The sequence below is a fragment of the Neovison vison genome, chromosome 11 (genome assembly GCF_020171115.1).
Source record: "Neovison vison isolate M4711 chromosome 11, ASM_NN_V1, whole genome shotgun sequence".
In the NCBI taxonomy this organism is placed as follows: domain Eukaryota; kingdom Metazoa; phylum Chordata; class Mammalia; order Carnivora; family Mustelidae; genus Neogale; species Neogale vison.
The window spans coordinates 197,470,968-197,615,146 of record NC_058101.1 but is presented as its reverse complement, the minus strand read 5'-3'; the positions used below and the strand labels follow the sequence as shown (position 1 = coordinate 197,615,146).

The 144,179-nt window shown below is 45.5% G+C and overlaps 1 protein-coding gene and 1 long non-coding RNA gene across 3 annotated transcripts in view; one reads left to right on the top strand and one right to left on the bottom strand.

Moving 5' to 3' along the window:
* Nucleotides 1–46,731: 46,731 nt before the first annotated feature.
* Nucleotides 46,732–128,460, bottom strand: IRF2 (interferon regulatory factor 2). Of its 2 annotated transcripts, none has more exons than XM_044225636.1 (9): nucleotides 128,285–128,460; nucleotides 87,080–87,172; nucleotides 79,249–79,348; nucleotides 77,861–78,037; nucleotides 77,511–77,557; nucleotides 67,702–67,819; nucleotides 56,454–56,618; nucleotides 49,405–49,451; nucleotides 46,732–48,111 (listed from the first exon to the last, which is right to left on the bottom strand). In XM_044225636.1, exons 2-9 carry the CDS (start codon nucleotides 87,164–87,166, stop codon nucleotides 47,803–47,805), a joined length of 1,050 nt encoding a protein of 349 aa, XP_044081571.1. In that variant the 5' UTR covers nucleotides 87,167–87,172; nucleotides 128,285–128,460; the 3' UTR covers nucleotides 46,732–47,802. The 2 variants fall into 2 exon arrangements, with proteins under 2 accessions (XP_044081571.1, XP_044081572.1); XM_044225637.1 differs by lacking the exon at nucleotides 128,285–128,460 and adding an exon at nucleotides 127,854–127,891.
* Nucleotides 128,461–138,690: 10,230 nt separating this feature from the next.
* Nucleotides 138,691–144,179, top strand: part of LOC122889141 — a 15,012-nt gene continuing 9,523 nt past the window's right edge. Inside the window, exons 1-2 of the long non-coding RNA XR_006380820.1 lie at nucleotides 138,691–138,749; nucleotides 138,887–139,054. This is a non-coding gene — a long non-coding RNA (uncharacterized LOC122889141). The remainder of the gene's footprint in view (nucleotides 138,750–138,886; nucleotides 139,055–144,179) is intronic.

Here is a 144,179-nt window from a genome sequence, read left to right as displayed (position 1 = left end):
GCTATACACAGAGAACTTAACATTGTTGATTTTTTAAAAGATTTTATTTATTTGATAGCGAAAGAGATCACAAGCAGGCAGAGCAGCAGGCAGAGAGGGAGGGGGAAGCAGGCTCCCCGCTGAGTAGAGAGCCCAATGTGGGACTCGATCCCAGGACCCTGAGACCATGACCTGAGCCAAAGGCAGAGGCTTAACCCACTGAGCCACCAGGCACCCCAACATTGTTGATTTTAAGACAAGACTGAGAGCACTAAACTTTATTGAGGATCAGTATGTTCCAGGTACTGGCCTAGGAACTTTCATTTACCCCTCTGGTTAAGCTGCCCAGACAGGGGAGAGATACTAATCTGCATTCTACTAAAGAAAGTTCCAGGCTCAGAATGGTTAAGGAACTAGAAAAGGATCCTCTCATCCAGAGCTTTGATTAAAAACTCCAGAAAATCATTCTACTACCTCGAACCTAATGATAAATACTACGCGTTTTAATGAAAGAATGATCACTATATTCTGATGTGTCCAAAAAAACACAATCTCCTTGGCTTTCCTGAACAGCACCGCTCCCAGCTGAACAAGCAGAAGGCCTTATAAGTACAACTCGTCTGCATTCCATTGGCATAAATTCCCATCAGACAGCCCTCTCCCTTCCCTCTTCCCATTGGCTGGCTTTTAAAGAGGTACCTGCCTTTCTAAGGCAAAAAAAAATTTTTTTGCCCCTAACAAAGAGCAAAGCCCCTTTCTGAAAACTTTGTTGTCCAGTAACATCTCTGTGGAATCATTCAACACAGGAGAATTTTGTGTGACCGTATGTTCACGCTGGTTTTGTTCTCAGAGTGGCCACAAAGCTAAGTTCAAGGCCAAGAGGGAAAGAGAATTAAACTGATGGCATGACTTTTCCTTGCAGTGACATGGAACTGTCAGCTTTCTCTGCCCTTTCGTGGGGTGCGTACGCTCACACATTATATATACATATTTAGGTGGTATTTATAAATGCATCTCAGAAAGATGGGAGTTTCCCATGGACGAGGTAATGGAGACGTGACTTGGCAATTCTAATCGCCATGCACATAATGTCCAAAAGAGCTCATCCCGCAATCGGGATTTGGCTCTCAATTGATCATTTCATTAAGATTCGACAGGAAATACCATTTTTTAGAGAGTCTGGAATTTTAATAACTCGAAAGACTCCTGATGGTCTTATTTATTTTATTTGCGGGGCTCCCCAAAAGGAATTTCACAGCGTACTGAACGGCCAGAAGTAAGCATTTTCTTACTTGGCAAAACAAAAGCTGAACAACACAAACCCCTCGGCACACGCTGGTCTATGAGTGCGACCACAATGTGATATTGAGAGCAAAGAAAGGAGCACCGCAGCCTGGGCGGCCGTATCTGCAAATACGAAAAGGACAAACAAACTAACTCCGTGTAAAAATAAGTTGGAGTGGGGGAGGTTTTCCGTGCCTTTTGAAATTATGTAAAGAGAACACTGGACTCAGGCCAGAGGGGAAAAATTGCAGCCTTGAGGGGACTTTTGCTGGCGGCAGGACATCGGCCTGGTCTTTAGTATCATTCAAAAAGCTGAAACTGATTCATCCATACAAAATAACATATAAACAGGAACACAGGCATTTAAAGGAAAAAAAAAAAAAGGTTCCTGGAGGCAGCCGTGTGTGCTTTTCACTCACCCCCTAGCTCAGTACCATTTAGTTAGTTTTATGAGTCCTTCTAATAAATGAGCTGAGGTGGTTTCCTATAAAAGGGTTTAATGGCGAAGAGCCATTATGCAGGGTCATAGAAATAGAAAAACACCTGCTCCAGCCAAGGTCCCTAACAATACATGCGGGCTGGATTCGAGCCCCAGAGCTTCGGGGACCTTGTTAAAACGGAGGGACACAGACATTCATACATGGGCCTGTGTGCCTGTCCTGGAAGCAGGGGAGGGCTCTAGTTCTCTCAACTTCATTACCAGGTGCTTCGTTACAATGAAAGCAAGTCTCGGGCTGAATTCGGCCGTAAAATAAACATTTGGAAGCCAGCAGGCACAAAAAAGTTGTACAACCAGTTCTGTAAACTCAATGAAGTACAGTTCTCTGTCCTACTGGCTCGCTGACAAATTCCTTGCATAACACACTCAGTGAAGGCAGATGTGACAGCATTCTAACAGCAAGATTTAGCCCAGCGTCTAGTCATTCAGGTGCGAGAAACTTCCTGTGAGCTCTGGATATAGGTCTGTTTCAAACCCTAAGGTGGGGACAGCTTGAGCTCTGAGCTAGGCTTTCTAGAGCATCACACCCTGTTTAAGTAAGGTTGGGAGTGTCCAATAGAGTATTTTCAACCACCTTATGTATTTTGAACACCTTCAATGCCACCGATGAACACTGCCTCTACCATCCATTATGCTAAATAACAAAGCCGTTGGTTCTGATAGGAATTGAGAGGGGGCACGCTTAGAACAGCCTCTAGAACAAGAGTGTCCTGATGACCTTTCAGATTCCAACAACCCTTCCCTGAAGTGCGTATTCATCCCTGAATAGAGTCCTTCAACATTACCGCACATGCACTGTTGATTAAAAGCCCAGAGACTGATGCCTCGCTGGTACACCAAAGTTCTTGGAAGTTCGTTGCAGACATCGTAGCATTTGCGTTGGGGCAGTTTATTGTTTTTACTCAGAACCCAGACAGGGATGGGGCCTGCAAGTTTGAGCTCTACACTTCAGAGAACCCAATCTTTCCTCTTGCCGTGGTCTGGAGTCTTGGGCAGAATCTGCCCAGAGACAAACAGCCCTCTCTCCTCACTCCTGCTCCTCTGACCATCCCTATTTAGAAGGTGATGGTAACCAGGCTGAGCGTTGGTTCCTTCACAGGTTCTCCGTGCAGGTAGGCCACAGAGATGATGTTTTGCCTGGATTCCAACCTTTTCTTTCCATAATTCTTAATGTGAACTGACGTTTTTGATTTACCAGGAAAGTACTAGAATATCAGCCAGTTAACACCAGCCAAAACACCATCATAAATAACACACTCAGTGGCGGGGGGCACCTTAGGCAAAGACGCTCTTCTTGACCACTCTTTAGCCAGGCCCCTCTGAGCCTGCGTTCTGGCTGGGCCTCATCACCGGGCCCTGTCTCTGGCCTCCCTAGACCATTTATAGCAAGAATTCTGATAGTCACCTTACTGAGATTTACCCCACCCTTGATATCTGACCACCCTGGCCTGCCTTCAGCAAAACTCTAAGTCAAGTTAGCAAGAATTCCCCCTACCCTTGGTGTCTTCTTTTAGTAATTTTCTATCTACCAACCCCTCAAACCCCCATATAATTCCTTGGCTATAAATCTCCAGCTGTGTGTTCAGAGTTGGGCCCATCTATGTCTCCTATTGTAATAGTCTTGACACCTCTGACAATAGTCCTGAATAAATCATCCTTACCATTAACAACAACGGCAGAATAATTTCTTTAACAGTGATGGTACCATGACTCGGGATCAGATTCCCCATTGGACCACTGAGCCTCTCTCCCAGGACCCTAAGTGCACATTTTTGAAGCCTTTGTCTTCACTCATGACTCGCTGATTGAGGACCCATCAGTGAGTACAGCCCCTCAGCCAGGACCCCTGACGACAGTCTGCTGAATCATGGTAAGGACAGATTTAGATTCTTAAGATTCTGAATGTACTGTCTGAGGCTGGGCTAGTCTCGGGCTTCCTTATTTGAAAGGTCCCTTCTGACTAGGCTTTCTTCCCTGGGTCCTTGTTTCCAGCGCAGGTACTCTCCCTTAACTGCTGGGCTGGAAGTCCTTCCCGGCTCCTTCTTTCTACTAGGGATTCACTCCCTGATGCTGGGGCTAGAAATTTTTTCCTGGCTCTTTGTGCCTCTTTGTTCTGTTTGATCCTGCTTTTTCTACAGGAACTTCTCAATCAGCTGAACCTCGCCTTTCTAAATCCCTCCCAACTATATGTTTCACCACTATCATGCTACTTCTGTCTCCTATATTTCTTGTTGCCATGGTTTCACTCAGAGAATTTGGAACTTTGGTGGCTCATCTAGTCTAACTCAACTACGACCTCTCCCTTCCTATCACTTCCATTCCTCCTCCCTTCTTTTACCACTTTGGATCTTCCCTTCAACTCCCTTGAATCCTTTCCTATGTCCCCTTCTAAGCCCTTGATCTCCTCCATCCTTCTGTTCATCCTGCCAGACTTTCCCCTTCCCACTCCAGCCCCCCAGTTCCCATAGTCACTTGAACTTTAGGCCTTCTGTCCCCCATCGGGGGCTCTCAAGGAATGTAAGGACCCCCCAAAGCAACTACATATTGAACAAAAGAAAATCTTACAAGTTTCCTCCACAGATATTGTTGGAGAACAAAATGGAAACCAATATATGGAATTGATTTTGTAGTCTTCAATTTTGCTAAATTCATCTATTACTCCTAGTAAGTTTTATTTTATTTTATTATGTTAATCACCATACAGTATAGCATTAGTTTTTGATGTAGTGTTCCATGATTCATTGTTTACGTATAACACTCAGTGGCCCATGCAATCCGTGCCCTCCTTAATACCCATCACTGGGCCAACCCATCCTTCCACTACCTCCTCTCTAAAGCCCTCAGTTTGTTTCTCAGAATCCATAGTCTATCATGGTTCCTTTCCCCCTCTGATTTAATTCCATTGGACTACACTGAGAACATTGTCTATAAATACAGTTTTACCTCCTTTACAATCTAGATGACTTTTTTTTAAATTGCGCTATCTATCTTAATAGAGTACAACATATAGTACAATGTTGAATAGAAGTGATGAGAAGAGACATGCCTACTGTTCTGGATCTTTGGGAGAAAGATTTAGTCTTTTACCATTGTATACGATATCAGTTTTACCTTTTTTGTAGATGCCTTTTATTAGAGTGAGGACATTTTTATTTTTAGTTTGCTAAGGGTTTTGGGGTTTTTTTTGTTTCTTATTTGACTAAGAATGGATGTTGCATTTCTATATACTAATAACAAACCACTGAAATTGAAATTATTTTTCTTGTGAAAAACACCTTTTAAATTAGGATCAGAAATATTAAATACTTAAGAATAAATCTGATAAAACTCCAAAAGATCTGTCCACTGAAAACAATAAAATATTGCTGAGAGAAGGGTGTCTGGGTGATTCAGTCAGCTGAGTGTCCTACTCTTGGTTTCAGCTCAGTTCATGATCTTAGGGTCCTGAGATGGAGCCCTACTTTGGGGTCTGTGCTCAGTGGGAAGTCTGCTTGAGATTCTCTCTCACCCTCTCTCTTTGCCCCTCCCCCATTCATTCTCTCTTGTTCTATCAAACAAATAAATAAATCTTTAAAATATTTCTGAGGGGGCGCCTGGGTGGCTCAGTCAGTTAAGCGGCTGCGTTTGGTTCAGGTCATGATCTCAGGGTCCTGGAATTGAGCCCTGCATTGGGCTCCCTGCTCAGTGGAGAGCCTGCTTCTCCCTCTCCCTCTGCCTACTTGCGCTTTCTCTCTATCTCTCTGCCAAATAAAAAAATAAATCTTTTTTAAAAAAACTATTGCTGAGAGAAATTAAAGCTCTAAAGGGAGATATACCATGTTCATGGCAAGAAGATCCAACATTATTAAGACAAGAGTTCTCCCTGAAATTGGCCTCTAGATCAGGGCAATTCCAGTCAAAATCTCAGCAGGTTTGTATATGTATGGAAATTAATAAGCCTATTCTAAAATTTTTGTGGAAATGCAAAAGACCTAGAATAGTCAAAACAAGTTTTAAAACTTGTTTTAAAACTTTAGCTGAACTTTAAAAAAAGAGAACTGATATGAGTAGATCACAAAACTTACTATAAAGGTACGGTCATCAAGCCAGAGTAATTTTGGCATGAAGACGGTCAAATAGATTGAAGGAGCAGAAGAGAAAGTTGAGATGGGACAGGGGACCTGCACATATATGGAGAATCAGTGTTTTATGAAAATGCAAAAGCAAGTAAATGGAGAATGAGTCTTTTCTATTTTTCTACTGTTTCATCTCAACAAATGATGCTAGCATGATTGATAATCCACATGCAAAAAGAAGCTCAAGCCATACCTTGCACAGTACATAAAAACTAACTCAAAATGGATCTAAAGGTAAAACTGTAAAACTTCTAGAAGGAAACCTCTGTGATCCTGGGTTAGATCTCTTAGATATACCACCATAAATGCGATTCAATAAAAACATAAACTGATAAATTTAACTTCATGAAAGTTTAAAAGATCTTCTGAAAATGCTATGCTAAATGCTAGCATCTTCTGAAGATGCTATGAAAACAGACGAATCACAGGCTAGAAGAAAATATTTTCAAAACACCTACTGAGAAAGGGATTTTATCCAGAACATATAAAGAATTCTCAAAATTCAAAATAAAAAAATACAATTTTTAAATGGGCAAAATATTTTAACAGATTCTTCACCAAAGAAGATAAAGAAATCATTATATGAAAATATGCTCAACAGCATTTATCATTTGAGTAATGTAAATTAAAAACACAATGATACCATTCCACATTATTAGAATGGTCAGAATCTAAAAGACTGAACACAAGGTTTGCGAGAATGTGGAGGAATCAGAGCCTCATATACTGCCAATGGGAGTGTAAAATCATACTATTTTGGAAAACAGTTTAGCAGTTTCTTAAAAATTTAGATATGCACCTATTATATGATCCAGGCATTCCACTCCTGGATGTTTGCCTCAAAAATGTGGAAGCATATGTCAGTACAACGACTTGTACAGGAATGTTCGTGGAAGCTTTATTTGCAATAGCCCAAAACAAGAAACAACCCAAAGGTCCTTCAACAAATGAACAGATAAACACACGGTGGTATATACGTGCATTGAAGTCTTACTCAGCAACAAAAAGGGAGCTATCGGTATAGGACAGCACAGATGAATCTCAAAACTCTGCTGAGTAAAAGAAACTGGAGAAAGAAATGCAGACTGTGTGATTTCACTTACACAAAGTTCTGGAGAGTGAAAACCAATCTATGATGGCAGATCTATGATCGGGGTTACTTGGTGTGGGCCAGAGACATGGGGGGAGGACTTATGACGGGGTACAGGGAAATGAGACTTCTGGTAGAGATGGTTGTTCACCATCTCAGTTGTGGTGGTGGTTTTGTGGGTGTGTACATATGACAAAACTTCTTGAATTGTACAATTTAAAGATTATTTCTTTGTCAGAGAGAGAATGAGCAGGGGAGCAGCAGGAAGAGGGAGAGGGAGAAGCAGGCTCCCTGCTGAGCAGAGAGCCCAATGTGGGGCTCGATCCCAGGACCCCGAGATCATGACCTGAGCTGAAGGCAGATACTTAACCAATGGAGCCACTTGGCATCCCTCAAATTGTACACTTTAAACATGTGCATCAAATGTTGTACATTTTACTGTATGTCAGTTATACTTCAGTAAATCTAAAAAAAAAAAAAATCCACTACTTTGTGCTCAACACAGTATTTCTCCAGTTTAAAAAGCACCTTCTCAAGGTAGTACCTTCTATGGGTACTACCACCTGGATATCGGGTGAGAAACCCGATGTTGATGCCATGTTACAGCTCACAGCTGGATCACTGGTGCTTCTAAGCTGAGTTTCTATTAAGAAGGGCCACGCATCTTCAAGATGCTCAAGTGAGTGAGGAAAATGGATTGGGAGGAACTGGAGAGGCAACATGGACAGGTGGAAGGTAGACGGGATGGATGTGGGTTCAAGCTATAGTGCTGTTACTTACCGGGGTGGGACTCAGAGCTAGCTTCTTAATTTGTAACAGTGTATCGGTTTGAGGGTAGTTGGTCCAAGCATCAGAAACTGATTTAGGCTAAAATGTGGAACCAGCAGCAGATAAGAACCAGCAGCTCCAAAGATCTTGATAGCAAAAACCAGGTCTCAATAGTTTTACCAAGGATTTTCCTTCCTCTGGTCATGAATTAAATTCCAGAGACCAAGGGTCCAAGTGGACCAGTCCACGTCACAAGCCTGCCCCTTGACCAGGGGAGGGACAAGCATCCTATTGGCAAGTACAGCAAAAGGGATTTGGGATGCTCTTAGCGAATGAAGGCAGGATGTGCAAAAAACAACAAATGGCACTCTAAACCAGTTACGTATTGCCACCTATAGATTTAGTGGCTTAAGAAAACAATGATTTCTTTTTTTTTTTAAAGATTTTATTTATTTATTTGACAGAGAGAGATCACAAGTAGGCAGAGAGGCAGAGAGAGAGGAGGAAGCAGGCTCCCTGCTGAGCAGAGAGCCCGATGTGGGACTCGATCCCAGGACCCTGAGATCATGACCTGAGCTGAAGGCAGCGGCTTAACCCAGTGAGCCACCCAGGCGCCCCAATGATTTCTTATCTCTCATAAGTCTGTGGGTTAGCTGCTGGTTCCTCTTCTGGTTTTACCTGGCTTGCTCAGGCAGTTGCATTCTGTGAAAGGCACCTGGCTGGAAGGGCCAAGTTGGCCACACTCACATTCGGGAAGTGCTACTGGCTATGAGCTGGCGGGTCTTGTTCCTTCCTCCAATGGCCTCACATCCTCCAACAGGGCCAGACGTGCTACATTTATAGACATTACAGGATAGCGGTCCATATGAATGAAGGTAGAACCTGCCAGACCTCTTGAGCCTAGGCCCTGGAATTCACATGCATGTCTCTTCTGGCACATTCTCAAGGTTGAGGAGATCACAAGGGTCATCAAATTCTGGGGAGTAAAGAGATAAACTACAGCCCTGCATAGGAGGGATGGCTAGGTCACGCGGCGAAGAGTATGCATCTTACAGAGGAGTATGTAGCCACTAAACAATCAGCCAGCGACATTAAAAATATATTACTTACCTCATTATGAAATTAGCATAAATTCCTAAATTCTAGAGCTATTTTGATAACTAAATAAAATAACATTTGACAGGCCTCACATCTAAAAAACACGTGGTGAAAGCATACCTATTGTTAATGTCCCTGAAGACGGAGGTTATAGCCAGGCCTCCCTCACGGAAAATTCTCATACTTGCTGTGATAACTTCTGTTTCTTGGTGCAGGCTGCAGGACCCACCATTTGACAAGAAACTGAGCTTTGTTGTTGTATTTTTAGGGTAAAATCTCATTTATCCCTTCCTTTGTGTAAACTCCAAATGCAAGTGGAGTAGGGGATGAAACACGTTGAAATTGTACTTTGATTAGCCTTCTTCTTTTTTTTTTTAAGACTTTACTTTTTTTTTATAAAGATTTTTATTTATTTATTTGATAGACAGAGATCACAAGCAGGCAGAAGGCAGGCAGAGTGAGAGGGGGAGAAGCAGGGTCCCCGCTGAGCAGAGAGCCTGATGTGGGGCCCGATCCCAGGACCCTGAGATCATGACCCGAGCCGAAGGCAGAGGCTTAAACCACTGAGCCACCCAGGCTCCCACTTTACTTATTTTTTGAGGGAGAGAGCTGAGGGGCGGAGGGAAAGGAAAAAGCAGACTCCCAGATCAGCGGGGGGCCCGACGTGGGGCTCGATCCCAGGACCCTGAGATCGTGACCTGAGCCGAAGGCAGACACTTAACTGGCTGAGCCACCCAGGCGCCCCAGTTTGCCTTCAGTTTTTGTGTTTAGTTTGTGTGTGTGGGGGGGTCAGTGTCCAGTCAGAAAAAACTACAATAGGAATTTTAAAGAGAGGGGCGGTTAAGCAAATGTGAAGGCCTGGAGGAGAAAAAGGAAGCTGCGATCTTTCAGAGAGAAGGCTGCTGGTATACACCCCCCCGGCCCCACTACTCTTGTTGGAAAGTCTTTCCAGAAGCTGGAAAGGGGCTAAACTCCCACCCTTGGTTGCCAGTCACTGGACCACAGCCCGAGTGCGGGAGTGTTGCCCTAATGGAGCACCCCAAGTCCTCCCCGCCAGCACCTGAGCGCAAACCCAGATTCACCTGCTGCTGCTGTCTGGGCCCAGAAAAATGGGCTCCTCCCTCCACCCGCCTTGCAGTCTCCCGCGGCCGGAACCGAAGTGCAGGCCAGCTGGCTGGGGGGTCTGGGAAGCGTAGCTCGCAGGCCTCCAGCCCCTCCAGAGAGAGCAGGGCAGGCAGGATGGGAACGGCGCCGGGAGCCAGCAAACAGCACGCAGCACCGCGTCGGATTTACACACAGATGTTTCCCGTAGCGCTGCTGTGTGCCCCCCCAGATGTTTTCTAGTCAGGTCTGTCTGCAGCAGAGAGAGCATACGGGGAATGTTTCAGAACTTTCGCAGAACGCTATCATGCCACATTTAAGCATCTGATCTTCAAACCCCTCTTCCACATGGCCGTTGACTCCTTTCCTCCTTGGGTTTTGGCCGGGGCTGTGTAAATGCTGGCAAAAACGTGCGTTTTACACTCCATCGTGCAAAATACCAGTGAAATCTTTCTGGTCTCCTGCCTTTTACCCACTTGAAGTGCCTCATTAAAGTCATGTGGGGCAGCTTTGCAAAGGGATAGCGCGGTCCTTATTTTCCCTTCAAAGGGCCCAAAAGGTGCTCCTGGTTTTCTCTTCAAAAATGTCTGTAATCTTTAATCAGCAACTGCACATGAAGGATAACAGAATACGCCACCCCAAAAGAGGCTGGTAGGAATTTAGGCTGCATCACCCCCAAATATGCTGCTTTGGTATACTCTTTTGAGCTGTAGGCAAATGCAGGGAGAGGCTTTCTCTGGACCACCCTTACCCAGGAAAAGAGAGATCTGCCGAAAGGAACTCAGTCGTCATGAATCTCCTCCCAGTAGCATCGTCAACCATGGAGAACGGACCCTTGTCACAGGAGGGGGTCCTCGAAGTCAACCACACAGCTGGATAAACTTCGTCGCAAACGATCACATCTCCCATCTCTTCTTTCAGGGGCCCATTTGTCTTTCCTAAAAATCATTTCCTCTCTCCTCAGAGGCCTACATTTCCTTCCCCTTTCTCTATTAAGATGGCTTTTAAAACAGGGCTCCTGACTGGCGCAGTCAGTTGGGTGTCTGCCTTCCGCTCAGGTCATGATCCCAGGGGCTGGCGATCGAGCCCCACGTTGGGGCCCCCTGCCCCACAGAGAGTCTGCTTCTCCCTCTGCCCTTCCCCCCGCCTGTTTTCTTTCTCTCTCTCTCAAATAAATAAGTAAAATCTTTAAAAAGATGGCTTTAAAAAAAAAGATTTTATTTATTTGACAGACAGAGATCCCAAGCAGGCAGAAAGGCAGGCAGAGGGAGAGGAGGAAGCAGGCTCCCCGCTGAGCAGAGAGCCCGATGCGGGGTTCGATCCCAGGACCCTGAGATCATGACCTGAGCCGAAGGCAGAGGCTTAACGCACTGAGCCACCCAGGCGCCCCATGAGGTAGACTTGTTAATAAAAATCTGTTTTTCTCTCAATCACCTGTCTTTGGTTACAGAGGTCTCGGGTAAGAACTCAGGATAGAGGAAAATTATTTTTCCTCCCTTACACACATGGAGTCTGCTAGATCCGCAGTGATGCCAATGAACTAGCCCCAACTGTCCCCTATGAGACAAGGTCATCTCCCCTTGACACCTGAGCCTGATTCTTTAGACGCTTCACAAATTGTCTCTTAGGTTTACCGAGCCTGATTTTTCCTTTATGGGCTCGAATCGTGCTTTGGTCTGCAAGGCAAGCCCTGGGGAGGGGAGGGATGGGACAAGTGTGATGGGGCAGAGCCGCTCTGACAGACGAGGCTTGATCAGGGCACAGAGGAAACTCTATCCGGACCATGGAATTAGCTTCTCAGGTAAAATGAGGTCACGCTCAACAGAGAAGGCAGTTGTCGAAATGGAAAGTGATGCAGGGAATGTTTTGGAGGCAGCAGTCCCCCGGAACCTCGAGGCAGCCTCCATACCTGGCTGAGGCACCCGATGGGGCTCCCGCGAAGGCGATGACAGAGACACCGCTGCGTGGTCGGGGGTCTTGGGGTGCAGGGATGGCATATTACAAAGAAGTTTAAAGATGGAAGCCAGCTGTATTGCTTTCCGTTTTCAGTCCTGACAAGGACGTAATGACATCAGCTCCTCTTGAGGAAGAGGAAAGCTGGGGGCACCTCACATCTGGGAACCAACATGGCCAGAATGAATGCTCTGTCTATTCTACCCACACAGGAGTGTGAACAAATCCTTGTGAGGGGGCTTCCCCTAAGGGGGCTGAGGGACAAGCCTTCCTGAGCGTCTGTCCTGTGCCAGGCACTGCGCTGTGTGTTTGACGCACATGATCCACTGTAGTCTTCCCCAGGGCCCTGAATGGTAGGTCTTGGTGCACCCATTCTACAGGGAAGGAACATAGAGTCTAGCACTGTGACTGCTCACAGACAGAGGATTAGAACCCAAGCCTGACTTCCTCCAAAGCTGTCTTGTTTCCATGACAACAGCCTCTCCGTTTTGAGAGAGCTCTGTGCGGACCTGGACAGGAGCTGGACGACTGGATTGGACAGAAGTGTGTAGCAACAGAGAGGAGAGGGGACAAGCCGGGCTGGACTGGCCGTGCAGTCATCACGTTCCCCTGCTCCTCATGTCCCCTCTTCCCTGCCTATGGCTCTCAGAGGTGCAGACTAGCCCGGGCCACTTCCTTTTATTTATTTTCTTTTTTTTCCAGAACCCTGTATCACTTTGATTTTGGGATCCCAGGTGAATGCTTCTGTTGATCTCCCTCACGGTGGGCCCCTTCCCTGCCAGGTCCATGGCCTACATCCCAATCCACCAGCTCTAAGGTTAAGGCCTTTCGTTCCACAGGAGTCCTCCCTTTTCCAAAGGCTGTAAATACAGCTGGGCAGGGCCTGTAGACCTGCTCTTTAACTGCCCTCCCTAAAGACCCATTACATCACCGTGTACCCAGGGGATGGTCTCTAAAATATCTTCTGACCAACTGAAAAAACACATTAATCTTTAAGAAAAAAAAAAACCTTGGCATTTTAGGAAAAGCATAGCCACTAATGTCAGCTTCGTGGGCTCACTTTGGTATTTGCAAGCTACGTTTTGGACAACCACGAAGCATGCAGAAGTCCGTGTCATGGAACAAAATGAAAGAGGGAACCCAGAATACGTTCCCATTCTCTAAAATCTCTTTATTTTAAATTTGGTGTCACGGGACAGTATTTCCTGGCTAGGCAGCCTGGCGCGTCCTCACCCCATGTGCCCTGTTCCTCTCTGCAGAAAGAACAAGTAGGAGAAAAAGAAAATCTTGTGCCTGGGAAATCACTGGCCAAAAAATAAATTCCTTCTATCCCAACACTTTGCCCTCCTAACCTAGTTCTGCACCTGAGCTCGGTGGCCAAAGCCTCGACACAGTTAAGCCAAACAGAGCTCTGAAATCAGGAGGAGAGGGAAAGAACCCAAGATGATCTGAGGACAGAGAACAAGCTATTTTAGCCCAGTTTCCCACTCTAGGTGAGTATTATCTAGAGAAAAATGTTTGAAACACCATTTGATGGAAAGCCGTCCCGGGGAAGCAGCAAACCAGAGATTTCCTCTGGGCCAGGTGTTCTATGCTGCTTTTGGCCTTTGCCACCCACTGCACATCCAGCAGGGGGGCAGGCGAGCACCGAGGGCACTGGGCTTCTCCCATTTCACGGACAGCTACAAGGCAGACTCTCCCGAGAGTCGGAAAACAATATATCCCCTGCGACAACTTCTTAGGAGGTTTGGGAGACAGATTACTTGGTTAACTCTCCGTGAACCCCATAGTCTTTTCAGAATGCTGTCTTCCTGCCTTCAATGATACTTCCTCTCTCAGCTGTGGGACAGCAGTGCCGCTGCAGAAATGACCTCCCCACTGTTCGAGAGGCTTCAGCTCCTCAAGCGAACGGATGAAAGGATGGACGTGCTTGCAGCTCGGTCTCTAGGACCCGGGAGCCTGTGCTTGGAGGGGCTGCCTTGCTCCTCTGCACTGTCAGATTTCTGTCGACTCAAGAATCTGTCCAGAAATCTGGGGAAACGTTTCTGGTAGAGTGACACCAACTGTCCCTCCGCCGGCTTATGCATTGGCCACAACATACAGGAAGGAAGTCACAGCTTAAAAATATAATTCACACGTCAGTGTTCGCCAACATTGAAATCTTAATCTGAAGTCTCACGGTGTCCCATGCTGAGCTTTACCCAAAGTTACTGATATTCAGACATCTCAGAGCATCTCCTCTGGGCTGAGATCTCTCTAGGACAGCTGCCCCAGCAGAGCCAGGGGCAGGGGCAGGAGAGGGGGGCTCTACTGAAGAAACCCTGAACACGGCTGGGTTCGAGTCCCACATCCATCCTCCCCCACGTGGCTGCCACATCCGTCTGCCTCGTGGTGAATTCCCCAGGCTTTAGGACATGTCCTCGCATCTCCTCTAGTCCCCCTTAACAAGGATTTTGGAACCTGCCTTCTGGACTCTCCAATGATCGATGCGGGAGCTTGTCACTGACTCAAAGAAGCTTTCATCAAAGTCTCTCCTACAAATTCACCAGAGCAAGGCTTCCTCTATGGAGCCTGCCACCTGCTAGAGGTCCCTACACGTGGTGTGGTCACACTCAGAGCCCACAGCAGCAAAATTTCAGCATCTCCACCCCAAGAGGAAGTGGGTGTTAGTACCTTGAAGTCAATGAACTTCTCCAAACTGCCCTTCAGTAAACTGTTCCAACTTCTGATATGCGTATCTGTTTTCATGTTTTAGATCACTTCCTGGTACTAGCCAGGACTCGCAGAGATAACTGACTCCGTTTATAATACCCCAACGGTGTGGCCTCCACACCTCCCCGAAGCCTGCTCCCTGATGGTGAGACTCTGTTACCCAGGGGTCAGTGGAAGGCCATCTGGCACCCAGGATGTGGGAAGTCATCATTTTAATCCACGGACCATCTGGGTCTATTAAGAGACCTGTGTTTGTAGGCTGGTGTTTGACTCGATAAACTGCTTTTCTGAACGTAAACTCCGAATCGTCACTCCACACCGACGAAGTTAAATCAGACACCTAGCCCCAGATATGCCTTCAAGTTACGGCTCCGTGACAGTTCGGAGACGCAGACCCGCAGCAGCCCTTCTCCCTGCCTGGCTAATGAGAATCGTGTATTTATTTGCTGACCAAAGTTCTTCCTAGCCTGGTTTGGCAGAGCCCTCCCCTGATCAGTGTTAGAAGTTGAACAAACAACCTTATCTTTTGGCAGCAGTTTTTAAAAACATGCAAGTCCTTTGCTTTTTCCTCCAGTGCCCCCCCGGAACCCCCCCCCCCCGCCCCGCCGTACTCTAAGGTGCTACTGCCAACTCCCCACACTTCTCTTTACAGCATTGTCCTAAAATATGGTACGTGATTTAAAAAGAAAGAAAAACCATCTGACAGTTTTGCTAAACCAGTGGGGTGAGGGGAGTTCCATGGGTAATGGAGATCATTTCCCTGGGATGGTAATTGAAGGCCAAGGTCCACTGCACTTCGGGCCCCTCATTTAGAACACCGAGGCCACTGTTACTCTCACTTCGCCCGCTGAACATCGGCTCCCTTGGAAGCCGGCGGGTGCGGCAGGCAAATATTTACACCTGCAGGAGCTGCTTTGGGCCGGGCTGAGGGCGCTGTGCCCAGAGGGCTCCCCCCAGGACTCCTTCCTCCTCTTGCTTGCAGCAAGTCCCCTTTAAACCTTGTTTCACCGACCCTCTGCTCAAGGCCTTCCAGAGAAGGACTGATCATTGCCCTTGATCAAGCTCCTCACTGTAATTTAAATCCAGTTCCCTTGCACATTTGATCTGTGCCTTCCCAGCCCCTACTCATCCGTTGCGTGTAACTCGTTTTTCATCACTATTGCTTGGATTCCTGGGTGAAGAAGTTGCGTATGCCTAGCTCACCCTCTAGTCTCTGAATCTTGTGATCGGACGGAGTGAGCACCAGCTTCCCTTTCCTCCGTGCTCCCTCTGCCCGAGGTGCTTCCCTCTCCGCAAAAGTTCAGGGAACACTGACTCTCTCTCTCCATGGTTGTGCAGAAAGAAGCAGGGATGTTCCTATCCTCTGTGGAATGGTCACATTTACAAGTCCCCGAGCGCCCTACCGCCTTTTCCAGGTTCCTCAGTCATCCTGGTGGCTCTCCTTTGGACGATCTTAAGGATTTTCTTGTCCTCTGACAGGGCAGGTTCCACAGCCCAGACATGAAGGGATCACTGAGTTACTTCTAAGTGAACAGCAGGCAAACAGGCAGGAGAGATTCTGAAAAAGCTGTGATGAATGCGCGCTCTTCCGGAACAAAGGCCAAGGCCAAGTCTAGGGGCACCAACAGGACTGGTGTAGCCACTGGCAAGGACAGGAGCACAACCCCAATATCTTCTAGGGTGCGCCCTGAGGAGGGACCCAATGGCTGCATGGGGGGCTCCGTAGCTGCATCTGGGGCACTCCCAGCTCCTTCCCAGCAGGAGCACCATCTTCCAACCTAGAGGATGTATTTGAAGGCCAAAGGGGGAAAAGAGGCACCGAGATGGGCGTGGGCAGGGGGAGGAGGTGGGGGCGCGGGAATTGACCCCACAGGTCACGGAGTTTGAGGAACAGACATGGGTATAGATTCATTGTACATGTTAGTAGTCAGGAGGTCCTAATATCTGTTAGTGCAGTACACATTTGAAGGCCACCCCCATCCTACGGTAGCTTTGTTGGTGAGGCGTTCTCTCTCAAGATCCTGTGATGGGCAGAGGCATTGAAATCGTTTGAAGGAACTCGGCTGGGAAAGTTTGGACATGCGTGTCTAGAACCTGCTTTTCTGTATTTCTGTCTCCTCCAAGAGGTCCAGGGCCACAAAATCACAGGAGGCTGATTTGAAGGGGGAATCACAGGGGCGAGGCAGCTTGAAGGGTGCAGGAGGCAGCCACAGTATCTTTAAGTGTGAGAACGGGGTGGCACTGCCTCCTTGGGAGGACCTCTCGGGCCCTCTGATACCATGAGAAGCAGCCACAAGAATGGGAGGTCTGCCGGCTCTGGCCATCATGACTGTGTCAGCCAGTGGTCCCACCGCCCAACATAGCTCCCCAGGGACGCGCCATGTTGGCTGGTGCCGCCATTGTTCTTCTCGACACCCAGAAGTTCATCTCTACCCTCCACACTCTTACTCGCACTCCAGGCTCCGCTCGAGACCTCCTCCAGGAGGAGGCTTTTCTCACTCCTGCCACCCTTCTTGGAACTCCTGGCACTCATTGCTTTTACCCATTATGTCTGCTTTTGCTCAATCTTTCCAAGCAGATCAACATTCGGAAGCAATGAGCAACAAGGGTTTCAGAGTTAAATAGAAAGTTTCGGCACTAAATGAAAACTTGACAAAAAAGAAAATTCTGAATATCCTGCAGAAGTGTCTCCCATCGGTGCAGGTAGGAGCTAGTTTCACAGCTTCAAGGAACTGGACTTTCCAATGTGTCTGGGGAAGTCATGAGTGAAGATGAAGGCTTTGCGAAGACATTTCCCCCAGTGCCCAGAAAGAAACGATCGACCAGCAAGGCTACCTCAAGGCTGTACTGTTTATTTTAATGAAGCAGGTCACTATCAGAAACAACGGCCATATGAACACTCCATCCTTGAGGAGAAGGCACGAGCCTGGGACGGACGGACTGACGGAGATGCCATGCCAGTGGAGGTTAACTGCTGACATTTTTATTAGCACTGTTATCGGTTTTATCAGTGCTCTGGTTATAAATTCAATAAGCTTCGAATGATCTACCCCAACCATACTTTCCCTTTATAAGCCGAGTTATTCCTCATGCTTGATTTTGCAGACATAAGGGGTTTTGTGGGGGAGGGGAGACTATATATATGGAATTATAGTAGAAACCCGAGTATTTGAGAATTTGTGGCTACTGACCCATGATACCATTTTCTAGATTCTTGTATCATTTAACTTTGCTGTTTGTATTAGTTTTCTATTGCTGCTGTAACAGATCTCCCACAGACTTAGTGGCTTAAAAACAACACAAATATCTTACAGTCTGAAGATGAGAAGTGTAAAACGGGTCTTCCTGAACTAAAATCAAGGTTAGAGAGAGCTCTATTCCCTTCGGCCTTTTCCGTCTGCTGGAGCCTGTTTTCATTTCTTGGTTCATAGGCAACACTGGCCAGTCAAGTCATTCTCATATTGCATAACTGACTTTCTTGCCTCCCTCTTTCAGTTAAAGGGTCCATGTGATTACACTGGGCCCAGCTGGATAATCCAGGATCACTTCCCATCTCAGAGGTTTGATTTACTCATATCTGTAAAGTCCTTCTTGTCACATAAAGAAACATATTCAGTTTCCAAGGACTAGGGTGTGGACATTTTCCGGGAGGGGGGCATCATTCTGCTACAACTCAGTTCTTTACCATTCTGTGTGTTCATACTTTATCGAGGGCACTGTTGCTTTGTTATTTTGCCTTTTTATTCCCCACAGCAATTGCCCAACTCAGAGAGTCTGATGGCATTTTTATCCTTTTAAAGATTTTATTTATTCATTAGCGAGAGAGCACGTGCACACACAAAAGAGAATGGGGGTGGGAAGCAGAGGGGGAGGGAGAAGCAGACTCCCTGTTGAGCATGGAGCCCGACTCAGGGCCTGTTCCAGGAAGCTGGGATCCTGACCTGAGCCAAAGGCAGACACTCAGCCGACAGAGACACCCAGGCACCCTTAGAGGGTATTTTTAAATGAACTTTCCTTCCTGACTCGTAATTTGAATAACACCCAGGTGTACTGCTAGGTTGAGGTAGTGTTGACCCAACCATGGCATCTTACACTCTTCCTAGGTAGGATACAAAGATAATTAACGATTGCCCCAATTTTCAATAAATTTGAAGTGTTCAAGATGACTGGTCAGCATCCAGGCTTTTAAAAACATGAGTAACACATATCATTAAAGGTAGAAATATGTGTGACCCAAGATCGAGCACAGGTTTTCAGAGCAGGGATAGAGCTGGAATTAATGGAGCCAAGGACTAGGGAGAGAGAGAGTCAGAGTCGGTCCATTCTCCCCACATTTGGAATAAGGTCTTGGGGGAAACCAAAGCAGTAGGGAGGGGCCAAGATAAAGTGTGCAAAGATGTAATGGTATCAAAATGAGAACCCAAAGGATATCAGAGTATGTTTATGCCTAAATATATCCAAAGAGCAAAGGAGTGCACACTTTATTTAAAGCGAGACAAGTAAAATGTTAAGATGTAGAGACTCTTGGAGAGAAGGGGAAGGCAGGAGGAACTGATAGAAGCAGCTTCCCCCGTTCTTTTGCTTTGTCAGTCAAAGGCTCAAATGGATCCAGGTTCCATCAACATTTCAAGTTTGTCTCCATCTGTCCCTGAACCGCTCTCCAATACCATAGTCACATGATGTACTCACCTTTCCCTGTACTTCCCACATCCCTGTATTTATGTGTTTATTTTTATTTTAAATCAATTTAACTAACAACTAGTGTATTATTAGTGTCAGAGGGAGAGTTTAGTGATTCATCAGTTGCATACAACACCCACCGCTCCTTCCATCACGTGCCCTCCTTAATGCCCGTCTCCCAGTTACCCCATCCCCCCACCCACTCCCCCTCCAGCGGCCCTCAGTTTGTTTCCTATCTTAAATGTCTCTTACGGTTTATCTCCCTCTTTATCTTATTTTATTTTTGCTTCCTTTCTGCTATGTTCATCTGTTTTCTTTCTTAAATTCCACATATGAGCAAAATCATATATTTGTCTTTCTCGGACTGACTTATTTCACTTAGCATAATTCCCTCTAGTTCCATCTGCATCGTGGCAAGTGGCAGGATCTCATTCTTTTTGACGGCTCAGTAGTACTCCATCGTGTATATACACCACATCTTCTTCATCTTCTTGATCCCACCTCCCTGTATTTAAAGGTGCTGTCCCCTCTTGCCTGCCGTATCTTTCCAGGTTTAGCTAAAATGCAACCAGACTCATCTCAATGAGGAAAGATTCTTCCCCTCCCGGACCCCCAGAGCACTTTCTTTACAAAGTGCGGAGCACTGACCACATGTGGCTTCAAATTCTGTAGCACAAATGCCCACACAGTCTCTAAAAGCTGATTCTGCCGTGGCTATTGGTATTTTCCAAAGATGACAAGATGACAGCTTCTGCCCAGGTACTTCCAGAACTTTGCCACTACCCTGCCAAGAGGTAGTCTAATTCTCTTTCCTTGGACTCTGGGCAAGGGTGTGGCTTGGCTGCAACCAATGGAACGCAGCAGAAACGAGGCCGCAGGACCGCCAGGTCACAAAGGCCATTCGCTGAGCTTTGTCTTGCTCCTGGAGCACTTACACTTTGAGCCCTGACCTTCCAGGTTAGACGTGCAACAGCCCTAGGCTGCCATGCTGTGTGGGAACCACACCATAGGCCCTGGATGGATCCTCAAGGAACTGTGCTCATCTTCAAATGCTCCCAAATCAGACAACAGATATGTGAGTGGAAGAGTCTTTAGATGATTTTTCTCCCAATTCCATATCCCCCAATACTATGGAACAGTCATTTCTGCTGTCTCAATTTCAAAGCCCCAGAATCCATGAGTATAATAAGAACATTGTTTTAAGCCACTGAACTTTGGGGGTAAGTCCTTCTGTAGCAACAGTGACTGGGTTACCAGGTATGAGCTACATATGCATTTTCACAGAATTTACTGTTGAGGAGTGTTTCTGAATCCGAGTCATTACTCTAGCCATTTTGTCATCAGGTAGATTAAATTAGAGGACAGTCAGCGGCTTCTCCAGAGCCTCAGACACAGTGAGGGATGAGAGAAAGACATGATAAGGTTCAAGAAAAAAATATCTGGAGGGAGCCTATCACTTTTCTAGAAGAGAAAAGTGAGCAGATGTGGGTGCCTACATCTGCTTTTCAGCCTACAGTCTGCTGAAAATAGGCACAACTCCCTCCCTGTTATCCTCCTGGGGTGAACTGTCCCCTGGCTCTAGGGAAGACCACCACCCAGCCTGGGCACGAGTGGTCACTGCGGGAGGAAAGGAGCAAAGGAAGCATCTCAGACAGATGAGGAGTTTCCAGGAGTTTCCAGTCCTGAGAAACGCCTTTTCTGTTGCTTCTCATGTATGTCTTTTTCGTGCCACGTTTTGAGTGACACACACACATACACACACACACATGCATGCTCGTGCACAGCTGACAGTGCACAAGACTTCCCAGGGACTGGACAAAGTAATTGTTGCTGGGAAGAAAAGGGAAGTGCATGCTTCCGGTGAGTTTTGCCCTGTGTGGCTGACGTGTGAGGAAGTGGGCAAACTTCCCAGCACAAGGAGTCTTTGTGACAGGCTCGCAAAGGAGAAGAGAATTATCCCCAGCGAAGTTACTGAAGTGAAAGTGAGCCGTCCTCACAGGGAACCCTGTGCTGTTAGGGGGAAGGGTTGAAAAGAAAAACAAAAGTTAGTAGGCATTGTAACGTTGTCTCGACAGTTAAGGAATCGTCGATCAATATCATTAAGACATTTAGAAATCCAAGAAATTATTATTTCAACTACTATTTTTTTTCTTTGCTTAAGACACTGAATAATTTTGCCCAGACCAGGACAGGAATCTAAAGTTCTTGGATGTTATTTCCCAATTAAATTAATCAATCAAGAAGTAATTACTGAGCAGGAAACTCCAAAACTGTTCATTTGGATAAAGAAAGTCCAAGAACGAACTTCTTGAAATCTGTAGTAAATGGATGTATCCTGCTGTATTAGTTGTGGCTTCTTATGCATTATAAATCCCCTCAACATTCAAGGCTCCCGACTTATATATTAAGTTACCAGGCTTCCCTTTTCTTATCCCAAAAAGCGTAAACACAAACTGAGTGTTGGTTTAAGGCACATAGGTGTTTCTTAGTATAGTCACCTACCCTACACCCTCAATTATCTGATTACCAAATAGACAAATCTCCAGCATGTCTGTCCTGACATTCTGGGAAAAGTCAATTACAAATCATCTTATTGGGGCACCTGGTGGGATCGTTGGTTCAGTGTCTGACTCTTAGTTTCAGTTCAGGTCATGATCTCAGGGTCATGAGATCAAGCCTTGCATCGGGCTCCATGCCCAGTGCAGAGTCTGCTTAAGACTCTCTCGGGGCACCTGGGTGGCTCAGTGGGTTAAGCCGATGCCTTCAGCTCAGGTCATGATCTCAGGGTCCTGGGTTCGAGCCCCACATCAGGCTCTCTGCTCAGCGGGGAGCCTGCTTCCCTTCCTCTCTCTCTGCCTGCCTCTCTGCCTACTTGTGATCTCTCTCTGTCAAATAAATAAATAAAATCTTAAAAAAAAACAAAACTCTCTCTCCTTCTGCCCCTATCCCCCATGCTCCCTTTCTCTCAAATAGATGAGGCTTAAAAAATAATAATAACAAATACATAAATCATCTTGTATTAGTTAAGACGGTATTGGTTGCTATCACACATAAATCCCCAAAAGTCAGGGGCAACACTGTAGTATTAAATATAAAATTTTACTTACGAGGTTTATTCCCCCCCTCATGTGGTGTCCAGTGGACACAGGACTCCACTCAACACAGCCCTGTGGAGACCCCAGCTCCAGGAGCAAATGTGTGAGTCCTTAGCACACAGACCCCAGCGCTGCCCTCTGACATCCAACCAACCTCCAGGTTGCGGAGACAAGGAATCATGTTTCTAGAGGCCAACATTGGAATTGTTTACATCCCTTTTGGCTGCATTCGAATGGCCAGAACTCGTCACGTGGCCCAAATTAGATGCCATTGTTTCTGGGCAGTGTTATCCCTGGCTGAGCGTCCACTTCCCAGCAGCACAGAAGGGAGCATAGTTCTTTGGCAAATAGCCAACACTTCTGCCTACCATCTTGTTTCCACTATGCATGCTGTCCACCCCCAAGCCCATGGAGGAGTGCCACAGATGATCAGATCAAGCCCAGCCCCCACCAGATCCGTGCTTTGCTGCCTTGGTCGGCATGATATTTAGTTTGGAGCAGTGCCGTAGAGCTGGGAGATGGTCCCTCCTGTGACGACGTGGCACCCATGGGTGAGGTCGTGCTATCTCAGCTCACACTTGTAGCACGGTGATGCTATGACTCTCCATGTTCCCAGGGTTCATCTACTCAAGGGGTTCTCCCTTATGTGCAAGGACTTTGTGGAAAAGGAATGTCTGTCCTCAATGACAGATGGACACATTGGCATGGTTGGTGACTGTAGGCCAACGTTGGGAAGCTAGCACCAGGAATCAAGAAGATTTGCTATGGGCCCCGGCCAGGATCCCACCACCTAATAAATTCTAGCTGCCCTCATTCTTCTGCGAGCAGCCACTAATGATGTAATGCCCAGGACAAACAGACCTGTGTAAAACCTGTTCATTTGCATAATAAATTGGCCTACTCTGGGGGCCCATCACCCTCCTTCTATATAGATCTAGGTTATTTTTTTTTTAAGATTTTATTTATTTATTTGACGCAGAGAGAGGGATCACAAATAGAGAGGCAGGCAGAGAGAGAGAGGGGGAAGCAGGCTCCCTGCTGAGCAGAAAGCCCGATGTGGTGCTCAATCCCATGACCCTGAGAACATGACCCGAGCCAAAGGCAGAAGCTTAATCCACTGAGCCACCCAGGTGCCCCAGATCTAGGTTATTTTTAAGTAATGGCCATGTAAACCGCATTTATTGTTATCACATTATACTAGGCACTGTACAAAGTACAGTATGCGGCTTTTTATCTATACTAGTAACAATGGTGACATTATTGGTTTTGTTTTTAAAATGAGGTACCTCAGCAAGGTCAAGTAAGTTGTTCAAAGTAAATGAGTGGCTGAGCTGAGATTTGAGTCTAGAATTCGTGACTCCCAAGTGAGCTCTCCTTCCACCGTGCTGTCCACCAGCTGCCCCAAACACACCACGAGACGCTGACCACCAGCTGCCGAGAGCACATGCTAAGCACACACAAGGCCAACATCAACCCTTCATCCTTCCCTGGCAAGACTCACCCGCAGAGGGCCTCTCAGACCGTTTGGGGCCAGCCTGCGGCCTTCACCTTGATGGAGTAACCCCCATGTACAGGCAGTCTGATGACTATGGGTTCTTTGCAAAGCGAGTGTTCATTGTACACAACTGTGCACAACAGCCTAAGATCGGCGGCCACACCCTCTCCTTTTCAGTCTTGCGAAGGGTGAGCCGCAGAGACACAGCGGCTGTTTCGGGTCATTGTGTTGATGTCATCATTACAAGGCCCGCTTCTCTTCCCGTCACACATCTGCCTCTTCACCTTCAACAGTCAGGTGTCCCTCCTCCATGATTCAAACAGTGACCGAGACAGCCTTTGTTGCCAAGCCATGGAATATTCTAAAAGATGGCTACTAAAGCCAAGAATCCTTATCACTTAGCACCTTCTCTGGTGGCACATTTGTGCGTGTCTCTTTGGAGACTTTAAGCAAAGGCAGAGCCTTTTGGGGTTGGAGATCACATGAAAGAAAAGAACGCCCCACGGTCCCTGAGTGCCTTCATTAAAATAATGATTTCATTTATCGGAGTATTTAGGATTGCCAGGCCCTGGGCTGAAGGATCTACACACACTGTCTTACACCATAGTCACAGTGACCCCACAAAGACTGTATTCTTATTTCCATTTTACAGAAGAAAAACACAAAACAAAACCCAGAGTCAGATTAGGTAAATTCATCACGAAAGGGAGCAGACCTGGACCCCAGGTTTGTCTGTCTCTGAAGGCCATGCTCCTTTCCCTGAACCAGCCCACCTGGAGGTTCCAGAGCTAGCTGCAAAGAATACCAGCCCAAAGGAAATCCTGGCGTGGAGCAGAAAACCTCTCCAGGGCTGTGTGGCAGGGCCTTTGTTGTGCAATTACAAGAAAGGGAACACAGTGTTCTGAAATTGCACAAGGAATGTAAACAAGACAAATGGAATCTCAGAACTGGTGCTAATCCCTTGCTAGAAGTTGTTTCCAGAAAAAAGGTCTTTTGTGTAACATTTGACAAGGAGGATAGGCCCCCAAATTGCTGGGGGAAAAAAGCGCTGAGAGCAATGGCTGAGTTTTGCAAAGGTGTATATCCCTAAAGAAAATGTATTTCTTCCTAAGCAAATGGTTTCCTTGTTTAGACCAGATCTCAAATGCTTGCTGAGCTATTTAAGAATTCCAAGGAAGATGAGAATTAGTTTTTATAGGGAAGGTCCCAAAGCCAGCATTAGTTGATGAAAGTAACTTCAGAAGGTGTGATGGAATGATCTTGGTACTTCATAGTGAACCCCAACGTCACCCACTTAAGATTCGTAACCACTTATGGGGACACCGTGGGAGGGAGTTGTGTGACGGACCCCTGCCGTATGTCTCTTCATATACAACAAATAGATCAAGGCCACAAATTCTCCAAGAATTGCTTCAATCGCTTCAAATGAAAATGTTCACATGTGAAAATACCTATCTATTTGGTCATATTTTCTTTGTAGCAGAAGCTTCAGAAACTTTCAGTACAAATGAGTTCATAAGATGTAACCATTCATGGAGCATTTACAATTTGTTAGGTCCTACACATAGTATTTATTCAATATTGAAAATACCCTATGAGTTTGTGGACAAAAGAATTCTCATGTCCATGCTACAGGCCAGGAAACTATAATCTGGAGAGGCTAAATGATTTTCCCCAATATCAGATGACAAAAATAAAATGATAATGTGTTTGATGTCCTTTATTCAAAGGAAAATGATCCCCAGAATGGGGGAGTACAGTTCTTCTCAGGCAGTAAAGTACTCTTCCCAAGGGAATCTGGGCAAGAATAGATTGTTTAGAGAATAAGACACAGTAACTCAGAAACAGAGCATGATTGGCTAGGAGGTCAGTGACTTCCTTCTAAGGCAAAGAGTTCCTAGTTTCAAAGTGAAGGTAAGCTAACACTAAAAGATTGTGACTGGTGTACGCTAGGTTTCTTTGACAGTGATGCATTTCCCTTACGTGTGACTGACTTAGGTTTCAGTCTGTGCGGTGGGCCAAGCCACTTGGGCGGCCTCCATTTTGTGAGTCCAATAGAATTACCTTTATCACCAAGATCTCACGGTTGTGGGACCCAGCCCTGCATCAAGCCCCATGTCGGGTTCCACACTGGGCATGGAGCCTGCTTAGGATTTTCCCTCTCCCTCTCTCTCTCTTAAAATAAAATAAACAAACAAACAAACAAACAAAAATCCAAGGTTTTATATGAGGTTCAAAGATGAAGAAACATAAGACCACATACACGTATATACTTATATGTATATATAGTTCCTTCCCCACCCCCAGAATTGTAGAGATAGATAGATAGACAGACAGACAGACAGACAAAATGAGATATAGATTCCCCTGAATGAATTTACAAATATTACACAAACTAGTATCTGCCCTGGGGTTTCTTAAAAGACCACCATCTTCATGGGGCAGCTCATTCTCACAGAAATACCCAGGGCACTTTCATTCTTAGACTCAGCACCAGACTGAGCCACCGCTTCAGAGACAGGGAAGTTGTATCCCTTCATCTCAACCCCAGGCCCTTATCTCCTGCCACAGAATTTATCTTTTGCCAGGATGATTGCCAGTTGAGATCATGACCTGAGCCAAAATCAAGAGTCAGATGCTTAACAGATGCTTAGCACCACCCAGGTGCTCCTGGAGTAGAGCCATGTTAAACGCTATCATGTTGTCTCAGCCATGCCATGAGGAATTAATGAAAATCCAGGCCCATGCAGTTGGTAGAAAGAGTATAGAATGCAGTGTCATGTCCTCCCTCAGGCTGGTAGCAGGAGCAGTCTCTGGGAAAGGCCAGGTGTGCCCAGTAGAGACATGCACATGATCCTGGGGCGGGTGAATTGCAGTGTGACCAGAAGGTCAAGATGGAAGTCCCTGAGAGACCTACCCTTGAGTTCAAGTCAGACAAAACTTGGGGAAATAGCCATGAATGGCCAGCAAACAACAAACACATTGCAGCCAATGTGTTGCAATAGTATAGCCAGGGGCCATGTCATTAGGACTGTCACTTGGCTACATTGTGCCCTGCCGAGGACAACCAGCCAAGGGGGTGAGTTTGGGCTGAAACCCAGCCTGTGCTCCACTTACCAAGCGTGCCCACTTGCATGGGGCTGTGTCCATCTGGCAGAAGTGGGTGCATATTTCCGATTTTCAGAGAGGTGTTGTATATACTAGGGCAGCCCAAATGCCAATGTAGTTTGAGTTACACTTTGAAAAGTGCAACTCTGGGAGATAGTTAACAGAACAGAGTCTATTTCGGGGTGAAGAGGACTCAAGCCCACGTGAATTGACCCATGAAACAGGTTCGAGTAGAGAATTATCAGGGGGCTTGGACAGTGGGCCAAAGCAGGTGGCATATCTCCTGTCAGAGAATTGGGAAGAGACATATATATAGCGCCTTTAGCCAATATTTGGAGTGCAGGGTGCCTTGGGAATTCATATCTATGTGCCACAGGATCCAGAAGAGCTGACCTCAGGGAGCATGGGCAGATGGAGAAAGGCCTGTGCTGTACCTTGGCAGCCAAGACATCGTCATAACCTTCTGGAAAATTCCAGAAACTCCTAGACTTGTGCCAGGGAGAGTCAGAGCAATATAAATCTGTGACTACCAGTTGGATCTCATATCCCAACTCCCATAACCATCAGTGGCATAACCTAGGAATGTTGGAAGGTTTTATTTGTATACCTTCTCCCATCAAGACTTCCTTGGGTCAGGGGTCATGTTCCATTCATACTTGTATCCCCCAAGAACTCCTCTAGTCCCTGATACACAGTAGATGCTTAATCTATGTTTGTTGGAAGGGCAAAGGATAGAAAGCTACAGGATGTGATCTCTACAGAGCTGGGCATATCGTGTTCCCACTTACTGATTTCTGGCTGCACACAAGTTTGGGCCACCCAGTCTGAACTGCCGCAGTGCTAGGGAGCTCAGAAAAGGCTAAGATGTGAGAGAACAGCTGAACCACTCTTGACAGTCATCTTGGGACACTTGAGCACTGAGGATTCTTGACTCATCATCTGCCCAGGCTAGCCAGTTCTCTGACTAATGAGCTGGGTGTGGACAGTTTGCTAAGCTGGGAAGACAACCAATGAGAGGAGAGAGTGCACAAAAACCCGAGTGCCAGAGTCCACTGTTTCTTCTAGTGATGGATGCAGTCCAACTTAGAGACAAGAGTGGACTGGGGGCTCTCCTCTCTAACTCCTTGATTTCATGACCAGTGTACCAAAGCAGGAGACACAGTTGGGGGATATGGTTGGTAGGCTTGACCACAAACTCCTAGTTTCACTTACAGGTTCCAGGAGACTGAGGCGTGAGCTTTATGTTTCCGTTAAATATCTTCTTCCCATTCAGTCAGGAATTATGGGCAAACTTCTCTTTTTGACAGTTGTCCTTGGTGCCTGGATAAATGGAGAGTTCACATTTAAGTGAACTGATGTAAACACCTGTTAATTTACTTTAGCTGAATTCAACAGGGATTTAGAAGCAGGAACTAAGCACACAACTCAATGCATCAATGGACTTATTAAAAAAATCTAGGATATCAGGGACTTCCACTAACTATCCTGGTACAGAAGTAGAACTTTGGAAAAATCTAGAAACAAAAAAGGCAGGATGTGATCAAGAGTCCCCATGAGTGGCCCAGTCACTGGGGAGGTCTGAGAAAGATCACTGTGGACTGGGAAATGCTCCCTGTGGGCATGAGCCACACAGCCAAAGCTGGGTGAGTAAAGGGAGAAGAAGGGAAGGGGGAAGGCATTTCAAACAGGTAGAATGGCATGAGCAAAGGTTTGGAGGTATCATAACTGATACCTCAAAAGTGTTTCTGTTAGGAATAGGAAACAAAGGGAAGTAAGGTTGAATGAGTTGGTTGCAAATAGATTAAATGGTCTACAGAAGAGTATATACTTGACCACATGTATAGGCCAGCGTTTGGCAAAATATTCTCACTGAAAGACTAGCCTTGTTATCTTGAACATAAGAAAAAAGTTCCATGGCCAAGTAAAAATCACAGTCCCTGCTATCTTCCCATTGGGTAATTCACACTGTGCATTAACATAGTCCTGCAGTAAAGAAAGAAATTGGTTTCACTTGGTTTAAAACCCTTTTAAACATGAAAAGATGTGCAACATCGTTAGTAGTTGGGAAAGTGAAAATTTAAAACATAGTCCCCTATTAGAATGCCTTAAAAAAAAAAACAACTGGCAATACTAGGTAGGGAGGATGCAGAGCAGATGGAAATCTTGTACTACTGTTGGCCAGAGTGCAAAATGGTACCAAACTTTGGGAAACAGTTGGGCAGTTTTTAAAAATAAAGTCAAATACATACTATCTTAGCTCAGGGCTGCCATAACAAAATACCATACCCTGGGAGGCTTAGCCAACAGAAATTTATTTTCTCAGTTCTGGAGGCTGCAAGTCCAAGATTAAGGTGCCAGCATGGTGGTTTTGTGGTGAGAACTTTCTTCCCAGCTTACAGGTGGCCACCTTCTCTTTGTCCTCAGGTTCAGTCCGTCATCTATGCTTACTCTACACCTAGCAATCTCACGTGTAGGTTTCACCCAACAAGATGAAAACTTACATCCACGTGAAAGTAGGACACAAATGCTTAAAACATTTTATTCATCCATCACTTACTAACAACCCAAATGTCCTCTGAAGGGGACAAGAATACGCCACTTTGGTATAAGGATTATGTTGAGCTGGAGGCAACAGAATGAACAGATGAAGAAAGAAACCTTCTCAGAGCCACCCCTGATTAAGAACAGAAACTTCTGAGAAATGAGGACTGCTATAAATCCCCTCTCCTGGGGGAATTTTATGGCCGCAAAGAAGATGGAAAGTAGGCACCAAGATGGACCTACACAAGCAAGTCATACTAAATAATCCTTATCTTCCATTAGTTTCCCCATATATTTACCTTCCCACAATTTACCACCCTTCAAAGCTCAAACCCTTCTCCTTTGTCTTATTACATCTCCACAAATTTATTGCCCTTTTGCCAAATTGACATGCAAACTTTCAGGTCTGACTGCCTCTTTAGGGTTTTGATTTCTGTGAGGCCCTCCTTATGCATATGAAATAAACCTTTTCTTCCCTGTTAATTTGTCTTTTGTCAGTTTAATTTGCAGGTCTCCAGTTACTGAACCTAGGAGGGTAAAGGAAAAAGTGTTTTTCTTCCCCTGCACCTTTGAGGAATGAATGGATGAACAAACTGATACATTCGTACAAAGGAATACTCCTCCACAACAAAGAAGAATCAACTACTGACATGCAACCATATGGTTGAATGTCAAGTACATTGTTTACAGGGAAAGAAGCCAGACTCAAAAGGCTACATATTGTATAATCCTGGAATAGGCAAAATGTGTAAGAGGAGAAGACTGACAAGTGGCTGCCAAAGCCTGGGAGTAGGGTGAGGGTTGACTAGAAAGGGACAAGAGGGAAGCTTTGGGAGTGAAGGAGACTTTTTACATCATGATAGGGGTGGAGGGGGGATGGCTACACAATTGTGCATTTGTCAAAACTCACAGAATTGGATGCATTTAAAAGGTTAATTTTATTGCATATAAGTTGTGTCGCAATCATTTCTTTTAAATGAGCATAAAGGAAAAAATGACACAGAATGAATGTCAAACAAGTAAAAAAAAAAAAAAGTACCGATTCACATCCCTTGGAACTATGTTTACGTGGATCACAATTTGTAACTCGAGTTTGAAATCATAGATGACGCATTCAGAAGTTACATCAGGATCCATCCTTCATTTATTCATCCCACAAATATTTAGTGAGTACTTACATATGCGTTGTTCTAGATGCTGGGGTAGTTGAGGGCACATGCAAATTAAAAATAAGAAGCTTAATCATTCTTGTTGAAAATAAGAGAAGAGACCCATCACCCTGTTCTTTCAGAATTTCTTTCTCTGTTCTTTGCCACACTATGGAAGAAAATGCAGGGAAGGAGATTACAGAATGTGAGGAGTATAAATTTGTCATTGTTAATACGGTGTTGAAAGAAAATCCCAATGAGCAATTGAAATTTAGGCAAAAACTTGTAAGAGATGAGGAAGAAAGCCATGAGGCTATCTAGGGGAAGAATGGTCTGGGCTAAGAGAACAACAGTAGGTGCCTAGCCCCTGAGGGAGATTGTACACCTGATCTTCAAATGCTCACATCTCACTGCCTTTTCTTCTTTTGCAAATGCTGCTTGCTGATCTCCCCATCTGACCCACTCACCATGCTCACAAAACAGAGACTCACCCTTTGGAGGAAATTGGCCTTTGCTTATGTCCATCTGCACTCAACTTTATTATGGTGATTCTATTTCTTCCACATCTTCTCTAAAGAGACCCAGGAATCTCCCTTGTTTGGAGTCATCCCCAGTCCTTCATCCCATAAAGCTCCACTCAAGCAATCTGAGATGCTATTTCCCCAATTCTGAGATGTTACTGATAGTAAAATGTTCTATCACTTAATAGACTTTCAGTGGGAGAAAGAAATGAAAGAAAGAAGTAAATAAGAGAAGTTAGGAGGAAAGGGGGAAGGGAAAAAGACAGAGAGAGAGTGGGGGCTAAATTTACTGTATATTCTCTTAAATTCTTTAGGACTTGCTTATCGATGCAATTATATGCTGCTATTATTTTCCTATAAACCAGCAATGAACAGTGGATTTTGAAATTAAAAACATAATACTATTTACATTGGCACTCCCCAAAGTGAAGTACTTAGGTACAAATCTAACAAAATATGTACAAGATCTTTATGAGGAAAACTATAAAACTCTGAGTAGTATTAGAGGAACTAAATAAATAATAAATGGGGGGATCGTTCATGTTCATGGATAGAAAGACTCAAGGTTTTCAAGATGCCAGATCTATAAGTCCAAGGCAATCCCACTAAAATCTCAGCAAGTTATTTTGTGGATACCAATAACCTGATCCTAGAGTCTATATGGAGAAGCAAAAGATCCAGAATCTCCAATACAGTATTGAAGGAGAAGAACAACATTGGAGGACCAACCCTACCGGATTTCAAGTCCTGTTCTCAAGCGGTAGTAAAGAAGAAGGTATGGTATTTGTGAAAAGAACAAGCAGATCAATGCTCAACAGAACAGAGAACCCAGAAACAGACCGCCATCAACATAGTCAACTGATCTTTGACAAAGGAACAAAGTGATACAATGGGGAAAAGACAGTCTATTCTATCAATGGTGCTGAAACAATGGATGTCCACAGGCAAAAAAAAAAAAAAAAAAATTCTGGACACACAGATCCTCCACTGTTCACAATTACCAAAGCCTCACTCTGGCTTATTTAATAATCAGAGACTATTCTTCCAGATCATTCTGGACCCCCCAATTATTCATAATCGTGTGGGGACTTGCTGCTCTTCAGCCACACTTAAGAGCTTGGCCTTAATAACACACTTAAGATTGATCATGTAATTTGGAGGCATCATGGAGAATCCTAGGGATGTATTGTCATTTCCTCTTTGGTTAAAGTTATAATTTTGTTTTTCCTTTTTTAAAGATAAACATAGACATAAACCTTCTACTGAAAGTCACTAGAAATTTTCTGTAGATTCTGGATTTTGAATAACACGGTTTTGTTTTGTTTTGTTTTAACAAAAAACTGCATGAAGCAGTCATAACAATTTCCCCTAGCTTTGAAAACTTTTTAACCCACTCTGTGTGGTGAGGCGATTTGTAATGTTTGGCATGTGCTAGGCAATCTTATGCACACATGACATATGTTTGTTTCAACTCAGTAAAGAAGTGTAATCTTTGTGAAGTCATTTCCAGTGACCATTAGGGACACACGTGTAAGTGAAGAGTATGTGGTGCCACCAAATAAAGAAACAGAAGTGACGAAATGAAGAGGTACTTGTACGTTGGCTCAGTCTGTGTGGCCATTGGCAATGCCAGCCCCAGGGGCTCCTCACCCTTCTGCGCAGCCACTGGGAAGTATTTTTGACAGGATGTGCATTACAATTCCATAAGAGTTAACATATAGAAAAAAATAAAGGGAGTCTTGAACTAGAGGAAATATGAGAGCTCTCAAAACTCACAAGGCCAGGGGTGACTGGGTGGCTCAGTCAGTTAAGCGTCTGCCTTTGCCTTGGGTCATGATCCAGGATCTTGGGATCGAGTCCTGCATCCGGCTTTCTGCTCAGCAGGGAATCTGCTTCTCTCTCTGCCTCTGCTGTTCCCCCTGCTTTATGTTCTTGTGCACTCTCTCTGTGTCAAATAAATAAATAAAATCTTAAAAAATAAAGTATTAAAGAAAGTCACAAGGCCTTGAGAATTCTCTTTAGCCCACAGAGCCGGAACCGTATCTTACCAGCTAAGAAGTTATGTCTACCTCTATACTTTCTGTATTCCCAACTCCCCCTCCAGCTCCAACCCTGGAGATAACAGAATTCAAATCACCCTTTGGAGGGAAAAACAATCTAAAAAGGAAAAAGAAGACAATAGTTAGTGTTTATTTTAAACTTCCTGCCTGAAATACCACGAGACTAATTCCTTTCAGATCGGACTTGGTTTCCTGAAGCCTCCTGGGCAAGCATGCATTGTCACGGCTCTGCTAAAACTTGGAGTCTCCCTTTTCTGGGGCCTTGAACCTCACTTGACTTAGTGACTTAGTTGTTGTGAAACACCAACTCACCTCTGATAATAGGAATTAGGAATTCATCTTAGAAAAATAGCCTGCCGTTTCATGTGTATGTTTTTGTTTGTTTGTTGTGTATTTTGTTTCTTCCTTTTTGAATAAAATCATAAAGCAATAAGCTTTTAATCATGGTTACAAGCTCTCCTATGGCAAAACCCCTCCCTTCCTGTTCCAGCAGTAAGAACTTTGCCTTGCTGCCTCTGGAAAAATTCCCAGCTTTTAGAAAGACAAGCGCCCCCCCCAACCCCCCTGTCTAGAAATATGTGACAAGAACCTGCACAGGAGGGCAAAAACAAACCAGGACAAGATGCAGGTGTCTGGAAGAGTCACTTTTGGGGGGACTCAGTACCTCTGCCTGAAAGCCAGCCCCCGGGTGTGAATGGGGGTGGGGAGCTATCCCCTGCAGCCACAGACAGAAGGAAAGCAAACAGGGTCACAGGCCTCCACTCCACCCGCCTTGGCTGCGTTTGGTTACTGGATAGAAAAGAACAACATCTCTTCCGGGGCGGCTAGAAACCCTTTCCTCTCACGTCTGGCCATGAAATCCTCTACATTGATGCAAGCTCTTGGATATCTCTTACTTATTCCGGTTGATTTCTTTTACGAGAAAAGGACTTCTTTTCCATTACGCACTGTCTCTGCATGGCACAGCACACTCGGAGGTCAAGGAATTTTCTGGCCACCGGCATGGCCGAGGCTGAGCAGCAGTGCTACCCCCCAGACCGATGGCCCTTCCCAGGGGCACCGCCGTTGAAAATGAAAAACGTCATTTAAGAAGAACAGACCTTTGATGTAAATAAAAAGTCAGCACTGCGTCACAGTGATATACAGAAATGCATCTTTTGTACCTACTTGTGTTAGATCGCCGTCTTCAAGCACAATCCTCTCAAAATAATTACTAACCTTTGACGTTGATGCTGATTGTTCTTAAGACAGTTTCGTCCACAGGTTTTCTTGTGGTCAGTCCTTTGCTGGATGGCAAATGTCAGCAGAAATTTGGTGTCGATTACATTTCGTCATAACTTCCTTGAGAATCAGGAAATCACTAATATATTTTTCACTAAGCATGTACTTTGTAAAACTCATATTGCTCTCCCAATTGTTTATTATAAAAGAAAAAAAGGAATTACTAAGTGTCAAAATAAATAGTTGTGGATTCACAATACAATATGGGACAAAACCACGTGGAAGCATTCAGGGTCCGTGGTCTCTGTGCTGTGGGAGCCGCGCTCAGCTTTTGTTTCCTGCCCACATGACACATACGACCAACCTGTAGTTTCCCGAGTTTGCCACTGACCTTGGCGAATGGCAATGGGATGACGCCGTACACCTCACCGGCCACAGTGCAGACCACCCGGCACGACCTCGGGAGGTCTGGAGACTTGGAGGAGTCATCAACCCCTACACACAGCTGTCTGAAGGCATTTTATATTTTACGCATCCCACAAGCTGTCCTTCAAAAGGAGGTGTTCGTTGTGTTGTGTCAGGAAAGTAAGAGCCCGTCTGCCCATGCATCTCATGCAATAAACGCAGACGTCTACCAGACTTGCCCAGGTTCACCGAACGCGACTCTAAGTAGAAGTATCTGACAAAGTTCCCCAAACAATCCATGTTCATTACGTTTGAAAAGAAGACAGAATCTCTATTATGAGGGCACAGTATTAAACATATATACAAGTTCTATTGTATTATTTATTAAGTTGTTCCAAACATTTATATCTTTATTTTCCCTCCGTTATACCTGTTACGTCGATTGTGTCATGTTAAAATCCGTTTTCCATCTTCTTCTATTCTCATCTCACGTAATTTCTGCTTTATGTTGGTTGTCTTTGTATTATATGGTACATAGATGTTTATAATTTCTCTTCATTGTGAATTGTGGTGATTAGCCTTAAGTGTATTTTTTGGTCTCTTTTAAAGCTTTTTCGCCTGAATTCACTTTAATTATTATGAGTCATTACCCTGTCTTCTTATTGTTTTTATTTTTCTGGTGTATTTTTGGCCATTTCTTTATTTTGGGTCTTTTGAATCACTCTGTTTGGGGTGTGTCTATTAAATATAATATGGGATCTGCTTTTGTCTTGTGAGCTTATCTGAGAATTGGCTCAGCTCATCTGAGAATAGCAAGACAAGAGAAGAAACCAGCAAAGTCCATTCTATTACCTAATATGATTTACATGTTTAGTGTCAAGCCTATTAAACTATGGTATAATTAGGCATGTGTTATATATACTGTATTTCCTACTTAGTTGGGCATATTTTCTTTGCTATTTATTTTCTTTTCATTGTTTTTGCTATTTCACAATGTTTGTATGTTTGTTCCAATGGCTGTCTTTCTATTTGTTCCATTGATGGTGCCCTTAATCTCCTTTAATTTTTCATACTGAGACTTTGCTGTCTGGTATGTCCATTTGTATCTTTCTTCACTCATTAACTATACAACTGTCGATTTTACTATTCTACCTTCCTATTTCTTTCCCTTCCCTTTTTTTGGCTGTTTTATTTTTACTTTTCCGAAACATAAAATATAGAGATGCTGATCTTCAAACCATATCCTCACCCTTGTTTTAGTCTTAGATGTGTAATTAAATATATTGCAACATAGATCATATAATAATTAACTAATATTGATAGGCTAATATGATAAAATTGCATCATAAAATAGATTTTTACCACTAATTCTCTGGCTAAAGTTTTCCAGTTATCTCTCGGTTAGATAAAACTCTTCCTCTAGGGATCCCTGAATGGCTCAGTTGGTTAAGTGTCTGCCTTTGGCTTAGGTCATGATCCCAGGGTTCCTGGATCAAGTCCCGCCCTGGGCTCCTTGCTCAGCAGGGAGCCTACTTCTCCCTCTGCCTGCCTCTCCCCTTGCTTGTGCTTGGCACATGCTGTCTCTGCTCTAGAAAAGCCCTACACACATGTGTACAGTATTCTATGAGTTACTGCAGGTTAAAACCATTTCTTTTAACCCTGGTATTTGAAGGACAGCTTGGATGGATAGAAAATCTTTGGCTCACTCTTTGTTCTTGGGCTTCTTAAGAATGCTGTCCTTTGTTGACTGGCTTTATAAGTTGCTCATGAGAAGTCTGATGTCAGTTTAATATTCTTACCCTTATAAGTGATTTGACCATTTAGTTAGGAGGCCCTGTAGTGGATTGAAGAGTGACTCTAAAAAGATACATATATCGGAGTCCCTGGAACCATGTGAATGTTACCTTATTTGGAAAAAGGGTCTTTGCAGGTGTAATTAAGAGTTTTGATTGTAGATCATCCTGGATTACCCAGATGGTCCCTAAATTTAATGACACATGTTCTTATAAGAGAAAAGGACAGGGACATAAATTTGAGAGGCCGTGGAAGAAATGCAGAGGGACAAAGGAGAAGGCCACATGAAGACAGAAGAGAGGTTGGAGTGATGTTACCACAAGCCAAGAAACACCAGGAGTCACCAGAGGCTGAGAAAAGCATAGAGGATTCTCTCTTAGAGCCTTCAGATGGAACACGGCCATGCTGACGCCTTGATTTTGGACTTCTGGACTCCCGCGCCGTAGAAAAAGAAATTTACATTGTTTTAAGTCACCAGTTTGAGGTGTGCTATTATTAATACAGGCATGTTAATACAGACTCTGAGGATTGTGTGTGTGTGTGTGTGTGTGTGTGTGTGTGTGTTTAAAATCTCATGGTTTATTAGAAGCTGTCTCAAAATGTCTCTTTCTAGATAAATTTTCTAGATATGCAGTAGCCTCTTCAAATACTGATTTACAGTTTTCCTTATTTCTGGAGAGTTTTCTTTAATTATAGTTATGTTTCATTGCTTTATTTTTCTTCTTCAAGAGCTGCTACTGTATGTATGTTGGACCTTATTTGCCTGTCTTCCATTGCAATCATATTGTCTTCAACCCTGGTAACATCTTTCTTAATTTTATTTTCATTGTCTCGATTACTTATCTGCCCTCCTCCAATGCTGAAATCATGCAACACCCAAATCTTTTTTCTTTTGAGAACTTTGTATTTGTTCTTCATTTTTTAAAAGTTTTTGTATTTTTCTTCAGTTTATTTCCCAAAGTCAATCAACTCTTACTACATTTCTTCCTATTTTGTACCCATGTATGGCCTTAATTTTTAAATTTATGATTTTGATGTTTTCCTAAATATCTCCCTTACTGATGTAAGAGAGCATTACTGTACAGTTTTCTTCTGCTTTGTGATTGGTTTGGCGTGGAGAATTTTTATCAGTTCAATTGCTGTGATTCTCATTTTCTGTGTTCTTCTAATAGCAACTCTTTACAGAGTTAGGTTGATTTTTTTTTTTTTCCTGGGCATTTTGTAACAGAGTTCCTAATTCAAGAATGTTCTCAGTCCTTAGCTGTCAGTGCAGTGGAGCAAAATGTCATTAGTGGACAGTGAGGGGAGCAGAGCCATCATGCCATATTTATATGTCATTTCTACAAGATCCTAAGTTTTCTCATTAGTTCCTTTCTGTGTCTCTTTACTCTTTTCCCCAGAGATTTTATGTCTCTTCTCTCCTACACTCTGTTCCCAGCTTATAGTGACAAGTGATAGGAACTCTCTTGGGATATGGTGTTTATTTCTCTACTTATCGGTAATTTGAAGTTTGAGGTATTCTTTCTTCTAATGCTGAAGTCATGGATCATGGATGGTTTTCTTTCCTGTTGAATTTAAGGTCTGCATGAAGATATTTGATTTCATGTGGCTGCACTTTTCTTCCAAATATGGAAACTCCCTTATTGAGTGCTTCTTAGCCCCTTTGAACCCGTTTTCTCTTTTTATCATCATAAAATCTCATACACTATTGAAATGTTTATAAAATGCCAAATAGATGAAATCAGGTAACTAAAACCAAATCAAAGCCATGAGACGAAACACGATTTTCTTTCTAGACACACACTCTCCTCTCCTCAGATTCTCAGGTGTGAACATTTCCTCATCCTCTGCTCCAAATTCCTGAACTGAGTAATTTCCAGAGCCATTGTCTTAGTCCATTCAGGCTGCTATACCAAGAATACTATAGACTGAGTGGCTTATAAACAGCAGAAATTTATTTCTCACAGTTCTGGAGGCGGGAAATCCAAGATGAAGGCACCAGATGGCTGTGTTTTGCTGTGTCCTCACATGGCGGCAGAGAGGAGGAAGCTCTTTGGAGCCTCTCTCATCGGGGAATGAATAGAATTCATGGGATCTCTACCCTCATGATCTAATCACCTCCCAAGGCCCCACTTCTCAATACCATCTTATTGGGGGAAGAGGCTTCAACATATGAATTTTGGAGAGACACAAATACTGTCTGTAGCAGCTGTTATATTGGATCAAGATATTTTGTCATAGTTGTTTTGATGCAGGAATATTTGGCTACTTCTAGACTTATGCCTTTTGTAATACTTTTGGTCTCTCTTTTTCTTAACTTGTTACTGTCTGATCTGTCCATTTTAAGTGGTTTGATAGGACTTTTACCCCATAACTATCAATATCATTGATAGAATGACTAATACAAGAGAATGAATAATGAATGCGACAATTGTCCCTTCTCTTTTCCTCCTTCCACCATTCTTCCCCCTTGGCCAGAACACATCCTGTTTACATACTATTATTTGATCACGTCCCCATCCTTGTTTTGGTCTTTGCTACACAATTACATACATTCAATGTTCACCATCAGTGCTTTTGTTGAAGTTTCCCCATTTATCCTTTGCTGGAAGCAGCTCATCCTTCAAGAGAGTTCCCTCAGAGAGCCTGTGTGTGTGGTATTGATTCCCTGTAGGGTCTTCAATGTAGCACTAAGAGAAGTATTGCTTCTGGAAGAGAATCAGACACACAGAGAAGCAGTGGTGGTCCTTGCAGTTCTGAAAGTGAAGAAAAAGACAAGAGGGGAAGTCTTGAGAATCTTGAGGAAATGAAAGAAATACACTTTTACATCATTATGGTCACACTACAATGTTTTTATTATTCATTTATAATCTGAATGTCTCAGTGTTTCCCAACCTTTATGCAAATGATGCCATATGCCACATAGACTAGCTGTCCTAAACTTGGAAGTCCAGCCTATGCAACCTAAGGCTTTCAGAAGCATAACCCCTGCCACTACTACCACCAGTTTTTGAGGTCCCTCTGGCTCTAGTATCTTAGGTTCTCTGCTTTGTGTACCAATCTACTAAGTACACTTCTGGCATCTTTAGTCTTGGAGCTGCTGCTTCCCGTGCCAGCTGCCAGCCCTACGGCCTTGTGACTTTTAGCCAAATTCTCATTCCTTGGTTATGGCTGCTACATGTTCCACTGATGTGATCCTACTCCAGAATGTCTGAGAGCTTCTCCTGGCCTCCTGTCTCTGACCTTTCTAGGGTAGTTCTTGTCATTCTACTTGATCTGCCACTCAGGCTCAGGCCACAGCTCATCAAACCACTAGCTAAGGAAATAAGGAGGGTGATGCGTTCTCAGGTGGTTGCTTTCCACACCTTCACCCATTCTCTCCTTGGGAGATACGCACTGCTCAAGTGTGGCCAAGTGTCCTTATAGCCTCAAACAATAGTCTTGACACTACTGAGAGCAGCTCACCTGTTCACCTACCACTTTCAGAGTCCTTTTGACTCCAGCTGGTCACATCGCAGGATCTAGTCTCTGACACATTCTTCTAGCTCTTTTTCCGGAGCTTTCTCAGCCCCAATGTTAATCAATTCAGGCAAAAAGAGGCCCTGGAAGGCAGTACTCCTGCCCTCCTACCTGGTATATGTTTGGGCTCTGACAAAGCATCTGCCATATAAGTTTCCTTGTCCCATCCGCAAGGCGGGATAATGTTCCAGGAGAGGGTAGGAATATACCAAGAAAGCACAAATGCTTAATTGTTTATTAGGCTGTTTTATAAGTGTGTTGAAATATACCTACTTTTGAAATTGCTAAGTCAAACATCAAGTATCACATGCATCTTGTGGGAAATACAGAGCACACTGGTCTGTGTTGGATGGGTATTATTCTACTGACCCAAATGAAGCCAGTCAGAGCCACCTCAATAATCAAAAGTTTATTTAATTCCACTTGGTGGTTTTATAAGGCATTTAAAAAATTTGGTTTGGTCTATGTTGTTAAAATTGAAAGTAACTACCAGCAGGTTCTGACCCTTTCAACTTTTACCCAAAAAGATTGTTTTCTTAGCTCCTTCTAAGCCACTAATAGAATTAGCTTGTCCCCAGAAAGGATAGTCCAGGATCTTAAAAAACAACCAAACAAAAAAATGAGACCTACTGGTTTTAGCTACGTAGAAACTGGAGTCGTGCATTTGAACTCTGGGATCCTCAGTGGCAAATCCTTGAATTAATCTAAGTCTGGGAAAGAATGGGTAATTTGGAATCAGCCCTCCAAAATACGGATATTAGCTATTTTATATACAAGTTGTATGGTTGATAAAATTGAATGCCTGCAATATGCCCCGTATTTTTATAGCATCATCTTACTTAATGCTTACAACATCCTTCCAAGTGAGGTGCTAATGCCCCATTTTATATACAAAGAAGCCACTTCTCATAGATCTTAGGAGATTGCCCAAAGTCATTAATAAGTGAGAGCTGAGCCTAGGTTTATCTGATTTCAAAAACCTAACGTCCTCCCACTACACCATGTTGCCTTCCCATATACCCTGGCGACACAGGATGAAGTCTCCATTCCCTGGACAGTCTTATCTGGGATTTCCTACTTTCTTTGGTGTTCTTGGGAAAGAGTGGCTTTTTCGAGGTGCATAGATATCGTGAGTAGGCACTGAGTACCCATTCCCAATTCCTTCTAATATGCCATTCTCTAGTGGAGAGCCTGGAAATCTAGCACCGCGTTTCCTAGTCATTTTTGTATCTGGGCTTCTAACTGTGAGTGTTCAACTAATTAAATCCATTTGCATGAGACCAGAAGTCAGCATGGCAGCAAAATCCACCTTCCTGCTGATTTGGCTGTAACCCTTGGCGAACATGACTGTGGAGACACTGGGGCTTCTGGTCACTAATTTAGTGGGTGCCAGGAGATAGTCAGAATGGGGTGACAGGGACTTCCTGATTCTTATATCTCTAGGACAGCCATGTGTTTTCAGGGATAGCCTCCTGATCGCCAACCTTCACAGCCATGGCAGACGTGGAAGCAGCCCGAAAGTTGGCTCCTCCAACCTTTCACACAATGCTAGAAACACCTGCTTCTCTCTGTTCAATGCCTTTCTGCTTAAAATAGCTAGAGTGGTTTCTGTTTCCTGCAACTGAACCCTGCAGATACACACTGTTTTCCTTCTTTCCCACTAACTGCAGGCCTTTGCAACTGCCATCATTTCAACTGACCCTTTATGCTCTAAAATGAAAGTTTAAATATCCCCCATTCACTCCCTATCTCTCTTATCCAGCTTTATTTTTCTCCATAGTTTATTGTCACTCGGAGATGATTTATGGGTTGAATGTCCACCCCTCCTAGAATTTAAGCTCCCCTGGAACAAGGACTTGGTTTTGTTCATGTCTATACAGTTCTCTAACACTGAGAACAGCCCTGGCAAAGAGTGGGAACGTTGTACACAGTGTTGAATCTATGAAACCAGCATGTGGTTTCCTTCTCATATCATGGCGGTGTTGCAAGTGATCCCTGAACCCATCAGGTGGAATTTGGGCAAAGGCTTTGAGCTGTATTTCACACTTTTACCACGATTACTGCATCTATCCCCTGGATGTGCCAGAGCTCAGCCTGGGAAATGAAATCTCTTCTGTATTTCATAATTGCATTAAAACTACGATTCGTCAACTTCGCAGAGAAAAAAGGTGCTGCAGAATTTATAGCACGAGATCCTGTGGGGAACAAAAGAGAAGTCAAAGTCCATAATCTCTTTGGGAGTCAGAAGAATTAATGCCAGAGAATATTTTTATTTTATTTTTCCAGGTGTGGGCAGAGGGAGAGAATTATAACCAGCCTCCACATCCAGCATGGAGCCTGACATGGGACTCGAACCCATGACCCTGAGATCGTGACCTGAGTTGCAACCAAGAGCAGGAGGCTTAGATGACTGAGCCACCCAGCCACCCCTAGAGGATATTTATCAGTGTTATTTCTTTTTTTTTTTTAATATTTTATTTATTTATTTGAAAGACAGAGATCACAAGTAGGCAGAGAGGCAGGCAGAGAGGGAGGGGGGGAAGCAGGCTCCCCGCCGAGCAGAGAGCCCAATGCGGGGCTCGATCCCAGGACCCTGGGATCATGACCTGAGCCAAAGGCAGAGGCTTTAACCCACTGAGCCACCCAGGTGCCCCTATCAATGTTATTTCTAAGCCATTTCTATTTCCTGATATATTAGTTCCCTAATGCCAAGGAACTCACCCCCTTTAGCTGACACGGTTCTCCTGAAACTTCAGACAGTGGGTTCAAACATAACTTGGGGATTGGAAATGTCAGCACCTTTGAACTAGTGCATTAGAGAGAATCTGGAGAGTATAAGCCTTCTCTGATCTATGACCCAGGCTCCCAGCAGATGGAACATCTTGGGTATTCTCTTTCCCTGATGATTCACGGGGACGGGTGTTTGGGTGTTTAGATTCTAAAACATTCTTCTCAACCAAAACTGAAACCAAGAGGCGCAATCGCTCTGGAATTTTTTGCACCTGCAAAAACAGCCGTGTTACTAAAATCAGCTGCTTTGCCGTGCAGACTGCTGCGTGTGATGGTAATGTTTCTCCAACCATGCGTGTTAGGGGTTCACCGCGGGGCACTTACACGGTCCCGGCATGGGACCTCTCCTGGAGCCAGCATTCTCCGTTCGGACGCGTTTATCAAGCAGATCCAGAGAAACGGACCAAATCTCCAAAGAGCAGCTTGCTGAGACCAACAGAAGTTCACGTGCAGCTTTTCTCGGTAAGAAATTGGTCAGAGGACTCCAGAAAATGCTTTTCAGACCGTGTGCACTCTGAAATGTCCTACATCTTGATCCTTCCACAGCATGACTCAAGTTCTTGGACAGACTTAACATTTCTGCTAAAACCAGCTATTAGGTCTGGCCACTTCCTTCCTTCCTGGCACTATTTTCAGGAGGAGAGACCCGGAGCCCCTGCACCTGTTGCTGGTGCGGCCATAGGAGGAAACCTCTACAAACCCTCATTTGTCCCCACAGCACAGCCAGGGGTCCCCGAGCTGCGGCAGGGGCCAGGGTCAGTGTCCAGAGGGGCCGGCTGGGACTCCGAGGCCAGGCAGCCTCAGGAGGGAACATTTCGCCTGCCACTTCCGGGCTGCAGCTGGCCACATTCCCCGGGGGCACAGCCAAGAATTCCAGCCGTGTTCTTTTGATACTCGGATGGCTGATCCCATGGAAGGAGAGGAGGTTCTGGGGGTGACTGCCAACCTTGTTCGTCATGTTGGGATGCAAATGTGACTGAGATGCAGCTCTGAGATGCTTACAGTCCCTCGGGCTGTGACGCTCTTGGTGGGGGGGGGGGTCCACTGCCCTGGGAACAGATGGTGAGCTGGCTCCTGGCCCCCTTGGCTGGTCGTGGGTCGGGTCCCGCTGGCTCTGATCATCCTGGCCCTGGTTATGCCACTGTGTGGAATTTTAGCATGAGGTAGCTGAACACCACCAGGTCAAAACCGATTTCTGCTTCTGTTCTCTTTCTAAACCAAAACTAGTACGGAGACATCGGATATCTGGCATTGCATGCCAGGGACCCATCTTTGGCTACCTCCTTGAAAACCTTCCTAGCATGCTTTTTGTCTTTCTTCAGTAGAAATCTGGCAGAAGAGCGGGGTTCTTATTCTCACCTTTTATCTGGGTCTGTTTGTCCACAGCTAGAATAACAGGGGCTTTTTAAAAACCTAATGAATTCAACATTCAAAGAATGGCCTCAAGCAAATGGGATGTCTAATGGTCCCTCTCCCCGGCTTAGGGCAGCAGGGAGGCCGCAGGGGTTTAACATCATTTTCATTCACATTCAAAATATTTCCAAAAGCACAAGTTTTAAAATTCAGCATCCTGAGACTGAATCCCTAATAATCTTCCTTATTCCTAAAATGTTTATCTCAGGAGCGGGTCCCTGATAGTTTTAATATATTTTAGATGTGAAGAGAAAGGGATGGATACCATTTGGGGGTTTTGATGTCCAGTGGATTTGTGTGTATTTCTTACCCATGTGTATTTCTTCTTCTCTATAAATACATTTGAATAGACTAAACACCTCCTTTGGCCAGCTACTTCATCAAAACATTGAAAAAATGCTACGCTTGAGCACGGATTTATTTAGATATTTGCAAATGGGGCTCTGGAAGCCTCTGCAGTTCCAGGATGGGCTGGGTTCGCTCAGCCTTCTGACTGGGAGGAAGTTGCTGTCACTGGACTCACAGTTCACAGCTATACCAAGCTCCTGTTATCAGGGGAGAGAACCAAGCGCCAGCTGCAGAGAATGGAAATGATTGTCCCAAAGGTTGCTAACATTGAACTTGCTACTTACACACACACACCTACACCCACATGCACACACACACGCCTATCATAAAAGCCTATCAGCTCACACAGATGCTGGCCAAATGAAGCACGTGTCCCTAGTACTTCCTCTAACTGACAACAACACGTCTGAGGGTTGCATCCCTGAGCTGCCCCATCTCATCTGTCTTTCTTCCTCACGTCAACCCTGGGCTTCGTAGAACTAGCTTGTCTTCCTACACTCCCGGCAAGTAACAGTTGGAAATGATGCAGCAGATGATTATCTTTTTAGTACTTCAGCTGTGCATTCCAAATCCTGAATTTTCCTTCAGCTCGTACGCTTCTGCAAGTGTGGCTACAGCCACAGAGGAGGAGGGCGCAAGCGGGGATGGCGTCTGGGAGCTGCAGGGCTGCGGAAAGGGGCAGGATGACAGGATGTAAGCTGGTTCCTCTGCTTTCGGAAGGGAGAAGGGGGCCCGGGATCAGGAGCCACCCTTAACCCTCTGACTGCCAGACCACGTGGCTTAGGGCCACTTTCTGCTATTATTTTTTCAATTTATTTTAAAACAGGATGACTAAATAAGAGGACTTAGAAGTCACAAGAAACCGGGCTTCTTTATTTAGGACTCGGGAGAAGAGCAGGTCTTCACTGAAGAACAGAGGGCTTAAGAGGCTGGGAGCATCTCCTTCCTCTTCAGAGCATTTTTCACTAAGAAAGTGAGGCTTCCCCATGAAAGTGAGGTAAACACACAGTCAACAAAAGGGTTCCTCATGGAAGCAGCCAACCATCAAGATGTGGCATTTCAACCCAACACATCAACCAGTAAAATGCTTCGGTTAATTTCTGTTCTGAGCTGGATAATTTTATGACCACTAATTATGTCTGCAGCCACACATGGAGAAAAGCATAAAAATAGCTCTCTGTCCTTTCACTGAAAGAACCTTTTCAAAGATTAACTTAGCAATCTCCTCCACAACGCCCAGGAGTAGATGGGCAGGTAAGTCTTGGTTGATTTTATAGACATCATGGACGCATGAGAGTTTCGTGCAGTGGTTCTCCCAAGGTCAGGGACGCACCTTGAGATGACAAAAGGGTCATGGAGTCTGGAGTTCTATCATGCAGAAAGGCATGCCCTAAGAACCAAAGACGGCTTCTCTGGGGCCCTGGTTCCTGGAAAGAAGACTGAGTTAGACCAGAAGCCCACCGTGTATTTCCTGTTACTGGAAACATCTTGCCAATGGGCCTGCTATGGGACATAAATACAAAGTTTTCATCATACAAATAAGCTTCATGGATAAGAACAGGAAAAGCACAGAGGTGGGTGGAATGTGTCCACAGTAGAGGACATAGTGGGTTGGCTTTGGACTCCCTCTATAATCACACCAAACTTGGCCTTCACTCACGCCCTTGACTCTTACTACCCAGGTAACCTTGAGGAAAGGCATTTTTTATTTGAAGCCTCCATTTCTTCCACGTGAAATGGAGCTCAGTCCCTATCTGGGACATGACCTTGATGAGTTAAGAAGGTACCTGATCCAAACGTGCAGCCGAGCACCTGGCTCGGGGCGAACACTCAAAACAGGAGGCTATTTGATCTTTGGAGTCAGGACCCTTTCAGGGCTTCTTGTGGTTGAAACGGGAGAAAGTTTTGATCCCCAAGAAGCACAGACGCTTTGCCACCCCTGTCCCATGGTGGTACTCTCAAGCAGAAACAGACAAAGTCAGGCATGATGCCCATTAAAAATTTAACTATATATCATATTCATTTATTATCAATCCACAGGATAATTTGATTGCTACATGAGCTCATAAAAGCTTTTTCACCTTTACAAAATTAAAAAAAAAATGTGCCACAAGGATGTAATAACAACTGCTGATAAACAAGAAAAGGAAATCTTAAAATTATAAATTTGCTGTAGAAAAGATAAAAAACAATTATATTTTCTTTAGAATTTTACCTTGAATAAAATATTCCCCTGTATAAAAAATAAAAAAGCTTGCTCTGGTTAGAATTAGAATATTTTTGTCTTCAAATCTGGGAATTTGCATAATATCTCCATGATAGTTTTCCTTTGTACCGCGTGGCATTCAAGCACAGCAGATTAGATTTTCTTTTTCTTTCTTTTTCTTTTTCTTTTTTTCTTTTAAAGCAGTCTTAAAAATGGGATCTCCGTGGAGAAACTCCTTTTCTTCTTCTCCTCCTCCTCAGGGATGTGGAACACAGCCTTTGCGGGGAGGAAAAGGAGGAAAGGAACTAGATGGGATGGGCCGGGAAGCAGGACAAAGGGCCATGGTGGGGAGGGGGGGAGGGGGCGCTGAATGTGCTGAGAAATAGAGCAAGGTCACAAGAAGAAGGTCTATCTGTAAGTGCTTTAAGATAAGGTGCAGAAGCAGACGGCTGCGTCGCTAGTACTGCCCTATGTACATATTCACAAGAATAAAAAATTCCAGCTAGTTCACATTTTCTCATCCGTTCTGAGGCATCCACTCCACCATGCTGGCCTTGACCGCAGGCAATGCAGCACCTCGCCGCCCGTGTGAGTGTTGGTCCTATGACGTCCTTGAACTTGAGGGAGCAGCCCTGGGAGATCCAGCAGGCTCTAGAGATACGCGTCTACCAATGGGCTGGAGTCCTGAGTTAAGAGAAGCCCAAGTACTGGAGTTGGACACAGCAATCAATGTTCTATTGTCAAGGCTTTTTCCCTTCGATTTGTCTAAAATAGGCGTCAGAGAGGAAAAAAATAAAATACAAACAAACAACAAAACAAAGCCAAGAAATCCCAACAACCACTGGGGGAAGTCGAAGGCCTAACAGCTCTTGACACGGGCCTGGGTGATATCCGATGTCTTCTTGATGACACTGGCCCGAGTCTCCCGGTCCGGCCGACTGCTGCTGGGTGCTGGGGTCACAGAGGGAGGGAGGGGGAGGTCTGGTAGAGTGGGCCACGAGCTGTTGTAAGGCACCGGACAGCTCTCCTCTTTGATGGTGACCTGGAGGTCAGGTTTGTTGGAAGTCACGAAAGTCGCCATGCTGGGCAGCAGGTAGGTGCTTCGTGTCCCCATGTTGCTGAGGTACTGTTTGCCTTCAATGTTCCTCTTCCGCCAGTGTGGTCGTCCCTTTCAAAGAAAAGAATCAAGAGATGTATTTTTTTCCTTTGCCTTCTATCGAATGGCTTAAAAAAAAAAAAAAGCCCCCTGTGCCCACATGTTGGTGTGTTAACTGAGTTTCTTAAGAGGCATGGAATGAACAGAAGCTTAGCGACTTGACGTCCCTCAACCGAGACCCACATCCAGCTGCTCACATCCCAAACAATGGTTTCTCTTCCCTTTTTATCAATTCCCATTTGCTACCTCCCAGAAAAAGAGGCCAAACAGTTCTATGAAGGCAGGAAAACAAGGCAGCAAGTTGGTTTCTGGTTCCCCTCTCCTCTGGCCCCCCAGCCTGATCAGGAGGTAGGTGTTAGGTCATCCTGGCTGGTCTGTCATAGAGTCTTGCTTCCTCACTCATGGCCTAGTCCAATCTTTTGAGTCAATCTGTGCTTTCAGAGAAAGGGAAGTGAGGAGGAACTCAGAGGGCAAATGCCTTCCCACTGTGTTCAGACGGGTGTGGATTTAGAGCTCCAACGTGCCAAGCAAACGGGGGGTCTCAGGGGTGACTTCACTCCAAGAAGGAGCTGGAATTTCTGACCTGGAAGAAACAGGGTTGGAATGTCTGTGAGCAGCTACACTTCCTGTCTTTTCAGAGTTCCTGGACTCCACTGAAGTGTGTAGTACACCGCGAAATCACGAACTGAAACCAGCATCAGTCAGTCCCTCTCTTGCTCTCTCAAACACAGACGCGAAGCAGGCGGGTAGAGCCATTTCCTGCCATTGTGTAAGCTCAGCCTGGAGCAGGGGAATGGGAAGCAGGAGACTCTGAATCCGGACTGAACACACACCTAGCCTCTGGGCACGGACCGCCGAGGGAGGAGACCCCGGTACACGTGGAGATATTTTTGCTGAGCCCTTTCTGATGGTGACTTCCAGTCACTGATGTTGGCCACTCGGCCCTTCTGTTGTGCTGGTGAATCGGGATGTGTACAGAGGTGAGAATATCAACGATATCAACAATGGCCTCACGTCAGTCTCCATTTCCTGCCGTCATAGCCTCTTTTCCTAAAAGGAACACCTTACTGTCTCTCCTTCCATTCAGCCCCCAAAGCTTAAATGTAGAATTCAAAATCCAAAAGTATGGTCAATTTTCCTGTTATGTGTATTTGATGACACCCCCACCACCAACACAAATTCTTCTGGTAGAACCCATGATCGGATATAGAGATACGTAACCAGCAGCAAGGAACCCGAAGTGGTGGTGGGGGGGACGCTTTCCCACAGCATCTGTTGGAGCCAAGTGGTGGCCGCCATGCTTACCTCGACGCTCTCTTCATCACTGGGCACACTATCGGTAGTTTCGCTTTCTGTTCACAGAGAGAAAAACACAGGGCCATCATTCCTGCTGCTCAAACCGTGGTGAGGCTTAGGCAGTGTTTAAAAAATATATCCACACTTCTTTTTTTAAGAAAAGAGAAATGGGTCAGTGAACTCATGACCTTCACCCCCCCTTTGTGAGGCTCCATAAACATGTGTACTTGATGCTACAGTGGATTTTATTTCTCCGATTTTGGCCGTTCATCGGAGAAAGGTTTTAGAGTCGGGGTTGGCTCCCTCTCCGAGGGCCAGGCTATATCTTCTCACGGTCGCAACCTCCCAGGATTGGGGTGTTGGGCCCCGCAGTGCCCATCCGCGCTCTGCTTCCCAGGACTCTGCTCACCCCTTTGCCTCTATCCACACACCCCACGTGAGCTTTCTCCCACTTCACGTCAGTCCCGACTCAGAGCCTTCCTGGATCATCCCCACTTACTTGGATCCCTCCTTCACCTCATATCCCTTTCATACTTCTATCTCGGGTTTATAAAGTTGCCTCTTCCACCCTGGTTACGGTGGTGGACAGATTTTGGGGGGCTCCCATGATCCTCCTCTCCTGGTGTCTACTCGCTGGTTGGGACTCCCTCCTCTGGAAGGTAGCTGGGACCTGGGACTCGCTTTGAGGCAACAGAACACAGCGAGCGATGGGATGTTACATTAAGTAACTGAGCCCTGTTTCCTGAGGAGACTTTCTCCATTGCTGGCTTTGAGGAAACAAGGAGCCATGTTGGGAAGGTTTGCATGACAAAAACAAACAAACGAAAACAACTAAGAGCTGCTTCTGACCAACAGCTGGCAAGAAACCAAGGCTCTCAGTTGGACAACCCACGCCTACGTTCTACCCCAAATCATGTGGGCTTAGAAGTCGATCTCCTCCCTGCCATTCTGCCCTCAGACGAGCTAGCAGCCCCGGACCACACCTTGACCACAGGTCTGTGCATGCAGTGGGCTGAGCAGAGAACCCCGCTCAGCCATGCCTGCACTCCCGACCCTCAGTCGGGATCATAAATGCGTGGTGTCTGAAGCCACAGAGTTTCTGGTTATGTTGTGATGCAGCAACAGGTAACTAATTCGCTTATCATCCTGAGCCAGTGTGCCAGCTGCGAGACACAGAACAGCTTCGCTGACTCCACAGAGTGTAGCTTCCTCATCTAAGATGCGAGTATGAACATCTTGCAGAGAGGACTGAGTGAGGAGTCCGTAGGAGGATGTGTGGGAAAAGGCCGAGCACAGGGCTGGGCCCACAGCGTACACTCAATGCGCGACAGCACACCTTCGTCCTGAGCTCATCAGCCTTGCTCAGCATTGGCTTTTCTCTCCCAAACAATGGTTTCTCTTCCCTTTTTATCAATTCCCATTTGCTACCTCCCAGAAAAATGTTCATCTAGCATAACAGGCTAGATGAACAGAGTCAGAGTCAATAGCTAGTTGATTCCACAACATCTGTACATATAATTAAAGATTTTTTTTTAAATAGAAAAATTTAAGTTAAAATTTTTAATTTTTTAAAATATTTGTCGTTTCTTTAAATAAAAAATTGATGGTGGGCAGCTCTTCAGTGTCTACGGCAGTGGGAAATGAAAGCACGGAGGGTAGAGAAATACACTGAGCCTTAGGGATCCCGGAGTCTGGGTCCTTCCTTTGCAGACAGGACCTACAGAGAGCATCCCGGGGAACGTTTACAGAGAGCATCCCGGGGAACGTTTACAGAGAGCCGGGGGCCAGAGCTGTACCCCTGCAGAGATCCTCAGTGGGAAGCAGCTCCTACCACCACCACTCCCCCCCCTACTTCATGCAGAAGAGCTCAGGTACTCTAGCACCTTCTACCTCTTTCCGTCCCAAACCTACAGAGCGGCTGACCTCCAGTCTCCCATCCGGCTGGTGGCACAGCAGGGACCAGATGCCTCGGCCCAGACAGAGCCTTTTCTACCATTCAGAGCACTAGCCCCATAGGACTTAAAGGTTAAAAAACAAATGGCCAAAGTGAGCCCCAGGGTCATCCCTTCAACAATGAAAACGAGAACACTGACCATCCTCAGCCACTCTCCAGAGACGTCCCCTGGGCACGAGTGACCCCAGAGGGCCCACTGGGAGCAACCAGAGCTCGGGCCTGGCCTCGCCTCTCCTCAGATCTCCCCAAAGCCTCCCTAGCTGGGAGCAACAGCCGCCTGGAGAAGGCTTCGTCTTAGCTGACCATGGCCATGACAATGCTGACAGACGACAGCAGCCAAGTGCGCAGCAAGGTAGAAACCCTGCTCCCCTAACCCTCATGCTGGCCCAGTATCCCACAGAGACAGCAATCAGGATGGCCACTCCCAGGAAGAATGAGGAACAGAGATGTTGAAAACCCTGCCAAAGCTGTGGCCTGAGTCAGCACGGAGGACAGAAAACAAAACTGCACGTCGGACTCCAGGGCCCCGGGCACAGAACACAAGAGCTCTGCTTCCCGCTGCGTTCCTGCCACCCCGGCTGAAATTTCAAGATCCCCTTTCCATTTTTATGCTTAGCTCTCTCTGTGCCCTAAAGCCAGGGTTCCTCTTCCTCCCATACATGTCTAGACCCTCTCTGCTCCTAATTACCTTCCATAAATACCGTCATCTTCTGTTCCTTTTCCCCCTTTGAACAGCAACAAACAAACAGACGCCAACAGACATGGTGGGGGGGGCAGGGACAGCTGGAAATCCATGGAAATGAGCCATTACCACCAAGGTTCTGGGATCCAGCCCCAGCCCCAGCCCCAGTCCCAGCTGCGGGAGGAGGTGGAAGGCAGAGCCCGGGCAGACTCCTTGGTAAGACCCCGCAGAGACCACGAACATGACCGGCATGCTTTCTGCCCTTAAGGACCCAGTTTTCAAAGCTTCAGGGAACCAGTCTGTGACAAAAAAAGACATACATGTTCTGAGCTGACATTTTTGGCTAATGCAAATGTTCGTCAAGAGCGTGCCTTCCAAATTAAGATCACCTGCTTTTGGAGTGACTCTGCAGGCTCTCCATATTAGCAAGCTGAGATTTCCAGCTTTCATTGCTTATAAGCATGGTCCTGCGTGCCTTTCCCCCAGGAGCACGAGATGCCTCAAGCTCCAGCCTGAGGACTCAAGAGCCTTCTCTCTGGAGTAAGCCTGGCTCTCTCAGCTGCACCGACACCACTGGCTCCCTGGGCTTTGCTGGGCACACACAGACCCGTGTTCCTCTATTTCTCTGATTCTCCTTCACTGTTGCTGTTCTCAACATCCCTTCCTATATTGCACGTGGGTTCACGGCAGCTGCTGCGTCCAAGTCAAGGCCACCGACGAGTATCAGCATGCACTATTATTTCATTTTCCCTTTTGAAGAGTTTAGATCTGTTTTTTTTTTAATTGGTGGTGAATACAATGGAATAAAAAGAAACTGCAGTTGCTTCCGTAGTGTGGCATGACTAAGCAGAAAAGCAGGTATGTTGAGTACCTATAACAGGTACACGGGTAGCTCCGTTTTAACACTGTCGTCCCAGTGTCCCTGAAAGTGACTGGTGAGAGGGAAGGGGATCAACCCTGGGATGGGCTGATCTCAGAGGCCCTTCTTCCAGAGCTGTGGTTCTGGGGAGACACTAGTCTTCACTTCACGCGCCCCTTCAGCCCTGTTTTAACTGTTCAACCACCTCAGGAACATTCTGGGGAGGGAGACAGGAGGCTTAGTGCGAAAGCCTTTTTTGCATTCTGACATCCTGGTACATTTTCTGGAAGGCTCCTGTTCAACAAGTTTTACTAGTAAGATTGGCAAAGATTCCTCTCCCTCGGTCCTTTTCCTCAGCTCACTAGAAAGTTCAATCAAAAGGTCCAAAACAGAGGTTTCTTCGTTTCAGAGCACTTTTACCTTTGCCTCACTCATTAAAAGGCAAGGGTTCTCTGGTTTCCATGGGGACTCAAAGTCTTCATTGCTAATTGCTGGTCAAGAGGCAATCTCCACTCCCTCAGTGACAACCAATTAATCCTTTCTACTACGCTTTCTTCCCCATCCCCTCGCCCAGTCCTCCATAAAAATCCTCCTTGGGCTTTCTTTTATTAAACCATCAATAATCTAGTAAAATCTTGGGGTCATACACACATCAGGCAAGAGACCACTATGCAGAAGACCTTGAAATAGAAAATGACTATCCTCCGGAGTTTCCCAAGGCTGGGCTCTGGGATATCTCTCGGCAGCATGAAAGTTCTAATAATCCAATGAGAATCTTATATTGTCTTAAAACATCCCATGCAAGTACCTCCACTCAGGGAAACCTCCTCTTTTCTTGCTCACCACTTAGACCATAGAGAAGATGGACTTGCAAAACAGACTGTGGTTTTGTAATACTACTGGATTATACTTCAGTGATCAGTGAGGATAAAAAAAAAATCACAAACAACAGCCTCCAAATACCAGTTTCCTAAGCAAGTGAATGAAATGGTGACAGGAAGTTGAAATTCAGTTGAATTTCAGCCCAAACAAAGGAAACTTATCATAACCAAAAAAATACCCCAAAACAACAACAACAACAAAACAACAAACCAAAAACCAAGCAACAATAACACAAACCAAAAAACAAAAGCAAAAAACCAGACAAGCAGTAAGAGGGGTGAATGACAACCCAAAAGCTGCCTTTCCCAGCAGAATGCTATAAAGTTCCTCGACCAAAAGACCTCAACCGGCCACAGTCCCTAACAGGTAAACTCCGGGTCTGTAAGCTCTGGAAAAGCAGCAGCGATGAAACGTCTTGGCTCCAACCAATAAGCCTCACTCCAGAAGGTTCTGGAGAATTCAGACAATGAGAACAAGGGAGAGAACTAAAGGCCAGACTGAAGAGCCAGCCTCCGACAAAACTCCTGCTGCCTGCCAGGCTGGCACTGCAATCCTTCTTTTCTAATCTATGCAAATGTCCTGAAAAGGGTAATGAAATTTTCATCTCTCTCTGCACGGCTCAGCTGTTCCTGGGATTCTTCTGCTGAGGCAAAATGCCACTGAGGGCAGAACAGCAAGACGACGTCTTTGCAGAAGCCTCCAGAAGGCTTCAGGGAGGCTCTAACAGATACACAGAGAAGTTGGTTCTGAAGCTCCAACCCTTGCAAAAATTTGAAACAGCCACATGGGTTGGAATAATGCCCACAGCGGCACCATGTTGGAGAAAGTCACACGTTTCCAGCCATAGCTGTGCAAAGTAAGCAAAATAGCCTAGTGTTAGCTCAACTGTAAAACGAAGGCATAAACATGCTACTCTGGCCCCTTTGGTGGGCCCTGAAGATGGGGGACGAGGACGCGTTCTGCACCACAGAGCCCTGTGCACGTGTCTGGGGAAGGGTTACTGGGAAGGGTTGAGCACAGGCTTCTGGTACCAGCGACATGTTCTTCTCCGGACACGCTGCCTTACCCACACCGGCCTTAGCTCCCTGATTTTTAAAGAGGGACTAACGACGATACCCAGGCTGATAGGGTACAGCTCCCAGGGCACCATAACCCTCAGCAAATAGGAGTTTATATCTTGGCAAAGACCACCAAGGATCTCAAACAGGTAGGGGCTCAAAATGTGATGACGAAACAACCCGCGACCAGCTTATCCTCTTTGACAGATTATAGGCTTCCTGTAGCCAAGAGTCGCTCTCACGTTCCTTTTACGTTCTAGGCATAGAAGAAAGTCAGGATCTTGACGACCTTAGGCGGAATCAGCCCATCACCAAAGGACAAGCATGGTATGATTCCACTTCCGTGACCTACCCAGAGTAGCCAAATTCATGGAGGCAGAAAGTAGAGTGGGGCATTGCCAAAGGGTAGGGGGAGGAGAGAAGAGGGAATTGGTGTTTCATAGGGACAGAGCTTTAGTTGTGTAAGATGAGAAAGTTCTGGAGCCGGATGGTGGTCATGGTTGCACAACAAGGCGAATGCACTTACTGCCACCAAAATGTGCCCTTAAAAATAGCAAAAATGGCAAATTCTGGGCTATGTCCATTTAACCACAATTTTTAAAAAATCAGCTAAAAATATAGAAAGTTGGTGTTCAGAAAATTGAAGGTTAGGTCAGTGGTTGACAATTCACGAAGACCCTGTCATTTGAAGCAAACTAATTCTAATACTGGCTGTGTGCCAGTCACCGGAGGGGCACCCAAACTAAAGGACACTGTCTGGAGGCACGTAATGGACACTGGGAAGATTCCTGAACGTGTACGAGAGCGGACTACAGTTCCTCGGTACAGGACCTCTGTTTTCTATTTTTAATGTTTGCAAGCAGTAACACTGACTCAGAATTTATATTTCTAATTATAACCAAGTCCCCAGAAAATGAAGTGGAGATTGTGGGAGAGCGTAAGATGATGTAATGGTGGTAGACAAGGGAGCTACCACTTTGTTCTGCAAAGATGCAAGAGCCGCCTGAATCCAGTTCTAATCCTAGGACTGCCTGAGTCGATTCTGGGTCATTATGTGGTCCTTCCCTGGGGAATCAGAGCCAGGCCCAGGCACCTGGCCTGATGAGAAGCTGCACTGAATTGAAAGAGAAGGGGAAAATAAGTGGGAACTAGTAAACACGGTGGGATGGAATGAGGCTCTGGGTCTCAAGGCTGAGTTCAAGTCCTGACCCAAACACTCACTCGCCACGTGACCTAGGACACCTGCCTTCACTTCCAAAAATTTGAAGGAGCTCTTTGAGGTTCTATCCAGCTTGGTCCAACTCAGATTCCACTGAAAACACCCTTCCGGATTTCTGATAATTTATGCAAATAAAACAGACATCGATGAACTACTTCTCCAAAGAAAAATTGTTAGTCTTGCATTAAAATGTTATGAGTGATCGAGTCAAGAAATGCTGTGCCCATAGTCTTCTGAGAACACAAGTACCCAAGAAGATGTTCATGGGGAAAATAAAACAAGAATAATTCCCAGGATGGAGGAAAGGTTCTTTGCTGTGTGGTAAAGCGGTTGGCCCCACGGGAGGGGCTGCACCACGCCCCTGAACCTTGCTCAGCTCTAAAGGTTCCCTCCGACCCTCTTACCTGCATAGGAAGACACGGGGGAAATCTGCAGAGGGTAGAGCTCACTCATGCTGACCGGCTGTTCATCACTCTCGGTGGTCACCTCTACAACCTGGCAGATGTCTGGAGGATTAGCGACAATCTCTTGATCCTCGATGTTGCTGTCCAGGTGTGACTGTCCTACAACTTCAAAGACAAGACAGCCATAATGCACTGATGCCTGACTCCCCACACTAGCAGGCCCTCTCAAGAAAGACAACCTTTCCCCAAAGAGTTGAAGAGTCAGGAATTAAATTCTCAGTCACCATACATCATCGGCCATGAAACTGAAGAACCCAGCCCTAGCTTTGGGTTATTATCTCCGGAGAAATAGCTTTGCCGGGAACCTGGCTCCCCGGGGCCATTCCCAGCATGCTGGCCCATGGTGCTTACATGTGGCAATGTCCCAAACTCAATCCAGTCATAGCCAAGCCTGCAGGACCAGGGGTTGCACCCAGAACTAGCCCTAAGTCCAGACAGACAGTGCTTTGAACTTGACCCATTTCTGTCCTCTGCTCTTGCTCTGAAGGAAGCTTCTGTGCTGTGTGCCAGGTCCTGGGTCCAGAGAGACAAAATCAAATCTTACTAAGGAGAAAGGACCACCAGAATGCACTCCATTGTATCATTTCCAGCTGTGGGGGCTCTGCTCGTGCTCCCAGCCCTTTCCTATCCTCCAGGCAACGTAACCAGGGGAGGAAATACCAGACGATGCGCCAGAATGCTTGCGCGAGCCTCACACCCGCTAACTAGGACACTGAGAAGATGAATTCCCACCACCTGCTTCTGAATCCTGCCTCAACTTTTTGTTAATTAAACTTTTTAGTCGTTTAGTTCGTTGTAGATTCACATACAGCTGGAAGAAATAATAGAGACAGATCCTGAGTGCCCTTCATCCAGTTTCCTCCAATGGAAACATCTTGGAAAACTCTAGCCCAGCATCAGGGTACTGACACTGGTAACATTATACACATTTTGTTCAGATTTGCCCAGTCTCACTCGTAATCCTTTGTGTGTGTGTGTGTGTGTGTGTGTGTGTGTGTGTGTGTGGTTAGTTTTATGCCATTTGATCACATATGTCATCTCATGTGTTCACCAGCACAGTCAAATTACAAAACAGATCCATCATCACAAGCATCACCTATACCCACCTTCCATCGGCCTCTCCTCCCCACCGTCTCCAACCCCTGACATCCACTCATCTGTTTCCCAGTTCCATAATTTTTGTCCTTTCAAGGATGTTTCATAAACAAGCTCACCCAGTAACCTCGAGAGAGCAGCTTTTTTCACTTTGCCTAATTCACTGGAAATTCATCCCTGCTGCCGTGCAGTGCATATTAATAGTTGGTTCCTTTCCATGGCTGAGTAATATTCCCCAGTGTGGATATACCACAGTCTGTTTAACTAGTCAGCTCACTGATGGTCTTCCGGGTCATTTCCATTCTTTGACTATTACAAATAAGGCTGCCAAGAACATTGGTGTATGGGTTTTGTATAAATGTAAGTTTCCATTTCTCTGGGATCAAGGCCCGAGAGTGCTGGATCACATGGTAACTGCACGTTTCCTTTTATCAGAAACCGCCAGACTATTGCTTGGCGTGGCTACACTGTTCACATTCCCGGCAATGTATGAATGACCCGAGTCATGCACATTCTCATCAGCTTTTGGTGTGGTCACTATTTTCCTACTTTGGCCACTCTGAAACCTCTCGGAGTTTTCATTGTAATGGTATCTCACTGTTGTGTTCATCTGAAAGCCCTTAATGCCCTCCCCTACTTTTAAATAGAACAGACCTTATACCTCGTTGGCAACTGACTGAATTGAGGTATCCTTGAAAACTGGCACCGATAAACAAATGGAAACAACAAAGCAATCACAGTGTTTCCCCAAGGGCCTCAAAATACTTGGCCACCATAATCAATGTTTTACTCAGGCCTGTGTAAGTTATTTAAACATCCTCCCCACCCACCCCCACCCTGGGGAATGACAGGCAAGCCATCCTAATCCTTTTATCAATGAAAAAGCTCAGGCACAGAGAGGTAGATTAACTTCCCCAAAGTCACACAGCTCAGGTTCTGAGCAGAGCTCCTCATCCCTCCCGCTTTCTTGACCATCAGGTTAGGCTAAAAGGCCACCACGTCCCTATCTTCTTGGGAAGTCTGCCATCGTGGACAAGTTCTTCTCTTAACCATTCAGTATTTTAATTGCTCCAGTATTTTTGTTTATAAATGAGTTCCTGTTTTAATTGCTTTTTGGAGAGAGATGAAATGACTAGCACGAGGTAAAGAGAACATGACCTGATTCTATTCAGAGAAGCTTTGAGAGGGGAGTGAGAATTCTCGGGTTCTGGAATGAAGAGAGGGAAGGCACCCAAGAGGCTGGGGGAAGGAGATGTGGGGACGTGCTAACCGTCCACGGAGCCGCAGCACCTCCTCAGAGAGGAAGGGAAATGGAGTGTTGTTCAGGTTCTCCTGGGCAGGGGGGGGAATACAACTAAAGAAGAGGCAGGCGGGTTATAAGTGGCAGGTAGTCTCCCAAATTCTTTTTTTTTTTTTTAAGATTTTATTTTTATTTATTTGAGAGAGACAGAGAGAGCATGAGCAAGGAGAAGGTCAGAGAGAGAAGCAGACTCCCCGTGAAGCTGGGAGCCCGATGCGGGACTCGATCCCAGGACTCCGGGATCATGACCTGAGCCGAAGGTGGCTGTCCAACCAACTGAGCCACCCAGGCGTCCCAGTCTCCCAAATTCTTATTTTATCCCTTAGACTATCCTACTTGAACACGAAGACCATCAGTTATGCTGTTCACCAGACCCAGACTGAGCGCAGACACTGACCTCTCTCAAGTTTCTTCTGCCTCTTCTCCCATGGAAGATAAAATGGCAGGAAAACAAGATTTCCCAAGTCCTAAAAGCAGCTGGTGGATAGAAAGCAAACAGGGTGTGCACGCGTGTGTCTGAGGAGGGCTTGGCGACAAGCGACAGGTAGTCTCTACCCACTGAGGCGACTGAGGTCTTCTATAAACTCGATTTAAATCAAAGCCGCTCTCACCTGCAACCCTCTAAAATTCACTTCTCTTTTGCCCTGTCATTCCAAGTAGACTGCAAGCCAGCCGGGGGCACACATAACGGCAGCAAATCAACTCACAGGAGATTTACTGAGCACCTACTTTGTGAGGGACATTGTTGTCAAGTATGAGGAGGGGCAGAACACCATCAACCCAGTCAAGGGCCTGGTTGTGAGAACTCTGGTGGGGCTCTGGGCCAGCACAGAATGCTCTAGAAGTTAAGTTTAGGACAGTTGTGAAAAGAAGCAGAAGGGAAGGAGGCCAGGGAGAGGCCATATGAAAAGAGTTGAGAAAGTGGAGTATTTTTTTTCCCAGTCTGAAGACTCAGAGGTTTCACTGAGGCAGGAGCACATGGGCTGGAAGAGGGGTATAAGCAAAGGCAGTGTTCAGAATGCCTCAGCTTTCTGGAGCCTTCTCCTGACCACCCCAGAACAGAAGGACTTCTCCTTCCAGAGCGCCTCTCCCTCATTGTCCCCAGTGCTCAGCTGAAACTACAACGTGACACAACCTTGTTCCACTTCTTGACTTTCTGCCTCATCCCAAGTTAATACTGAATCTCTTCCTGTAACTTTTTATTTGTGTGCCTCATCTCCCAACCAAGTCTCGGTTCCTGAGAGAGTTGAAAAGAGGGATTAGAACCTTCTGTACCAAGTCCCAGTACAGGCTCATGGCCTCTGCCTCAAGCAGCCCATGAAGCTCTGCTAAACAGACCAACCAGAGCCCAAATCTCACGGGAGGTCACGGCCACATGAAGACACGTGTAACAATGAAAGCTTCCTAGTGAATTTCAAGACTTCTGGCAAGGGGGCTTTTCAGAACCTAAAGGAAGTGATGGAAACAGAGGGGGCCATAGTAGCCAGAAACTGGGGGAAAGGGGAGGTGATCAAATGTCCTGGGTCTTGAACATAGTGGTGGTTACACAACTGAATGCTTCTGTCAAAATTCACAGAACAGTACACTGAAAGGGGTTCATTTTAGTCTATTTCATGTAACATCTGAACATCATGGGGGGCCAACTCACCAGCGGCAAGCCCAAAGAAGCAAGGACTTGCCAACATCTGAGATGCTCTCTGGATGCTCTATAGGCACTAGCTCTAATCATCTGACCGATCGCTCTCTCTCATGAGTTTCCTGAACCACCAGCCTTTGCCCCGAGTGACAATACAGATAGCAACACTGACTCCTGACAGTCAAAAAGACACACGTGTCGCAAGCCATCAGCAATCTGCTACAGTGATTCAAGTCAGAACGGACACCGTGTGGGGCGCCTAGGTGGCTCAGTCATTAAGCATCTGCCTTCGGCTCAGGTCATGATTCCAGGGTCCTGGGATGGAGCCCCGCATCGGGCTCCCTGCTCAGTGGGGAGCCTGCTTCTCCCTCTGCCTGCTGCTTCCCCTGTTTATGCCCTATCTCCCCCACTTTCAAATAAATAAATAAAATATTTTTTTTAAAAAAATGGCACCATGCAGGGCCCCCGAGTACCCTGACTGACAATTAAGGGTAATAAAACCAAACACTACCTGAGCACTTACCTTTGCCTTTCACACTGTCCCCTGACCTCCCACATGGAAGGTTCCACGACCCCACAGGGAGGGTACAATGATCACCCCCATTCTAGATATGAGGAAAGGCATCATGAAGAGTTAAATTTTAATTCAAGGTCAGAGGGCCCATAAGTGGCAGAACCAGGAATCAAATTCCACTCTCCCTGACTGTGGCTCAGCTCCAGTGCTCTGTCGGGGGGCCTCCCCCAACCAAAAGGGCTCAGCAAGTTCCCACCGGGCTGCTCCCGCCTTTCTAAGCCCATCTGAGGCTAAAGACTGACGACTCTCACCTTCATGAGACTCGGGGCTCATAACCAGTAGGTAAATTGCTTTTTCAGCAGCTCGGTACTGGGTGCCGAGGAAATTCTCTAATGGTGGAGGGGCTAGGAATCCACTAGAGCTTCTCCAGCACATTGGGTCAGCCCATCAGGAAAAGAGTCACCCACAGGAATGCAGTTTTATCTGGACCTAGTTGCTAAGAATTGCAACAATATTATTCATGGCTGCTTACTGATGTACCAGTTTGGTTCCTTAAAAGGCCATTCTGACTTTATGAACCATTGCTGACTTAGTGTGGGCCTCCACCTGAGAGAGCCGTTGCTGCCCCATGCCCCACAGAAAGCTCTCGGAGCAGAGACTATTAGAAATGAAGACACCAGGCTCTGGAAGAGTGGAGTGGGGTGGTCCTAAAGAAAGCTGAAGCCCAGAGAGGCCAGCCAGACTGCCAAGGTCACCCAGGTCGCTGTAGGGTTCAGCATAAAGCTTATCAGCAGGCATACAAAATCAGGCTATCCACAGTACTGTGGAGAGAAATTTCTTCTTAATCCTCTCCGAAAGTTCGAGAATTGAAACTGTTAATATTAGTGCTGTCGATGCAGCACAGATGAGGCTACCCTCCCTACTCAAATATATTTCAATATAATTTTGATAATATCATAATATAATATCATTTTGCCACCTTCTAACTACACAGTGATTTTTCCACTATGCTCTGACCATTTTGTGCTCCCAACAACCCTGGGAAGTAGGTAAGATCAGTATTATTATTACTTCTTTCTTATATTTTAGGAAATCGAGTCTCAGAGAGGCTAGGGAGTTTGCCCAAGTTCATGTGGTAAGTGAAAAAACTGTGGGAGTAGGTCTAGAGACTATGTCTTGTGACTCCTAATCTTTGTGCTTTTTATTTTATTTTTTGTAAGAAAACGCAGCCATGATTTGGGTTAGATGCCCATGAGCCACAGTGGGAAAGACGGTCACTATGGGGTTAATGGAGAATGGACCTCTGTCCTTGCATGGGCCAGACGTCCCAGCTGCAGCCTGTGCCCACCTCAATAGGCTGCTGTAGGTCAAGACAAAGCAAAAGCATGACTGGGGCAGTATACACTCTTCACTCCCACGAGAAAACAGCGCTGCGTGCTACCGTAATAAAGGGAAGCAAATAATCTGTCCCAGTAAAATCTCAGTTGAGTTAATCAACACATCTCAAGGGTTGATGGGCTGGGAGCAGAGATGTAGATGAGACTTCTTGGGGTAGCGGCTTATACTTCCCAGCAGAATTGCCAAATGTCCATGTCTTTCTGGGTCATGTGGATGAGCCCTCACGGCCGCTCCGCAAGGACGACACACACAGCCCACCTAGCTTTCTCAGGGACAGGCACATGGAAGTCAAAATGTTCAGAATAATTCAAGTTCAAAAACAAATATAAAAGGGGTCGGCAGGGACCAGGTAGCAGGGCTCTGAGGACACAAGAAAGACTTGGGTCTTTGTCTCGCAGGCAATGGTGACATGGTGAGACTGGCATTTAAAAAAAAAAATCCCACAGCGCCTGGGGGTGCTCAGCCGGCTAAGCATCTGCCTTTGGCCCAGGTCATGATCTCAGAGTCCTGGGACTGAGCTTTGAGGTTGGGCTCCCTGCTGAGCAGGGAGTCTGCCTCGCCCTCTCTCTCTGTTCCTCCCCCTGCTTATGCTCTCTCCCTCACAAATAACTAAATAAGATCTTTAAAAAAAAATTTTTTTTTAATTTAAAAATTAAAAATTAAAGAAAAAACATCTGTCCATGTGGAGAATGAGTGGGGAGGGGGCAGAATGGAAGCAGAGCCCAGGCAACAGTGAAGGTGACTGGGGGTGAGATAAAAAAGAGAAAGAAGGGGCTGGATTTGGGAAGTATGAGGGGAGACAGGAGGAGCTGATGGTTAATTATAAATGAGGGGGGTGGCAAGGGAGAGGAGAGGGTGAGAAATATATAGCCTCATAAAAAAAGACGGCAGGTTTCTTGGGCAAATAAAAACGTCTCAAGGGGGCGCCTGGGTGGCTCAGTGGGTTGGGCCACTGCCTTCGGCTCGGGTCATGATCTCAGGGTCCTGGGATCAAGTCCCACATCAGGCTCTCTGCTCAGCAGGGAGCCTGCTTCCTCCTCTCTCTCTGCCTGCCTCTCCATCTACTTGTGATTTCTCTCTGTCAAGTGGATAGATGAAATCTTTGGAAAAAAAAAAAAAAAAGTCTCAAGGTTGAAGGGCAATAGCCAAACCACTGCCAAGGCTCATGCTGGCACATGGCAACTGAGAGCGTCCCGTGCAGTCCCGTATCTGTGACCAGGCTTCCCCAGGTCCAGTCCCCTGAAGAAAAATAAGGTGCACTATCGGTTCTGGGTCTGGGTCTGGGTCTATTGTGACGTTTGGGTTTCACATCTCACATGGAGTTTCATATTGCTTAGAGTTTTCTAGGAGTTCTGGTAAAATTGGATGCTTTGTCCCTCAGGGGCAGAGAGCTCAGCCCTCCCGGAAGAAGGCATGGGGCACAGCACACAGCCCACTGAGAAGGAGCATTGAAGACCTTTACTCCCTCCCCCTGCTGAGGGGGGTGCCTTCATCTAAAAATCTACCTCAAGCTATTTTGTATCTTGTTGATGGGAGTTTTTGACACAGTACGCACCAGGAAAAATAGCAAAAAAGAAGAGTGGACAAAGGGGCTGGAAAAAGATGAAGACACAATTCTATAGCCTAACAGCACTTCTGGCCACCCTCAAACCATTACGAATTCTGGTACCCGAGGCTGCCAACCTTGAGTCACAAGCACGAGGCCCCCGTAGGGACCCGAAGATGGTCTCTACGTTGTGAATCTGTTCTCTTGCAACTGCAAGTCCTCTCTGGTTATACCTGAGTTTCTAAGCTTGTCTAAAAGAGCTACTCAATCTTTACTTTTCAAATCAGTCCAACTTGGGAGCTATTACCAAAAAATGTACATCCCATAAGGTGCACTGTGGGCAGACAAAATCCAAATCGTATTATTTCCTAACGGCTGTATGTCTAGTCACCAAGGATTGCCTGATTGACTTGGGAGTACTGAACAGCCTCCCTGCGTGCCAGCAATCTCTGCTTTATTGAAGGGTGGGGTCACCTTTTACCAAGAAACACAATGGGGTTATAAAGCACTGCCCAGCAAGCCTGACAAAGCACCCGCACCTGCACACTTTTTACCCTGGCCTGGAGATGATTTCCAATCCAGCTCAGCAACAGCTCTGCTAACCCGGGCAAGACGCCAGCAGGGTCTCGTCAGAACCATTCAACATGTTGCTGGCGTCTTCCGCTTCCTAAAAACAGAAGTCACTGCACACAAAAAAGAATTCAATACTAAAGAAAAGTAAAAATAAAAACGAGGAGGTTTTTCTGCTTTGTTTTGTTTTGTTCTGTTTTGTTTTGTTTTTTCTGCCACCCTTCAAAGGAAAGCAGGCTTAGGCCTTTGGGCCTGCTCACCCGGGCCATCTCATCATCCAGGAGAGACGGAACGTTAGAAGACAAGACTTAAGTGCTGAGACACCGCGCTCCATTTTGGGGTCCCAGCACAACTGGCTAAATCGGAAAGTGCGTTCAGCTGTCAAGGACAAGACCAGGGCCCAGCCCACCAACAGCCACAAGCATGCACCCGTGTGTGTGTGTTTCTGCTGTGTAATTCGTGGCAAAAATAAAAGTTAGCCATCAAATAAGAGTTCTCCTGTCACAGCGACTGTTTCGTTCACTTGCTGGATTCACTCACAGCAGCCTCCACCTGGCCTGGAATGAGAAGGTACTAGGCAGCTGGCCTCTGCTAGCTTAACTTAACTAATTTTCAATCTATTTTCCTCACTAGGAACCGAGAGACCATGTGAAAACCTGCTACCATACAAAACACTCATTTCAGTTCCCAATTTAAAATCTTACCCACATATATGCTTATAAAAGCAGAATGAAAAACACCCAGAAGCTTCCTTCTTGGGGCCTAAAGACAAAACTGGAATGAACTCTGGGCTCAGAGACGCATGAACTGAAAGCAAGGAGCGGTGTCATTTTTTAAAATCAGGCATTTTTAAAAGGTTGAGAGAGAGAATCTCTCAAATTCCACCGTGGCCTAAGGAGTCAGAATCCCTGTGTTCTCATCTGGGTCCACAAATCACAAAGGCTGGGGATGGCTAATTAATGGTCACGGCAGGAGTGGACATAAAAGCTCTAGGAAGGGTTTAAAAATCCGAGGCAGTGCTACCGTTCACAATGATCACAAATTATCCCCCTTCTTTAAAATACTTGCATGGATCTACTTGCTGTATTATTATGCACCTTTGTAAGGGCCACCAGCTAATTAGAGATATTCAAACTCCTTTTACTGCCCTCATTATTATTTTTTTTATTAGGCCAAGGAAGAGACTCAATTAATCCAGCAGATGATTTTCTAACCAAACTGGGCATCCGGCTTCCGGCTTTGCCCCGGAAGTAAGGACTCATTAAATCAGCACCAACCCCCATAGCAGCAATCATACCAAAGGGCAAGGAACAATCAACCTGACAGAGAATTTACATGCCAAAGACTCAACCAGATGGTTTGTGCTTTTGTTTTTTAAAGGTAAAGAAAGCTCTGCACTACTGTGATTTTTGTTCACCATTTTATAGCAGGCTGAATTCACCTCATAATTGAAGGAGAGCTCCAAACCAACCAGCTCACTCGACAGAGCTGAATCTTAAGAAAAAGTGCCTGGAGTCTTGGCAAATATTTTCTTTCTTTCTTTTTTTTAAAGGGCTCATTGGGCAAGGCTTTCCAGAGGCTGCCTGCTGAGGACAGGAAGAGCGTTGAGAACCCAGGAGGGGTTGAAGCAGCTCCAGGTGAAGACCAGAGTGCTGGTCACTCCCTGGGGTGGGGTGAGAAGCCAACTGGCAGGCATGGGCTCCCATCCTTCCCTCACACTGCCTCTGCCACAGCCCTCAAGGGAGTCCCTGCACACACCACCCTACCTCCCAAACTCCAAAACCCAGGGGAAGAGGGGGAGGAGGGACTAACATGTGTAGCATCTGAGGGTCCGGAAGTGAAGGCACCTGGACAGGAGGTTTGCGCTCCTAGTTCTGCATGATCTCGCTGGTTTTACCAGCATCAGAAGCCCTGACAGTCTACAAAATGGAGAAGAGTTTCATGAACCACAAGGTGCCCAAGGACAAAGCCTGCTTCTGGATTCTGGGGCTGGCGCTGGAAGATGAGATCACCGCAAGGCCTCCACCATCTACTCAGCACCGTGGCCCAGTGGGATCTGGCTGAGATGAAATTCACTCTGGTCCCCCTCCTGCCTGAAACCCTCCAAGAGGTGGGGTTTACAGTGTGTGCGTGTGTGTGTGTGTGTGTGTGTGTAAAACAGTTGTGTACTTGACTGTCTCTCATACTTCAATTAAAAAAAAAATTGTTTTTTAAACACACCCTCCAGCAGTTTGGGAACAAAACCCAATGTCCTTCCCATGGCCGGAAAAGTCCCCAGGACCCCACCCTTCATCCCTCTCTGACAGACCTTCGTGCCCTTCTCCCCAGGCTCACCCGCACTCTGCCACTCTGGACTTCCTCAGCCCTCCAAGCAGGTTCTTATGTGGGGATCCACACCAGGCCATCCCAGGGCTCCCCCTCACCCACCACTTCAGAGGAAATGCCACTCCTTCCAGAAGCTTCCAGAAGCCTCCCATCTGACGCTGGCCCCAGATATTCTCCCTTGTTCTCTTCTTTGCAGCATTTCCCACACACGCTAGTGTGGTAGTCATCTATGGCCATAAGTGTTTACTGTCTCCTTCCACGGAACTAGGGATGGGGCTTGTCCTGTTCCCCAACCTATTTCTAGCACTGTCTGGTCTGTGGAAGGTGCTCAAGAATCTTGGTGGAACCAAAGTGTGCCATTTGGGCCACAGGTGTCTGTGCCTCAGTTCTTTCATTTGAAAGAAGAGCTCCACCTTGGTGGCAGATTGTGGCAGGGTTCTGAGAGGACCCTCTCCTTGTTCCCGAGTACAAAGAGTTAATTAACACTTTTGTCCATGGGACTGCTTACTGAAAGATGGAGAACCGCTAATCATGAGGGCGGAAGAAACCCATTTCATCTACTGGATTCTCCTGGGAAGTCACTCTTGGCCTATTTTCTTGAAGCTGACCCATCAAAAGTTCCTTTATCTGGTCCTCAAAGGCCTTTATTCTTCAGCCCTGAAATCCGGGGGCTGGAACTTCACATTTTGAGATGGTTCCAAGACCTCCTCCCACTGACTATGTTATTTCAAATCACGTTTTACAAATTTTAGACCCCAGGGGGCTGCTGGTGTAGATAAAAAATGAGATGTCAAAACAGTTTACCTATGATGTTCACCGTACTATCCACTTCATTTTTTATAGCTGAAGTCAGGACGGCATACTCAGGAGAAAGATCACTTACTCCATTACTAAGCCCCAAAGATGACTCAACTGGTTCTTGCTAGGAAGAAGAAAAGAAAAAAGAATTGAGAACACTTCCTTCCCCCTTCTTTTTCTTAGCTTAAATTCTACCCTCCGTCTAATTTTTTTTTTTTTTTACTGCTACGGTCACGTTCATCCCCTGAATGCATTCCCTGGTAATTTCAATCAGCCTGGAGCTAAAGCAGCACATTTCTGCACGGAATGTCCTGTAGGTATTTCCCTGCTTTCATTTTCCTTCGAGGAGCACATCCGGTCGGCTTTTCTGAAAGGCTTACATCTGTAGACAACAGTCTGGGGGTTCAGCGGGGCTATGCAACTGTCTGTGGGAAGAACCGCGTGCCCAGCTTCCAGGTGGAGGGAGAGAGTGCTCAAAAGGGTCAACTCCTGGCTTTCTAAGGAAGAAAAGCTTCCGGAAGCTTCCTTTACAACAACTTCGGAGGAAAAGGTCTGCCTCCACCATTGCCAAGAGCAGGACGCTGGGGAGACTTGTGAATAACTTCTCCTCAGATAAGGTTTTCCCTAAACGCTGGCCACCTGAGCACTTGTCACTGAGGGGCTGATCGGTAACGAGCCAGACTGCTCAGAAGGCCACCTCTCCCTGTGGAGTCTAGCTGGGCAACTCCACAGCCATGGCGTCCCGCAGATGCCTTTCGAGTGTCTGAATGTTCCAGACAGCCCGAGAGGCTATTCGTTCATACTAATGAAATGATGCAACAAGTTCCTCATCCTTAGTGTAGCTCTCACTTCCGGTCAAGTGCCCTGGAACCCTCTCACCTCTGAGAGGGTTGGGGGACTTTGGGGAAGCCAGTCCTGAGGTACACATGGACTTTCAGGACGTTGACGAGAAGAGTTTTTCCTCATGGGAAGATTGCATCTGCATCTATGAGCAATCGAGTCAGACAAAAATAAAAGCCACACAGGACAGCTCCTTTGGGAAACCAAGATGGAGAACGGGAGCAGAAAGAACACAAGAGGGAGCAGAAGATCATCAGAGGTAGACATGCCTATGATTTGAAAAACCCAGAGAGGTGGGCATCTCTTGGGCATGCAGGGTGTTCTTACCATTTATGGGCTACCCGGAATCAGGGATGAGCCCCCCAAATCCTAGGGAAGCCACACAGGGAAGGAGGGGGAAAGCACCTCCTCCTTCATGATCCCCACCTGGCAAACTCCCATCATGACAAAGAACTTAGCTTGGAAGACATCACTTCAGTATACAGCTCAGTCCTAAGAACTTTCCCACACGCACACTGACAAGAGGCACCAAAGGGCAGGGGAGGGGCCCAGGACCCAGGCCAGCCCCCCCACCTCCCCAGGTGGAGTCTTTGCCCCTTTCTCCTACAGCACCTTGCATTTGCCCATTTTGCGAGGCCTTTCTGGGGAAAAAAGTCGCTTGCCTGGGACTTGAGTCTCCATCCCTTCTCCTCCTCCCTTACGCCCCTGTTAGAGCCTGTGGTGAGTGGAGGCCGCCCCTCTGGCCTGGGCCTCAAGCTCCAGGCTCCCGCGGGGCTGGTATGACAAGCCCGTTGTCTGTCAGGCTTTGCTGTCGCGCAGAGGTCAGAGCCTGGCTCCTCACCTCGAGCTGGATGCGGGACCTGACTGAACCCTCTTGGAGCCTCCCCCGGGGCTGTGCAGACAGCGGGAACCTGAGGACAGAGCGGACTCCCCTCCCAGGGACCACGTGAAGGTTGAGATAAACAGGCACCTGGCACTTACTATCAAGTTAACACTTTCCACTACCCAACCATAAATAAATGAGGCTAATAAAACTGCTCTCAAGTACAGGGACCTGTCTTCCAGGTCTGTCACCCAACCCCACACACTGACATCCAGCGGGGGGGGAAGGACTGTGCTGTCCCTCTTGACAATGCGACTGTCCCATGTTACCATAATTCTCCGCCTTCTCATGGCACCTGCCTCTCTCACTGCCTCCTCCGGGGGCTCCTATTCCACGCCTCTCCCCAGCCCCCCAGACATGCCCCAGATTTCATTCTGCTACTTCTTTTTCCTTGACGGCCCCAAAGGAACCATGTACAGAACACCTAAAGGAATTGTCAAAAGACCCCTGTCAATCTGTATGGGTTCCTTCTGTTGTCAAGTTATTTATTTATTTATTTTTAACTCATTCTGCTTGTAGGTTTTTGATAAAAGTCATGAGGCAGTCAGACTTGCATATATTTAAAAACCTAAATTATCTTGCTCTCAGCTGAAGGCCTCTGTTTCACATGATCTACCGTTTAATTAGTGGCAAGTGATACTTCTATCACTTTCCACTTGAGAAAACTATGACTCAGAGACTAAATTAATTTTCTAAGATCACACTACTTCTAGCCTAAGGAGATACAAGAACTGAGCTAGGTCTTCAGTCATGCGACATGAGCCCATTCCAGGAGCTTTCTGCCTTAATGAACCCCGCGTGCATCCCAACAGAAATTCAGACAGAACCATTTTCCACATCACTGTCCCCACCTCACCCTGACCTTGTGTCCTGCGCTACTTCTCTGATGGAACCCTACGCTCTACCACTGGAGAGCGCGTTGGACTATTTTGGACAAGGCTTTATTCCTCCCATCCTGCTTCAAAAAATGCCCCGTTGCTTCCAAAGTCTCCAGTGCAAACCATCTCGCTGATTCTAGCACTCCAGAAGGACAGTAGTGAACTGTCCCATGAGGGGCAACAGCCAGCATCTTCCGAAAGTTCTTCACTCAGGGTACAAAACAAGGATCTTCACTGACCTCAGGCCTCAACTAGACATCTTTTTTTTTTTTTTTTTTTTAAGCAAGGAACTCAAAATTACAAAAAGGGGCACACAGTTCTCTGTGAAACATGCACACAGAGGTCTCTGTCCCGTGTCTCCCGGTCCTGTATGGTGCCTGCTCCCGCTCTGTTCCCTGCCTTGCCATACCACGGCCTGGCCTGACCGACCCTCAGCCAGACCCCTTTCTGGCTTTAGACATAGGCTCTCCTGTGAATCAACTAGTTTTGGTTTCTAATCCACCCCAGAGAAAGCCAAACCGAGACCATGCTAAGTTCAGACCCCTCCATGGTGCATTAACTCTGCCAAATCTTTATGCCCAAGAACCTTCCTTCTCCGTGTAGAATCTAAACTTTGGCCTGCAGTTTAAGGGGTTTGGGACAAAAGCAAACTGGCAGGAGAGAGAGAGAGTCCAAGGGCAGGAGCCGCTCTCTTTAGACCTCTAAAGTCTCCAAAGCTGAGCTTGCTGGAGGGGGTTGGGGTGGGCCGAGTCAGAGGACAGCAAGGCCACTCAGCCTCCTCTCCAAGTCCAGCCCATCTCATCCCTGTGCCACAGCCCCTTGTCTAGATGTCCCTTGCCTAGAGGCAAGATACAGCAGCCGTCTGAGCTTTTCTGTCTACAACCCACTTCCCTGCTGCCAGAGATGCCCTAATTCATCTGTGCAAAGCTGGTCTCTCTGCAGCCCAATTGAAGGAGATCTCTAGATCTCTACTAACTAAAATTTCAGGCTGCCCGCTGGCTACCCCAAGTAGCCTGGGGGGGGGCGCCTGGGTGGCTCAGTCGGTTGAGCATCTGACTCTTGATCTCAGCTCAAGTCTTGATCTCAGTGTCATGAGTTCAAGCTCAGTATGGAGCCTACTTAAAAGAGTAAAAAGTGTGGGCACCTGGGTGGTTCAGTGGGTTAAAGCCTCTGCTTTCGGCTCAGGTTATGATCCCAGTGTCCTGGGATTGAGCTCCGCATTAGGTTCTCTGCTCAGCAGGGAACCTGCTTCGCCCTCTCTCTCTGCCTGCCTCTCTGCCTACTTGTGATCTCTGTCTGTCAAATGAATAAATAAATGAAAAATCTTAAAAAAAAAAAAAAAGGGTAAAAAGTGGCCTGGTGGGGTGGGGGGGGGTTTGTACACTCCCCTAAAATAGGTTGATGCCTCCTGCCCAGTCCTACGACATCTTCCTTCTTTCCCTTCCTTCCCTGGAACTAGACTGTCTTCATCTTCTTCCTACTCTCATTATAACCTTCCAAACCTCCCTTTAACTTCTCTCCTTGGCTCCCTTTCCCTTTTTATCTTGTCCTTGAGGCTCGTGTTCTTCTCATACAGCTTCTCTTCTTCTTTTTCTACTGTCAAGGCCCCCAGGGTCATTCCTGAGTACCTGACCACACACCTGCCGCCCCACACCTACCCAAACTCTGGGCCCGTTAGATCCCACTGTCATTCACACTCAACACGTTCCAAGTTAAACTCAGGTCCTCCTCCACAAAACATGCTCCAGTCCCAACTTTCCCTTCTATAAGGCTTGAAACTTTGATCTGCTGCTGTCTACACCCTCTGTATCCTCTCTGACATCTCCCCGTCTGCATTCCGAGGGCCCCCAACTTCATCCTCACTTGCACCGTGCTCTCCTCCCTTCCATTCCGACCTACCGCCATGAGAAAGCCCTCCCCCCCTTAAATATCAACTCCACTGTGCACTGCTCTTACCCAAGGAACTCAACCAAGCCTCGTTTCACATCCTCCCGCAAGGTTACTCAGCCACAGAGCCTACGGACTGAGCTCTGAGCGGTACCCCCAAGAGCCACCAAGAGCGGAAGGAGGCAGCAGCCCCAAGCAGGCAGGCAGGTGGACCCTCTCTCCTCTCCATCCGGGGCAGCTCTGCATCTGCCTGTGTTTCAAACGGGCTGCCAGTCTGTGTTTTCATTTGATTAAGGTCTGGAAACTGAAGACCTCTTCCAACCAATGATGGGATCGCTCCAGTACCAGCCCTGAGAGGTGGTCTCTGGATAGTGATGGGGAGCATGTTGCTTTTACCGGCTCAAGGTCACCGTTAGAGCCAATAGCTTGATTAGAAAGTTCTGCTAAAAACCAGGACATGCTTTTCTGTAACTTCGACCCAGAGGTCTAGGTTCAGAACTAATACAGACGGGGCCTGCTCTCTCCCAGGTGACTTGAGACACCCTCCTAGAATACAGTTCCCATCACAGCACCAATGCTTTGATCTGGAAGCACGTTATAGGTACAAAGCATGCATGGTTCACTGTCAATCCTAGGAGCCAGGAACTATTCATTTCTAACCCTCCCCACCCACGGTCTTTTGTTTCCCACTGTTGCCTCACACTGAATCCTGCTCTAATTAAGCCAGTTTCCTGACTCATCCCGGGAAGACCAAACAGCAACTCTGACTTCCCGGCCTTTATGTCAGGCTCCTGGTGCTGACCGCCATGGCACTGACTGCCATGTTACTCCATCCATGCCCCAAAGCCTGGCTCAGGTCTCACCACTTCCAAAAGGCCAAGAGGCACCAGGTGTGGTGAAAGAGTGTGGGATTTGGAACTGGACTGACCTGGATTTAAATCCCAGCAGTGCTACCTTGGAGAAAATTACTCAACCTCCCTGTGCCTCCAATTCCTCATATGCAAACAGGAGATGACCCGCCCATCCCAGGAAAAGCGAGATGACATATTAATTAGAGCTCAGAACTTGGTAGAGGCTGAAAAATGTCAGCTACCACTCCTCTGTTTATCCCCTTCTCTTTTTACTGATGTTGGCCTCTGTGACCTTTTTTTGAAACACACAGTATGGGACTGTCCACTCTCCTGGGTCTTAAGTCTTATTTCCTTAGATGTGCAGTTACCTCCACATAGGCAAGGCCCGGCTCAAGTAAAACACAGCACACTGAGTTCAAAGCATATATATTCACAACAGAGAACACTGAGGAATATCGAGGCAGAGTTTCTGCACCTACTACAAGGCCAGGTAGGCCTCGGTTTCCCAGTCTCGGGGGAAGCGATTTGCTGAGGGAACTTACAGCATGGAGATAAACTGCCTGAGTGACCTCTGAAAAATTCTGACACTTAGCCCACAGGTTCTAAACCTCATTTGCTAGTTAAAACTTCAAACTCGAACTGAATGAAGATTGGGAAGAGTTTGTCGCAATAGGAAAATTTCCCACCTTGTTCCTACACAGAAGACCAACATTCTCAGTGGAAGAAGCCTATCTAGTCTCCCCTGTCACACACTGGCATGGGACCTATTAACTCAGAGCTTGGGCACTGTGACAACAAAAAGTAATGTATTAATAGCTTGGTAAGGATAAAGTCCTTCAACTGTACAATTCGGGATAAGTTGGAGAGATCCCCTAGGAAACGTTCTACCGAAACATTTTGTGAATGCAAAGGCATTCACTGTCGGGAGCCACAGAGCTTGGGAAGGCTACTGGCCTTATCTACGTTCAGAGGCCACACTGTGGGACAGATACAAGCAGATTTAAAGTCAGAAGTGAGGCTGTCCTTCTTTCTGATGAACGGCCTGCCTTCTGCTGAAGGGACAATGTCTCTCTGAGGGACAAGTCTCAGGGATTAACCACATTGTTGTCACCGGAGGATTTCACAGTATACACTTTGCTGGGGGCTCTCACTTGCTTCCCTGGGCCACCATGGCCAAGCCTCACCTGGGGCTGTCCCTTCCACCCCTTGCTCAACTGTGCGGCCATAGGGAAGACAACGCCACATCCCGTGCTTATGAGAACAGCCTGTGTCATCAACTAGAAGAGGCGCATCTTCTCGGATGTCCCCAGCCCTGAAACAGAATGTGCCTTGTCATCAAGTGTGGGCCATGGTCTCACTGCAAGCAGTTTTTCTTGCTCAGACAAACCTCAACTGATGGTGTTCTCTCACTGTGGGATCTGATATTCGATGGGGCATGGAAGGCATGTTTGAGCAAGGTTTGCTGACGGCAAACGTCGGTTACTCCCTTCTCACTGTCTATTAACTGAGATGGGGAAATTAAATCTGTGCTGCGATGTAACACCCCACTCTGGCCTCATGCGTTATCTCTATTTATGCATCTACTTAGTGATCGAATATGTACTGATTATCTGTTCTGTACCAGGCACTGAGCTAGATGCTATGAAAATAGTAGGGAATACGACACGGTCATACTCAAGATTGCAGCAAAGTCTTCTAAGTCACCAATTTGTGGGGAAGTCAGACTTTTCTGACTAAATAATACTCATTAAAGTGTAGGCCCCCGAAAAATATCCCAACTCTGGGAAACTTGATACAAATAATAACTAGTGGGGTGTTTTTTTTCAATTGCAAGGAAAAATTAATTTTTAAAAAGATTTTATTTATTTATTTGACAGAGAGATAGTGAGCACAAGCAGGCAGAGTGGCAGGCAGAGGGGAGAGGGGAAAGCAGGCTCTCCGCTAAGCAGGGAGCCTGAAGCGGGGCTGGATGCCAGGACCCTGGCATTATGACCTGAGCCAAAGGCAGAGGCTTAACCCATTGAGCCACCCAGGTGCCCAGAAAAATAAATTTTTTTTAAAAAGTGATGTTAAGGCACCTGTGTGACTTAGTCGTTGGGCATCTGCCTTTGGCTCAGGTCATGATCCCAGAGTCCTGGGATCAAGGCCCGAGTTGAGCTCCCTGCTGAGTGGGTAGCCTGCCTCTCTCTCTCCCATTCCCCCTGTTTGTGTTCCCTCTCTTGCTGTGTCTTTGTCAAGTAATTAAATAAAAAATCTTTTTAAAAAATTAATAAATAAATAAAAAGTGATGTTAAAGGAGACCTACAGATTGAGAGAAAACTTAAGAGGGGCACCTGGAGGGGCTCAGTCAGTTAAGCATCTGCCTTCAGCTCAGGTTGTGATCCCAGGGTCCTGGGATCGAGTTCCACATCAAGGTCCCTGCTCAGTGGGGAGTCTGCTTCTCCTCCTGCCTCTGCCTCCCTTTCTCTGTCTCTCATGAATAAATAAAATCTTTTTTTAATAAATAAAAATAAAATAAAATAAAACATAAGAGACACAATGTGTGAAACCTTACAAGGATTTTAATTCCAGTAAACAGGCTGTATAAATATGACATCATTTATGAGACAACTGGAAATCTGAACACTGACTATTTTTTATAATATTTGACGAGACTGAGGAATTACTGTTAATTCTTCAGCTGCAATAATGCTACTGTGTTATTTTTAAGGAGTGTCCATATTCTGAAGGGAATTGAACCAGTAATTGGGGAAAAAATCATATAATATGGGATCTGCTTCAGAATAGTGCGCTAAACCATACGAATGGTTTGAGTCAAAAATGGCTGAATATCGGCCACTCTCATGGGCTGGAGGGACATGGATGGCGGCACCCACTCCTGAAACAAAAAAGTCCCGAGCTATTAATGTGGAAATTGGGGTGATGGCCACAGGGCAAATTCTCCTCAGCTGTCTCCTTCTTGTGCATATAAAATTTTTCCACAATAAAAAAGTTAAAACAAAATTAGGCCTCAGTACTGTGCTATATTTAAAATAAGTCACAAACTAAAAATATTTAGGATGAAAGTGGACATGTCATTTCTGAAATATTCTGCTGCAAGTATTTGTTTTCCACTCCGATGGGAAGATGAGCATTTCCGAAACTTAAACAGTCTATCTCAGCTGCCCCTCAAAATTCTATCTACCTTCACAAGTCTCCCTTTATCTCAGAAGTAAATACTGTTGTGTTTTGTCTACTGGGACTAACTGGCTTGTTTTTAAACACAGTGCTGTCTGGATAGCTGGGGTTATTCCTCCAACAGCGATTCTGGCTTAGGAATCAGAATAGTTGACACTGGGTGCCGGGGTGGCTCAGTGGGTTAAGCCTCTGCCTTTGGCTCAGGTCATGATCTCAGGGTCCTGGGATCGAGCCCCGCATCGGGCTCTCTGCTCAGTGGGGAGCCTGCTTCATCCTCTCTCTCTGCCTGCCTCTCTGCCTACTTGTGATCTCTGTGTGTCAAATAAACAAATAAAATCTTTTTTAAAAAAGTAAAAAAAAAAAAAAAAAAAAAAAAAAGAATAGTGGGCATCACCTTTAAGTTCAGTTCTAAAGGACCATGCCACTTTGGCCATGTGTGCCACTGCCCTTGGACCCATATCACTCAACTCCCTGGAACCTCAGTTTCTCCATCTGTAAACCGAGTGTCTTGAGCCCTAAGACAATCTGACGGTCTGTAGGGCTGGGAGTGTAGTGTCTGCTCTCTGGTCAGCCACTGAAGCTCATCCTCAATTTAGCACAGGTATCTGGCTATTCTCTGTTTAACAAGGCCATGCCACGTAGGCACAAAGACCCTCACACTGCAGGGGGTTCCAGACCACAGAGCCTACTGAAAGGCTTGCACGCGTGCGCGCACACACACACACACACACACACACATCTGTATGGAAAGACCTGGGGAGTCGCGAGAGTTAGTTCTGAGGTGGGGCAGAGAGAGACTAGAGAGAACCACACGGACAGGGTGTTGTTCGAACCGAACTCTGTGTCCCCAGCCTTAGGGCCTGTCATGGAATATAAGCAGAACACGGAGATGATACATTTTAACATAAGTATATAATACTTAATAGACTTTAAGGTCTATTTATGAGCCTGAAAACATGATATCATCAGATTGTAACTGGTTGCTGGAGCTCAGCTAGAACTAAGGGACCAGCTGGCAACAGTCGTGGGGACCAGATGGAGGCTGGAGTCCTGCTCAGTGTGAATTTGCGACTTCATTCATAAACTGCTCCGTGACACTGGATTAAGCAGGGGATGCAGGTACCAGAGTCTGTGCTGGGGAAAAGCCGAAGAGGAGACATGAAAAGCACATACAACACAGGAGCCAAAGAAGAAAGATGAAAATACTTCACAGTGATCACGTTGCTTGTTTTTATGAGACAGAATAGGAATCATTAATATGGTCAAACTTTGGCTTTCTCTCTGAACAATAAAGATTACCTTGATGTGCTTAACTCTGTCTTCTTTTTCTGTCTTTGGTTTCTTTCCTGTGGCAACAAAAAACAGTCTGGGGTTAATTCATGAGGAACATACCGAGAACAGTTTCCCCTCGATTCTTTCTGGAACTTTCAATGAACCTGTACGTGCTTTCACCCACACACAGCGAAGTTTCTCTGACTGCCTTCAGCAACCTGACAGTCACTTCCCCCAGCCAGGCAAGGGGAGGACTATTACCCACAATGTGAACAACTGTTCTCCCCTCGGAGTGACCACAGATGTGGAAATAAAGAAACCACAGAGATACTACAATACATATGACGTGACCGTTGTTTTAGTTAGTAAATATCTACCTTTCTTCGAAGGTCGCTCAGATAAGGGCAACATCCGGTATACTCTGAATGCATTGTTTCCCTTCTTTATACTTTTATCCTTGACTTCTTCAATGTCAGGCAAGGAGTTCATGGCACATCGAAAATTCGCCTTCCATGTTTTGGGATCAGGTTTATCTACTCCAGGCTGATGCTTTCCTAACAAAAGAGCCAAAAGAATGAAGGTTAAGAAAAAGAGCAGGGAAAAATAGAGTGTAGAACTTTCTGGAAACATATAGGCTTGCTGACCAGATAGTGCACACATCCCTTTTTAATTCCAGGCTCCTACAGTGACCAGCCAAGCTGCTTTGTCCGGGACCGAGGCCGAATTCCTGGGATGTGAGAATTTTTGTTTTAAAACCTAGACAGTTCTGGGCAAACTGGGACAAACTGGTCACCCCAGCTCTACCTAACAGCTTGAGAAAAAACTAACAATGGTAGAATGGAGAGGCAAGGTAAGTAACAGAGAAAGCTGGCAGGCTGGGGAGGTCTTCAAGCCCAGGTAACTAGAGTGTCCCTTTTTCTTCAAACTCTCAAATATTAGTAAAAAGTCTAATTCCTGTAAATAGCATTCCCTCCTTAAATTCTGTTATAAATAAATATATTCTTGACTACATTTTGGAGAGAGAAATTCAAAGCAAGTTTACCACTTCAGAACAAATAAGTTTATGGGGAACATGATCAGAACCCCACATTCACAGGAAATTTAAGGACTAAGTGTCACTTCTGAGCAAAGCATCCCTTTGGAGTGAGGAAGTTCATGCCCCCCGTGTCCTGGCTGTGCCTGGGGACACGCCACAGGTTTTTCAGAGCTGTCTTCACAAGGCCATAAGCCTTATGTGTATAATAAAAAAGAAAATATTTTCAATGGTTAACACTGTATGGTGTAATTGAAATTTGCTAAGAGAGTAGAACATCAACGTTCTCACCAAAACCAAAAATAATAAAAGGTAAATATGAGAGGTGATAGATGTGTTAATTAATTTGATGGGGAGAATCTTGTTGTAGTGTAGATGTCAAATCATCACATGGTATACTTTAACTATCTTACAATTTTATTTGTCCATTATATCTCCAAAAAGAAAAAAAAAAAAAAAAAAAAAAGACACTGGGATTCCCGGGTGGCTCAGTCAGTTAAGCATCTGCCTGCAGCTCCAGTCATGATCCTGGGGTCCTGGATCGAGTCCTGCGCCGGGCTCCCTGCTTATCGTGGAGTTTGCTTCTCCTTCTCCTGCCCCTCCCACCACCCATTTGTTCTCACACTCTCTCTAATAAATAAAATCTTTAAAAGAAAAAAAAAAAAAAAGAAGGCATGAAATCAACAATAAACAACAGTCTGCTTCTGTGCCCCCATGCCGGGGCTTTAATACCTGTGTGGATTGCCCAGTTTCTAAAGAGGGGCGCATCTTTTTCGACATCCCACCCATGTCTAGCTGCATGCATCCAAGGGATCTGGAAAATCTTCTTTTCCTAAAAAAAAAAAAAAAAAAGTAAAAAATGAAAAAAAAAAAACAAAAACAAACCCCACAGCCATGGGGTTCAGGCCACCTTTGCAGAAGGTTCTTACATCCTAGCCAGTAAGATGCTCTCCTACGTGACACTGGGTTTGCAGGGCATCTACAGTAAAATCCACTAGGAACCAAACCCACCTCCCCCACTGGGCTCTAGATCTCGACAGCCCATTCGGAAGAGATTCAGAGTCCTGTAGAGTCTGGCAGAATAGGAATGCATTCCAAGGTCAGAGGAGTTGATTTTGGGATATGCCAATGTGTTCTGTTATCTGTGCCATTTTTTCTTAAAGGACCACAGGGAACTGGCCACTGACTGAAACCTCTAATGCTTATTGTTATCGTTGTTACCAGTTGCCTTAGGTAAATGAGGTAAATTAAAACTTGGGCAACTTTCCAAAATTACGCCCATTTGTACTCCTAAAGGGAAATCGGGGTTATCCGAGGTCACTGCCACAGAGATCAAACACCTCAATCTACTGTGCAGCCAACAGAAAAAGACTGGGTCTACTGCCCTGCATGAAACAGCAAGAAATGCAAATAAAGATGTATTAAATGTGTGGAGATATTACTTTTTTAGAGAAAAGTCTCTTGGTACAATTGCTACAACAGACCATTTTCCATCTCTTTTACTGCTCAAGAGGTAACTCAAAATAGCTTACATCAGCCCTGGCCTTTAAACACAGGATTAGAAACCAGTGCTTTGGAAACAAAGTCACACTCATGTGCAACTTCTTCAACCAGCTCTCTCCCACCTGTCTCAGCAGTTAGTGATTTCCCACAGCACTTTACATGTGACCGCCCATGTGTTCACGTGGTCTCGGTTTCATTTTTTGCAAGAATCTACAGAGTTCCATGGACGTCATTATCTCTGCCCTACAGATGAGGAAACTGAGGAACAGAATTAGATTCTACAGCCAAGGAAATGATGGTAGCAAGCATCCAAATTCAAAACCAGGCCACGTGATCCCATCCATGTTCAATCACTATATCACACCACACATTGTTTCCCAGTGGTCAGACTGAAGTTTCCCATCTTATGACACATCCGTTGTCTTGACTTCTGTGGAAACCAAGCCCAGGAAAACGGTCCATTTTTAAGCCCTAAAGGTAGTTCAGGTAATTTCTAGGTATGGGGATCTGGGGGAGGAAAGAAAACGTCAGTAGGGATTTTCCACCACTTTGGTCTCTCACACAACAAAAGATAGAAACCATCCCAACTGACCCCAAAGGGACTTGATGCCTCTAAGAAGCCTGAACTAAAAATATTTCAGAATATTTGAGAGTTCCCCAAAAACTGTTTAAAGGGAACATTCTACTGTATTTAAAACTCAGTTAATAAAGAACTGAAAGCAAGAGACTTTTCATAAAACCCTCCTCATTCAGTCTGCCTCACCCACCGAGATAGCATGGTTTCAGGTTAGCCATTTCCAAAGAGCAGTGATCAGCCAAGGGCTGAGGGAAATTTTATTTTTTAACACAGATGAAAATCAGAGCGCAAAATCATTTAAGGCAGTTTTTTATATTCACGTGAAAATGAAAAAAATAAATTTATTTCGGTGAAAGAAACTTCTCCGGAAAGAGCGACCAGATCTAAAAGTTTACACTTAAACAGGCAGACCCTTTATGGAACCTGCTGTTGCACATTTTTGTAGTCAGGGGAGTTCAGAGGGGACACAATCTAAAGTCTAGCTCGTGAAACACAAAGTTGATGCTGGTAAGTAGGTCTTTTTAAGCATTTGTACATGTGCTGTTACATGCATACACACATGCTCTCACACACACACCTACCAAAACAAGTCTCACAAAAACTGTGCCCAAATCACAAACCCACAAACAGAGCAGCTAAACCTAGCAATTATCTACCATGCATCCATGGATTATCTTTCCTGGGCAAAATCTGAGGGGACCTTTCTCGAAAGACGATAACTAAATGGCCAATAAGCACATGAAGACACCCAACATTGCGAAGCAACAGGCGAGGGCCAATCGAAACAACAACGAGATACCATTTCCTACCCCCAGGGTGGCTAGATTAAATTATTTAAATAATTAAATAATAAGTTGGCGGTAATGATGTGGAGAAACTGGAGGCTCCCTACATTGCTGGTGGGAATGTCGCCCAGCATAGACACTGTGGAAACCAATTTGGCTATTCTTCAAAAAGTTACACACAGAATGCCCACATGATCCAATAATTTCACTCAAAGACTTATAAACAGGCGTTGAAACAAGTATTTATACAGGAATGTTCAAAACAGCACTATTCACACTAGCCAAATGTCCACCAACTGATGAATGGATAAAGGAAATGTTGTACATGCATAAAATGGAATATTATTCAGTCACAAAAAGGAATGCAGTATTAACAGGTGCCACAACACGAATGAACCTTGAACGTCACATTCAATGAAAGAAGCTTTCTACAAAAGGCCACATCGTGAACGGTTCCACTTAAATCCAAAGGGGCAGAAAGCAGATTAGTGAATGCCTTTGCACAAGGAAAGGATGTGAAATGCTTTGCAATGGAAAGTGACTGCTTAATGGCCAAGTGTTTCCTTTCGGGGTGATGACAATACTGGGATTATAGTGACGATGACTGTAGACAACATTGTGAGCAGAAAAATCCACCAAACTGCACATTCAAAAATAGATAAGTGGCAAATTAAACAGAACCACGTGTAATTTTGGGGGGGTATAATTGAATTTATTTTTCTTCCTTATCTTTTTTTAAAATTTTATTTTATTTCTTCTCAGTGTTCCAAGATTCATTGTTTATGCACCACACCCAGTGCTCCATGCAATACGTGCCCTCCTTAATACATGTAACTTTTAACTAGTTTTTCATATTGCAAAAAAATAAACTGCTACTAAACATATCACATCTCTCTCTCTCCCTTTTTTTTTTTTTTAAGATGGTGCTGAAAGACAAAGAAGATAAAACTGGAAGAGATTCTGAGCAGCAAACACTCTGGTCTTCAATCAGTGTGTCCTATAGGATGGTGACGGCATTGCTCTGTGTCTGTGTGGACCCCGGGCCATCAGTCTGTGCTACCAGAAGCCCTGCGTGCCCCATTCAGAGAGGCTGTTCACACCATGTTTGGAGGGACAGCATGTTCTAGACTCAACCCATGTTTATAGAGAGAGAACTGTGCCTATCTGAGGGAAGGAGAGAGAAGGAGTGCTTGAGTTGACAAGAACATTTACGATTATCTTGAGGAATGCAGAACATACCTTGGCCCTAAGTGGCAACTAGCTCTCTTCATTTCCTCTGCCTCTTCTCTCCCCCAGTGTTTAGATAGATGTTCCAGTTTACTCTGCTGTTTTTGCTGGGGCTTCTCACCTTGTTCTGAGATGACCTAACATTTAGACAAGCATGAGCCTGCTTTCAGAGTGAACAGAAGGATAAGGTCTGAAACTACCTGGTGACGCCATAGGCCTAAGGAGTGGCCTCAGCCACCGGGGTCCAGTATGATCTCCCACATGCAATGAGCACGTCAATAACCAGAAGGGAAATTGATCAGAGCTCTAAGAGAAACAATGAACCTGGTTGTGGCTGCCTCCTTCATTCCTCAAGAAAAGCCCCAGAGAAATCACAAGCAAGCATTTGGACCAACCCAGCAAGGACCTGGTCTCTTCAACAAGTCAAAGGCAAGAAGTGGGGGAGGGGGAGGAGGGGCTACTGTTCATAATCAAGGACAATCAAGAGATACTTCAAGTCTGAATAGCCCTCTCTGGATTCTGACTGAACAGATCAATTGTAAAAAACACATTCTGGGGAACACAAAGGCATGCTGAATATGGGTGTGCAGTGATGATATTAAAAGTTATGATTAATGAGGAGTAATCTATGGTTAGTTGATTGATAATGGTATTGTGAATATACAGAAAATGGCCTTAAGTCTTATAGACAGACATATGCTGTCACTGAGTTGCTTCCAAATGCCCCCGCACACATGAATACTCTAAATGTCAATAGTCTTTAAATCTGGATGTGAATTTCAAAACCACATGAGAATTTGCTATACTATTCTTTCTAGTCATTAGACAATTCAAACCTGCCATGTATGTTTATAAATACTCATAGTAAGAAGTAACGGGCCTAAGCCAAGGCCTTCTGCATGAGCTTGTGCTAATGCATCTTCGCTGAACTTCCTCACTGCTCCCTCAGAGGACACGTGCCATCACCGTCCTCCTCAGCATGCAGATGGAGACCAATTTAAGCATTTATTAACCACCTATTTGTCTCTTACTAAGAATGTCCCAAATACAATGGACTCTCCACTTGACAGAAACGTGCCAACTGCCAACCCAATGTTCTTAAGTCCAACTATCTTCACAGGACAAAGACATGGTATCCAATGTTGCTCCTCTTCAAGTCCACATTGTTCTCCCATTTACTCATGGAACAGTGCTCACCCAAAACTTCCTCAGGTGGCCTAGCACCGAGCCAGCAAGCAGCAACATTCAAGACAGGCCTGGGCCGCCCGCCGGGACCATCCAGCACGGAGTAGTTCACCCCAACACCAACACATTCCCAACAAGGCAGCTGAGGCATAAGTGAGTAACAAAACCCCACAGTGATTTCTGAGTTATAACCAGTCTTCAGTGGGAGAAGAGATTTTACAAAGACCTCAAACCACTCAACACACCATCGGGGATTCTTAGGCAGAATGCTTCTGAGGAAGAAGGAAATAATAGGGGGCGCCTGGGTGGCAGTCAGTTAAGCGTCTGCTTTCAGCTCAGGTCATGATCCTGGGGTCCTGGGATGGAGCCCCACATCGGGCTCCCTGCTCAGCAGGGAGTCTGCTTCTCCTTCTCCCTCTACACCCCTGGCCACTCTCTCTCATATAAATAAATAAAATCTTAAAAAGAAAAAGAAGAAGAAGGAAATAACAGTAAGGTTTCCAGTGAAATCTTTACATGGGCAGAAGAATACCAAAGCCAAAGTGAATAGAAACCTATAAAAAGATGGCTTGAGGAGGTGTAGGTATGGAGAGAAAATGTCCACAGTGACCAGGACAGCCCTGCCTGCACGTGCAGACACAGCCACAGGCACATTCCGCCCAGGCCTGTGCACAGCCTGCCTGACCGGTCCCCCGGCGCCCCAGCCCCCCGGCCTCATGAGACGCGTCATCTGCTGAAGCCATGGTCGGCTCATGTTGAGGCCAGACCAGGTAGGTGAGGGGTCTCCTTTCCCCACTGCTAGAAGAGACCTCACAAGCCAGGGGCCGGGAGGGCCACCTATGAGGGCCCAAGTGTTCCCACGCCCTTTCCAGTCGTCTATCAGAAAAACAGGGACAGAGAGGACGGACGAAAAGGAGTCTTAATGGAGAGTCCCAGTTAGGAAGCAACCGTAAGAGGGTGCATTTGTTTCCCAGAGCTCTCCTAACAGCTGCCACAAAGCAGGCAGCTTACACCGCAGGAATCCATCCTACCACAGGCGTGGAGGCCAGAAATTTAGAATCAAGATGTCAGCAGGGCCGCATTCCCTTCAGAGGCTATAACGAAACCCAAAACCAAGATGTCGGCAGGGCCACAATCCCCTTAGAGGCTGCAAAGACAATCTTTGCTGGACGCTTCCAGCTTCGGTGGTCCCAGGCATTCCTTGGCTCATGGCGGCGTCTCCGTAATCTCAACATCTGTCTTCACGGGGCCTTCCGCTCTTCTGTCTTACGTGGACACTCGTCACTGGACTGGCCCAGCTAGATACTACGGGGTAATCCTGAGATCCTTCATCTTTTCCAAAGACCCTTTTTCCAAGTCAGCTCACATCCACAGTTTCCGGGGCCTCGGGTGTGGATATATCGTTTGTGGAGAGAGGGGGTGGGCAGCACAATCCAACCTACTAGAACGACAGTTAACTGCCCCGTATCAAGTGCCTTCTTGTGCAGGGGACGCAATAACACGGTAAGTCTGCCCCTGCATCAGGGCAGCCAAAATTGGTGGATGTACTTTTTAAAAAGGAAAAAAAAAAATTACTTCTCTTCAGAAACCAGGAACTTCTGTTTCAATGCCACACTCTAAATCAATATAGGCAATGCCATTTTGTTCTTTAAACATAATCCTACTTGGGACGCCTGGGTGGCTCAGTGGGTTAAGCCTCTGCCTTCAGCTCAGGTCATGATCTTAGGGTCTTGGGATCGAGCCCTACCTCGGGCTCTCTGGAGCCTGCTTCCCCCTCTCTCTCTGCCTACCCCTCTGCCTACTCGTGATCTCTTCTGTCAAACAAATAAATAAAATCTTTAAAAATATATATAATCCTACTTAATGTCTCTGTGTCTTGGCTTCCTTGTCTATAAAATGGGAAACATCACAGCATCTCCCCCATTGTGGGGATTATGTGAGTCAATGCACTTAGAGGAGCACCTGGCACTTCATAAGCATTAATTTTTATGATTATTATCATTATCAAGTACCCTATGTTTCTTCAATTCTTGACGACAGTCTCCCCTCCCCTTCCTTGTACCACCACCTGTGGCCTGCTAACCAAGCAGGCCAAGACCGGACCTGACTTCTTGTTTGTGTCTTTAGAGCAGGCTAATTACAAAACCCCTCCAGGATACAAATCTGAAACACCATGGATATAGCTTGCCTAGAAAAAAAAAACTATTTGCCGAGAGACCATAAGATAAGGGGCCAGTTCCCATGGAGAGACCGTATGGTTTACTTATTTCCATTCACTTGTTCCCCCCACCTTGTTTCAGAAAAGGACCCACTGAAACCGATGCACTCAAATACGATACCATTCCAGTTAAAATAAGTGAAAAAAAAATAAGTGGGTGAGGGAAAAAGAGATAAGGCTCGAGAGATACCTGAAAAGATAAGACAAAGCCAGGAGAGATAGGAGTAAGCACAATGTTATAGGACCCTCCACACTTGTTAGAAGAGGGCCACAAGCAGGCTCGAGGCTCTCAAGCATGCCATACGAGGAGAAAGCCTGACCAGCTGAATTATTCATCGGGTCCTTGAGATGAAAATGAGGAGGAGGCAGAAGAGGAAAAAGAAATTTACTCAGAAGAACTGTGATATTCCTGGTAGCAGGAGAGAAACTTCTCCCTTGGGCCCTCTTAAAGAAGGCGTGATATGTTAGTGGCTTTTCTAGGTGATAACTATATATTTTCAGGTGTTCTTTATTTTGACAACCACTCTCTCCCTGTTTCACTCCTCTAACAGGTAGGATCGATTAGATTGAGAGTCTGAGGTTGGTAAAGAAAGGGAGGATCTACGTACGTGTGTGTGGTGTGTGTGTATACATGGAGGGTTGTAAATGACAGCCTGCTTTCTTAGGACCAATCACGTGTTTCGTGATAAAAAAGGGGACTTTTTTTTTTAAGATGAAAAAAACAGAAAGTTCTCTTTACACAGACAATACTGAGAAGAGAGCCAAGAAGTTTCCTTCCCAACACAAAACCCCAGAGTTTCCATGTTCTCCAATCCTAGAAGCCAGGGGAAGCAAGAGAAGCATTTAGAGAAGGAAGGGGGTCAGAATCATTAAAGAATAACACAGATCATTTTAGGTTGGTTGGTTTTGTAATTAACAAGCATAAGATTTTGAACACAAATAACACAATTTTACTTTTTGGCCGTTTCCAGGCTCATCTTTTAGTAAGTACCTCTCTCTCTCTCTCTCTCTCTCTCTCTCTCACACACACACACACACACACACACACACAAGCACCAGCACACGTACCTTGTTAAGCCACTTCAGCCCAGGTATCGTATTCGAATTGATCTGTTCCTCCAGCCACGGGCGCATTCGCATCCTTTCCACTGGCATGGTACCCTTTGCAGAAGAGAAACACAGTATTAGGTAATTCTGGTAATGACCGTCAGGTCTGACAAGTTCTACACCCCTGCCTGACCCTCTTCCACTGCCCCTTCCCCAAAACCGCACAGCTGACGGGCACGGGGGATCAGAGGGCCAGGCCGGGTGTGAGGGGTCTCTGCCCGCTGGGGCACACTCAGTCCCGAGGAGCCGTCTCAGTGGGGCGATGGTTCGGGCTAAACCTGCTCTCAGCTGAGAACATCCCATGGGTGTAGGTGGCCTGGACTGTCAAAAGGCCTGGACACCCGAGTGACCTGGCCTAAAGAGAGATAGCCCTATCCCAACCCGGTCGTGTTGACAACAGACCCCTTCGGTGTATCAGGCGGGTATTGGGGGGACCAGCAGTTTACAAGTAACTTTTGGGTGTTACCTTTCCAAGAGCCCAGGGTGGACCCAGCAAAACGGTTGTGGGAAATAGTGCTTAGAACCAACTCATGGCTCTCAGGCTCAAGGTGACACAAATGTTCTGAACCACAAATGTTCATACTTGAATGTCGAAAAGCATCCATTCACTTGGTATGCTATCTGCTTTCAGAGCCCAGCAGCATCTTTGGCCTGGCTTCAGCTCAGGGCTCAGGTTCATGTCCTCTCTTGCTCCCTCCCTCAAGGGTCTCCCATCATGGCCACGTCCCTCTGACCCGAGATCCTCCTCCCTTTCCCTTAACTAACCTTCCCTCTGGAAATGGCTGCCTGGTCTAAACACGGTTCTTGTACCAGCCCGCACACTGCCTTTCTTCCCTCCTTGCAGAAACATTTCTAGATAGTCTTTCCCTTGGCCACTCAAATACATCCCGAGTTCAGTCACTGACGAAGGGCTATCTAGCACTCATCTTCATCCTATTTGCATGTAATTTAAAGGGATGTGGGATTCAAAAGCAAAGATGAGGTCCATTCAAGCCTCCCCTCTACAAAACTTCATGGGCAATGGGACATCATCTTCTTTTCAACCCTTAGCTGTGTCTTCCTTCTTTCACTCATTTCTTCCTCCAAAAATGAGCTCTGAAAATTCTATTGGGATGAACTTGGATTGCAAAGATCAAAGTCTCGGTCACTCTCTCTTCTAGCTTGCGGGAAACTTCTCTCCCCTCCATGCCTCCCCCAGCTCATGCCAGCGTGGGAGCATCACTATGTGAGCCACGTATGACCACAGCCTTGGCCTCGAGAGCCTGATGACATTCTAGAACTTGACTCTAGAACCCGCACATCTCTCCCAGTTCCGATCTGCTGCAGGTGCCCCCTCAGATTCCTTGCTCACACAATGCTCTCTGCTCCTCCTTCCCAGACCCTCCCACTCCTCCCCCATCCTCCAAGACCCAGTTTCTGCCCTCCTTCTCCATAGGCCTTCACAGACCACTCCAAGCTGAAGAAATCCTCCTCTTGGACTTCCCCAAAAGTCACTGACAGTTCTGATGGTCAGCCAAGCTGGGCTGCCATTGCTGGTTGGCCCTGTTCACTCATGTGTAGGCTTCAGGCCACCATTCTTTGAGATAAGAAACAAGAAGCTCAGGGACCCCAGGGGGCTCCCACGGCACCACTCCTCTGAGTGGTTCGCAAGTCATTCTAGTCCTTTGTGCATTCAATCCACCTTTTCAAGATCATTTGTTGAGAACAATATTCCAGGAACAGGAAAAGGCAAGACATCCTCTAGCATCTAAAAACTCCTAGTCTAATAGGGGACAGGAAGGAAGAGATGACCATACCACACGAAGAGTCCTGTGTACGGAACAATACTAGAAAGCAGCTGTCAACAGGGAGGGTGCCAGAGACAGGGCCTGGAAAGCCATGCCTTGGGATTGTGTTCATCATCCCAAGACTGGAGAGGAAACTGGGGATTGATTAAAATGAATGATACAATCGATTTTGTGGACAGTGGATGCCAAAATCCAGACCAGTACACCACAGCAATACACCATATTTATCGGGCACACAAATATTGACTTGGCAGGTCTAGGTGAGCCCTGTGATTCTCTATTTCTAATAAGCTCCAAAGTCCTTGGACCAGACTCTGAGGAGCAAGGCTCTAGATTGACTTCTATTTTTAATTACGAGCCACCTGCTCTTCTGTGCTCTTCCTGAAAAGTCTGGTCATTCTGGCAGGCAGACCCCCTCCATTACGCTGAAAGTATCACGTTCTGTATCACCTGTCGGTCCATCCCTTATTTACATGCTGTGCCTTTCTAACAAGGACACAGCTCAGCCAAACCTCGGGCTCTCACTTACCTAGCCAAAATACCATGGAAATCACACACGTAAAAAATGTTCTAAATCTTGAGTCAGGACTGTCATTAATCATAAGCAGATTTTTAGGAAAAGCAAAGATAGCAAGTACCACCTTATCAGAGTAGGATAAACTCTGTTACAAAGGGCTTCTCTTATTTCAGGTTCTATGTTTCATCTTGTTTTAAACACCTAGGACTTCCCCCAATGTCACACACCGAAAAAAAAAATAATCCTTTTACATGAAGCTACTTCCTCTAATTATACTTGATCTTACAGCCTGGTCCTATGTCCCCCACACTAAACAGGTAATGAATGACCAGTGGTCTCGCCATATGACACAGAAGAAAACAGGTTCCATCTGACAAAGGTCTCCTATGACTATCACAAGTTGAATGCACGTTCTGACTTCTGCAGAAGAAAGCAAAGGTGGAATTCTACATTGAGCCTAGTGCCAGAAACTCATCAGTTTGATACAAAAAATAAATGAAATTTCCAAAGATTAAAAGGCTAGGACAGTCACAGAGAGTCAGAGGCTAGATACTGAGAAAAGAGGCTTCCTTGGCATGTGTTTTCTAGCTTCTGTCAATGAAATTCACGGTGACAGATGGGCCTTCCTTCTGGAAGGCAAGTTTCCCATAGGCACCCGTTTCCATGGGCCACAGGAAACTTGAACAGAGTTGAGAAAGGTGTGGAACAGGTTAAAAAGACAAAGATGTGCTATTTTTGGCAAGAGAATCATATTCCACCAGAAATCGAAGACACTTGTGTCCCAGTCCTGACCTTGTCATTACTGGCATGTTTCCTTGGGCTAGTCACCCACCCTCTGGTCCGCACTCCAATGATGTAGGAAAATGAGAGGTTTCAAAAAGATAATTTCTCAAGTGATCTACGAATCTAGGAATCCTTTTGTGACATGAAGGCTCATAATCTCAGGGTCCTGGGATCAAGCCCTACATCCAGCTCCTCACTCAGCAGGAAGTCTGCTTAAGGATTCTCTCTCCCTCTCCTTCTGTCCCCATCCTGATCGCATGTGCTCTCTCTTGCTCTCAAATAAATAAATAAATCTTTTTTTTTTTTAAGTGAAATGCTGAAATTATGGCTCTTCAAGCCTAAAATATGAAGCATCTACCCTCGAGCCCGACAAAGGCACTTTCTAAAATCACCTATCATTACTCCTTTGAGATGTGGGGCTGGGATCATCTTTTAAACCCATGGCATCAGCCTCTACATCAGTTCAGTACACGGTGGGTATTTAGAATATTACTGGCACCGGTGTTGCTGCATGAACGCAAGCTACTCCCCAAGACTCCTAGAAAGTGAACAGCGCCCCATGAGGTTGACAATGGTAGGGTCACGCTCAGAGTCAGTAACGGCAGTCATGAATTTTAACCTAAATAACTGAATCTTGGATCTTGGAATAGTAACAGCAATGGCTACTATTTCCTGAGCACATACTATATGCCAACCCATTAAAACCAGAGTTTTTCTGAGTTTCTTGTGTAATTCTTACAACCCTAGAAGGTAGGACTTTAGTATTCCATATTACAGATGACGGGATAGGTAAAGGAAGTGCTGAAAGGCAATCTGCTAGTCAGTAGGAGAGCCAAGACTCTCATTCGGATCTCCCTGAAACGCCCAAGCTTCAGAAACCCTAACATCTGCTTTTTTTCTTACTCTAGAAAGCACTCAGTTATGTTGGTCTTTTAACTCTTCTACTTAACTGAGCCTTTCCCAACTCCTGTCTGTTTTGCATACCACTGACATATTAAATTTCCTAAAATACCACTTAAGTCATGTTAATGTTCTGTTCCAGTGACTTCTAAACATCCCTGCTGGATTTAAGATAATAAAATCCTTGGCTGGGGGAGGCAGTGTGCTTTTGGTAATGACACAATAGGTAATTCAGACCTAACTCTCAACGCGAATAACAAGAAAACCTACACAAAACATGTTTTTCAAAATCTGTTTAGAAGAATCAGAGAACTAACAAGGCAGTAAAGAATTAGGAGAGGAGGATCTGGGAAAAGAAAGAAACCCAGGAAGGTAAGCCTGACATTTGGCACGTTCTTCTCCCAGCCTTGGGGCATCTGCTGATTCCTTAATAGGAGACTACAGGGCATGTAGAAACTGGGCAAAGCTTCTGACACGTTTGTTCATTCAGGGGACCAAGGGGGACAATGAAGATCAGGACCTAAGTAGGAAAGGGAGTGCAGGCAACCAAACACACACACACACACACACACACACAAGCTTCATTTGGGATAAAACTAACTGGAAATAAACTAACCACAAAGACAGAAGCCTAGCTTTGAATCACTTCAATCCCTGATCAAATTAAAATGATCTGGAACTCCCAGAAATAAACGTAATCATATCTTGAGGAAGACAACATTATCCTAGGATTTATATTATCTCTGGAGTTTTTCATCCACACAATCAATATAGTTGAGAATACAAGGATAAAAGAGAACAAAATAAAAAAAAAAGTCAATGAAATATGGACAATAAAAACAGACCCACAGGGATTCAGACACAGGTCTTAAACAGATTTAAGGGATACACAGATACCAAAAGTTTTCAGACACAGTTTTTGAGACAAGTATGCCTAACGTGTTCAATAGCCTTTAAAACAAGTACACCTACATAACAAGACAAGATGGACCACGTTGGCTAAGAACTAGAAACGAAAAAAGAAATTCTAGGACTAAAAGGCAAATAATTAAAATTAAGAACTCACCGGATGGTTTTACTAATAGATTAGACACCATAATAAAATAAAACAAGAAGAAGAAGACAGGTCAGAAGGAAATAAACAGAATGAAGCACTTAGAGACCACAGGGTGAAAATGTTACCTTTCAACCACAGATTTAATAATTTACTACAAACCCCAAACAGACAAATACAAATAACACCACACTACAGTATGCATGCTGGAAAACAAAACCGTAGCAAAAAAATCTTAACGACAGCCAGGGGAAAAAAACAGGCATCACCTTCGAAGCACATATAACAAAACCTCAAGACCCAGAAGCTTTAGGGCAGTTACTCCACAGAAACCATGGGAGACAGAAGACAATGGAAAGGTGTCTGTAATGTATTGGAAGAAAATGCTGCTATTTTAAAAATCTGAGCTATGGCAAAAACAGCAGCCCCACAGCTCATCAGTTTCCAGTTATAGGGGCACAGGAGGTGGGTCAAAATTAGGGAAGACAGTAGGCGACAGTATGGGTGCTATGCCGCAAAGATGAGGGCTTCAGCGGGAGTCTGACCACAGCAGCGCTCCATCCCGTTTCTTCAGCACCTGCGACATTGATCTGCTCTTATTAGTAACCTGCCAGGGCTCTTGTCACCACACAGCCGTGTGCCCACCCCTCCTACAAGCCTACAGAAATGCAGCCCTTCTAACAGAAGCTAGCTCCAATCTCTTTTCATCTACGAAACCTCTCACCACTCTAACCAGTGAACCCTCTCCTCCTATGGCAGCCGAGTCATCCAAGGTATCACAAATATTTATTAGTAAACACACGTTTATTGCAAGGAACTCTGCTAAGTGCTAGGGAGGATTCAGAGATGGGTAAGACACGATCACTAGCCTCAAGGAATTAGTAAGTTAACTGGGGGTATGAGACATAAATTCTATAAAGCGACCTAATAATACTCTAATTACGATAATAAAAGACTGCACTAGAGATCAGAAGGCAGTATATGATTAATTTCCAACTACGTGAACTAGTTCGTGAGGAATCCATAAATCGTCATGGGATGCATTGCAATGTAAGGCAAAGCTTTGCGGCACAGTTAGAGCTTCCAGGATGGGGAAGCACAGTCCAGGCACGACAGGGTGGCAAGCGAGCCAGGCAAAGGCGAAGGCTGGTATAAATGGCAGAGGCAGGACAGGATAAGATGGGTTTGCGGATGTGGGCGGAGCAACGGACTTGGGCATCGGTGTGGGCGGAGCTGCGTGAGAATCAGCGAGCAGGTGAGCAGGTGAGCATCGCGGGCTGGGTGGTTTACAGAAATCATCGCTCACCCACACACCGACCGTTATCAGTTACATACTATTATCCCCATTTTAGGGAGGAGGAAAAGTATAGCTTGAAAAGGTAACTTAAAAAAAAAGAAAGAAAGAAAGAAAAGGAAACCATGTCCCAGCCGCCTAAGCCCCTAGAAAAGGGCCGGAGGCCTATACCCCATCACCCAGCTTCTGTATAGAAGGTCCAAAAATACTGGCTGTGCGCCTGAGATTAGTCGTGTGCAGCAGTCACACAGGGGCAAACCGAGGCGAGGAGATGAGCCAGAGGCAACTGCTCTCTGGTCCAAGGCGCTGGCCGTGGGAACGCAAGCGGCAACACCCGCGCAGGAATGTACTTGGGGCATTTCCTAATAACTTTTCCTGGCTATACGGTAATCTTTTCCCAAATGCGAGTGACTCTTGCATGAATATTCTAACTCCTCACACCGACCTTTGTACCCTTTTGGCAAAAGCTGAAAATTCCAGCTCAAAATTATGTGAATTGAGAGGAAGCTGGCGTTGCAAACTGAAAAGCCCCGCCATCACCATCCCTTGGCCCCATCACCTGGTCCAAGTGCTTCCTGGGAATCAGCCCCTAGGCCAGGGCTTTTCATGCATTACTCCATTTAATCTTCAAACATGCTAGATGAGGTAGAATGTCTTATCCCCATTTTACAGGTGAAGAAATGAAGCTGCTTACCAAGCTGCACAGCTATGAGGCGGTCAAGCTAGGATTTGAACCCACATCCACCTCATGCGAAAGAAGATGCCAGAAACCCCCCAGGCCAGTGTTTTTCAAATGCTGCGTCATGAAATCAATGCATGGCACTATAGTTTTCAGGTAAGTGAACACACAATACAAACGATGAGAGTTCCCCCAATAAGGGTAAGGTTGTTTTATTAAGCTTTTTTTAAAAACCAATTTTATCTTATATTATCCTGGTACTATGGTTAAAAAGGGTATGAAATGCATTTTACTGGGCCGAATCGCTCCCCAGCTGTGTATACAGATGTGTGCGCACCGGTGGGTGGCTGGGGGGGTGGGTCATAGTCGAAAGTAGGAAGCAGAAGAGAAGGATATAGCAAACCTTAGAACCCTAAAGACTCCTGGAAGACAGAAGTGAAAAGCACGAGAGAAGTTTAACAGCAAGTGTCCGGCATGAAAAGATTGTGTTCAGAGCTAAGTAACAGACTGGGGTTTGAGACCCACCCAGTCGGCAATCCTTAACACTTGTCTGCCTACAGCATTCCCACCACTTGGCACACTCTGGTGGGACTGTGGAGGATGAAGTCAGCAATTCCAGTCATGAAATCGGGAAGACATTTTAACCCTGGTTTGAGCACCAGACCCAGAAAAAACATGCCTCTCGCTGTACATGTTACCTGCACCAATGCAGAACCAATGTCAAAAGTCGTATTAAACTGCAGGAGTGTTGATACGCAAGGGAAATCAACTGTGTGATGTCTACTATTGTCAGTGATGTAACCCTCATTCCAGGCACTTACTGTTTTATTTTACTCAACTTTTGAAGATGTGCGTCAGATTCCTTTAATAATTTTAGTCTCTAAGCCACTTTTTCTCAAGGTTTTAAGCAATTCAACCATGAATTCTCCATTCCCCTACTATGTGGGTTTTTCAAGAGCTCAACCTTGGAGCGCCTGGGTGGCTCAGATGGTAAAGCGTCTATCTTCGGCTTAGGTCATGATCTCTGGGTCCTGGGATGGAGCCCCGCATCAGGCTCCCTGCTCACTGGGGAGTCTGCTTCCCCCTCTCTCTTTGTTCCTCTGCCCCTCCTCCCTGCTCATTCTCTGTCTCTCTCTCTTTCTCTCAAATAAATAAAATTAAAAAAAAAAAAAAGAGCTCGACCTTGAAAAATGGGGGCAGGATTGCCAGAAACGGCTGCCCTCAATGTATCAGCACCACTCGTTATACTTTTCTATTCACCTATACCAGCACCCGCCAAAATGCCTGTGCTACATTAGTACCAGGGAAATTATTTTTTAATTTTTTTTTTAAATTTTTTGACAGAGAGAGAGAGATGACAGGCAGAGAGGCAGGTGGGGCAGGGGAGGGGAAAAGCAGGCCCTCCGCTGAGCAGAGAGCCCGATGCGGGGCTCGATCCCAGAACCCCAAGATCATGACCTGAGCCGAAGGCAGAGGCTTAACCTAACCCACTGAGCCACCCAGGTGCCCCATTACATGGGGAATAAAAAAAAAAAAAAAAAAAGACTCCCTGGTCCCATCTTAGACTCGCTGAATAAGAATTTCCAGGGATTAGGGCGCCTGGGTGGCTCAGTGGGTTAAGCCGCTGCCTTCGGCTCAGGTCATGATCTCAGGGTCCTGGGATCGAGTCCCGCATCGGGCTCTCTGCTCAGCAGGGAGCCTGCTTCCTCCTCTCTCTCTCTGCCTGCCTCTCTGCCTACTTGTAATCTCTCTCTCTGTCAAATAAATAAAATCTTTAAAAAATAAATAAATAAATAAATAAATAAATAAATAATTTCCAGGGATTTTTTTTTTTTTAAATCCCAGGGCAATCTGGATATGCCGCTACACAGATATCACAGTCATTCAGTCCCATCAGCTCAATGGCCTTCTAGATCCCGTATGTATAATAAACATCTCCAAATGAGTCATAGGAGAATGAGGACGCCAATGGTGAATAGATTTCATCATGAATAGAATATAAATACATATGAAATTAGAATTCTAAAATGCCTTTAAATACCACGGAACAAGTTTCCCATACTGAGAATCATCCAAATTATAGTTTTGCATATTCACCGTTCCACCCACAATTTTCTTATTGGACGTGTTTTCTATATCCTTTCAGAAGATATTACCATAGCTATTTTTGAAATATTTCCCTGTCTCTGACCACAAACTACTCTGGTACCTGCAACGGTGTGACTGAGCCTCTGATAGTAACTCTGATAGCATCATTGCAACCGAAACTGACTGATGGCCTCCACGTGTGTGCTCGAAAGACACCAAAAAGTATCAATGGTTTTCCGTACTGTTGGTGAGCCAACGGTCATTCTAGGAAACGGTTCTCAGTGCAGCCTAAAGAGAACAGGGGTTCTCTCCATCTAGAGAGCAAGCCTGGAAAGAAACAGGGGACACAATCTGTCTATGTAGACCTGTGCTTTTTGGAGAAGGGGCCCAGAGCCCTGCCCTCCATCCCTGCCTAACGACCCCAATCCCCTGACCCCTCTCCCCAGAGAACCCACTCTCTGGCCCCACTCTCTGCCCAACACAGTTACTCTAGCACTTCTCCCCTACAAATGGGTCTCACTTCCTCCCTCTTGCTTGCTCATGTGGCACAAACTCATGCCAGGGCTGAAGAAGGCCCAGTCCTGACACCACCATGACACGTTGATGGTTCATCACCTCACCTGAGCATTCAAATTCCTGCACGCCTTTTTTGCTTCTCCGTCATCAGCCCCTGTCGCGGTTCCCCACAGGAGTGATCTCGAATCTTTCCATCCTCGTGCTAATTCACCTTCACACTCACTGATCCCAGCAAAGGCTCCTGCCTCTCCCTTCAGAGAGAAAAACAGATGCCACCGGCCTCTTCTTTCTGAATTTCTGACTCCTCTCCCGCTTCAAACTTATCTGGACTTCCATGCCCTCCTTTTTTCCTTCTCAGACCAGGCAGGTGGTGATATCACTCTTTGCAAGGGGAATGTAGAAGGTTTAAGAGGAGAAATAATGAAATTGGTTTGGGTCTATTGGCTTTGAGATATCTTTGGGATATCAAAAAAAAAAGAAGAAAGAAAGTGTTGGGTGGGCCATTAGTTCCATCAAGGCTAGAGCTCTGGAGAAAGGCCTAGCCTGGAAACAGCCAGCCACCCCACCCTCTTTGCAAACTTCCCTTGAACTCCTAAACACTGCCTCCAACATATAGCCCATGCTCCTTTCAAGTGGGCACCTGGGTTAACATCGCTACATGTATTAGCATATACATCTGTGTTGTCTTCTACTTTGCATCCAGCAGGCACCTGATAAATACAGACCAGCCCTATCCTGCAGTTCTGCACGTGTTCTGTCCCCACACAGTCCAACAAGAGAGCCACCAGTCACACGTGGCTCGGAACACCTGAACTGTGGCTGATGTGAATGAGGAACCACTGGTCCCCAAAGACGGACAGGGAGTTTCAAGGCCAGTTCTAGTTTTTCCAAATTACAGTGAGTGCTCAGGTGTCTGGTCAAAACAAAATGTCTGCCTAGGACACCCTACTGGGGTTTTTGAAGAGGCAGGTTTGCCACTTGACATTGAAACGGCTCTATTTTGAGAAAAGCCTGGGCTTTTTGTTGTTGTTGTTGTTGTTGTTTGCTTGTTTGTTTTTTCTGGTTTTTTTTTTTTTTTTGGTTTTTGTGTTGTTGTTTTGGGGTGTTTTTGTTTTTGTATTTGTTGTTGTGGTGGGTCTTTTGTTTTCTTTTTGTTTTTGTTTTTTTGAGAAAATTCTGGTTTTAAAAGGCCTGACTCACACTCTGCAGGCTTAATCACCTTTTGGAAGGCAACCTGTTGGAAAGTGAGGGAGCTTCCGTGTGAGTAATTTGTATCCCTGTTCCAACCTGCAGGCCCCTGGAAACACCACCAGCTGGCAGGTCCACAACATGCAGAATCCCATGCTACGTGACAAGATACGAGCAACTGCCGGCGAGTCTTAAGTGCTCAACAGCGTCAGGCCAGTTCTCAGCTTGTTGTGAGTATTAGTTCGTTTGATTTACCTCCATCCTGAATGGTAGGAGTTCCCAGAATCTCCATTTTACAGATGAAGAAACTGAGACATGGAAGATTAATAAGTAACTTGCCCAAGGTCCCAGATCTATGGAGTGGCTGAGTTCACATTTACACAAGGGGTCTGAGGCCCTTACTTGACCTTTGGACCAGGAGGCCAAATTAGGGTCCACATAAAGAGGCATGGAGGGCCCAGTACCTCCCAGTCTGACACAGTGTCCACACTGGGAGCCTGTTCTGAAGGGGCTTCCTGGGCCAAGACAGCCCCGTGGCCAGTAAGCACTGCTCCAGCCACACTGGTCAGTCCGATGCATAGAAAGCAGCTTCCCGACCTCCATTATCCAGCACACCCCCCATTAATCCGTACTTCCTGTCCCTCTTGCTGCCTATCCCGGCTGGTGGAAATCAGCAAGACAGCAAGACGTACTACATATCCTGTCCAGCCAGAGCTTCATTTTTGCAATTTGTACTGGGAAAACAGTAGTCCTCCACTCCAAAATAGAACCATCTCCCTCCGTCCCACCCCTTCACCTCTACCTCCATCTCCTCTTTAAGAAAGCAACAGGAGAGAACCAGAGGATTTGTTATCTCTGTGTCTGTCACTGGCTGCGTTCTCCCGTTGCTTTCCTTTCTGCTTCTGCCATAAGGCAGGGTCACCTGGCCCTAAGCATGGGCCACCTGAGTCCTGGGTGGTCTTTAGAAAGGGAGGAGGAAGAAAGTGAGCTCTGCCCAGCCTATTCTTTTTTCTTCTTCTTCCTTTTACTTTTTTGTAATCAATTAATTACCATATAGTGTATCCCTAGTTTCAGAGGTAAATTTTAGAGATTCGTCAGTTGTATATAACACCCGGTGCTCGTTACATCCTGTGCCCTCCTTAATGTCCATCACCCTGTTACCCCATCCCCCCAATCCCTTCCCCTCTAGCAGCCCTCAGTTTGTTTCCTAGAGTTGACTCTCTTACGGTTTGTCTCCATCTCTGAGTTCATCTTATTTTTCCTTCTCTTCCCTTATGCTCATCTGTTGTTTCTTTAATTCCACAATGAGGGCTTCTTGATGAGCCCCAAGAACTATTTCGGGAGCACCCATAAGACCCACAGACACTCTACCTCAACGCACATTTTGCATGAACATTTCTGTAAGGTCCTGAAAACCGCTCAGGTGATAAGCATTTGGGGTATCTGTCAATTTCCAAGCTGGCTATGTGTATGCCGAGCAAACATGGGCCATGAAGGCATTTTGCCTCTCCCTCATTTTTAGGATCAGGACCTCTAACAAGAGTCAACCCTCAAGCCCGCAAACGCCACGCCAACCTGCCTACATCCGTACATCCCTCCGCACCATGTGTGTCCTACATCCATCCACACCAACTCACTCCCCTCTTGGAATGAAGGGCCAGTTTTAAATCCACCCTTCCCAAAAAGCTTTCCCTGACCAATGCAGGTTCAACTCGTATGGCAATAGCCTTCCTGCTCGTACAGAGAGAATGGCCCCTAGAAATAGCTGGATGTTAATGATAATTGATCTTGTCTGACTCTTCGCTAATTAAGTTGACCTGGAACTTCCCAATAAGTGATTACGATTGCCACAGGACCTAGCACTATCCTTATTTGTCACTGACTAGCACAGTGGCCGCGATGCCGGCTGACAGGCACCATGGCTCAGGGACGGCATGACCATACGAGTGGGGTGAGACCTGAGAAGGCCTTGGAGGCTCCTGTGTCCCAAGGAGCTAGTGCCCCGTCCTTAACACCACGCCCTGTATGAGACTAGAACTGAGGAGCTGTGACCCTCACTGAGAATTCAACCTGTCATTCCTCTAAAAAGTCAGAAATCTCTTTTGTCCCACTACTTTCTCCACAATTAGAGGGAGCACACAGGTCTAAGAGTAGTTGCCTCAGCAACCCTGGCCATTCCCCGGGGCACTGCCTCAGGAACCCAACGCAGAGGGGAGCACAACCCCAGATCCTTAAGCCTCAGTATTCTCATCTGTAAAATGGGGACAGTTTGTGGTAGGGTTAATAAGATGTGTAAAGTGCCTCGCCTACTACCCGGTCAACAGTGGATATTTAATAATTAATGGTTTCCACAGACACAAATTTTTGGTCAGGGGTATTTGATGAAGTGTCATTTCCAACACCCAAAAATGTAAATTGATCCAAATACCAGACAGTAGGGACACGGTTACATAATATGCGGTAGACTCAAATAACGAAAAACCACGACTCTAGAAGAGTATTTCATCTGCCTGGGAAAGTGATCAGCATACATATATTAACACAGAACTAATCTATTTAAATATATATTCTATGTATTTTTATCTACTCCATCAAAGTGATATATAAGTTAATATAGTTCAGAACATATTACTAGTAAATGAAAAAACAAAAAACAAGCAGGGCAGCACACTTGGAGAATATGCTGAGTCGGGGTGCCGACACAGGGCACCCCTCTTGACCACGGCCAGAACTCACCCCCCACACACGCTCTAGCTGACTCCTACAGCGGCCGGTGCCTGAGACAGGACGGACCCTGTGCATCAAGACACAGCTGTTTGGCCTGGAACTGGGTGGCCAAGGGCCAGGGGAGTCCCCCAACCCCAGCACTACCAGACCAGGTGAAGAAGTTTGCTCCACAGTAAGTAAAACGCTGTTCTCCATTACAGCACAGGGTGCCTGGGGGCAGGGTACAGAAGGGGAACAGTCCCCAGGAGGAACCCTAAAGCCACATCCTAATGAGTGCCATCCTGTGTTCACTCCAAGTCCTGAGGTTTCCAACAGCCCTGAGGGCAGCACAGTGCTCTAATTTTAGATTAGAGAATCAGTACAGTATGGCAATAAAGAACATTCTTCTCAGAATGACAGGGTTCCCATCTCGCCTTCCTCCCCTCACCCTCCCTTCACAGATGATGTCGTCCAAAAGCCTGTTAGCCGGAACCATGCAAAGCAGATGTACTGTGTTGAAGAGTGCAGCCCCCAAATTCATGTCAACCCAGAACCTTGGATATAACCTTATTTGGAAATAGGGTCCTTGCAGATATGATCAAGTTAAAATCAGGTCATACTGGGTTAGGATCCAACACGACTGGTGTCCTTACAAGAAGAGGGAAGTCTCAGGGCGCCTGGGTGGCTCAGTGGGTTGAAGCCTCTGCCTTTGGCTCAGGTCATGGTTCCGGGGTCCTAGGATCAAGCCCCACGTCATGTTCCCTGCTCACGGGGAGCCTGCTTCCCTTCCTCCCTCTCTGCCTGCCTGCCTCTCTGCCTACTTGTGATCTCTGTCAAATAAATAAATAAAATCTTTAAAAAAAAAAAAAAAAAGAGGGAAGTCTGGACAGATGACACACAGAGAGGGGAGAAGGCCGTATGAAGACAGAGACGGGGGTCAGGGGGAGCCTCCATAAGGCAAGGAACGCCAAAGACCCCAAAGTGAGGAGAGAAGCAGAGAGCAGTTCTCCCTGAGAGACCCCGGAAGAAACCACCCTGCCAACACCCTGATTTCAGACTTCCAGCCTGAACTGTGAGACCATGAATTTCTATTGTTTAAATCACCCAGTTCTGTGGTACTGTACGGCAGCCGTAACAATCTGAAAACAGACATTTGGGGAGCAGCACAAAAGCATGCTAATGTGGGGTCCTGGCATAAAGAGAGGGTCCCCCCTTGACATAAAGAGAGGAAGCAGTGGCACATAGCGTGGGGAGTAATGAAGCCCATTTGGGGCAGCAAGGACAGACACTGGGGGAGATGGCAGCCTAGAATGGGGTGTCAGGGCCTGAGTGGGGTGACTAGGCTCCTGTCCAGGGGCATTCTCATCCAGAACAGAGCAGCCTGAGTAATGAGGTGGGGGGGGGCAAGCTCATTGCCATGGGGAAGCCGTGGGGATGTGCAATGGGATACATACAGGTAACAGAGTAATTAGTTAACATAGTAAGGATAATAGGAGCCAGGTTTATCACTTTTGGATACAGAAGTTCAAATATAGAAAGAAATCTAGAATAACTCTGGGTGTTGGAACAGAGTAAGGGCTGAGTTCATAGTTCATCATATATCTCAATAAATACAGAGCTAAATATAGTTGTAAAAATCTGTGTCTGGGGGTGCCTGGGTGGCTCAGTAGGTTAAAGGCTCTGCCTTCGGCTCAGGCCATGATCCCGGGGTCCTGGGATGGAGCCCCACATCAGGCTCTCTGCTCAGTGGGGAGCCTGCTTCCCCCTCTCTCTCTCTGCCTGCCTCTCTGCCTACTAATGATCTCTGCCTGTCAAATAAATAAATTAAATATTTTTTTTAAAAAAATCTGTGTTTGCATACAGTACATATACTCCCTGCCCGCTAAGAGGGTCTGAGGGCAGCAATATACCATTACTGAGTACACATAATGTCACAATCTTAGTTTCTAAATAACATTCTCCACTCGAAGGAATCAGGGCTTCTTGGGAAAATGGCTGATTTCAGGTCTAGGGCATGGAACGCAAAAGATGAGCATGAACCATTTTGGGGGACCAGAAAGAAGTGTCCAAAGAACTCTGGGGACACAGCAAGAGGACAGAGCAGGCAAATCGGGGACAATCTGAACACTGAAATACTCATAAAAGTGTGTTAAGGTCCACTGAATGAAATAGGGATCAATGAAAAAGTAAACAATATAAAATAAAATATAAAGCAGAATGCCGGGCAGTAAGCGTAAACAGAGTATGGAACCAAAAATCACCACTTGACAGCTACGAAGAAATAACCACCAGGAAACATCAACGGATGCTAAAATGAGGGCATGAAAGACTTATGAGGACTGGAACACTTACAAGGTCTTGAAGTACCTCCCACAAAATATCTTTTTATTAAAGGCATTGGGGCAAAGGGAGAGAATCTTAAGCAACCTCCATGCCCACCATGGAGCCGAAGAGGGGTTCGATCTCATGACCCTGAGATCACGACCTGAGCCAAAATCAAGAGTTGGACGCTTAAGGGACTGACTGAGCCATCCAGGCGCCCCATCCACAAAATATTTCTTATTACAAAGGGAAAAAGAATAACCTTACAAGGGAGAAACCTAACAGAGACCTCTTTAAGCCAAATGATCAGATGAGTATCACCGGTAAAGTCAAGGTCATTCACCACCTAGAGGATGCATTGAAAATAGAGTCCCATGTCTTGATACTCATGCGGAAAACACACCACTCAATCTAGTCACGAGTGAACGTCCAACAAGCCCTAACGGACAGGCATTCCATAAGACAGCAGGGCTCGTCACTGTCAAAAATCTCAAGGTCACAGAAGTTACCGGAAGATGCAAGGCACAGGACACCAGAGCCTAGGTGGGATCCCTCTGCCATGAGGGTCCCTGTTAAAACAACAGGCGGACCCGAGCAGGGTCTGTGGATTAGGCGGCCCTAATGTCAACAGCCTGTTTCTGCACGTGATCAGGTTGGAACGTGCCCCTGTTTGCAGGAAAGATAGACTCAAGCATCCAGGAGTGATGGGATGTTGTGTTGGCAAGTGACTCTCTTTGGGGGGGAAAAATGCTTTTTTTTCCAGTGTTCCTGCCATCTCAGTGTAAGTCTGAAATTAGTTGGGAGGAAAAAGATTTGGTGAGAAAGACCACAGCAGAGTTCATGAGTGATTTGCTGTCCAGAGGGGGAAACAATGGCAAATACATTTCTCTGCAGATGCAACAAATTCTAGAAAGTCCCTCTCTGGTGCTGCAGTTAAACTGTTGGCAGTTTTTTCTCAGTCCAAGTACCACGACTGGATTAAGTACACACAGCAATCATGATATCCGTCCATCCATCAGGGGCAGCGCCATCAAGCACCAATTAACTCAACGAGGAGCCTGGAAGTTTCATTTCCTGGGTAAGATGAGGAGTGATGGTCCATAATTCACTGAAATTGCAAGTTGTTTGGAAAACCAGACGTGATCAGGAGCTCGCCTGCCATAGTTCAGAGAAGGATCTCGGAGTTAAGCATGAAACATTGACCTCCTAAATTCTGTACTAATATTTAACAGCAGTTAGCAGTTATCTAAACTTGAAAACACGAGGGTGGTATCCCAGGGACGTGGCCTCACCCCGACAGTGAAGTTAGCAGCAAAGAAAAGCGGTTCAAAGCCCCCAGGCCTGGGCTGCCCCCGACTGCCTTTGCCAGAGAGCTGGCCTTCGGAGGCCCCACGCCAGTGTACCCTCTAGAGGACATTTCAGGCCCTCGGCTGTCACTCGGTGCCCCCAAAGCTGGCATTCCTGGCATAGTTTCATCCCTCTGGCGAGGACGGCTCCCCTCCCTCAGCCTGTCAGGCACTTGGCTCCCGGAACGCCCACGGTGAGTAAGGGTTTTGCTACTTGCTTCTCATTGACAACTTTTCCTCAACTTGCAGAATTCAGAAGAGTGAATACCCTTCAGTTCTACTTGCTTTAACTTGGCGGAACACGGCGGTAATGACTTTGGCCTCGGAGTCAGGAGCACAGATTTCCAAGAGAGTAACTCTAGCGCTGGGAGAATAGAAAGTGCCACCCGTGGGTCAGGAACAATTCCTTCCTTCAGCAGCGCCAGTCCCAAGCAGCCATTCTGTGAGCTCTGTGTTCCAGCCCCAATGCGAAAGCTACCCGGCAGCCAGAAACACACCCCCCGCATCTGTTCAAAGCCCATTGTTGCCTCTCCCTCCACTGTCCTTCCTCCCTAAACCTCAAGCTAGTGGGGCTGCCCCAAGGCCTCTGCCCCTCCATCTCAAGAGCGTCCCCTTTCACTGCCTGACCTCACATTTTCCCCGTCTTAGCTCCCCAAACCAGCTCCTCCAGCAAGCCTCCAAATCCATGTGGCCCACTTGATGAGACTCTCCGTGAGACCCCAGAGCTCATCATGCTCTATATTCCCAGGTTCTAGACTATGGCAAAGGCTGAGGCTTCATAAATAAACCACGAACTTAGGATGTATACTGGGCATCAACGATCGTGACGGGGGGAACAGAGAGGGGCTTGCAAACTACAAAAAACAAGGCGAGTGCGCAAGCTGTTATAATAAGGGAAGCCAAGGATATGCCATTATAAAAAGGTACATATACCTGCTGCGGGGAATCCCGTCTAAGCAAGCAGAGGGGTAGGTATGTATACCTTTTAAAAATTTTTCCTTGTAAACAGCTTCAAATTATCATACAGTTTCAAGATGTAATGTGGAACCTTGTTTATTTCGAAGCTGTATATATGACAGCTCACTAGAAACTGATGGACACCCATCAGCCCCGCGTGGCTGTCCCCAAGAACTCATTGATGGCCGGGATGGCAACCAAATCATTTACTGTCCAAAATGGAACAGTTCTAAGCATGAATGGGGCCTGATTAATAGTTATACCTTGACTCTCAATAGATGTAAAGAGGGGCTGTCCCTGGAAAAACCAGGACATGGGGGTGTTCTTGTTATGGGAGGTCAAGGCTCTTTTATTCGAAATCCTTGAACCAGGCAGATTTCAGAATTCAGCCATGTGGGGATATTAGAGGCAGAATATGGTGCCTCTGCCTCACAGAACCAGAACACCTCCAGGAATATCTAGAATAGAACCCCTTCATCCAACCCAGCAATTCCTTCCACAGTAAAACATGAACCCTCACGCTGACTGGGATGAGAGAAAGCTACAAATCACTGTATGCCAGTTCGGGGCAGACCATCCTGCCAAATGAGTCATGACAGAAACTTTTAGTTTGCAGGGCTTTTTGGATTGCAAATAAAAGATGTGGGATCTGTAATTAATTTCAAGTTATTTCTACCCTTGGAATATATTAGTGTTCCCATATTATACAAGGAAATCATATCTTCTTCCTTAAACTGTACTTACATCATGAATTAATCTGGCATGCACTATGCTTAAATTAGCGAATAATAATAGCACAGTTTTAGTCCCGAAATGGGAAGGTTTCATGCAAACTTCTTTTGCACGTTAAAAAGTAGGGAAATACTTCTGCGGAATATTTTTATAAAATTTGCAATCTTAAGCAGCCATTTAAAAATTATTCTTGCCTTTATGTCAGACCTCCCTGGCAATATGGATATATTTTCACTTTACCAATCTTATATATAAAATATTTATTTATTAAATAAGAAAACCCTTAAATAAGATGCAAAATGTCTTTCAAATATCCTCCTTAGGCATTTGTTGTTGTTGTTTTTTAAGATTTATTTATTCAATAAAAAGAGAGATAGGAAGAGAGGGAACACAAGCAGGGATATTGGGAGAGAGGAGAAGCAGGCTTCCCACTGAGCAGGGAGCCCCAAGCGGGGCTCGATCCCAGGACCCTGAGATCATGACCTGAGCAGAAGGCAGATGCTTAACGACTGAGCCAACCAGGCGCACCCTCCCTAGGCATTTGCAATGACATTGTTCCTTCTCCCATGATATTTTAAATATTTCATTTCCAAAATGAAATTCATGACAAAAAAATACTTTCACGTGTGTCAGGTTAGAGCGAGTTTGTTTTATTGTCTGTGTCATCTGAGCGAGGACTGCACTCGCTCAGATGTGAGGACTGGACACAGATGGGTACAGGAGCCTCGCTCCCATCTGGCTGAAGCTCTCTCATCGCCAGAACCAAAAGCACTAAATACTCAGCATGGCACAAAAGCTCATTTACTCGAAGAACTGTCTGGAAAGTTTACCTGCTCCATTTTTTTTTTTAATCACTTTAAAATAACTTTGAAGGAAAGAGCCTCACTGTCAGGGCCAAGTGAGAACTACAGTACCCGCTGGACTTGGGCAGAAAGTCAGTTCCGAGATCCGGAGGCACACAGCTTCTCCAGTGTGACGTGTGAAGAGAGGAAACACACTAAGGCTAATGAAGGTTAAGGTGAAGAGCCCCCAGAGAGCTTCCTACCGTAAGGGCTAAAGCACTTACACCAGCCTTTAGATCTACTGACTTAAACTATTTATAAATATCCACGTTAAAAAGTCAAAACTTGCTTGAAAAAATAAAGCTGTCCTGATTCTTTAGCAGATAACGATGGTGACGTCAGTGGATGGCAATGACTATTTCTAGAGCACCACGATGCACCTGGTGTTAAATTCTATGCCTTCTATACGTGATCTCATTAACCCTCACAGGAACCCTATGAGGCAGGCACTGCAATCATTACCGTTTTAGGAACAGGAAGATGTGGCTTAGCCCTTCCTAGAGCTGATTCCGTCCGTCCCCCTTCCCCGCCCCGAGCTCCATTATCATGAGAACGCAGCATCCCAAAATAGGTTCCAACCTTGAGTGGACAGTACTCATTCCCGTGTGCCCTTTCAGTCCTCAAACATAAATGCTAGAAAGCTGGTGTGTTTCCCAAGCTTTCCTTGGGACACTGCCCTCCGTCTGACAGTTGCCTACTCCAGTCAGGATCGTTTCAGGAACAGGAGCCTTCAAGTCAGTCACTCAGGGCTTGCCCGTCAGAAAGAAAACACAGAGGGGCGCCTGGGTGGCTCAGTCAGTTAAGCATCTGCCTTTGGCTCAGAGTGCTGGGATCGAGTCCCCACACTGGACTCCCTGCTCAGCAGAGGGCCTGCTTCTCCCTCTCTCTCTGCCTGCTGCTCTGCCTATTTTAGCTCTATTTCTCTCTGTCAAATAAATAAATACAATCCTTAAAAAAGAAAGAAAACACAAGAGCAGAATTGTAGCATTTCCTAACACTTTCTGTTTCACTGGGTCTTTGTTCTGAGCGAGGTACAATTAAGAACACAAATTACCCACAAACAAGGATGGAACAAGGAGATAAGTGAGCTATCTGGAGCTTTTTCTAAAAGAGGGAGCCACTTGGCGCTGCAGGGCTCCAGGGCTGCGCTGATGAAAACACTTGCTGGGGTGTGTGACCTGTGGCACCAGATCCAGCAGCACAGATAAGCAGGGGGTTAAAACCTGACATCCCTAAACAGAACTTTGAAGAACCTTCCCCCCCCTCTCCCTGGTGCTGCTGGCAACCACGTGATGACAGAGGCACCAAGAGGGGTCATCAGGGTACAAGATTTCATGCTGCCCTGGCCCTTTGCTTAGCCTCCAGCCTGCAGCTCGAGGCAGGGGAGAAATGAGGAAAGGCCTCATGAAGAAAGGTGCTTCCTTCCTGAAAGTGACTACTTCCGAATTACACACTTTCCTTAAGAATGGACAGACCAAATGTTTTGGTTCAGGGAAATCGTTCTGCCCCTGTCCTATCTGCTGAAGTAAGAATGAGGGTGAAGGAGATTAGAGCCATACCTGGGGACTCCCAGGAGGCTGGAACAGTCTCATCACAGCATGATTTTGTTCATTTTCTCCCCGCCAGCTGCCATGAAGGTAACAGAGCAGAAAAGGTCACAGTGTGTTGTATGGAGTCTGGCCCAGATGCCTCTTCCCAACTCTAGCTCTATTGCTTCTTATCTGGGTGACCTTGGGCAGGTTACTCACCCTCTCTGTTCTCACAGGCTTTTGCAAGGATTAGATGAGGAAATGTAATACCTCTAGAATAGCTCTTTCTATCTCTCATGGGTTATAGTATAAAAAGGTACAAATTTTCCAAATAGCAGCTTGTCCACAGGCATCAAAAATTTTATTTTATTTTTTAAAATTTTTATTTATGAGAGAGAGAGAGAGCACAAGCAGGGGGAGCGGCAGGTAGAGGGAGAAACAGGTTCCCTGCTGAGTAGGGACCCCAATGTGGGTCTCGATCCCAGGACCCTGGGATCATGATCTGAGCCAAAGGTAGTTCTTAACTGACTGAGACACCCAGGCATCCCAGTATCAAAAATTTTAAATGATATCATTTGACCCAGCCACGTCACTTCTAGGAATCTTTCCCAAGCAATTTAAACAAGCCTGTGTGAAACATGTTTTTTTTAAAAAAAAAAAAAAAAAAAAACCCTACAATAATCATGAAATCTGTTACAGATGCAAAGGTAATATTCTCAATCTTATTTAAAAAAAAAGTTGTATACAGTTGCACAGATAAATTACACCCCAGATACATCTAATTAATGAACTAAGAGCATTTTTAAATCCATCACCTTTTTCAAGTATTTTCCAGAAGAATTCATAGAAGGACCTCAAAGGGCAGAAATCACGCTGTGACTGCTGGGTGTGTTTGGGCCCAGACCTCAGTACCTAGATGGCACTGATTCTGCAATTCAGCAAAGCAAGAATCGTGGACAGATTTCCAAGCATATGGACTCAGGCTCATCCGGCATGTTCAAACCTTCTTTCCATATGGAAAACAGGAAAACAAGCGACCCTAATTTTTCCTTAATCAGCATGTCCTCTGAGCATTGCCTTTGCGGTACAGAAGTAAAGCACTCTGAAAGGCAAGGTTTCTTTGGGGAGTTAAGTAAAAAGTTCACTTAAGACTGTCCCTCATTCCATGAATAGGTTGGTGTCCCCGGGGCCACTAGTCTAAGTTAGCAGAACGAAAGCCTGGAAAAGATATCTTGGTCCTCAGGTATGCCAGGAAAGTAGGGAAGACGTTCAAGAAGAGGGTGCATGTCAGAAAAGTGTGGACAACAAAGTGGGTAAGTAGGCCACGCTCACACTCGCTTGGGGAAGGATGCGTGGCGGAGATAGCAAGGACCTGAATTCACCGATTTATTGCTATCACTCAAGTCCCTGTAACACTCTGCAGACCTCCAGTGGGCATGCTTGGTCCCGACTGGGAAGACAGAAAGGTCAAGGAAGGGGACACAAGGAAAGAAGGGAGGGCAAAGCTTTTGAGGCTGAGGTCTGAACAGAGAAGTCACCGGGATTCTCAGGAGGGCCAGCATCCTGGAACCATCTAAGAAAACCTGTCTGCCACCAAATGACAAAACTGCCATCTAATTTCAAATCCATTTGTGGCGGACTACATTGAAAACCAATGCCTTCCCAGAAAAAAACAGGTGCCTAAAAATAATTTGCTCTGAAAAAGGTTGACTTTGAAGGGCAACTGCCTATCTTTCCCCCTCAATGAGAATAAAGGTTCCTTTCCCTCAGTCCACATCCACAGGCCATGCCTAATGTCCTTCTTGCTGCCACTTTTCCTTTGAGGATTTCCTTTGAGTTGTCCCCCCGGCCAGTAAGCTCTTAATAAAGGTTATTTCTTCTTTTTCTTCTTCTTCTTCCTAATATTATTATTATTATTATTATTTCCACTACTACTACTACTACTACTACTACTACTACAACTACTACGACTACTACTGCTACTACATCACCTGGTGCAATGTCTTCCAGCAGCTCCAAAAGGCCGCCTGAATAAAATCTGAGCCACAACTCAGCCTGTCCCACCCTCCCGTCTTTGTATCCCACTGATTCCTCCCAAAGCTCACAGCTTCATGAACTTGAGAACGGGCATATCTCTGTGTAAAGTCCTTGTGAGCAGGAACTTCATCTTATTCATCTTTAAACCTCCCCAGATATCAAGTGCAGCACCTTGCAAATAACTTTACATAGTAATCGTTTACTGATAAGTGTTGGAGAAGGTCACAGAAGAGCCGGAACTGCCGGCTGAACTGTGAGCTGGACCCCAGCAACAAGACATTCCTCACCCCGTCCCCTGTCCTCCGAATGTGCATTCTCCTTGCCTTTCCTGCTCCCAGAAGTTCCTCCAAGGTCACAGCCTTGAGATAGTGATGTGATGTTGAGAACATCTGCACAGTGTATGTGACTGAACCCAGTTAAGGCCTCTGTAGAAACGTGTAAGATTTGGTGAGCAAGTGCAGAGATCCAATCGTCATGCTGCCCGCAAGACGACCCTAATTTCCAAGTTCCCATTGCTTATTAAAACTGCCACCTACCAATCTGGAGTGGCCTGCTTCTTTCTCCATCTCTCTCTGCCCTCTAAATAGAGGGGTCAATTTCAGATCACACCCGGGATGCTCCCAGGAGAGTTGCAAACCAGCTAGAAGGAAGTGGGCAGATCCCTCCATGGGGGGGCAGGGAGCAGAGGATACGAACTACATGTTGTGATGGAAAGAACTTATTATATGAGTAAGTGATAAAAAGTAGGGGGGACTAGTGATTACAAAAAGCATGCAACCCAAAAAAGAGTAATTTTGCTATTTTCATGACGTTTTCCAGAAGAATTGAGCTTTGTACATTAACAAAGCTCTGAATTACATTTACTCAACTTTTCACTCAAAAAAATCTTATTGAGCCAGGTACTATAAGGAGCCCTATGTACCAAGCACAATGACAAAATTTGGGGTGGGGGGGTGGGGTGAGGATACAAAGGAAATGAGGACATGATCTCTGTCCTCAGAGTTGACCCTGCAATGATGACCCAGGCACATAAGCACCCAACTCCAAAATGAGGTGTCTTGTCCTTAGGTAACACTAGAGAAACAAAAGGAAGACAGTAGAACTTTCGATGATGCACTTCAGGATCTAAAAGGGTCTGTGATAACTGAACGGGGCATTCAAAACCCCTGAGCTGTGGTTCGTTCTCCACATCAGACTCCCCTGTCCCCATCCCCATTTCATCAGCCTCACAACAGTGTGACCCTGAGCTTTATAGAGGTGAATTTCTTTTGCGAGGCATTTTGGGGGAGTTCTACTGTATTATGTAAAATCTCCAAAGAGCTAACTCTGGAAGACTTCCAAGAAGAGGGGGCATCCTGGAGAGGGAAGGGATCCTCAGGTGAAAAGCAAGGAAGAACATTCCAGACAAAAGGGGAATAATAAATAAAGGCAAGAGGAAGGAAGTGTGCATGGCATGTTTGAACCATTAGTAACAGGGAGAAGCTGTGCCCCAGGGAGAGGGTGGAAGTGGTGGAGAAACAGCTAGAGGGCTTGTCTGAGGCTGGCTAATTAACAAAGAACCATTTGTCCTCGCACCTTAACAAGGGTCCCTGTTGACTGATGAGGGGAAACACCCGATGCATCCCAGGGCACATACAAACACGGCTGATGTGCTCTCCACCTGCCGTCTGGTCCTGTTCCTTACTAGGCAACACAGCATATGAGTCCTGTTAGCTCTAAGGTACTACAGATGGGCCCGTGTCTCGACAGGAAATAAATGGAGAACTAGGCCAATCATTACAATTGAATGCAGCCAACATTTACTGAGTATTGGGTATATGAAGTCATCTTGCTGAGCCCCGAAGAACGCATGACAGCACTCCAAAATTTATCAGTGGAGTCAAGAAGGCAGTCATTAATAATAGATGTAGAATGTAATATATTGTAATATAATCCAGAAAATTCAAGGGCCTTTGAATAAGATCTTCAAACCCCAGCCCAACAGTGAAGTGGAGAGCCCAGCAAAGATCCATTATATGCTCTCAAGGCAGCCAGTCAACCAGGCTGACGTGGCCTCCACACCGGATGGAGGGAGCCATTTTGACTGTAGCCATGCTGAGGGAATGCAGATGGGAAGGAACCTTCCCGTGGTATAGCCAATCTCACCAGTTTCCTCTGGGCTTCCTGAGTCCCTGTAGTTTAGGCCTGACCCTAATGATCCATGAACCAGCCCTTCCATGGCCTTGGCCTTCAGGAGGGGGAACTCAGAGAATGTGAGCCAGTGTACCTCACACCTGGGCGGGGAGGAGCGTCCAAACCCAACCGCCAACTCACTCCTGAGGGGAGAGCGAGATCCCCATCACTCTTTGAGCCAAAAGGACACCCTAGCCTGAAAACTTTTGGCACCCTGCCATCTACTCTCTTGGTTCTCTTGGATTTCTCATCCATATTAAGGACAACCATCTACTGTAAATCTATTCATAATCACTTCCCTCTCTTTATAAACCAGATCAAAACAAACAAAAGCAAGCACAAAAAAATATTTTCATACCTGGGCATCACTTCCTCTTGGGAACCTATGAAAACACCTCAAAAGCAGGCCTGGTTCTCATCAAAAGCACAATCCGGTCCTTTCTGCAATGTCCGTCATGCGTAGAACGATGCACACACACCCCCTTCCATCTCCTCTCCAGTGGGGCAGGCACACCGCCCCGCCACACCCCGCCAACAGTCCTCCCCTACCACTCTCTAAAATGTAAGAGGGCCATGTTCCAAATCCCCAATCACGCCCCCCCCCATAGAAAACTTGCTCTATGCTCAGAACAAAGCCTTTCCTTACTGGAGCTCACGACTTGGGGTAGCTGTGGTCCCCCAGACCCAGCCGGTCACTCCCATGATCCATCTGGTCCTGCCCCACCAGACCCCCTCCTCCACGCACCGAGACTGGAAGGAATCTTCCGCCCGTCTTTTCTTTGCTCTGACTGTTCTTTCAACCAAAGACGCCCTGTTCACCCATTTGCCACCAGTGGCCACGGCCGTCCTCCTGTGGTCGGTGCAAAGTCCGTGGTGGAGCACAGCCTCCATTTCTCTGGGCAAAGACACAGATCCTTTGGCTTGCTGGGCTTGTATCAAGCACATATTTCATTCTTCTTGTTACGCCAGATGGTTATCTACCGCCTGTCTCTCTCAGTAAATGATAAGCTCTTTGAGAACATGAAATTGTCAACTTTATGTCTCCACAACCACCAGGCTTCACACACACCGGTTCGTAAAGGTCTGTTGAAGGAATTAATTCTCCTGAGAGTTTCATTTAAAATATGTGCTTGCAGAAAGGAGCCTTCAACTTTATTTCATCATGATCGTATTTGTTTTCATAGTCCTGGAGGCAAATTCTGAGGACTCTTTAGAAAAAGCCTGGGCCCCCAACCTGAAGGGAATATAAATTCCACCACCACCCCCCCACCCCCCTTATGTCAGAGACATTATGTATCTTCTTTCCAATTAGTCACAAGTCGCTCTTAGTTATAATCCGTATGTTCTCTTGGCGGGCTGTATGATTTAATAAAGACCAACTCCACACAAGGATCTGGTGAAATGAAAAATCTGAGCACAACGTAAAAGCAAACCAAGAGTAAATTTGCTGCTGTACATTTGTGATATTTCACTGAATTTCCTCATCTCCTATTGCTCGCATAAGAACAAATAAATGGGGCGCATGGGTAGCTCAGTGGGTTAAAGCCTCTGCCTTCGGCTCAGGTCATGATTCCAGGGTCCTAGGATCCAGTCCCACACAGGGGTGCCGGGCTCTCTGCTCAGCAGGGAGTCTGCTTCCCCATCTCTCTCTACCTGCCTCTGCCTACTTATGATCCCTTTCTCTCTGTCAAATAAATAAATAAAATCTTTTTAAAAAAAGAACAAATAAATGGTTCCTTATTTGGTCGATAATTCTCAATAAATATACAGATGCTTTCATTTTACTTTACAGATCTGTTATTAAAGCAATAAATTTATTTTTCATCCACACAAATGGTAGTATTAAGCCATTACTGGATGCATTACATTTAAATTCTCATGCCCCAAGTGTTAGTCTAAGGCTCCTTTTACTCACTTTTATCCTAATACCACAGTGGTGATGAAGCTGAGGGTTTGTTTACTGAGCACCATAGGAAGAGCCCACTGCAATTAATTCATTAACGTGTTCAAGCACTGCTATGACTTTCCTCGTACCAGAAATCTTAAAATTCAAACTACAACACTACGAAAAGTTAATTCTTTACGACAGAGTTCAACTCGACATACCGAGTACTTCATCTGGCCACAAGATCTTGGGCAGGTCATTTGAAGTCTCTAGCTGAAAACCTGAAGCAGCAGACCATAATCTCTAAGGAAACTTCCAATTCTAGTACTCTATTAAAAGATTAAATACTTTTATCTGATTCCCTGTTTACCATGCCACCCTGATTTACTTCATGCAATGTAATTTAATTCCTCAATGTGCACACTTTATCAACTTTACATCGCAAATACTACAAATGATCTTATGCCCCATGCTATATATACTATATAAGGAGGGATCGTTGTTAGCTTTTCAGGTCATCTAGCACGTCATTTTGGAACCAACAGGAAAGAATGGCATAATCCTACAACTCAGCAACCAAAAAACCCAAATAACCAAATCAAAAATGTGCAAAAGATTTGAATAGACATTTCTCCAATGGAAATATACCAGTGGCCAAGAACATCATCAGCTATTAGAGAAATGCAAATCAAAAGCACAATGAGAGTGGTGTCTGGATGGCTCAGTCCATTAAGTATCTGTCTTTGGCTCAGGTCATGATCTCAGGGTCCTGGGATCAAGCCTCATGGCGGGCTTCCTGCTCAGCAGGGAGTCTGTTTCACCCTCTCCCTCTGCCCCTTCCTTACCATTTATGCTCTCTGTCTCTCTCAAATAAATAAAATCTTAAAAAAAAAAAATGAGATACTGCTTCACAGCCATCAAGAGAGCTAGTATTAAAAACAAAAACAAAAATCCTGAAAAACAGAAAATAGCAAATGTTGACCAGGATGTGGAGAAACCGGAACCTTCATGCATTCGTGGAAGGATACAAAATGGTACAGCCACTGTAGGAAAGTTTGATAGTTTCTCAAAATATTAAAAGCATGCAATTACCATATGATCCGCTGGGCTGAAAGAATGGGAAGCGGGAACTCGAACTGGTACTTGGTAGACCAACCATCACAGCAGCACTCTTTACCACAGCTAGATGGTCATGGTAACCTGAGGGGCTATCAACAGGTGCATGGATAAACAAAATGGGGGAATACTATTCAGTCTTAAAAAGGAATGAAGTTCGGCACAGCTGAGTGGCTCAGTCTGTTAAGCGTCTGCCTTTGGCTCAGGTCATGATCCCAGGGTCCTGGGATGGAGCCCCACATGGGGCTCCCTGCTCAGCCAGAAGCCTCCTTCTCCTCCTCTCTCCCCCTGCTTGTGTTTCCTCTCTTGCTCTAGCAAATGGATAAATAAAATCTTTAAAAAATAAAAAATAAAAGGAATGAAATTCTGGCACCTGCTACAACGGGGTGAACCTGGAAGGCGTTCTGCAACGTGACCAAAAAAAAAAAAAAAAAAACAGACACAAAGGTACAAATATTGTATGATTCCACTCACGTGAGGTAGCTGGCATCATCAAGTTCATAGAAAGTAGACCGGCTGTTGCCAGGGGTTGAGGGCAGCAGGGTTATCGTTTAATAATAGGTACAGAGTTTCTGTTTGACAGGGTGAGGACGCTCTGGGGTGGATGGACTGAGAGCGGCACAGCATCATAAAAGCCCTTCACGCCACCAGATTATACACTTAAAGATGTCTATAATGGTAAATTTTATGTTATGTAGACTTTACCACAATTAAAAAAAAAAAAAGGAAGTCGCATTTACGAATTCACTACTGTTTGCACTGCTTCCTTCAGTCCTATCACGGATGATGGGGATTCTTGGATTCCAGGCAACCGGAAGCTTTCCTGAGCCAAACGCGTGCGCGCGCAGCCAATGGGCGCATGCGCACACACCGAGCAAGAGAGGAAAGAGGGAAGCGAGGGGGGAAACGAGGCTTTTCAAAATTAAATAAGGGCCAATTTCCTGTTCATGGTGATGACACCTCAAACCAAGTGAGGGGAAAGCCTCTCCTGGCCATGCGCACGGTCAGCTTCTCCCAGCACCCACCTCTGGGGAGGGAGGAGAGCAGTGAAATGGATTAGCAGAGCTGCTAGTTAGGGCGTCTACCTTGAAGGAGGGGAAGCAGAGAGCTGAGATAAAGATCAGGACTTCCCCCACGTGGTTTTCCTGAACGATAAAAGATACCAAGCAACAGTTGAATTCTACATGCCAAACGAAGTGTGGAAGGATTGTAGAAAAACAAGGGTGACAACAAAGCAGTATGCTGTTTTGTGCCTGTTATATGGTTTATTATTAAGAATCTTGTCTTTTAGGGGCGCCTGGGTGGCTCAGTCGTTAAGCGTCTGCCTTGGGCTTGGGTCATGATCCTGGGGTCCTCACATGGAGCTCCCTGCTCAGTGGGAAGCCTGCTTCTCCCTCTGCCTGCCTCTTCCCCTGCTTGTGTTCCCTCTCCCGCTCTGTCTCTCTGTCAAATAAATAAAATCTTTTTTTTTAATCTTTTAGGAATTAAAATGTATACAGCCGCCCAAAAATGTGTGCTACTGGCGCTGCTGCTTCCCCTAGGCTCTAAGACAAGGCCATGTGGCCCATGAAGACCTCTGGAGGGGATTCACCCATATCTAACAGCTCTTCCAGAAGTGGGGCCTTCCCAACTGCTTGATTCTGTTTTATATAGCTGTTAAAATTAGTGATCTCCTTGCAGTCATATCCTCTTGGCTACGAATTCAGATCCTCTACCTAGCTAACTCAAATCCAAGCTTATTACCTTGTAACCTTTTTCGACCTCCCTCTCCACAGTTAGCACTGAGTAAATAAATACCTGTGAAATACATTAACTGAATGAATGAATGAACAAAATAGTCCACTGTGCCAGTGGAATGACTCATCTTAACCTAAATTGCAACCTGACTTTAAAGAATTTTTTTTTTAATTCTTAAGTCTTAATGTATGAAATGCACCTGTAAGAGAGGCAAATCCTCCCCCCGCAATATTGTAAATTCATCCTGACTTCTCCACTCCCCAGTATGACCACACCCAGAAGAGGAAATGTAGTTCATCTGTCTACATTCCCCCCTGGGGCCTCCTTGGCAGGCTCCCCATTTCTACTTTCATTTTATAACCCAGAGGAGAAAGGGGAGCACTGCCATCTGTGTTGGTCTCTGGGAGTACCCAGAACACCCCCACAAGCCTACAGTGTCCTTTTGGGCAAGAGCTTCATGTCTGACTTCTCTGTTCCCATTCTATCCTGAGAACCTTAACTTCCAAGGTCAGCTAAACAGTGCACACGAGTGAAGTTTTTCCATATGAACAAAATCCCAACATTCCCCAAAATGAGTCAATAAAGATTTACCTTCAGGATTACTATTTTTTAAAGTGAGATTATACTTTCCTGTTCTTCTGTCAGTTGCAAATCCCCAAACCTACTAGAATTCACTTAAAACTAATCTGCAGTGTTTTCATTGGTAGAAAGCAATCAGGAAAGCTCTGACCCACTGAGCAGCTGGGAATTTCTATGCTGAAGGTTTGGTTTAGTCTTTATTTTTCTAGCTGCCGGCCCTGCTAACATGATTCAGTGAAGGTCGTATTTAATCTCACAGAGAAAAGCTACCTAAGCAGTTCTTAGGTAGGCTTCAGTAAAAATAAATTGCCTTGGCTCTGTGGAGAAGAAGTCTGTTGCTTCAACCCAACAATTATAGTCAGAGGGAACAAATAAAGGCAACTATAAAATACTGTACTTGATTTTCAAAGAATTTCACTGCTTACACATTATGACTAAGTGTTCATTAATAATAAGGTTACTGTTAATAACTAACCCACCAAGAAAGGAGCAGTTCCCAAATACCCCCAAATCCCAAATATCTCCGGTTTATCAGTGACTATAGCTTATTTATATGTACAGGGAGCAATTAGTACACTTGCTGGATCTTAAATGTCAAAGAAAAGGGCTGGTAAAATTGTTTTAAAGTCCTAGGTACAAAGGAGAAGGGAAAAAAAAAACAATTTTTCACCTTCTGGATGTTGAACCCCTAATACAAAGCGACAAATCTCGATGTTTACATGCCCAGTAGATATACCATTAGGTTTCTAACCCAACACAGCTCTGGGCCATCCATTCTGAAACGGAATTCAGCCTTCTGAGCTAACCTTTGCTTTGAGGCTGAAAATCAAATCAACAAATATTTATCTACTTCTTACTGCGTATTAAGTATTGGTGGGGAACACCACCAGCCTAGCTCACAAATCCCATGCCGTGTAGCTGTTATACATGGAGAAACCCAAGGAATCGAGGATTGTCTTAACAGTTCAAGGGGCCAGAAATGTTCAGGATGTTTGAGGTTGATCGCCAAAGGAATGGCACGTGCAGAGTGTTGCTTCTAAAGAAATCCAGAGCGTTTTGGTATCTTGGGCTGAAGAGATCAAGGTGGGGTTTATCTGGGGAGGTGGGGGGTAGGGGAGGGCCGTGCAGTTTTCACCGGATGACGGGACCACATCACCAAAATGACCGCTCAAATCTGCTTTCCCTCAGTCCTGTTAGGTTTAGTCCTCCGATAACTTTTCCCCATACTTCTCCTCATGTCCTAATCCTGTACCACACCTAACCTGGCAACCATTTGCGGCCACCGCACTCTCGAAATGCGGCCAGGCTGAATTTAGGTGTGCTCTAGGCACAAAAGACACATTGGATCTCGAAGATTCTGTACGAAAAAGGAACGTAAATGACCTCACCAGTATTTTCATATGAATCACATGTTGAAATGATAGTATTTTGGACAGGCTAAGCTATATTAAATAGTAAAACTAATTTTTCCACTTTCTTTTTACTTTCCTAACATGGCTACTAGAAAATTAAAGATTATGCCTGCAGCTCATGTTTTATTTGTATGGGACAGTGTTTTGTTTTGTTTTTTAAAGCTATGCTTTGGTACTCTGCCTCTGCGTCTGGTTACATCCAATACTAGCTCATAATAATCCAAAAATGTCTCCAGGATCTACAAAGGGATGAAAACTATTCTAAACTTTTTTTTTTTTCAGATACAAGTCAGGGAGTTGGAGGTTTCTGCAGTTGTGAGAAATCTTACGCCACACTCTGATGGAGTCCGACACTAAGTCATTCTCCAATGAAGGTTGTGTGACAAACAGAACTCTGCCGGATTCCTCAGTGTTCCTGTGAGATACTCCATCCCGACCGAGCCCCGGGAACGTGTACAATACAGAGAATGTATAGGACATAAAGATAGGGCATGTCTGCATTCACTTCCCCTAGAAACATTTTATTCTTCACTGGGCCATGAGAATTGGATCTGCAGCCATTTGTCTAAATTAATTGCTCTGATCCAAAAGGATAATTGTACTCTTACCCGCTCCGGGGGGCCATCTGGTTACAGCTGGGACTAGGTCCCTGGGTTAAGTTCCCAGGGTGCCAGAAAGACCTGTCTCTAAGCATGGACATTTCAAATGGAATGAAGCCCAGATCTTAGGAATACTCCTAGAAAAAGCCTGACATTCCAAAATGTTAGGATGAGAACCCTGAATCCCTTCCATCCACTCTCACGGGAGCGTAGCCCACACCCACATTCCACCTGCTGTCACAGCATCATTGAGGGTCTAGGAATGGCTGTCCATTGCCACACCACCACTCTGGCTGTTGACCTGGCCATGATGATGGCTAAAGAAGTCTTTTCCCCTCCCCCAGTGTCTTGTTTCTGCTGTATTCACGAACATAAAGGAGGTATCTGTGAAGTGCAATAACATTTGTGACCCCCCACACGCACAGTTTTTGACAAAACCTGTCCCACCCTCCCCTCACCAAGGAGCCCTCAATCTCAGTGGCTTCAAGTACCAAGAGCTGAAACTGGGACAAAGGCATCTCTCAGCATGAGGCGGGAAAGTCCAGCTTCTACAGCCTGGCTCCATCCATCAGGGCAAACCAGCTCAAGAATGGCCACATCCAACGGTTGGTTAAGCCTCTGACTCTCCATTTTAGCTCAGGTCTTGATCTCAGGGTTTTAAGTTCAAACCCTGCATTGGGCTCCATACTTGGGTGTGGAGCCCACTGGAGGAAAAAAAAAAAAAAATGGCCTTATCCACGTACAGCAACCTCCTCCGCAACGGCCCGATCTTAACCTTTATCAAGGTGAGGTCAGATGGCACACTTCAGAGTTGTCGGGAGAACACTTTCCTGTTTATAAAAAGCAATTGTGCTGCTATATTAATTTGGAAACTCCCAGTGTTTCAAGGGGAGAAAAAAAGCCGAGCACCCTTGATCCTACCATGCAAATATTTTCTGCCATTTATGTCTTTAATGATATATATATACGCATACACACACATTTGTAAAATAAAGTTAGGGTCACAGTTAAGTATCTCTTTTCCTCCACTCAACAAACATCACAAGCACTTTTCCATCATTAAATGCAAAAACATGAATTTGATCAGCTATCTGTCTTCATCGCCCTGATGTGCCGGAGTTCATTTACATGCATCCCCATTGTGGGTACTTAGACTGTTTCCAAACTTGCACTATAACAAAAGCTAATTCGATGAACATCCTCATAAAGAAATCCGTCCCATCTCTGGTTACTTGACATGAGTACATTCCTAGAAGTAGGATTACGGGAACAGAGGGTTTAACATTTTTAAGACTTTGAGAATGTAACATCAAACTGCATTCCAGAAGATTTACTTCAACATACAATCCCAACTGCAACACGGAGGAGTGTTTACTTTCACCATCGGTGACCTTCGGGACCCAGTGATGGCATTCGGGGCTCAGCCTTAACTGTGCCACCTGTTCTTTGGGGGAACATGGAATCAACCCTACTGCTTTCCTGATTCCTAGTCCCCTCCCACAACCTGACCCCAAATAAAAGAGCAGTGAGGAAGACCAGCATGGATCTAAGAGAAGACCAGCATGGGTCTGAGAGGGCGATTCCAATATTTCTAAAAATGTGCATCACCATGTATCTTCCTCTCAGGGCCCATGGTTGCCTCCAAAGGCAATTCTGGACCGAGTCTGAGAGAGGCTGAGGCCTCCGCTCGGGATATCAATGCCCCTAGCCCCAGCAGCCCCAGCAATCCTACCTCAAAAGGCTTCAACCAAGCCTAAGGGAAATCTACCCACAACCTCCTGTTCACTTGCCCAAAGTCGGCTGATGCCTAGCGGTTTTCCCATCAGACTCTACATCCCACAGGATAAAAAGGCTTAATTCCAAAGTCAGACATGGGGGGGGTTCTTTAGTATTTCAACTTGACCTTGCATTCCTGCTAATTAACTACCAACTTGCTCCCTGCTGCCCTGAAATTCCTTCAGTGACACCTGTAATGAGACAGAAAATCTACCTGCCTGAGTCCCTCTTCTCTCTCTCCCATTCCAGAATTCAGGAGGCGCTATTCCGCCCTACACCTTATTCTGTTTTTTCATCATCTCCCCCTACGAAAGTGTCACCTTCCAAAGCCCACCCAGTCCTATCCTACCCATCCACGCACCCACTAACACCCCCTATCCAGGTGTTAGGACGCTCTTCTCACCACTGTAATTCTCATCCGGTTCAATAACTCTAGGGTAAGGAGAACAAAAAAAGCTCTCTTCAAAAATAACACATTAGGTATTAGTTGGGGGGAAAAAAAAAAGCAATTTGTATGCAGTCCCTTCTCAGTCAAAATGTCAACCTCATGAAATGGTAAAGTCAGTAGGATTCTAAGATTATGGGGACAGGACAATGTATTCTATCTATAAAATATTTCTTTAGATCCTACACAAAGCTGACATTTATCAGCTCAATAAGAACAAATTACACAGGAAGCTCATCTTTCCTTCCATCACACTGGGTGTGCGAGCATAGTAACAGATTGCTCAGTAGGCCTGAGAAGAAATTATTTATGAAAATTACACAGCAAGTACTTAACTCCCAAAAATATTGGTTTAATGAAAATTAGAACATTATCACACAAAATCCTAAATTAAGATATTTCGGTAAATGACACTGGCCTTGCCCTGGAGATAAACATGCTCAGAATCCCTCATCAGAAAGAACCACACCAGCCTTGTTTCTCATAAAAAGGGGGACAATGCTCGAATCCACGATTCTCTTGTTTATCGGAGCTGAATACCACACTGATAAAGGGAAAAATGAGCTGTAACAGAAACAAACACAAAACAAACCCATAACTTTTGATGGCCTTCCTAGACCAAGAGACATACCCATAAAACAAAGCCCTTCTTGCCTCTTCAGAATGGAAAATTCAAAGGATCACAATCATCACACTAATATCACATTCATAGGACAAGCAAGGTCAACACAAGCAGGCCAGCAGAGAGTGACCATGGATTCCCTACTCAAAGCCCTGTCTAAAATGTGGAAAATAGGTCTGCATAGCAGGGCCCAAGACAATACAAAAATAAACGCTCAGGCCCTAAGAAGAGATACCTGATTCAGTGGTTCTCTGCCTTTGCTCTGGCCCATGCATCTGAGGGACAGGGATCCAGGAGGCTCTGGTACGTAAAAGGCTTGCTATAGGGGTGGGGGTAGTGGGTTCTTTGGGTGAAAGAATCAAGGAGAGGAAGGCACTGTAGACACTCTTAAGTCTAGAAGTTCCTTGCGGCTTCTGAAAGCCCCCTTCCCCCAAGTGACGTCGAGGCGCACAAGAGCCCCATACCCCGTAGCAAACAGAACCATGCAGCCCCATTTTACAGATGTGAAAACTAAGGTGCCAAAAGGAGAGGTGATCGGGAGAGTTAAAGAAAGGGCGCAAACTCAATTCCGGGCCTCTGGACACTTGAGTTCACTGCACGTGCTCTACACAGAGCCTTGAACACAGCTGGTGGTCAACAAGTATTTAATAAACTAGTGATAGACGGTTACATGTGTGTGTTCATTCACTAAAATAACTGCCTGGGTTATTATAATGGTTCACATCCTGGGATCCCTGGATGAGTTCCCCAGCAGAACACAATGTTCCTGCCGCCAGCAGGGGTCCTGGGCTAGTTGGAGAACTCAGAGAGCCTAAGGGGACTATGAGTTTTAGATCAACCAGATTTGAGGATGCTCCTCCTCTCGAACTATCAGGAGTTCTGCCTAGAAGTCTTATGCCACTCTCATAATAAACATAGGCCTCAAAGTCTTCCTAACTAAACACAATTTATTTCAGGCACAGTTTGTCAAGAGATGGAGCCGGTGAGGGGGAAAATCACTCAAAAAAGATGCTTGAAGGTAAAATGCAGGCAGCTAAGGGCCTGCTGCCTGTAGCCCACGGGGCCTGGCAGAGTCCCCAGGACAGGATAGGGCTTGGCATCAGATGCCCAAGGGCTGGATTTGCTGTTGGTATATCTCTCTTGGTATATTATAGGTAATTTATCAGTCTTTGTTGAAAAAAATCAAGATTTATTCAAACTTCTTCACTTCCGTTTCCAGAATCCACTTCCTTGAGTGCCATTCCTGAACCCTGCCTTGGGCAGACATTCTGCACCCAACAGCAATCACACTCAGGACAAAAGGAGGACACATCTGGGGCAAACGAGCAGAGGGCCCTGCCCTCCTACCCCATATGAGAAGGACCTGGTGTCCCATACAGACAAAGAGAAGAACTGATTTTATTCTTAATAAAACTGACACTTCACGGCAATTTATATTCTGTTTATATATTACTTTATGTACTTTTAGATGTTATAGTTTATTAAAATATACTATCCGTTTATTACACATATGCAGTATTGGGCATACAATAAGCATTCAATAAGTTAAAGTTAACTGAATTCCCTTAAAGATGTTACAGCTAGGGGTGCCTGAGTGTCTCAATGGGTTAAAGCCTCAGCCTGAGGTGGAAGAGCATAGGACTCTCAGCTCAGCAGGGAGCCTGCTTCCTCCTCCTCTCTGCCTGCCTCTCTGCCTGCTTGTGATCTGTCTGTCAAATAAATAAATAAAATCTTTAAAAAAAAAAAAAAGATGTTACAGCTAAATACTAAAATCAGTTAGGGACATACCCATAATAAAGATAGTGAATTAGAGAGTCTGAAGCAACTGTGAAGAAAATTCACACTAAAGCACCTTGAGCCTGAAAAGATGGAGAGAGAGAGAGAGAAAGAGAGAAAATACATTGGCATCACTGTTAGTTCCATATCATTTGGTCTCCATGGATACCATCTAATTCTCTTCTGACAGGAAAAAATTCACTGACAATATTATATTTCACTATTAAATTCTTTGATGCTTTACATAAAAAAACTATGCTGTGTTAATTCCTCGCCATTATCCATATACTCTCAGAAGAAGTTAATCCTTTTTGCTGCAAAGTCTGTAAAAGAAAGTCACTGTTCAGTCCTGATTTCCTGGCTTTTTCACATTAAAATAATGACAGAATTCTGAAAGTTAATGCCTTACACATTTGTAGATTGCTGTAACTTATACAACCTTCTTTCATACCCAGTATCTCATCTGTTCCCCAAAGCAACCCTATCAGATAGGCATTTAAGTATTATCATCACCTTCCACAGAACTAACCCCAAAAGGTAATCACCGGTTGTGTATTATCAGCTCACTAATTACAATACAATTTCCCCAGAGGGTAAGAAAATTCTTCTGTTCTGAGTTGAACCTGCAGAGCCTAGAACTGTGTCTGGTGCTTACTGAATATCCCAGGAATACTCATTAAATGAATAAATAAGGTCCTTCATCTGCTTTACTCCCTTTTTTGGTGTAAAGCACAAAACAGAACCATGTCCCAGATACCCCATTTAGAGTTCTGCTCTCTATCAAAAGGAAATTGAGCGAAAATGTTCTAGAAACAACAGAGCTCATATTCGATAATCATAAGAATAAAAGGACAGTGTCCCTGCAAACATGAAGCAATGGGTGCCGACCAAAAATTAAAAATCCTACATCTCAAATGTCCCACTACTCCTTGTGAGGTTTAACTCGCTTGGGTCTATTCAACATCTGCCCAATAAAGGACTTCAGAAGGCAGAGAAGAGAAAAGTGAGGCCATGGTTCATAGAGCTGTTAGGACCTTAGGACAACCATTTCTTTGCCATAATTTGCTTCCAATTTAACTACAAACTCTAACTCTTGATTACCATGACATTTTTACAGGTAAGTCTGAAATATGCAAAATTATCTTCAACTTGTGAAGATCAAAAGAAAAAAGACAAGTCACTGAGAATGAAGCATATAAATGTTTAATATTAGGAAGCAATTACAAATCATCACAGAACAGAACTCCTGAATCCAAGAGGCCAAAATCTAACTTCTTACGCAACAGGCTGTGTTATAAATTATAATCATTCACTAATTAGGAAATTCCGGACTTTGCCATCCATCAATCAATAGACGTTCCAAGGTTACCCCGCAGAAGTGCCCGTTTAATTTCCAAATATTCCATCTCCGAAGTTTCCTTAGAAAAGATAAATTTTTCTAGGATTTTTTTAGGTTTCTATTTCTACCCCCTTCCCCCTCCAAAAAAAAAGAAAAAAAAGGAAGGACATGGCGTTGGGAAAATTAGAGAATCCTGAATCTGTGTGCACCCCGAAGTGAAACAGGGATCCCTTCCAGGTCCTGGTCGGGGAGCGCGCATCTGCCTGACATCGACACGACCCACCTTTCGAACTCAAGTCTGTCACCAGACCTCTGTCTGCACCTGCCCAGCGAGCACCAAAAAGTGCAGGCTCCTAAGCTCCAGTGCCATTTTCAATCGGTCTGAAAACTAATAAATGACGGCAGGCTTGACAGCAGCCTTGGCGATTCCTGAAAATCCACAACAGGAAATGTAACTATCCTCCACCCTCCCTAGCCATTCATCAAAAGCAGACCGAGTCGCAGCAACAGAGAGGCCAGTGGCACAAGGCAAATGCCAGCAGTTTTCCTCCTGGAGAAAGACTCTGCGTTTTCTTATTCCGTGACCAAGGACGGGGAGCCCTACCCACCGGCCGCACCGGAGGGAGGAAGCTGAAGAGGGACGGAGCGGCTTAAAAATGTCCCCAAGTTCCAAACACTCCACTAAGGGGTTGCAGACGAGTGAACGCCGCCCCGCTCGTGTGCGGCCACCCCGACTGCCAGTCCCAGGGGGCACTTGTACAGCTGATGCCCCAGGCTTCTGCCTACACCCCCGGACCCGGGAGCGCGCCCGGAACACCGTCTCCGCGCCCGGCTCGGGCTGCCAGCCTCCTTCCCTTCTCCCCCTCTAACAGGGCAAGGGGGTAGGGCGGCAAACGTACCGAGACCTGGGGCCAAAGACAGATGCCGGCGCGTCCTGGCGAGGGGACGTAGTTACACCCAGAGGCCCCTGGAACTTGCAGCGGCTGCCCGAGCCCCTCTCGGGGGCCGGCCCCCAGGCCGGGGCACCGAGCGCGGCCGCAGGCGGGCAGGCGCCACGATTGGCCGCGGCGGGCAGCGCTGGGTGGGCGAGCCCGGCCGGCGAGGCGGAAAGGAAGTGGCGGCCACGGCTGTGCACCAACCACGTTCGGCCGGCGGGCGAATGCCACTCGGCGCCCAGAGCGGGGTCGGAGGGCGCGGGGCGGGCACTCGCGTCCCCACCCAGCCGCTGCCCGCGCCCCTGGACCCCCAGGGGACGCCCGCCCCCACGCCTGCCAGCAGGGCGCCGCTCGGTCCCCGGAGGCTCCCCGCCCCCACCTCGCCCGCTCCGTAGCCGAGGCGGGTCAGGCCCAGCGCGCCAGGCCGGCCCGGGGGCGCCTGTGGGGACCCGGCGGCGCCCGGCGCTAGGCCGCGGCCGGGGCGGATGACCCCTCCGCGCGGCGCCCTCCCGGGACGCGCCACCGGAGCCCCTCCCCGCGCGCCTGGACAAGTGCAGTGACAAAGCCCCCGGGCCAGGCCGGACGCTGGCCGGCGGGAAGGAGGACGCGGCGTCCCTCCGGAGCGGCGCTGGCGGTAGCGGCCCAGCTCCCAGGAAGCCGGGCGTGCCGGCCAGGCCCGGCGCCCAGCCCCGCTCGGAGCCCGCCCGCCGCCTCCGGCCGCTGGCACCCGACGCCCGCGGCCGCTCCCCCAGTCCCGCGGGCCGGCGAGCCCTGGGACCGCTGCGGGGCGCCCCACCAAGTTTCCTATGGCCGCGGCGCCAGGCGCCTCTCCTGGCCGGGGCGCGGGGCGCAGGCGGCGGGGCGGACGGCGGGCTCCTGCTTGTTTTCGCTGGGGCTGCCCGGAGAGAGGCGCCGCCGCCGGACACCGAGTAGGACCCGCTCCCCTCCTTTGGATCTGGTGGCGACCGCGTCTGTAAACACACACGCACGCAGACACATGCACACGACAATTTTGTTTTAAAAGGAGGCCCGACTCCGGCGGACCTGCACCCACACACACAACACCTGGGGCGCAGAATCACACAGAGCAGGTCTGTGTCCATGGAGCCACCTCTCCCCGTCTGCAAATCCAAAAGTGAAATTAAACCTCCACCAACCTCCTCCTCCTCCTCCTCCCTCTCTACCTCCTCCTCCTCCTCCTCCTTGCAGCCTCAGCAGCCCCAGTAGCAGCAGCAACAGCAGCAGAACCTGCTTCCCCTAAAATCAGATGATCCATAAGAGCTCCGACCGTTCCTCCAAAAATCGGTATTAATATTCATGAACCCCAGCATTTTCCGCCTGCAAAACACTGTGTCAAACCATCAGGACGCGCGCGCGCGCACACACACACACACACACACACACAGACACACACACACATCCCCTCCAGTCCTCACAAACATGCCCTCGAGAAAAACACACACGCACAGTCACAACTATTATTTGAAAAATGTTACCTCTCGGTGTGCTTTTTCACACTACCAATACAATTCCGCAAGGTTTAAGTGTTGCTAGGGTGTGTGAAATGGAAATGAAAGCCCGTCAGTTGAATAATCGCAGGAGCAAAACTAAAAGTTACTCCCCGGCTTGCCTGAGAACAGTCCAGATCGAAAGCAAAACAAGGAGAGGAAACTGCGAAGAGCTGAGGCTGGAAATCCCCCCACCCCCCGCCCTCCTCCCTGCCTGGCTCCCTCCCTCCCTCACCTCCCCCCTCCGCCCTCCTCCCTCCGCCCTTCCTCCCCAGTGTTTGTTTCAAGCTTGTGCAAGCGGGAGGTGGAGGCGGAGGGAGGGCGCGCGCGGCCGGGCCGGGAGGTGCGGAAGTTCGCCGCCGCCGCTCATTGGCGGGCCGCGCCGCTTTCATCATTTCTCGGAAAAGTCAATTTCATTTTCACTTCCCCACGTCGCGGCAGCAGGAGCAACAAGCGGCTGCTCGTGAGTCCGTTGTTGGCACACCGGGACGCTCCCACTCGCCGCGTACACTGTCGAGGCTGGGTGGAAGAGGTGGGGGTGGGGGTGGGGGTGAAGGGGGTGGTCCGGGAGCGACCCGGGCGCCTGCTTCGGTTCTGGCCAGAAGCTAGCGGCGGTAGGAGAGGAACGCAGGTACCCGAGCCTCCACCCTTGGGGTTACCTGGAGGTTGGGAAGGAAGGAAGGGAGGGAGAGGAGGTGGGGGGCGGCGAGGGGAGCAAAGGGGGCGCTTGCCTTCCAGCTGGTGGGGCAGGTGTGAGTGGTGTTGAGCACCGCTGTTTTCAGGGGGGATGACAATTCACTCTGTGGCATGCCCGCCTCCAAGGAACAATGAACTGACAAGACAGCAGTACTTTGAATGTCTCGCAAGATCTGGGCCCGCCGAGGACCGGCGACCTTAACCTTAACTGAACCGTCGTCAGGAGTTGAGGGTGTAACCATTTGGAGGGCTGCCGCCATCTCCGGCACCACCTGGCGCTCTGTTCGGGAGGGAAGGCGATAAAAGGGGGTGTCCCCCTGGTCCGTCTACAGCAGCACACGCGAGACCGAGTTATCGCCGGTGCAACAGAAGTTCCTTTACTGCAGGAGGAGGTGCGCAAGGGTGTGAGTTCATCTTACATCCAGATGGCTTAATCCTGGCCGGTCCAGGAGAGGGGCTTCGTACTGTGATGCGTTCGATACGTTCGTTCAGCCAGGTTGAGATTTGGCCCCTTTAACTTAGTAGCTGGGCCTGCTCCGTCAAGTTGCTGGACCAAAGGCCTCGGTTTTCAATGCTGTGAAACGGGGATAAGTGGTAGAACCCAAGAATACAACTACAGCACCTGTCCCCTTCAGGGTGTGTGAGCTCACACCAGCACAATTCTTTTGAGACCTACCGCTTTGGGGTCCTTTGCCTTAACAGTGTCAATTCTCATCTAATTATACCTCTTTCTTCCCTCAACTGCAGTTTAACCAGCCTTCTCCCAACTTATCTCTGTCACCAAGAAAGACCTTTCCCGGGAGGCCGTAGCTATTGCATGTGAACACTTCTAAAAACATAGCTCCAACATCCCTCTTTGCCACTGAAGTATTGAATTCTATGGATTGGAAGAAATAAAAGTCTCTCAGTGTGCATATGTGATGAGGAGATGGCTGAGTGTTTAGGATTCTGCTTCGTGGCTGTGATCTCAGAAACAGATCTCACATATGCACATTGCTTCTTCTTCCCGCTCCTGTAATACTGTCTGACACAGACACTTGCTTCCTTATTTCATAGAACATTGACCACTCCAGGCACTGAGAGCCCTTATAGACAAAGTCTGTAGGGCAGCTGTCGCCCTTTACCCACCTAGGGACACGAGTTAAAAACCCAGTAGTCATTCGTGATATTCTTCTTTCCCCCAACGTACATGCAATGCGTAGCACCCTACTGACCTGTTGATGCTCATACATGTGGACCTGGCCCCTCCTCCATCCCCACTGCACACCCTGTGACCAGTGAAGGCAGCTGTCGCCACCCATGCCCACCCTTGAACTCCTCCGGGTTAGCAGCCACGCTACTGTCCAATGCAGTAGAAAACTGACTTCAAATAAAGCATGATTCTAATCCTAATTCTGCTTCTCATAAACCGCTCTGTAATCTTCAGAATAAAGTCCATTTTTTTATTACATATTTATTTATTTGGAGAGAGAGAGCGCAAGCGAGGTGGGGAGGGCTAGAAAGGAGGCAGGCAGAGAGAGAGAATCTCTGGCAGGCTCCACACCCAGCGTTCCGTCAGACACTGGGCTCCGTCTCGCAACCCTGACATCATGACCTGAGCCAAAATCAGGAGTGACTTCACTGACAGAGCCCCACAGGCTCTGTATATTATTTAACGAAACCTATAAAATCCACTATGACCTGGCACCGAGCTACTTTTCCAGCCTCATCTCCTGCCCCCACCCCCTACCCCCCCCCCCGCCAGCTCTCTGCTCCTCCCTTTTTAATCAGCTGTCATTTCTTTCTATAAATCACCAAGAGCCAGCCTCTTCGTTGTTTTATCCTTTGCAGGGTACCCAGCACACAGAGACCCAAATACTTGTGAATTAATAATCACCTGCCCTTTTTTTCTCATGAAATATTTTAGACTTTTCAGAGTATTTTATTTTTTAATATATCGTAACTGATATTTATTGTACAGAATGCAGAAAATGCAGCAATATTGGGAGAGGAAGATAAGCCACCTGAAATGTCACCAGTCAGAAATTGGGCTGTTGATATTTTTATGCATTTCTTCCTTTAATTTTCCCAAAGGGCCATTCCCAGTCCTCATTGGCACAGTCTCTCTGTATCATGTAGAAATGCCCATTGCGCTGCCCATTTTCCATGATGTCTGAGTGACTTCCCTCTGTCCTGTTCTATTTCTTGGCCGGCTCCTCTTCTGCTGCCAGCCCCCTAAATTATGGTGTTTCCAGACATTCCATCTTAAACCCTTCCATTTTCTCATTCCACGTGCTTTCCCTTTGAGTGCTCTCGCTCAAGGCCAAAGCTTCAGATAGCTTTATTTGGTGTTAGCTCCAAAATCTGTAGCTTCTTAGGGCTGAATTCATTACCTCCTGGACGGTCCTTGGGTTCGACGAATTATGCACGTCTAAAACTGAGGACATCACATCTTTCCCAACAATCTTGTATATTTGTCACCTCGCTGATCCACCCAGCAGACTGGCAGACATCCCTGACTCCTGCCCTTCCTGAGCCCCCTGGAGCTCCCGGAGGCATGGGTACTGTTTCCAATTTTTCAGGCCCCTGAACACATAAAGCATGGGATGAATTTCACTCTGTTCATATGACCTTGATGATGTATCGCTACAGACCAAAAGTATAAATACGCCCCCCAAATCCACATGGTATTGATATACACAGTCAAGAAATATTTCTTAACCCTTTGATGAGATACATACACTCATAAATCTCTGGAAAATGGATTGATGTAGCAAAATATAATCTTTTTGAAAGTCCCTGAATAAAGTGACCATTGCCATTCCAAAGAAATTTGACCAGACACCTTGGTCTAATACAAAACCATTGTTCAAGCAAACTTCTGTAATGAAATGAGAGTGATCTCCTTAGTGAGGCCTGTTAATGTTCTACCTTTGGAATGGAACCTTCTAAAAGATCCGTCTGCATGCATTAGAGCTAATTTCTTTTCAAGGAAGTTGAGTAAGAGCAGTGATTGGTTGGGCCTGTAGTGATTGATCTCTGTGCAGTGAAGGATTTCAACTAAGGAAGAAATTTAAAGATACATTCAAGGTTAACCTCTTTCAGATGGGTTTTTCATTTATTCTTCTAACAAGAATGGTTTGATAAAATAATCATTCAAATAGCAAATATTTATTAAGTGCCCACAAACTTTTCTCAGCGCTGGGAACTGAACCAAAACCATTGGAAATCTTGGCCTCCGGAGAAGGTTTCTTATAGTCTAGTAAATTGGCCTGTTAATTTCCACTACATTGCCCCCTCCATCTATAACCACATTAAAGTTAAGAATGTGCAATACAATGGCTGGCTCATATTTGGGACGCCTGGGTGGCTCAGTTGGTTAAGCAGCTGCCTTCGGCTCAGGTCGTGATCCCAGCGTCCTGGGATCGAGTCCCACATCGGGCTCCTTGCTCGGCGGGGAACCTGCTTCTCCCTCTGCCTCCGCCTGCCATTCTGTCTGCCTGTGCTCGCTCTCTCCCCCCCACTCTGATAAATAAATAAAAATAAATAAAATCTTTAAAGTGTTAAGTATTTGTAGTTCTGATTAAATCAGTAGTCTTCTCATCCATCAGTCAATGGATGTCCCAATCCTCTCCACCTTATCAATGATACCACTCTGTTCTGGTCACAAAGCATCTCCTTCATGGTGTTATAATTCAGGGGATTATAAAATCATAGAAAAGTATTCCACACGTGCAAAAGCAGTTGGACCAATACATAGACTATAGTCCTGAACTTCAGAGAATATTATTGTGAAGTCCACGTTAAATAAATATACAGTCAAGTTGGATTTTTGTTGAGACAATAGAACTGTGATGACATTGAAAAGCACTCAGTCAAAGTTCAAGGATCAGAGGCATCAAGTTGAAGAAATTCTTTTTTTTTTTTTTAAGATTTTATTTATTTATTTGACAGAGATCACAAGTAGGCAGAGAGGCAGGCAGAGAGAGAGAGGAGGAAGCAGGCTTCCTGCTGAGCAGAGATCCCGATGTGGGACTCGATCCCAGGATCCTGAGACCGTGACCTGAGCCGAAGGCAGAGGCTTAACCCACTGAGCCACCCAGGCGCCCCAAGTTGAAGAAATTCTTGACTATTACCTCATGTAATGCTTTCTCCCACTTCACTAGAAACTGAAATGAGGTTCATTTTGTTGCAATTATTCTCTGAAAATCATGAATTTAAATTGAGTGATATATTGCCCCGTCCTTAGTAGTAAATATTAATTTTGTCCTGTTTGGATGAAGTAAGGGAAAAAATATTCTTTAAAATTGCCAGGATAGGGCACCGCACCCTGGCTGGCTCAGTTAGTGGAGGGTGTGACTCTTGATCTCGGGGGGGGGGGGTTCAAACCCCACATTGGGTGTGGAGATTACTTAAAAATAAAATCTTTAAAAGTAAATAAATAAAAGGAAAAAAATAGGATGTGTGTGTGTGTGTGCACGAGAGAGAGAGAGAAAAGGGAAAAAGATTATCTTGTCTAAAAGCAAGATTTACATTTTGAAAACTTCTTAAATCATTTTTTGCTAAAATTTCTCTATTCCATCCCACATAGCTTTGAAATATTCATCACTTCTTCAAGGTGACAAACTATAAAGTAATACTTTTATTTTTAAAGTCAGAAGGAAAAGGTGTCAATTAAAAAAAAAAGGAAAAAGGCACCCATGGTTTTTTTTTTTTGAGGTTCTTCAGAAAGAATTACTATAATAATTTCAAGTATTAAAAATATTTTAAATAAGAAATAAATTTCAAGTTTTTAATGCAAACCACACAATTCACTGGATCTAGATATTTAGAGATTTTTGTTTTGTTTTGTTTTTTGGTGGTTTCAAATGACTGACTTTATTTTTTTTTTAACTGATGCTTATTTTTTTATATTTTTTTATTATGTTATGTTAGTCACCATACAGTACGTCATTAGTTCCTGATGTCCTGCTCCATAATTCATTGTTTGCATATAACACCCAGTGCTCCATCACTTAATACCCATCACTGGGCTCAGCCATCCCCCAACCCCCCTCCCCTCTAACACCCTCAGTTTGTTTCTCGGAGGCCATAGTATTTCACGGTTGGTCTCCCTCTCTGATAACCCTCCCCCTTCATTTTTCCCTTCCTTCTCCTAAATTCAAATCAAAACCACATTGAGATACCACCTTACACCAATTAGAATGACCTAAATTAACAAGACAGTAAACAACATGTGTTGGAGAGTATGTGGAGAAAGGGGAACACTCCTACACTGTTGGTGGGAATGCAAGCTGGTGCACCCACTCTGGAAAACAGTTCCAAGATTCCTTAAGAAATTAAAAATAGAGCTACCCTATGACCCTGCAATTGCACTACTGGGTATTTACCCCAGAGATACAGATGGAGTGAAAAGAAGGGGCACCTGCAACCCAGTGTTCATAGCAGCAATGTCCACAATAGCCCAACTATGGGAAGAGCTGAGGTGCCCTTCATACAATGGAATATTATTCAGTCATCAGAAAGGATGAATACCCAACTTTTGCATCAACATGGATGGGACTGGAGGAGATTGTGCTATTTAAAGAATTTTTTGTTACAGCTTCCACTCTTTGTAAGTTCCTCACTTCCAGCATATGAAATGCGATGACACTCAGCGTGTTCTCTTTCTTGCATTCTGAATGACACCCCTTTGTTCTACTTGCAAATGTTTGGAAATTTGCCAGTCAGACAGAAGAGTGTCATGAAACAAAGGATTGAGAGTATTTTTAAGTCTGACTTACTGGGAAAAACTTCACCTCCGCTAAATTCGACATGCACATAACAGTTAACACACACACACACACACCCTTGAAGAAGGTGGTAGGAACAAGACAAGCCCCTGCTCTCCCAGAGTTTACATCCCAGTGGGGGCAATGTCAACAGACAACCCAGCCAATAAAAAAGTTACAGATTTGTCTTGGTGTTTTGAAGGAAATAAACAAGAGCTTTGACTGAAAATACCAGTGGATCTAGGTGGTCAAGGAAGGTTCCTCAGAGAAAATGACAGTTAAGCCGAGGCTTAAAGAACAAGAGGATGGGGCACCTGAGGCTCAGCTGGTTGGGCTCCTGCCTTCCTGATCCTAGGATGGAGCCCCACATCCACATCGGGGCTCCCTGCTCAGCAGGGAGTCTGCTTGTCCCTTTCCCTCTGCTGCTCCCCCTGCTTGTGCTTGTGCTCTCTCTCTCTGGTTTGCTCTCAAATGAATAAATAAAATCTTTTAAAAAGAAAGAAAGAAAGAACTAGAGGATCCTGTGTTAGTTTCCTAACTAACCACAAACCAGGCAACTTAAATAAACAGGAATGTACTGTCTCCCAGTTATGGGAGCTGATAGACCAAGATCAAGGTGTCACAAGGAAAAGGTTGATTCCTTCTGAGGCTGAGGGAGGGATTAGCTCCAGGCCTCCTGGCTTCCGGTAGTTTGTCAGGAGTCTTGGCCCTCTTTGCCAAAGATGATCTATGATCTCTGCCTTTATCTTTACATGGTGTTCGGGAGTGTATCTGTGTCCAAAACTCTCCTTTTTATAAGGATACCAGTTATTGGATTAGAGGCTCACCCTACTCAGTATTGTCTCATCTTAACTAATGACATCTGCGAAGACCTGTTTCTGCATAAGGTTGTATTCTGAGGTACTGAAGGTTAGGACTTCAGCATATGAATTTGGTTGGGGGGTGGGGGGTGGGGAGGACACCATTTAACACGTAACAAGTTCTAGTCATGCACTAGGCCTGGGACAGGGGAAAGCAGGGGGACAGAGGCCCTAAGAAATGGAACGGTCTGGTGAATTCTGGAAAACATGACTGAAGATCAAGGAGTTTGGGTTTTATTCTAGGATCAATGGGAAGATTTCCATGGGTTCTGTGGTTTTAAAAGGTCATGTTATAAATTTCCCAGTTGTCGCTTTAGCACTGCAATGCAAGGATTTCTTATTTTGTTGGTTTCTTGGGAGAATTTGCAACTGTTCTTTTTTTGCCCTCTCAATTCATTACATGTGGAATTTGCTGAGGAAATACAACATATTTATGATATTCTGAAAGTTGTCTTTTTTTTTTTTGAAGATTTTATTTATTTGTCAGAGAGAGGGCATGGGCACAAGCAGGCTAGTGATACCACTAGCCTACCACAAGCAGTGATGGGCAAAGGGAAAAGCAGGCTTCCTGCTGAGCAAGGAGACTGACATGGGACTAGCTTCCAGGACCCTGGGATCATGACCCCAGACCGAAGGCCGATGCTTAACTGAGACATCCAGGCACCCCCAGTTTTGTCTTTTTAGATTCATTTTTAATTTCTCAGTTAAAATGTTTATTTCCAGTTAACTTTCTCTCTGATTTTCTTCTCCAGAAATGAAGTAAGCTTTTACTTCATTCTTTCTATCCCTAAAGAAACTTTCCTTAAAGAAGAAAGAAAACAAGAAGATATATTCAACTATAGATTCCAGGCATTTTCCTCAGACTGTTTTGAGTGAACAGTGATCATTTTCAAGAGATTGTGTTGCCACAAAAATCAATATTCATTCCAAAGTTCAGTGGCTCCAAACTATTTCAGTGTTTTGATTTCTAAAAAATTTCAGATTTTTTTCTGTCAGAAACTCCTCATGTAATAAATCGTTTTCACAAAACTGAATTTTTGTTGGCAGAACAATCAGCATAAGTAAGAATTCATGGTTTGCCTTGAACGTTCTGTAATTTGAAAGCAAATATTGGTTTAAACAGCCCCTCACGTATTTTCTCAACCTCAAGTTGTGGATCCTGATTTCTGCACCACTCCTCTCTTGGCAACCAAAGAAAGGTCAAGTTTTTTTCTGTTTTATGTATTGAGGTTCTGAGTAAGCTTTAATTTAGGGAAAAGTTTCTGTTGTTTAAAAAAAAATTTTTTTTTCAATTTTAATACTAACGGCCACAAAAACTGTATGTCAGCTTTACTTCGTTTTCAGATAATCAGAGAGAAAAAAGAACACACAACCAACTCTTAAGTGGGAAACCACGAAAGACTGAATGAAAGAGAGAAAGGAATACAGACACCACGTGACAGGAGGTGATTGTGAATGTCCATAGAACAGAGCCAGGCCCCTTAGAGGTACCAACGTTCTAGGCTCATCAACACTTGACTTGCTCAGGTGTTGGCTCACATTTTTCTTTGTTTTTATTTCCCATCTTGATGAGAACTTCTCGTGATGCAGAACAAAAGAATCGTGACCACTGGTTTTCATGTATGCAATTGAGGTATGAACAGATCTTTTTCCCTCATTGAGAAACTGGAAAAAAAATGACCCCCTGAGCCTGTCATCTTTCATAATGTTCATGCATGTTTTACCACATATGCACTTTTCCTTTTGTTGGTATTTTTGCTTATGATGAACTTAAGTATGATAGTAGGAAATATTTATACCACACTGAGGGGAAAAGGAAAATAGAGTTTATAGGTACGGTATGACCACCCCAAAGATGTCTTATGAATAATGCCAAATGGAACTACATCAAAACCTTAACAGTGATTGTCTTTGAGCAACGGAACTATGGATGATTTTTGTTCCTATTGAAAAGTTAATGTTGTTTGAGAAAAGATTTCACTTTTATTCATGTAAAACTTTAAATACTACTGTATAGGTGATTTTGGAAAAGTATTTTTTGATATATGATGTTTAAATAAATTACTTGTGAGTTTTAGCTAGTTTTTTCCATAGAACTTCAAAAAAGAAGGCACTGATGAATGTGTCTTATATTTTAGACTACATTCTTTTAAGAATCTTTAAACCTATATCTCTTTAAATTACATGGAAGATAATTTTTTTCCTACAGATAAATGCCATGGAGCTTCTCCTAATCTTTTATTTTATCAAAACATTCATCTTTTAAAACCCATTTGTGTTTTTTTTTAAGATTTTATTTATTTATTTGACAGACAGAGATCACAAGTAGGCAGAGAGGCAGGCAGAAAGAGAGGAAGGGAAGCAGGCTCCCCGCTGAGCAGAGAGCCCGATGCGGGGCTCGATCCTAGGACCCTGGGATCATGACCTGAGCCGAAGACAGAGGCTTTAACCCACTGAGCCACCCAGGCACACTGTCCCATTTGTGTTTTTATCCTAACAGTTCAATAGTGACTCTCCAAATGAACATATATGAACAAGCTTATAATGTGTATCCAGATAGGTAGCTATTAATAAATGATACATCCCATGATCATTAATATTTCAATAACCTTTTGCTTTGATTCACATCATGGCTTAAATATGCTATTTGAAAGCAAATAAGAATTAAGAGAAATCCATAACAACTAAAAGATCTTGTCTAATTATAAATTTTCATTTCACTTATATGCAAATTTCAGTTACTATATTCTTAGCAATCAAATTCAAATTCTTAGATCTCAAACATGAATGAGGACTAAGAAAAATATCAAACTTCTATGTTAAATTTGTTCTTCCTGCATCTCGTCTTTCTGGCACTTTCATATTTAGTCATCACATTTCCTTTTCTGCTTGCTCAGTTTCCACATACAACCAGATCAGCAGAAGGGGAGGGAAAACATCTCATTTGAGGGCAGTGAAGGAAAGAATCTCTCTTTATCCATCCGTCTCTCTCTCCCTCTCTCCTACATGCACGCACGTGTGAGTACGCGCGCATGCGCGCGCACACACACACACACACACACAGTAGAGGAGGGTTCTCTGCGTGCAAATGCTCATTTGGAATTCAGAATGTATTTTACCACAGAAATAATAAGAAACTCTAACAATGTAAGTAATACAGTTTACCTTCATTGTGGGTTAAATGAAGAATTTGTAGGCTGGCTTTGGAAGCCAGTTTGACTACACTACATAAGGGAAATTTCCAGTCTGAAATCTTAACAGCTGTTTTCCAAGGACGTTGTTAGATTACTTTGGATTGTGTGGGTCTGGGACTGCCTGCCCTCTGCAGGGCTGTGCTTGGCGATTTGGAAGAGAAGAGGAGGAAGGAGTCCTGGTTCCTGACCTCAAGGCATTTGCAGGTTCCACTGGGAGACAGGGCCTGCAATGAAATTGTTACTTCATCCCAGAAACAGGTTGGTGGCTCCACTCCCAGATATCATTTTAATACATTTATTTGCCTGTTTGTTTAGCAAACAAGTTCAGTGTATTTCTTGACTCTATATTTGCTCCTTACATAATGTTTTCTAATATAAGCATTACGTGATTATACTAGAATATTAGAGCAATACAGGCCTATTTTGTAGTGACAGAATTGGAAAGCACCTGAATGTCTATCGATAACTAAATGATTGAATAAATCGTGGTTGATCTATTCTATGGGATGTTACACACAAATAAAAAGAACACATTAAGACTTTCTGTTGAGCTAGAAAGGAGACCAGGGTGTTTTTTTTTTTAATTTTTTAAATTTTTTTATAAACATATAATGTATTATTAGCCCCAGGGGTACAGGTCTGTGAATCGCCAGGTTTACACACTTCACAGCACTCACCATAGCACATACCCTCCCCAATGTCCATAACATCACCGCCCTCTTCCTACCACCTTCCCCCCCCCCCCCCCCGGCCACCCTCAGTTTGTTTTGTGACATTAAGAGTCTCTTATGGTTTGTCTCCCTCCCGATCGCATCTTGTTTCATTTATTCTTTTCCTACCCCTCACACCCCCCACGTTGCATCTCCACTTCCTCATATCAGGGAGATCATATGATAGTTGTCTTTCTCCGATTAACTTATTTCACTAAGCATAATACCCTCTAGTTCCACAGGATGTATTTTAAAGAGAAAATGACGATGCAAAGAGCTGTTCATATTATGATCCTACTTTTGCAAAGACAACAAAAAAGTGTTTGAATTTAAAAAGGATACAGGTATATATACAAAGCTATTAATATTGGACAAGTGGGTTACTAATTTTTTTTATTTATCTCTGTTTTGAGAAAAAAATGATATTTTAAAAATGAAAATCTGGAAATACAGAGCAGATTTAAGGGAAAAAGTAAAATCACTTTGATTTCTGATTTTTATTTTGTTAGGGTAGTGTGTGTATGGGAGAGAGAGACAGAGAAAGAGAGAACAAGTCTGGATAATTGATTATTAATAAGTAGATTTTTCTTGACTGTCCACTATGTTTATGTCACTTCAAGGGCCTTCTGGCAAAAGTGCTTTAATCCAAAGCCACCAGCAGACCCAGAGTGGAAACGCCTCTAAGCAGGCCGGCATTTCAGTTCCCTTTGGGATCTGCCTACTCTCCCTGTGGGAATGGCCCATCTTAGCCTGTTCTGTACATCTCTCCTACCTAAAGAGAAAGGAATACTTTCCTAAAGTGTAAAACTGTGGGAATAAGGGGTGTTATTCTCACACCAGTATGAGCCCTCACACCAGTATGGTTCTCTGCTTCATACTGATGAATTTTCCAACATCGTCTTAAAGAACCAACATGACTTCCAACCAGGCAAGCTGCATGTACTCACAGGAAGGAAGCGAGCAGATAATGGAGTCCGGTCAGATAACTACGTTTTAAGAAAATGCTGTATACAAATCTCTGCTCACCATTACCTATAAGCCCATGACACAAGTTCAGTGAGCTCTGAAAAAGGAGTAGCTTAGTCCAGTATTCTCTTTATTTCTTCTGAAGAATTATTCACCAGGAGGTAGATAACCATTATATCAACATGACACTTTCATCAGTGCAAAACTGAACAATTCCAGACGGTAAACAACAAAGCATGGCCAGGACTTCCAAAGGAAAAGCTAGTAGGCTTCCCTAAGGTGGTAGGATTTGAGCTGTATCTTAAAGAATAGGTTAAAAATAGAGTAACTAAAAATATATATTTGTGTGTGTGATTAATAGCCAGCATTAAAAAGCCTTGAGAGAAGCTTTCAGACTTTGAAATGTCCTCTCATCCCACAGAGAACACTCATCTAACAAACTCATCTGGTCCTATAGTCCAAGCTAGTTCTGTATTTAAGCCAAAGAAATTTTGTCAAATTATACATTAAATGTATTGGTAGGGTTAGGAACTAACTTCTTCCATTAAAAATTAGAGATGGGGGTGGGGAGAAAGATTCCTAGATCCAACATGTGGAAGAAATAAACGTCTGTTTACTATGATCTCTAACACAGATCTTTAGCCTCTAAAACTATAGATGGAAAACTATTTCCCTGCGATACTTTAACTGATTCCTTGGGAATGAAAGAAAAGTTACAGTCACCAGATGGTGCCTGTAGATGTGAATTTCTTGGATCCTCTTAGGGCACGCAGCGATGGGCAGCTGACACTATGATGGTGATGAACCTATTCATGGTCATGGTCAGGATGTACTGAAGAGTTGTCTCAGCTTACTTATCAACTCAGCATTCCACTCACAAGTGGCTTTGATTACAAATCTGTGTCTGATCCATGATACCAAACAGCTGGTGGAAACTTAATACCTTTTGTCTAGATGTTTAGCTTGTGGTCATGTAGGCAAAACACCTGTGCACTAACCTAGTATTTCATCCAGATGTTTGATGGTGTGTGCCTATGACCCTTTCACTATATACTTTATTTCTTCCTGTTAGCCAGTATAAAGCCCAGATTAGATTAAAGTTCAATTTATCTCCAAGTTTATGGTTTAATTAAACAAAAAACAAAGGAATGCTAAGAATCCACATATGGTGAGCCATGTTTTCTGCTATAAAAAATGTGAGAGACTCTTGAGTTCAGAATAACAGAGTAATCACATAATCCACCCAAACAACTTTTGTCAAAATTCACCAACCAAGAAATTTCAGGGATAACAGATAACAAAAATGTATATCAATCATTAGGAAGCTAAATGATGTCCATACCCACAATATATGGAAATAGATTTTAGAAAGAGGAATAACAGCAAGGGGCAAAGGCTGAGCAAAGAGAAAGAAAGTCAAATCCTAACACCTTGGAGGGATAGCTGTGAGAAGTGGGCTAATTTTCCACACAGGACCCAGAAAAGACACAGGAATAGGAAATACTGGGAAGGGGGCAACAGGATTAAATTAAGTCTATCTAAGGAACAGTTAGATCCTTACAGTTCTCCACCTTTTCTAATTCCCAAGCAGTTTGTTGACTTCTTCTTCCCCTTCAAATACTGAAATGGGCAGAGGTAGAGTTCCTTCCAAAGTCAGTGAATCAAGGTAGTCTGTTTGCTAAACAGTGAAATCCCCATCTCCCTTCCAGTCTCAGACCCAGAACACCGCCAACATCCAGAATCAAATTCCTAGACTAGAGATTAGAGGGTGTTACCCCAGAGGAGATACTGGCCAACACTATTTGGAGAGCCTCAGTAGAAAACCAACTGGTCCCCCCAAGTTTGCCTCAGTGAAAATAACCAGCTCCTGTTCAAAGAGCTTCTGGTTGGGTCAGCTTTTTGGTGCCTTAATCTTAAGAGTGAACACCTTAACATAACCACAGTGAAAACAAAAAGAATAAAGAATTTCTGCAACAAAGATGATGCAGGAAAGAAAACATTAAAAAAAAAGTTCATTAACATCATTAAAGATATGAGAAAAGATACTGCATCTATAAATTAGGAACAAAAAAATATAAAAAGGAACCAGTGGAGAACAAGAAAAAGTTCCTAGAAATCAAAAATAAAACAGAATGTTTAAAATTCTATAGAATAATTGGAAGACAAGGTCAAGTAAATCTTACATAAAGTTTAATAAAATAATAAAATAAGAGAAAAGGAAAATAGGAAAAATGAATTCCTCCCAAGACATCCAATATCTAGAAGAAATTCCAGAAAAATGATAATTAAGATAACAGTGGAGAGAAAATTAGTAAAAGCATAAGAAAATACCTCGGGACATTTTGAGGAACATGATTTTCCAAATATAAAAGGTATATTTGACGAGCACCGTGTGGGAAGGAAGATACTTGATGATCTATACAAGGATTATCATCACAACGAAGAACCAAAAAGACAGTTTGGCAATGAAAAAGTAACAAGGACTATACCTGACCTCCTGCAGTAAGCAGCTAGAAACCTGGACAAAACATGGAACAACTTGTTTCAGGCATTGATTAGAATCCTTGAGAAAAAAGGAAAAAATAAGCCAGCGCTGTGCTCTCTGTTCGAGGCAATTTCCACACTGTGGTTGCAGTGATGGGGTGGGAGGAGGGGAACCAAACAGAACCAAGAAAGGGAGTGAAGAAACAAATATGATAGGTCAGAGAGGCCGAGGGCCTGGGAGTTGGGAGGCAGAGCTCTCAAATAAAGGTAGTTATAGGGGCTACCTATAACTGAGTGGCTCAGTGGGTTAAAGCCTCTGCCTTGGGCTCAGGCCATGGTCTCAGGGTCCTGGGATTGAGCCCTGCATCGGGTTGAGCCCTGCATCGGGCTCTCTGCTCATCAGAGAGCCTGCTTCCGCCCCCCCCACCCCGCCCCCTCCTGCCTCTCTGCCTACTTCTGATCTCTGTCTGCCAAATAAATAAATAAAATCTTAAAAAAAAAAAGAGGTAGTTATATAGAAAAAAGATTCAGAAATGTGTATGGTCCCCTTTAGTGTTTGCTGACTCCTGAACCAGGCATGTGGAAACTAGTACTTCAAAATGCTGGACAAAGAATGCCTGGCAAATTAAATGTTCCCAGAGCTCACACAGACCTTGAAATTGAACATTCAACCCCCAACAGGCAGAATGAAGAGGACTTACTGATCATCCAAGGCATTTATGCCTCTCAGGTAGGGCTGAACAATCCTGGGAGTAAAGGCTACTTTCAGTATGTCTTAGCAAAGCTTAAAAACAGACCTTAAAGGGATAAAGCTGATATGGAAGTAAAACTACCTGCTCAAACAAAGCCAAAAACTCATTACGGTAAGACAAAAATCAAACAAAATCCAGACATTCAACAACATAAAACACACAGTGCTTAAAATCTAATAAAAAATTACTAAATATGACAAGAAGTTAAGAAAATGTGACCCATAATTAAGGGGGGGGGTGTCAAGCAATAGGAACAGACACAAACAAAAGCCACAGATGATGGACTAACAGACAAGGATTTTTTTTTAAAGCTATTAGAACTGTGGACACATTGAAAGGAAAATAAGAGCTCAGTGAGGAAATACATGGAAGATATCAAAAAGAACCAAATAGTGAAATTTCTAAGATGCAGATGTACACCATCTGAAAAGAAAGTTTAACTAGATGAAACCACACCCAGATCTTGGCTTC

Coding starts and splice junctions, on each gene's coding strand:
- IRF2 (XM_044225636.1), bottom strand. CDS start 87,166: ATGCCAGTGGAAAGGATGCGAATGCGCCCGTGGCTGGAGGAACAGATC. Junction 56,619..67,701: donor TAGTACGGTGAACATCATAG/GTAAACTGTTTT, acceptor TTGTCTTTGAAG/TTGTAGGACAGTCACACCTG. Junction 49,452..56,453: donor CCCCGTGTCTTCCTATGCAG/GTAAGAGGGTCG, acceptor CTCTGTGAACAG/AAAGCGAAACTACCGATAGT.